Source organism: Hippopotamus amphibius, chromosome 16 (assembly GCF_030028045.1).
Source record: "Hippopotamus amphibius kiboko isolate mHipAmp2 chromosome 16, mHipAmp2.hap2, whole genome shotgun sequence".
Taxonomy (NCBI): Eukaryota; Metazoa; Chordata; class Mammalia; order Artiodactyla; family Hippopotamidae; genus Hippopotamus; species Hippopotamus amphibius.
In genome coordinates, this window is record NC_080201.1 from 29,868,047 (window position 1) to 29,998,893 (window position 130,847).

General features: G+C 42.6%; 4 protein-coding genes and 1 non-coding gene across 17 annotated transcripts; 3 read left to right on the forward strand and 2 right to left on the reverse strand.

Annotated features, from left to right (window-relative positions):
* Positions 1-1,148: 1,148 nt before the first annotated feature.
* Positions 1,149-17,351, reverse strand: NUDT21 (nudix hydrolase 21). Its single transcript, XM_057712151.1, has 7 exons — positions 17,080-17,351; positions 13,355-13,555; positions 12,283-12,346; positions 7,912-8,001; positions 3,478-3,553; positions 2,726-2,840; positions 1,149-1,432 (listed from the first exon to the last, which is right to left on the reverse strand). Exons 1-7 carry the CDS (start codon positions 17,193-17,195, stop codon positions 1,411-1,413), a joined length of 684 nt encoding a protein of 227 aa, XP_057568134.1. The 5' UTR covers positions 17,196-17,351; the 3' UTR covers positions 1,149-1,410.
* Positions 17,352-17,497: 146 nt separating this feature from the next.
* On the forward strand, positions 17,498-51,421 carry OGFOD1 (2-oxoglutarate and iron dependent oxygenase domain containing 1). Of its 6 annotated transcripts, none has more exons than XR_009049609.1 (14): positions 17,566-17,760; positions 19,290-19,435; positions 22,900-22,946; positions 26,021-26,121; positions 30,655-30,861; positions 31,444-31,535; positions 31,741-31,869; positions 32,171-32,284; positions 33,611-33,690; positions 33,970-34,286; positions 35,964-36,086; positions 36,509-36,567; positions 37,422-37,765; positions 38,912-40,763. XR_009049609.1 is itself a non-coding variant. In XM_057710627.1 (14 exons), exons 1-13 carry the CDS (start codon positions 17,607-17,609, stop codon positions 38,930-38,932), a joined length of 1,590 nt encoding a protein of 529 aa, XP_057566610.1. In that variant the 5' UTR covers positions 17,566-17,606; the 3' UTR covers positions 38,933-38,962; positions 51,383-51,421. The 6 variants fall into 6 exon arrangements, 5 of the variants coding, with proteins under 5 accessions (XP_057566607.1, XP_057566610.1, XP_057566609.1 ...); XM_057710627.1 differs by lacking the exon at positions 37,422-37,765 and adding an exon at positions 51,383-51,421 and having other exon boundaries at positions 38,912-38,962; XM_057710626.1 differs by lacking the exon at positions 37,422-37,765 and adding an exon at positions 40,839-40,970 and having other exon boundaries at positions 38,912-38,962.
* On the reverse strand, positions 44,106-108,610 carry BBS2 (Bardet-Biedl syndrome 2). 8 transcript variants are annotated; one of them, XM_057710618.1, is made up of 19 exons: positions 105,068-105,593; positions 100,906-101,068; positions 97,072-97,178; positions 68,223-68,450; positions 65,278-65,403; positions 64,946-65,008; positions 64,084-64,161; positions 60,864-60,968; positions 60,694-60,780; positions 57,801-57,936; positions 57,426-57,565; positions 56,335-56,479; positions 56,078-56,249; positions 55,242-55,371; positions 53,881-54,012; positions 53,256-53,393; positions 52,469-52,581; positions 45,301-45,449; positions 44,106-44,588 (listed from the first exon to the last, which is right to left on the reverse strand). In XM_057710618.1, the coding sequence occupies exons 3-19, from the start codon at positions 97,129-97,131 to the stop codon at positions 44,482-44,484; spliced, it is 2,109 nt and encodes a 702-aa protein (XP_057566601.1). In that variant the 5' UTR covers positions 97,132-97,178; positions 100,906-101,068; positions 105,068-105,593; the 3' UTR covers positions 44,106-44,481. The 8 variants fall into 8 exon arrangements, with proteins under 8 accessions (XP_057566601.1, XP_057566602.1, XP_057566600.1 ...); XM_057710619.1 differs by lacking the exons at positions 97,072-97,178; positions 100,906-101,068 and adding an exon at positions 96,888-97,029 and having other exon boundaries at positions 105,334-105,593; XM_057710617.1 differs by lacking the exon at positions 100,906-101,068.
* Positions 108,611-110,260: 1,650 nt separating this feature from the next.
* TRNAW-CCA (transfer RNA tryptophan (anticodon CCA)) lies at positions 110,261-110,333 on the forward strand. Its single transcript has one exon. It is a non-coding gene; the product is annotated as a tRNA-Trp (tRNA).
* A 551-nt stretch (positions 110,334-110,884) lies between these two features.
* Positions 110,885-113,105, forward strand: MT4 (metallothionein 4). Its single transcript, XM_057710630.1, has 3 exons — positions 110,885-111,015; positions 112,260-112,325; positions 112,848-113,105. Exons 1-3 carry the CDS (start codon positions 110,985-110,987, stop codon positions 112,937-112,939), a joined length of 189 nt encoding a protein of 62 aa, XP_057566613.1. The 5' UTR covers positions 110,885-110,984; the 3' UTR covers positions 112,940-113,105.
* The last annotated feature ends 17,742 nt before the right edge of the window (positions 113,106-130,847 follow it).

The window sequence follows — 130,847 nt, forward strand, 5'->3', positions numbered from 1 at the left end:
ATTAGACATGCAACTGTGTGAAAGTTTGACAGGACCTCAACTAAATAAACCTGAATGTTTATAAATATAACTGCTCAGAGGCTCTTGGTCTGATTTTCTCAAGTATAAATAGAGAAGAATATATGATGTATCTTTTGCATCACTCAATATCCTGGAGAATAGCCTTGTGATCAGTACCATGAAGATGTACAACTAATCAAAAGTTCACTTCTATCTGTCAAAAACATAACTGTATCAATCTCTTTTCTTCAAGTAGCTGCATCTTATAAGATTTCCTTTACATTAAACCTACAATCATTTGTAATAAGGCATACACACTATACCATTAAGAATAACACAGCCAGCAAACTCTTTTGCCTTAAGATTTCTTTTTATTCCCTCAAATTTGCCTAATTTAAGCAGTGTTCCTAAATTTGGTATTTGTCTTCTAGGCTGACAAAATCTAATTCTGATTCAGAGCATTCCAAAATATTTTTGAAAAGGCTTTGTGTCACTTGTTAAAGCCACATTTTCATCTCTTTGGCTATAACTCCATGTTAATTGAAATAACTAACTTCACAATGCAAGAGTTCAAAACCTAACAGACCCTCTTTTAGAAACTTCCTTCAAAGATCACCATTTTACCACGACCATGAGAATAAGACATAAATTTACAACAGCACAAATAATGAATACTCCCATTATGGGGGGGCGGTGTCTACATGAGCCCCAGATCAGTCTCTTTTTATACCAATTCCCATGACTTTCCCTGACCTAGTCAATTTAAATAGTTTCCCATATGTTTAATTAAGGTTTATTGCTTGTGAAATAAGGTCTGGTTATACTGGTATAAAATTTACTAGACAGTAATACACTGGCAGTTCTGCTGTAATACAACTTAAGTATGTAAAATTGGTATAGGAGTTGCACTTTGGACTCAAGCAAATCTAGTTCCCAAAAGTAACAGAAGATCCTCATCACAAAGATCTGTAACACGGTCTTGGAATATACCCCCAAGAATGGTATTGGAGCAAGGGTCCCACAAACTTGACTGACCTAAACCTGCCATTGTCTCTTAACATTCACCTGCCTAGTAAAGGAAAAGCAATCCTCACCTAAGAATTTTCCAAGTTTAATGTGAAGTTAAAAAATAAAACAACAACAAAACAAATGGAAAGAAGTCCACTTTCTTTAATGTTGTACAAAAAAGCATGAGTAGAACCAAAAGTAAATTAAGCATTATCACATTTGTTTACACCACAATCTAGTTTTTCATATTAACTGTACTATTCAAACAACAGAAAGTAGGTGGTAATTTAGGGACTGGGGAAGAGATAAAACCAAAAAAACTTTTCTAGCATGTTCATTCTACACTGTGTATAGCTGTGCTCACAGAGACGGCTTGGCTTCTCTTCTCTGCTGCACAGGAATTCAGTTGTATATAAAATTGAACCTGCATTTTAAAAAGAACAATATCTTTGTTAAAAACAGTATTATTTACATACTTTCTACTTTAGTTGATAAATTTATTTGGGCATTTCAACCCTCCCTTGCCATTTTGGGCATTTTCTACACAGACACCCTTTTCTTCCACCTGTCACTTCTTAAACATTAAATAACAGTATCACTGAATACTTATAATCTTAAAAAGTTTTAAGAGTATAAACTTGATTAATTATCCACTTTCCTTGAGGGAAGAAAAAGTTTTTATACCTCACTGTATTCTGACCACTCAGCACAATTCCTGTTACCTGAGAGGTAGTGTTTAAATAAATGAATAATATGACTCTTTTTCATATCCCATACTTCAATGTGTAACCCATCAGCAGACCAAAGGAGAGGACCAAAAGATGAAGTCTGATTTCTGTGCCAAAATAGAAAGACCGATTTCATACTACACAAGCTTTCATAGAAAGGCAAAATCACTACTGAAACTGTTTTTATGCTGACATTTATTAAGCATTTACCAGGTGCCTGGCATTACTCTAAGCACTTTGTATGTGTTATTTCACTTAGCCCTCACAATTCTACAAAGCTGGGACTACCACCCCCATTTACAGATAAAGAAAAGGGTATAATCATTTGTCAGAGGTCTCACTGCCAGGAAGCAATGAAGGTGGAATTCAAATCCAAACACTGACTGTAGAATCTACATTATTAACCACTATGTTATTCTGTGATTCCTATCTGTGATTGACTCAAGGACCTCGACCATTACAAGTCAATTTAAAAAACAAAACAACACACATTTCTCATTACTTCATCTGCCTTAAAAAAAAAAAAAAAAAAAAATCAAACTCCATGTAAAAATTCAGGACTTAATCCCACCTGTCTCAATTTGGGCCTGAACAGATTTCCAAACAGAAAGAGAACACGTACTACACGGAGCGGCTTAATTCTCCACATTATATACATAACTCCCATCATGTTTATTATCGTCATATTCATTATACGTGGCTGGCTACTATTTTACCATCTCTTCTTTGAGTGAAGACTTCAAACTTAACTGTAGAGAATATCAGATTTGGGGAGGAACAGATGCACAAATACCAGAATGTCATGCTGCAACTTTGGGTCTGAGGACACAGTCATATTTAATCTTTGGCTTAATCTGCACAAGACCTAAGGATCCATCTACTTAGCTTCCTTGAAGACCAAAATTTATGAACTATCTCTCAAGTGGCTTGGATTATTTTAAATTTAGCAGTTTAGATGAATCAACCACAAAATGTTCAACTTTCCATACCTGCTCAAAAGCTGAGGGAGACTAGAAATGATTGGTCCATATCCAGGTGCATTGTCATACAGTTCAAACAGTGGTGCAGCCACCAGCTTATAATTTTTAGGGACTGCAAATAAGGCTAAAATAAAATAAAACAGTATTCATTTTCTATATTTTCTTATATAATCACTGCTTCTACTTCGCTAGTAATCACCAACTTTACATTTGAGAAACTTTTGAGGAAAAAAGATAATTCTCACTAACATTCTGGTTGTATCTTTTAAGCAAAGTTCATAGTCAGCTTTGAAACTGACTCTCTAAAGAGATTCATGCTACTAACAATCAAGAGTACCTTCTGAGTGCTGGCCCTGGGAGAAGGGGGAGGAGACCACTGAGCTTCTAATTCGAGTTCCATTTTAAAAGTATCAAAAAATGGAGTAATTATTTGTTAACATACACAACAGAGCTAAGTACTGTATTAAAAAAATCGACTCATCTGTCTCCTAAAATTTTCAGTTTATCACAATGTGAAAATCAATACCAGCAGCCAAACAGTTATTAAAAATACTATAATCTGGTGTTTTGGCTCCAGTTACTATTCCCCCTGTAACATGACTGGCAGATCCAAGAAAAACCAGGTAATTCTGTATAAAAATCGTATGTGTTTTTAGTTTTACAATAAATCCCCAAATTCAAGGAACTTGGGAAAAACACAAATAGAGGTATCCTTGAAATTACAATGCAAGATGGCTGCCTTCAAAAACAAAATAACTTACCTTTCTCTTGAAGTTGAACCAAAAACAACTTCTTATGTTCCTTAGGTTTTGTAATATGTGCAGGAATATATGGATACTAAAATAACAAGAAAATAATTTGTAGTTGCCAAGACATCCCTGATATTTCCCATGCCTCCACTGACCAACTTCTCCCATTTCAGACATTAAGCTCAAATATCAGCCCTCTGAAGACCAATTTCCTCATAACCCCAATACAATTTTAACATGTATACCATGGCTTCATTTATTTCTTACATGTTTATTGCCCAATATAGTGTAAACTGCTTAGAGAAGAAGAATCCTTTCTAGCCTTCCCTTTACCAGGATCTGACACCTAACAGATATGCTAATAAATAAATGCTTTAATAAATATAAAATATCAAGTAGTAAGCCATTCAACCATTCAAGACAATTAAATGCGTAGATGTAGGATTTATAGCTTGAGAAGTTTAAACACAATGAAGTCTGATATTAATGTTTTTAATAAAAGTTGTCCTTTAAAAATATATTACTAAGTTAAATTTTTTAGAATCCTGGTGTGGACATATTTACTACATTAAAAGTTTAAATATAGCTTGTGAGGTATTTAACAGGACATTCCTCCCCACAACAACCACACATGCACATGGGACACATGCTGTAGGAATACCAGATGAGCAGTCTTTGTCTGCTGGACAAAGTCAAACTGCTTGTGAAAATGGAGAAAATATTTTGAAGAATTTAAAGGGATGAAAAGAATTAGAGAAGGCAGCTACTTGAGAAAGAAGAATTTTAACACAGAGAATTTTAAAAGTCTAAGAGACTTCTTTTTGTTCTACTGTGAACATATAATAAAAACCTCTCCTACATCTCCCCATAATACATTCAGAAAAATCTACTTTTCTTTTGGAGTATTTGAGGGCAAGGGAATTAAAAAGTGCTGAAAATAGGCATAATGGGAAAGGAGGATAAAAACAGAGGCTGCCAAAAGGAGGTATTATCACTCCCATTTTACGTAAGGAACCTGTGAAGAGAGGCTAAGTACCTTTCCTATGATGACACAGCTAAGCAGTAATACTAGGATTCAACAGAATCTATCCAATTCTTATTTAACTAAAAGCCTATGTTACTATGCTATCCCAAAGGCACCAACCAGTACTCTGACTAGAACAAATATACACCAGAGCCATCCCTAGGGTATAATGAATCAAGACAGCTATCCCAGGATCTGGAGGTACCCTACACTATCATGAAAACCAGGCACACTGGTAGCAACAGAGAGACAAAGAAGTGAGAAGAGCTTGAATAGCACAGGCTAAGAGACCTGTGGTTCACATACAACACAAGTTCCCAAACCATGGCCAAACCAGTGACCAGCTTTACCCCCAGTTTTCTTCTACTCGAAGCTACTTGTTCCCTTTTGTTTAAGCCTTCCTGTTCCATTCATCATCTTGGTGTCTAAGCAGACCAGGGAGGTGGTGTCATGCTCTTTTCCCACTGATGCCTAACCAATACTCCAAGTTTACTAAACACACACACAGCCTTATGCCACATACTATCAGAGCCAACCTTAGGGTTCAGTGAATTAAGAGAACTGTCCTAGGATCAGAATTCAGGTAATCAGCAGGGCTCTGTCCAGCACACGGCTGAAGTCATTCAGCTGCCTCATCTAGCAGAAGCTTCCGGAAAGCCCGAGGCAGTTGTTGGGCCAGCAGAGTCCAAGATCTCCACAGGACAACAAAACAAAAAATGCTCCCCCAAAAACACAAACATTTTACCACCTATTGTGTGACCTGAGCGGAGGGTGTGTCCTGTTCCTTTCCACCAGTGATTTGTATTAGAGGCAGCACTTATATTGTACAATACTTAAGATTGTTGTTTTGTAATGCATAAAGTTTGGTTTAAAAAAAAAAAAAAAAAGAACTGTCCTAGAACCGTGGTAGGGGAGATGAATGAGGGTATTCAGAAAGTAGCCTGGAAAACATTGGTGTCATTACTAAGCATCTTCCGGTTAGATCAAGGAATGTTCAAGAAACCAAAAAAAGTTCACAATAGTTGTTCTATGTATCTTTGGACCAGGAACGTCACTATTTCCAGATGAAACTATACTTTCCTGAAGCCAAGACAATTCTTGGGGAGCGAGCATGAGCACCGGCTTCCACAGCGCCTTCTCTTCCGAGCCAGCAGCTACACCGGTCAGAAGAGGACACACACAACCGTCTTCTGCTTGGCTAATATTCTGTGCAATTCTTGACCTGGAACATCTTATCATGCAAAGAAGCTATCGAAGGCATAGAGCCTTGTCAAAAGAATTCAGGATCCAACTTACAAAGGCTCCCATTAGTCAAAGATAGGAAAATCTGCACATTAGTAACATTATCAATCATTACAATGGATTAAAACACATCAAATATATTGAAACCCATGAAGTCAAACGACACTTTAAAAGGTCACCAAACCAGATGCTTTTTGTGCTTCTCATCAGTTTCTCATCCCACATCAAATTTCAGGGAGGCTGTGCTTTGAAGTGTCAAAAAGCTCCTTTGTTTGCTGCCAATGTCCCACTTTTGCTTTTCAGGCTCAAAGCATTTCTGAAGCCCTGGAAATTCTCTCAACCAGTGCTCAGTCTCAATATGAAAGCGCAAGGGATTTATTACCACCCTCATCCAATGAGGGATGAAGCCCCCGGCCTTCCATCCTTCCGACCGACAATTCTAAGCACATGGTTCCTCATGGTCCTTATCAGGATCAATCAGTTACCCACAGTTGTAATAAGATTTATTACATACCCCCCACCCTTTTTTCTTTTAAACTTCTGCTGCTTCTGGTCAACCTTTCCCTGCACTCTGCTGCTTCCTGGGATCACATCCCAAACAAACTATCTGCACCCAAGTATTATTACCTTTTTGAATAAAGTCAACTCTTCGGAGGATGCTAAGAAATTAACTCATTCTTCTAAACAATGGTAAGTAGAGGAAAAAAAGCATCTATTCTTCCCTACACAAACCATACCTCAGGGTAACCAAATAGTTGATAAGTTTTTCTTTACATAAGGATCACAATCCTGATGAATTAATAGACTGAGGAAACTATTACCCATGAGCTACTAACGTTATGAAAAGAGACAACCAGACAGAAAATTCCTGATGGAAGTAAACAATACCACCTGTGGTAGCTGGGCTCCAAGATGACTCTCAACGGTCCCTGTCTCCTGGTATCCACACCTTTGTGTAGTCTCCTCCCACAATGTACTACATTGGTCTATGTGACCAATAGCATACAGCAGAAGTGATGGTATGTCACTGCCAAACTTAGGTTATAAGAGACTGGGAAGCGAGCTGTCTTACTGGGAGTTGCCCTATGGAGATGCTCTCACAGCAACTGAGGGAGGCCTTCAGTCAACAGCCAAAAAGGAACTGACGCCTTCAGTCGAATAGCCCAGGAAGAACTGAGAGGTATGCTAACAAATACATATGTGAGCTTGGGATCAGATAATTCAGCCTCAGTCCTGCCTTGAGACAATGCAATTCCAGCCAAGAACTCAACCAAAACTTCATGAAGAATCACCCAGCTAAGCAGCTCCCAGATGCCTTACCCTGAGAAACTAAGATAATAAATGTTTGTTGTTTCAGGCTGTTAAGTTTGGGGAAAATACACATATTATACAGCAAAAGATAAATAATACAACACCTATCACAAGCCTTGTAACCTCCCTCCCAAAAAAACTGAACCCAAATCCAATCTCTTGACCTAACTAACCAATTTATAGGACACAGAGGAGAAAGCTATGTGTTCAACAATAACAGGGGGATGCAATTAGCAATGGAAGCACTAAGGACTTTCTTTAAATGGCCTGTTTCCATTAACAAATAAATTACAAGGAAAAAAAGAAAGACAGGAGCCAACCTATAGAAGAAAAAGAGACTTAAGAGACTATCCTAATTCAAACAGATTATAAAAATAAAATTTGAAACAATAAGGGATATGTGAACAGTGACTACATATTTAATGATATTATGGAATTATTTATTTTTAGAATGATAATGGCAGTACTGTGGTTATGTTTTAAAAAAGACCCTTACTTTTCAGAGATGCACATTAAAATATCTACAACTGAGATTATATCTAGGCTTTGCTTCAAAATAACCCACAATAAAGGCAACAGGAATGGAGCAGTCAGGGGAGGAAAAGGGTTGGTGAAGTTTGACCGTGAGTTGCTAACTACTGAGGGTGGATGACAGGTAATGGGAATTGTTTACTTTTCCTATTCTACTTTTGTATATATTTGAAATTTTCCTTTAAAAGAAAAAATGCTTGGCTTTTACTTTTTATTTAAATTAAGGACAGAAAAGAAGGAAATTTCAAGTCAAATTCTACTCTGATCTTTTTAAATGGCTGGAATTAAATCAGTTTCTGACTTCCCCAAACGCCCAGCAAATATAACTGAACACTGACCTGAGGAGGTTCAAAATTTGGTCTCCACCAGTTACCAATGCAGTCATCAATGACCCAGTCTTGCAGGACTCCATCTTGACGACCCAATATCTGTCAAAGAGAAATGAAAGAGTCAGTAAACAACTAAATATACATACCCACGGATATCCTTCTTCAATGAAGAAAGTATTTTTGGCAGCACTCCTAATACAGACTAATGGCTAATATGCCTCCCATATGGATTTCCTTTCTATAATTTATTATTTATTATGTGTGTCACTTTGCCCCAGACACATACTATTAGTTCAAATTGAGAATCCAGCATCAACATAACCATGGAGGACCAACAAAATTGTTCTATGCCCTCGCTATGCAAACTAAAGGTGATCAATTACCTACACCAGCCAATGGCATACAATAATTTTTTCTACAATCACTATAGCTTTTGTAAATCACCCACCTAACCAAGCTACAGAAATAAGTGTACAAAATTCACAATATTCATTTCTATAAATCTATATAGCATAAGGTTAAACTTAAGTTATTTTAATCAAAGCTTTATTTTACACATTTTAATTGATCAAAAATGGTTCTACAAAGTTCATAATGAGAAAGAACAGTTCCCTGTCCCACTTCACCATTCACACTGGCTATAACTTTCAACTCTTAGCTGTTTTTCCCCCTGATATTTGCCTCTATTTTTAAAAGCATTCTTCTTGTTTTTAAATAAACAATTTTAGGTTTACAGAAAAGCTGAAAAGATAGTACAGAGACTTCCCATATATCCCACACCCCGTTTTCCCTACTATTAACATCTTACATTAGGATAGCACATTTGTCATAGCTAATAAACTAATACTGATACCTTATTAACTGAAGTCTGTATTTCAATCAGATAACTTTAGTTTTTACCTAAAATGCCTTTTCAGTTCCAGAATCCCATCTAGGATATCACATTATATTTGCATTTCTCCTCAAGCTCCTCTAGACTGTGAGTTTCTCAAACTATGTTATTTTTGATAACCTTGACAGCTTTGTGGAGTACTAGTTAGGTATTTTGTAGAATGTCCCTCGATTAGACTGGGACTAAGGGTTTGGGGGAATTGAGGAAGGAAAGTCACAGAGGTAGTTTCATTCTCATCGTATCATTGCAAGGGTACATTCCATCAACATGATTTATCACTGATGTTAACTGTTGATCACCTGGCTCAGGTAGTATTTGTCAGGTTTCTCTACTATAGTTACTTTTTTTTTTTTAGTTACTTTTTTAACACATTCTTTTACAACTATTTCTTGATTGCTTTTCATTTTTAAAAACCTTAAAAAAACAACAACAAAAAACACCCTTCTACTGTGAATAAGAATTTAGATCTTAAAACCATATCCCCCACTTGTACTTTCTCTTCTACCATGCTTCCATTATCAATATTTAAGTCAATATTCAGAATTTAAATTATATGACTAGGTGAATCAGACACAACAGAGCATTTAGTAAACTATAATTACATCTCCCAACTTATACAACTATCCTTTTCTTTGGAGATGATAACTTTCATTTCATTCACTACCACTAATTCATCCCTACATTCTCCACAAGAGCTTAAATTTCTTCTCAATTCAAATATCATTCTATCAATTTCATTTATCCTAAAAGACATTTTTCTATCATCCTGTTCCAATCTGTAGATGTTCTCAGCCCTGATTCACAGCTGGAGTCCTAGGGCTTCCCTTGGCCTCTCTCCTGTGTTGTTAGGTCCTCTCTATATTCTGAACCCTGTATCTTCTTTCTTATTCTCTCATTTTGGTGGTGAACATCCTCCAGTAGCTTCCTGAGAAAAGGCACACGAGATATCACATTTATGACAACTTTGTATGGCTGGAAATAACTTTATTCACCTGAAGACGTGATTTATAGCTCGATTAGACAGAAAACTCTAGGACAGAAATCATGTACTTTCAGATTTATGAAGGCATGCTCCATAATCATTTAGCTTCCAGTATTATTTCTGGGATGTCAACACCATTTCTGATTTTAATGTTTTGTATTTAAACCATGTCTACCCATTTCTTCTCTCCAACTTTGGAAGCTTTTAGGATTTTCTCATTATCTTTAATGATTTAAAATTTCATGATGATATGCTTTTGCATGGATCTTTTAACACTCATTATAGAAGGCAGGCCAGTAGGTCTTTTCAATCTGAAAGCTGATAGGTTTGGGAAATCTTCTTGAATTATTCCTTTGCTAATTCCTTTTCCTCTGTTGTATTTATCTAGTTATATTTTTATATTCTTACTTTTTAATTGAACTATAGTTGATTTACAATGTTTCAGGTGTACAACAACGTGATTCAGTTATACATATATATAGCTATTGTTTTTCAGATTCTAAGTTTTTGCAAGATACTGAAGATAGTTCTCTGTGCTATACAGTAGGTCTTTGTTTATACAGTTTATATTGACCCTTCTATTATGATGCAGTATTTTCATCTTTTCTTACCTATGTTCTATCTTTTTGTTCTACTTTCTGGTTAGATTTCATCAACTTAATCTTTTAACTCACTACTTAATTTTTCATTCTGCTTTTTTTTTTTAAATACTTATGAGTTCTTTTTTATTGGCTGTATAGTCTTTTCTAATGGCACACTGTTCTATAAAAGCAGTATCTACTTTTATCACATCAAGAATATTAATCATAATTCTGCTGATCACTGAATTTTCTGTTTCTGTTGAGTTCCCTTTGCTTCCTTTGTTCTTTCCTGTTAAGAAGCTTTCTCCAAAAGCCTGATGATACTTGGTTATCTGCTCACAATTAAGGGTAAAACAATAAGAGGCTTAACTGTCACCTCTGTGTACATGAGTGACAGGGCCACTCTACTTCTTTGGGAAGATTCCCAAGTATCATCCATCATCTGGAGTATTTTTTTGGAACTAATCACTTTCTCCAGAAACAAAACCTCCAACCTTCAGCATGGGGTATGTAAAACTAGTTGTAAATACTCTATCGGCCTAGTAGAAGTCTAAAAGTCTCACTATTCAGGATGTAAACTTTCACTTATTCTCCCCACCTCAACTTTTTCATTGCTTAGTGTTTTCTGATTCAATTTCTACAGAGAATTAACCAGCAGCCAGTCTATGCCTAAATGTTCAGAATGGGGATGACGATGGAGGTATATAAATAATCCTATACAGACTGCCAGTCAAAATTCAGTTTTCAGTCCATGCATGTCCCCTCTTTCACAGGCACCAGGCACCTCCAATTCCTTAGCCTTTCTGGTGTTCTACAGTGCTGAGTCCTGGACTGCCCTTCTGCTGGGCTGAGGTTCTGGCTAAGTCGGTATGATTTGCTCATCTGCTTTCTAGCTTCTGATACTTTTTTCTTGCTACTGGTCTCATTTTGCACTCCCTCAATCCTACTAGATTTTTATCTTTCTAAAACCCCTTAACTGGTTTTTGGTGAAGTTCTGAGAAAAAGCTGAGGTAAGCAGGTAGGTTCAATCTACCATATGTAAATCAAAGTTCAAACACAGCACAATATTTAAGAGTTATAATGCATTTAAAAAATACTAAAAAGACAAACCAATAGGTCAAAGGGGTAGAATTATATGTGATTTTAGTTTTGTCTCTCCTACTTTCCTGTATCTGCCAAGGTTTTTGCACAGAATACGTATTAGTTTTGTAACTAAGGGGGTAGGAGGATTGCATGCTAAAAAAGAAAAATATTTAATCATGAAAACAGCCTACAATCTCAAAAACCTCCAGCATCTATATGCACTTGGCCTCAAGTCTTTAAAGGCACACATTAGAACAATTTCTAAAAAGTTGCACAACTTGGGCAAAGCCTAAAAGATAGTTGCAAAAATGAAAACAGGTATATAACAGGAATCATTCTCTTGTCAAAATTCCATTGACACCTATTCTGGAATAAAATAACCTGCATTCAAATCTCCAGCTTCATGACATACTAGCTATATAACATCAAGTAAGTTACTTGAACTTTCAACAATATACAAAAGAAATGCCCAGAGAGCAGCCTTAATTTCCTTATCATTAATACTAGCACCCAATTCCCGGTGCTGTTATGATGATTAAAGCAATTACTGCATGTAAAGCACTTAGAGTACTTAGCGGTCAGTAGTCAGTAAATATTGTTTTATTAACCATTATTGCTACATCAACAATTTTACGTAAAATAATGTTAAGATAAAGTATAAGTTCAACTTGCAGAAAATAAACATTGTACTAACACTCCGAGGTTTAAGTTATTTATTGAAAACTAAATATTTAAAATAAACTCATCCTTTTCAAGACATTAAAAAAACCTGATTATGCATTAAGTTGATGGTATTTAGATAAGCATTAATGAAACCGTCAAAGTGTTAAATAGAAAAATACCTCTGTCATTAAGCGTTTTAGTCCTTCAACTTCATCTTCTCCTGGGTTAAGCTCACCACCAGGTCTGTATAAAGGTTAAGAATTTAAGCTTTCAACTTAATACAATTTTGGGATAACAGGAAGAACACAGTAATTATATCTATCAAGTACCTGCATAACACATTTCAGTGTCACATGATAAAGCAATCAAAGGAAACAGAGGCCAATGGAGGGGGAAGAATGTTCTAGAAAACTGAATTCATAATGTTAATTCACCAGACTAACAGTACACAAACCCTAGTTTTAAACAAACAAAATATGCACCACAACATAAAAATCACATAATTTCTGGAAATCAGTCCATCCAATCTTTTTCTCTCTGGAAGCTATCTGGTGATAATGGAGTCTAGAAATGCCCAGAGAGCAGTGGACCCACATATCCTACATCTGAAGAATGGGGCATTTTTCAAGAATCCTAAACTAGGTATTTAAGAACTCTCTTTTTGGTACAATCTGGTCAAATAGTTGTGGACTAAACATATGTTGATTTATGAGCTTAAATGAGAAAACTAAACAATTATCTATAAAAATGTAAGCCATCTTAACAACAGAAAACACTATTCATCCTAAGCAAGATATAGTTTCAATTGTTCTTGGTAATGCTACTAAGACATCTAAAATTTGAACTTGGACTCTTTTGTTTCATACGGTTTCTATCAAGCTCAGTCATTAACATCGACAATACACAGAAACAGGCAGACTGGGAATGCCATGTACACATTACTAATAAGAAAAAAATATCAAGTTGTACCTTTAAATATATGCAGTTTATTATATGTCAATTATATCTCAATAAAAGTTCTTAAAAAATAAAGTTTATTATAAAAAAAAAACAATATACAGAAACATGCAAACTTCTAGTTAGGCAATAAAAGCATTGTACTGGAGGAAAAAATGCTTTTGAGTTTCTCCTTGTAAAGACTCCATTAACAGCAGTGTTTGTTGAGATAAATGACTAAAAGCTAAAACTGAATTCCAAAGCCGCATGAAACAGCAATCCTATTAATAATTGTTAATTTCCAATGACACTTACAGTTTGAAGAAAGTTGTTCCCAGCTGTAGCAGTAACACATGGGGTAGCCGGTGCTCATGGACAATCAAAACCCCTTCTACAGTCCTCCTCATGCCAATTTTATCAAATTCCTCCCTCATGCGCTGAAATCTGGCTGCAACAGAGCTGTCCTTCTCATAGAGGGGCTCTTTTGTACCAAAAGTGTAATTGGTAAGAGGGTACCTGTGATCCAAAGACAAACATCTGAGAACTGTAGACCATAATTTTACAAGGACAGCTACTAATCACATATAAGGAAACCATGGTAAAAAGTGTATATATTGCACTCAGAGACATAGGATTTGTCCAAAGTTAAACAACTAGTTACTAAGACAGCAGAGATTAGAATCTAGCTCCTTGGACTCTAAGGCCAGAGCTTTCATTAGATCAAGCTGCTACTTCATACTTGAAATTTCAAGCACATTACAGTATCCTCAAAGCCCTTAAATGCTTAGAGGAGTGTCTATCTGAGTAACTGGTAATCTTCTGATTTTAGATCACGGATGCTATACTAACATTGCCAACCTGGCTAATGTCTCCTTGGGTTCCTCTACTAATCTAATCATAAATTATATTAATTACGGGCACTAATGGCTAATCTTTTTCTACAAGCTGAGGTACCACTTTCCATCATCTCTCCAGTTATTTTCTTTTCTTTTTTTTTTAAATTTATTTATTTTTTTATTTTATTGGCTGTGTTGGATCTTCGTTGCTGCACCTAGGCTTTCTCTAGTTGCAGTGAGTGGGGGCTACTCTTCATTGTGGTGTGCGGGCTTCTCATTGCGGTGGCCTCTCTTGTTGCAGAGTGCGGGCTCTAGGCGCATCGGCTTCAGTAGTTGCGGCACATGGGCTCAACAGTTGTAGCCCATGGGCTTAGTTGCTCTGCGGCATGTGGTAGTCCCCTGCATTGGCAGGCGGATTCTTACCCACTGCACCACCTAGGAAGTCCTCCAGTTATTTTCTATTTCTCCCAGTCAACTATCTTCAGACTTTTCTGATACCTTTCTTCTCTAGATGAACTTGTCTTTCTCTTCTAAGCCTTTGAGCCTTTGGCATTTATTCTATTCAGTATCCTTATTTTTCCTTTCTCCTCATTTGAATCTTTTTCCCACTAGATGTAATCTGAATATCCTCTTCTCCTTTATCAAGAATTCAAAATTTGACTTATATTGAAGATAGTTTTGTTCTTGCCTAGTAAAGATTAATTTTTTCCTTAAAGATAGTTTAAAAACTCATATTTATATTTCATCACAGGTACTACCCTGTAACCCCTCGATCATAAGACTTACAGTAAGAAGCCTTTAATTACAAGCCTTTGAGTAAGAATGCTTTGGCCACACCTGCCTGTCCCCAATGTATCTAGTCTACCAAAACATCTTGCGTTAGAAGTCAACAACTACATAACTAATCGACTTAGCTATTCTTTTTCTTTTTTTTTTTTTGGCTGCACTGGGTCTTCGTTGCTGCACATGGGCTTTCTCTAGTTGTGGCAAGTGGGGCTACTCTTTGTTGCGGTGCACAGGCTTCTCAGTGTGGTGGCTTCCCTTGTTGCGGAGCATGGGCTTCAGTGGAGCACAGGCTTCAGTAGTTGTGGCACACGGGCCCAGTAGTTGTGGTGCATTGGCTTAGTTGCTCCACAGCATGTGGGATCTTCCTGGACCAGGGATCGAACCCACTTAGTTATTCTTGAAAGTGAACAAATCAAGGTGGCCAAAAACTTAAAAAATTACTTTAACCCCAGAAGCCAAATTCTAGGCATAAGTGAAGCAGCTCTAAAATAACTAAAATGAACTATTTCCAAGGTGCTTTAAGGATTTTAAGAACTTCCCCAGTAGATCCAATGCCAAACCTAACATCTTAATCACTAACAGCAACAATCCCACACAGCACTGTGTGCCCTGCAATTTTTTAAAAATGCTTTATATATTTTAACATTTAGTTCTCACAACCTGAGTTAGAAAGAATTAAAGACAGCTATAACACATCTCTACTGCAAAAACCAGCTCTCACATCAAGAGATGCCATCAAGATGAAATGTAAGAATTTTCAGCTGTGAAATGAGAGTGCCAGCCCAGACACATCTGTAGTGTTCCCATCAAACTGTGAGCTTTGGAAAGCAGGGACTACACCTTACTTCCTCACAACTGTATACCCAGCATTACTCCTGGTGCCTGCTACAAAGAAAGTATTCATGCAATACTTCCTAATAAAATATATTGGAGGAGAGAGAAATTGTTTTCAATTTAGACCATTACTCACCCAGGTGAACTGAGTTCTCAACAATTCAGTATTTCTGAATACTGTGCTTATACAGAAGAGGGCAAGTACTGCAAATCATTAACCCAATAACTTTAATGGAGCAAAAATTAAAACATTTTCACCAAGTTAGTTCTATATAATGGCTTAATATAAATTGATGCAGTAATCAAGGTAAATCAAGGGAAAACTGTGAGTCCTAGTTCTAATTCCCAATGAAAGTAACCCAGAAGCTGTGCTTCCACACTTTTTAAAATAACATTTAGCCTTTCCCATTTCATGGGAATATTATCAGGATTTTTCTAAAGACATGATATGAAATTAACATGCTATTATGTTAGTGTAATAGCTAGAGATGTTAACTTGTATACTATCTATTAGTTCCAGATTTCATAAACTCAACATTTTTATTACCAAAATTTCTGGCACCTCTTTTGTCAAATAAAACAATAACCATCTTTCCAATTTCAAATTGCTTTTAGAGAAAGTTCATTTATCGAATATAAAACAGAGAAACACCTAAAGTGTCCTACCAAAACACTAGTATCAGTAAATCCTTGCACTCTTTAAATAGTGACCCGCATAAACTGGCCTTTTTCCTTCATTAGGGTCGGCACCACGGTGCCTCACAAACTTTCAGAAATGATTTTTAAAAAAGAAACGAAAAAAAGCATACTGATAATTTATTGAGCAAGACACAGCCCGAATGTCAATTCTCTGCCACAACGAAATTCCTTTTGAGAGTGGCTTCGAAATACAATGGCTTGAAAAGCTTAAACAGAAAGATGCTTAAAATAAAACGCAGCCCACAATGGGTTCTCTGGAGGTACATTTTGGTCCTCGCCACGGTCTGAAAGCCCAACCACAATGAAAGCCCCAGCCCCCTCTCAAGCTGGCGCCTCCTGGGCGCTTGGATGCTGTCGCTGCGGCAGAGAAGACGTGTGAATGCACAGGGGGAAGCCAGATAGCCCTGAGCAGATGAATAAAATGCGTATTCAGGAGCTGAAATGCAATAAAGCAAAAGAAGAAAAAAACTAAACATCCGCGTCATAGCTAAATCTCTAAAGCTTACTATTAGAGCAAAGCGAAAACTGCAAAAACGATGTTCCGTTATACCACTCATGCCAAATAAAAACACACAAAACAAAGCCATATACGCGATGTTGAAGGATAAACGCCACGGTCGGCGGTTGGTTACCTCCGGAGAGGTGGGGAAAAAACGAGTTCAAAGCAAACGGGGTTTTCCTACGATGACTGAACGCAGGGGCATGAGAACAAGCCATCTTTCGATAAAAGGGAAAACCCTCTCAAGTAGGACTGTAGCCCCGCGGCGCTGGAGGACGAGGAAGCACAGTCCGCCGAGGGAGCGCCAGAAGGAGAGGACTGGAGTCTTTAGGTGCGCTCACGACGAAGGGGATGCCGACAGCGCGCGAGGGCCAGGCCGCACTTACAGGTTGATGGTGCGCTCCAGGGTGAGGGGCTTGGTCTGCTGGATGTACTTGTTGCCAAACTGGTTGACCCCGCGGGGCCAGCCGGTCTGCGAGCGATTGGGCGGCACCACAGACATGCTGGCGAGCTCAGGCACTAGCGGCGAGCGGAAAGGGGGAAGCAGGGAGACCTTCCCTGTGCGGGCAGCGGTTATCTGCGTCCCACTCAGCAGCCACCGCCCGCCATTAACAAGAGAGCGCCCGAGGAGGCGTACGCACGCCGGAAGTGCACCCGAAGCCTCTGGCGGCAGGAAGTGGAGAGGCGGTGCCCTGCCCGACCGGGCACCATTGACCCAATCGCCGCTGGGCTAGCCACAATATCGGGAGCTCCCATTGGTAAATTAACTATAGGTTCCGCCTCCCTCTACTTTGGTACTTCCTATTGGATAGCGGTGGGGAAACACGAGAAAGGAGGCATTCTGGGAATTGTATTTTCCTTAGGAAAAGCGCTGCCGGATTAGCGTGCCGTGGGTCTTGTAGCCTGCGAAGAGATGAGTGGGAAACGGCCTGCTGAGCCGGGCCCGGGCCGGACGGGGAAAAAGGGAAAGAAGGAGGTAATGGCGAGGTTTTCGGATGCTGTCACGGAAGAAACTTTGAAAAAGCAAGTGGCTGAGGCCTGGAGTCGCAGGACGCCATTCCGCCATGGTAAGCGTGTGCTCTGAAGGGGGAGGCGCAGCGAAGGGTTGGGGGGCCTCTGAAAAAGCCCTGGCACTCGAGCTGATTCCTGAGCTGCGAGGCCACACGGGAAGAGAGAGCGTGACTTTGGCCACCTCCGACTCTCCTGCCTGGCCCGCTGTCCCCTTTCATTCCAAGTTCTGTTTGGATTTAGACACCTGGAAGAGGAAGAAGAAATGTAGGCCAGGGAGTTTCGGGAAGTAGAGGGCTTGCAAGTTCATGGAAATTCTGGAATTAGAGATTAGTGAGCTAGAATCTTTTTCACTGATTGTGCGTCGTTGGGCAACGGGCTCAGCTCCTTACTGTGTAAATTAGGATAACTAATAGTATATCCCTTGGAAAGATGTTAAACGTGATTAATAAGCCAACGTACGTATGCATCAATACGTATTTTCCTGAGTAGGGACCAATAAACAACACATTAGTCGAGTGGTTTTTGCGGTTTTTTTTCTCCGCAGGTGATGCTCGTTTGTCCCATGATAGCGTAGCCAGAGCATTTGTTGGGAGCTGCCAGATAGCAGGCAGCTCCCAACAAATGATCAGTTTTGCCAGCCTGTAGTTCAACAACGTGACCCATGAAAGTAAACATGGTTTGACCAAATGAAGGAAGCTGCATCAAATGATTCCAGCCTCAGCTTCAAATATCACCTTGTAGGATAAGAACTCTGCTTAATGCATCATGCTTTAGCTTCTAAAGTTTGCCATGATTTTTGTTTCAGTGGTTAAGTGCTTTAAGAGGTGAGTCCTTGCTGTTGCAGATGCACAGAGAAAGTGATAGCTTAGTGTTTAAAGTGTAAGCTCTGTACACTCAGGGACTTTTCAGTTTCCTAATGTGTGAGATGGAGATAGTGATGACGTCTACCTTAGAACTATTGAGAAGCAACATAGAAAGCACTGCTGTTCCTGGCATCTGGTGGGTGGTGGTGGTGGTGGTTTTTATTAGAGAGGTACATAATCTCTCCCACCAGAGGCAGTGGATAAAACGTTGAGGTAAAACTCAAGGAGTTAGAGAAGGTTATGCCTGACCTGATTTAAAAAAAAAAAAAAAAGTGTATGTTTTATAACTTCCTCTAGCAGTAACTTAGGGAAAGGAAAAGGGTTGAAGAAAAATTGCTGGCCAGAATTGCTATTCTCATTTTTAACTTGCTACTCTCATTCGAAGTTTGGGGGGAAGTGAATTAAGACTCTGAAATACATTCAATTCAGTAAGTAATCATTGAAGTAAAAATCCCCCAAAAGAGCAGGAATCTTAATTTAGTGACATCATCTCTACTCATCTTAAGGACTAATATTTCTAAGCACAGTACCTTTAAAAAGTAGTATTGTGTGGGAAAAGGAAAGCAAGAGGAAGAGGTTATAATTCTTCCCCCAAATCTCAGACTTTAAGTACTAGGTTTCTGAAAATCCATGATCATCCTTTTTGTATTCTCCCTACTATGCTACGCACAGGTCAGAAATACAAAAGGGAAAAGTCATAGATAATACTTTCCTCCCAACAGAAGCCATTGTCATGGACATGGACCCCTTTCTTCACTGCGTGATCCCAAACTTCATCCAAAGCGAAAATTTCTTGGAAGGACTTCAGAAGGAACTTTTGAACTTGGACTTCCATGAAAAGTATAATGATTTATATAAGTTCCAGCAGGTATTTATGCCCCTTTCACATTAGCTTTTCCACTTCAGAAATTCCTTGTCCATAAAATCATTGAACACCTTTAGACTTGAAATTTTAGTTTGGGTTTCCCACTGAGGGTCCTTGCTTTGACGTTTTTAAAAGCATTCACTTATTTAACATAAGCTGAATATTAACTATGAGTTAGGTGCTGTAATTATTGTTTGGAAGTCTTTGCCCATTCCTGCCTTGAAAACCTTCAAAATCTAAAATAATAGAGGTGATAGTGAAAGATAGTCAGGAAGTACAGTAAGCTGATGAGTAACTACATTGTAAAAAAAGGGGATACGCAAATTTTGGGGAGTGGTATAATGAAGAGAGGAGAACATTGGAAAATAATAACCATTTAAATTTTTTAGTCCATGTCTTTGTTTTAGGTGGCTTGATGTACTGCAGTAATTTCTGCAGAGAGATCTATTCTTTTTAAATTGACGGACAGTTGAATTTGGCAGAAAAGACTATTTCAAAATCAAGGCTGGTTTTCCTTCTCTTAGAAGACAGGCCCAAATCGCAAAAAATAAAGGTGAAGATGAAGAACTATTTTGTTTTCATCTCCCTTTGATTTCTTTTTATCTGGGGTAAAAGAGTAACAAATTTCTCTGTCTTGCCTTTAACTTTTAACGCTAGAGCTGGTTGTGTCCCCCAATCTGTCTGTCTTTGGGCCTAATACATATGATTGAATTAACTAGGTTAAATACACAAATGATGTTACTTTTAATAATTCAGAAAATCTGATGAAAAATAACTTATCCATAGTAAAATTTGTATAGGTTAATTAAAAACCATAGTCGTCTGCCTCTGTAATTATACCAACCTTGATAACACTAGGCCTCTTTTGTTGATTTAGGGGTATATGCATCTCTAATTACTGAAACTGAGAAATCAAAGTAGTTTTTACTTAATGCAATTTGGTAGATGAAAATACTTCTGTGAAGTCAGTGAGAGGCAAAATAATAAAAAGGGCCCTGGGTAACAAGGGGAAAAAGAAGCCACCATTTCTTTAGATCGTTACAGGTGCTTGATGAAACTCTGCTGTGAATAATTTTTACTTTGCTCATTTGGGGGCTGAACTTCATCCTAAGACAGTAAATATAAAACCTGCTTTCAGTCTCCTGTTCTATCAGACTTCGCTTATATCCCTTTTTCTTTGCTTGTGTTGTGAATTGACCTGATAATTGGGTCTATAATAACTTCCAGTCCTCCTAACCAAGTTTGTCCTTAGGAGTAGCCTGATATTCTGTATTTTAAAGCAGGCATTATTGAGTGCATACTAAATGCTTTATATTTATTAACTTATTAAGTCCTTATAATAGTACATTACTGTTCCTGTTTCACAAATAAACTACATCAGCTTTTCCTTCTCTTCTGGGTCACTCCCTTCAACATACCAAAAAAAGGAAAAAGGAAAAAAAATGCTGCTGACCTGACTTTCCCCTTCAGCGATCTCTCTGTTCCTCTGCTCCCCTTGACAGGAGCATTCCTTCTGAGTTGTCTGTACTGTCTCAAATTCCTGTTCTGTCCTCTTGTTAAGCCCACTGTAATCAGGCTTTCACCTGTTGCACACCACTGAAACTATACTTGTCATGGTCACACACAGCTTCCAGGGTAGTAAATGCAGTCATCTGTCTTCAGGCCTGGTTTTGCTTGAGTCTCAGCAACATTTGAGTTGCTTTGTTACTCCTCCTTTCTGGAGATCCACCCCCGCCCCCCTTTACTGTCAGGATATGATCAAAGTATCTTTTCATGGTACTTCCCACCAGGTGAGTCCTTAGTTCCCTTCATTAGGTCTTCCTTTTGTACCTGGTTTCTTAACCACAGGGTACTCCAGGGCTTAGCCCTTGCATTACTTCCAGACAGATTCCAGGGAATCTCATGGCTTTGCCTCTACTCTTGGATATCTGTTAAGTGTCTCACACTTTCCAAAACTAAACTCCTGATCTTCTCTCCCTAAATCTGCTCCACCTGCAGTTTCCCCATCTCAGTTCATGACAATCAATCTTTCCACTGGCTCAGGCCAAAAACCTCAAGGCTGTCTTTGATGCCTCTCTCACACCTCACCTCCAGTCCATTGGGAAATTCTGCTGGCTTTACCTTCCGAATATATTCAGAAAAACCCACTTCTTTCTGTTTCCACTGCCGACAGCCAACACCTGATCCAAGCCATTTTTTTCTCTCAGCAGGATTATTAGCATATTAACCAGTCTCCTTGCTTCTACCCTTGCCCACCTACAGCCATTGTTTTCTTCTAAAATGTTAACGGACCCAAGAGAATTGAAAACATTTATTCACATAAAAATTTGTACACAGATGTTCACAGCAGCATTATTTATAATAGGCAAAAAGTAGAAACACCTAATGTCCATCAAGTAATGAATGGATACACCAAATGTGGTGTGTGTATATGATGGAATAGTGTTCAGCCAGAAAAATGAATGAAGTATTAAGTACTGCTGCAGCATGGATTAACCTTGAAAACATGCTCAGTGAAAGAAGCTAGGCACAGAAGGCCATATATACTGTGATTTCATTTATGTGGAATGACCAGCAAAAGATATATAGAGACAGAGAGTAGATCAGTGGTTGCTAGGAGCTGGGGTGGGATGGGAATGACTGCCTAATAGGTACAGGGTTTCTTTTTAGTGAGATGAAAATATTCTGGAATTAAAATGGTGATAGTTGCACAACATGTAAATATGCTAAAAATCCACCCAATGCACACTTTCAGATGGTTAAAATGGTAAATTCTATGTGCATTTTCCCTCAGGTTTTAAAAATTAAATGGGATCATATTACTCCTTTGCTCAAAACCTCCAAAGGTTCTCCTTTCTTTGAGTAAAAGTCAAAGTGGTTCTAAGGCTCCCATTGCATCTTGGGCCCCATCTCCTGCTGCTCTCCCCCTAACTCGCTGCTGTAGTCTCCTGCGATTTCTTGAACAGGCCAGGCATTCTTCACACTCAGGACCTTGAATCTGCTTCGCTGAGATACTCCCTTGGTACACCTCCCAGCCCCCTTCAAGCCTTTGCTTCACCTCAGTGAAGTCTGATGTGGCCGCCGAATTTATAATTGCAAACCCTTCCCCACTCAGCACTCCTGGTACCTTGTACTCTGCTTTATTTTCCCTCGATGTTGATCACCTTTTTTTATACTAATAATTGACTTTTTATGTTTATTGTCTCTCTCGCTCAAGAATTTAAGCTCCACTGTAATAACTGTGTAAGTATTTGTTGAATGAATAAGGCACAGAGAGGCTAAGTAACTTGCCCGAGTCACAGAGCCACCAAATGGAGGGGCCGTGCATCAAACCCCGGCAGTTTGGCTCCAGAGTCCAGGCTCCTAATGACAGTGCTGTACTGCCAGACTGCTCCCTAAACCAGTCTCTTCTGTGTCTGATTTATGAAGGAAATCCTTTTTTTTTTTTTTATTTTTTCATGATCCAGTCTGATGATCTGAAGAAGAGAAGAGAGCCTCACATCTGTGCTTTAAGGTAAACAAGTACTCATGTTTGTGGGGTGCCTAGTATGTGCAGAGGAGTAAATGCTTTAAATGTTATGTCATACGATCTTTGATGGTGTTATTGTCCCCTTTTGTAGAGGAGGAAACAGACTCTGAGAAATTAAGTAACTTCTTTCAAAATTAACTAGGTAAAAATCGAGGGAAGTGTGATACGAACCCAAGTTTGTCTATTCCAAGGCCCAAGTTCTCAATGATAAAATGTTCAACCATTAATAATCAAGGAAACACATTAACACTGGAGGTACCGTCTTTTGCATGTTGACAGGTATTTAAAACAAAAACTCCAGTGCTGACAGAAGCATAGATACCTTTATACAATGCTGCAATCTTTGTTAGAAGATAGTTTTGAAAGATGGGTATCAAAACCTTTAAAATGATGCTTGTCTTTTTTTGTAATGTTATCAGTCACAATTCTTGTATTCATAATAAAATGTCACAGAAATTTAAAAAAAATGATGCTTGTCTTTTTGTACTGTAATTCTACTTACAAGAATTTATCCTGAGAAAATAATTATGTGCTCAAAGATTCCATACAAGACTGTTTATTGTGATATTGTTTATAATAGTGAAAAATTACAAATTAAATGGCCACCCATTAAGATTTATGTAGGTAATGGTACAAAAGTGAAAAACTATACAACCATTGAATATGATGTGTTGACTTTTAACACATGAATATGGTAAAGTTATTTCATCATTCTAAGATACTTTTTTTTTTTTTTGGCATTTTAACCTGAGACTCAGTTTCTCACACAATTATTGTGTCCTAGTTTAATTTGCAATATTTTTTGAAGCAATGTATAAAATGACGATACTTCTTGCAGGCAAAGGCATATTAGGCTAGATGAAATACACTTATCAAGAGAAAAGAAGTTAAAATAGCACACATGGTGTGGTCCCATTTGAAAAAAGAGACATATATTTGGATACCTGTGTGTGTACAAAGGAAAAGACTTGGAAGGATGGAATGTTTAAATCTGGCTAGTAGGGCTACAGGTTTTTTAAAGTTTCTTTTTTACTTATAATAGGGTTTTTTCCCTAGTTTTGTCACAGTAAGCACGTTACTTTGTAATAGCTGTTTTTCATCTATACAGTACAAGTTATTTTTTCTCATTCTCTTTTTTTCTCTGTGATATTTCCATAAATGGTAGCGGTCTGCAGGGGTTATTTCTTCTAAATCCTGAAGCATTGCTCATGTGTTAACTGTAACTCATAATATTTCATATTTAGACCTTTTTCCCCCAAGACCGTGCTCTAAGGCATTATATCATTAATTCACACCGCCCCTCTGGTAAGCATTTCTTTCCTATGGGACTGAGTTACATTCTGTACCCAATGGCTAACAGCCAGATGGTGTGAGAGATGGAATTCCTTGGTCTTTAAAGAAAGGTGATCTTTTTGTTTCCCAGTTGGGTTCTGTGATTTCTCTCATGAATACAATTAAACGAGAATGGTGACAGAAAATAACACTGTCATTGTGACACTTTCATAGGGTAACTAGAGAAAGAGCTTTCTATGGAATAGATTTGTGGAAGCTGATGTTACCAGTAAAAGAGGGATTGAAGGCTTTGATAAATTAGTTACATAAAGCATCAAGATTCAAGATTTTGCAGAAATGTTGACCACCCACATTACCTGAAGCCTGGTTTAGCAGTTTGCTGTGCTGGCCTATTACAGCTAATTTACAACTCTGCCTATTGAAGTTACATGGTATTTATGTTTGGACTAACCAAGCACAATATTTTATGGAATTTTTTGGATTGGGTAGTAAACTGTGTAAACATAACTGGTAATAAAATTTCAAAGGATCAACCTGGAGACTTGATGTTTAGTTATTAACAAAATTGCATTTTATGGGCATTTCAGTGATGCACATTTGGACTAGAATGATACAAAAAATACTGTCTCTTCATGTGCAAAATTTGAACTAACATAAACTCTTTAAAAATGTTTTTTAAATGTTTCCAGTTTTATTGAGATATAATTGACATAAAAATGTTAATTTATCAGTTAACATAATTTCAGAGTTGATTGCCAATGAGTAAGTTTTATTTTTTTGTTTAAGTTTATTTATTTATTTTTGGCTGCGTTGGGTCTTCATTGATGTGCAAGGGCTTTCTCTAGTTGCGGTGAGTGGGGGCTACTCTTCATTGCAGTGCATGGGCTTCTCATTGCAGTGGCTTCTCTTGTTGTAGAGCACAGGCTCTAGGCACACAGGCTCGGTAGTTGTGGCTCACAGGCTTCATTGCTCCATCACATGTGGGATCTTCCCGGACCAGGGATTGAACCCGTGTCCCCTGCATTGGCAGGTGGATTCTTAACCACTGAGCCACCAGGGAAGTCCCTGAGTAAGTTTTAAATTGTGTTAACAAGAGCTCTGTACAGAGCCACTTTAGCTGATAAATGGAAATGTTCAACCATCTTTTCTTTTTGGTATCCTGTTAATATCAGAACTTCTATGAAAGTTTATTATTACACGATTAGCATAATAGTCACCATTATTACAATTTAGCTTTTAATCTACAACACTGTCACCCACACAAGTGTTCATTAAACAACGGTGCTAGTATTAGTGCTGAGAAACAGCTCTAAAAATCAGTAACTTTGGACTGGAACATTGGTGTTCTTATGAAGAAGGCCAGACCGCTGTCGTGATAGGGCAACACTATAAATTTAAGAATAAGAAAATAAGATGAGGGCATTCCCTGGCGGTCCAGTGGTTAGGACTCCAAGCTTCTGCTGCAGGGGGCACAGGTTCAATCCCTGGTTTGGGAACCAAGATTCCACATGCCACATGGTGCGACCGGAAAAAAAAAAAAAGAAGAAAATAAGATGAAACAGTAGAGCAAAAATATATTACAGTAGAGAGATTTACATTTATTTCTCTGGAACTATTACTCCTGAACTTTGTAAGTTTAAAGTGAGGAACATTCTCAAGAATGGATCTTAAATAAACTGAAACCTCCAGGAAGAAACAGTTGCGGCATAGATCCAAATGGAGCCCACATTATGGTGTAACAAGTTATCTTTTGTTTACATTTCTAGGAAAATTCTGTTTGAACATTTCCGGGCTTGGCTTTCAGACATTTCCAAGATTGACCTGGAATCAACCATTGACATGTCCTGTGCTAAATACGAATTCTCAGGTAAGAAAGATTAAAACCTTGATGTCACTAAGATGTAAAGGCTTTAACCAAATGATGATGGGAAGACAGTGTCAGTGTGTGTGTCCCTGCATAGCGTTAGGATCTTCTTAATGAAGACAATCTGACCCAGCTCATATATAGAAATGCCCATCTTATTGGATGGTATAAGGCATTGGTTCTCTTTGGGAGTATGATGAAAGCTATGACCATATTGTAACCAAGCAAGGGCACGAGGCACACAAAGCCAAACTCTTGACAGCGTTGTTTGTAACAAAATGAGGATGCCAAGCAAGGAGAAGGGGCAGCTCACGCTCAAAAAATCTAAACTCCCCAGTGGCTTTCAAGGAAAGGTTTTTAAAGACAATTAGGGGAGAGGGTTGTCAGATGCATGATCAGCTCGTGGACTTTCTTCTGATTGGTTGGTGGTGAAGTAGCAGAGTGAGGTTTTAGGAAACTCAGTCATTGACCTTCAGGTTCCAACCAGAAGTCTGGGTTCTCCGTGCTTGTGGTCAGCACGCAGTCGCCATCCTCCACCTGGATGCTGAGGCGGTGGTCTTAGTGTCTGCACAACAGCTCAGAAATATGCATCAGGTTCTTATCTCTATCCCTTCAGGAGGAACTAGGAGTGCTGTGACTCTTGTGTCCTAGTCATTAACTGCTTGAGCCTGCTCTTTGGAACCCAGGGGAGGCCTAGGAGACTGAAGCCTTTTTTTCCTATAAACAAGAAACAGGGAACTTAGGCGGCTTTTGTGCCCAGAAGGCTTTGCAGGGTCCTGCTCAGTTTCAGCATTTTCAGAAAAACGCCAGTAATGCACATACACACCAGCTTTGCATACAGTATCAGGAAATTCAGAGGTGACATTGTAAACTCTACTCTTATACTTCCTAGGAAATAAATATCTCCCTCAATGCCTTTTTTTTCTTTTGAAGGTAATAAGTAAATATATTCTTAAGTAAAAAAAGTCAAACAATATAAAAGAACACAGTATAATCCACAATAGTCCCCTTCCCCTTCTCCTTGTCCCCTTTCTCTTCAGACGTGTCTGTTGTCACCAGTTTAGGGTGCATCCTTCCTGTTCCTTTTCTGAGCATATAAATGTCCTTTTGAAAACATGTTTGGTTTTCACCTGGAAAGATAAGTGTTTTGTTTTAAAAAGTCATATCATATGCCCTTTTTTTAACTTTTTTTTTTTTATTTGAAGTAATTTCAAACTGACAGAAGGGGCAAGCATAGTACAAATAATTTTTTTTTTCTATTTTACTTGAGAGTAGGTTGCCCCTAGGATGCTCCTTGACGCCTGAATACTTCAGTAACTCCTGCAACAAGGACATTCTCCTACATGATGGTAATAAACTGACAGAATCAGGAATTACGATTGATACATTATTCCCTTCTAATCCGCAGGCTGCATTCTGTGCTTTGGTCTTTTACAGCAAAGGGATCCGGTCCAGGGTTGCACACAGCATTTAGCTGGCACGTCTCTTCTGTCCCCTTCAGTCTAGAAAAGCTCCTCAGTCTTCCTTTGCTCTTCATGGTCTTGATACTTCTGAAGATTTACAGTTGAGTTATTTTGTAGAACTTTCCTCAGTTTGGGTTTGTCCGCTGCTTCCTAGTGATGAGATATGTGTTCTTTTTACTGCATCTTATCAAGTGGTAGGTGGCGTGTCATATTACTAATGATATTAACTTTGATCACTTAATTAAGGTGGTGGCTGACATTAAGTTTTTCCTCTGTAAACTTGCTCTTTTCCTCTCTTTAATAAGTATTTTGTGGGGAGACACTTTAAGACTATATAAACATCCATTTCTCATCACACTTTGATTCACTTGTTTTAGCATCCACTGATATTTCTTACTACAGTACTGCTATGCAGGTTGCCAAATGGTGACTTTTTTCCCCTAATAAAATCATTTCTTCTCCATTTATTATTAGTTGTCATTCTACCGTAAAGAAAACCTTTCCCTCTCCCCCGTTATTTACTCATTTATTTATGTCAGTGTGAATTTAAGGGTTACTATTCATGTAATGGTTCCTGTCATTGTGTTGATGCCCATAGCGTCCCTAATTTCATCAAGGGGAGCTCCTTTAAGCTGACTCCTGTGTTCTTTTAATATATCCTCATGTTACCGAACCAAACTCGGGTTGCTCGCAGTGCACAGCAAAGCCAATCTGCTGACACCAGGTTGTGGTGAGGGAAAGTACAGTGTTTATTCCAGGGTACCAGACAAGGAGGATGGGCCGCTTGTGCTCAGAACACCCAAGCTCCCCAGTGGGTTTTAGGGAAGGGTGTTTTTTTTTTAAAGATTTATTTTTTTATTTATTTATTTTTGGCTGTGTTGGGTCTTCGTTGCTGTGCACAGGCTTTTTCTAGTTGTGGCAGCAGGGGCTACTCTTTGTTGCGGTGTATAGGCTTCTCGTTGCAGTGCCTTCTCTTGTTGTGGAGCACGGGCCCTAGGTGAGCGGGCTTCAGTAGTTCCAGCACATGGGCTCAGTAGTTGTGGCTCACAGTCTCTAGAGCGCAGGCTCAGTAGTTGTGGCACATGGGCTTGGTTACTCCACAGCATGTGGTATCTTCCTGGACCAGAAATCAAACCCATGTCTCCTGCACTGGCAGATGGATTCTTAACCACTGCGCCACCAGGGAAGTCCCTAGGGAAGGGTTTTTAAAGGCAAGGTGAGGAAGAGGGTCACAGAGTGCGTGATCAGCTCATGCACAGTTCTCTCATTGGTCCGTGGTGAGGTAACAAGGGGAGGTCATAGGGGTTGTTGGCACCATCAATCTTCAGGTTCCAGCTGGTTTGGGGGCTACTTACTCATGGCCAGCTTTTCTCATCTGGTGGGAGGTCTGGTTTCTATAAAACAGCTTAGGAATGTGTGTCAGACTTATCTTTACCTTTGAAACAGAACTGGGAGTCCTTGTGACTAAGTTATGGCTACTCTCATGTCTGCCTGCCCCATCTTTGTTTCTGCGTTCTTTATTCCTCGATCATTAGCTGCTGGGGCCTCGTCTTTGCCTCACATGGAGAGCCTAGGAGGTCACAGCTTATTTCCATAGCCCCTTTTCCCAGTCAGCAATAAGCAGGGGACACCAAGAGGTCTCTAGCCGAGAAGGCCCCTACGTGGGTTTGCTCACTTTCACTCATCCTTATATCTTATTTTCTAGTAAAACAAGATTTTCCAGGCTTATCTTGTATTTCCTGTGCTCTAGACCTAGAGTTGGCCATCCTTCCAAAGAACCCTGGTTCTTTCATATATATGTGAAACTGAATTCACATTGATTCCTCCGGTTTCATTTCCATACCATAGGGTTCACGCTAGGTTTTTCCTTTTCTCTATTTGTAATTCCATTCTTCAGTCTTGGGAAATCTACCTTCTGTTATTTTCATTATTTGTTTATTAAAACAATCCCTCTGTGTGGCATGATCTCACTTCACCCAGAGCATCCCCTCCCCTCTCCCACCTTGCTTGGATGCCTACCTTGCTCAGTCCTAGAATAACTATGCAGCCATTAAAAGAGATGACAAGTGTGTATATTGATATGGAAAAGACATTTGCCATGTATTTAAAAAAAAAAAAAAAGCCAGAAAACCACTGTAGGATTACTATTTATTTTTTTACCTGTTTACTTATTGGCTGCGTTGGGTCTTCGTTGCTGTGCACGGGCTTTCTCTAGTTGTGGGGAGTGGGGGCTTATCTTCATTGTAGTGTGCAGGCTTCTCATTGCAGTGGCTTCTCTAGTTGCAAAGCACAGGCTCTAGGCACACAGGCTTCCATAGTTGTGGCACGTGAGCTCAGCCTTGTGGCTCACGAGCTCAACCTTGTGGCTCACGGGCTCTAGAGCACAGGCTTAATAGTTGTGGTGCACAGGCTTAGTTCCTCCGCAGCATGTGGGATCTTCCCAGACCAGAGCTCAAACCCATGTCCCCTGCATTGGCAGGTGGATTCTTAACCACTGCGCCACCAGGGAAGCCCTGTAGGATACTTTTTTTTTTTTTTTTTTTAATTTTATTGGCTGTGTTGGGTCTTTTGTTGCTGTGTGTGGGCTTTCTTTTTAGTTGCGCTGAGTGGGGGCTACTCTTTGTTGTGGTGCGCGTTGCCATGGCTTCTCTTGTTGCGGAGCACAGGCTCTAGGCGCATGGGCTTCAGTAGTTGCAGCACATGGGCTCAATAGTTGTGGCTCACAGGCTCTAAAGCGCAGGCTCAGTAGTTGTGGCGCACAGGCTTAGTTGCTCCGCGGCATGTGGGATCTTCCTGGAGCAGGGATCGAACCCGTGTCCCCTGCATTGGCAGGCGGATTCTTAACCACTGCACCACCAGGGAAGCCCTGTAGGATACTGTTTTTTAAAAAGTAAATACACATATGTTGGGGAAATGCTGGAAGAATATATGTAAAAATATTAGTAGTGATTATCTCTGAGTCTATATATGTATTCAGTTTTTTTAGAGCTTTCTATGTTTACAGTTTTGTTTCTATAATTATAAAAGAGGAGAAATAAGTGTCATTTTAAAGCTGGAGTAGCTGACGTTACAGGGAATAGCAGGCACACTGACATTAAGTGCAGTCAGACGTCAGCTGCCCATGGGCCGTGCAGCGACATCACCGTGTGCTCAACCACTGCAGACGCCCTGCTCTGCCATGACGACGAGCTGGAAGGGCGCCGGATCGCCTTCATCCTTTACCTGGTTCCTCCCTGGGACAGGAGCTTGGGGGGCACCCTGGACCTGTACAACATTGACGGTAAGACAGAGTCCTGCTCTTCAACACCAGCAGCCACTTCCGGGTTCTTACATGCAACGTCCGTGCTCCTCAGGGGAGACGGAAGCTGTCCGTTACAGGGACGGCCGCAGGGGAACAAACGCCAGTCCCAACAGCCACCTGTCTGAGCTGTGCTTGAAATAATTGTTACTCCAGAGATAAATTAGAGTTGATTTAAGATGAGGAAATAGCCAGACCCTGCTTCTGAATGCTGGCCATGAGAGGGTAGAGAACATGTGCAGCTGCCCGTGGCTGTGAATCTGCCAGGACCAGTGCCTCTGATGGGAGGTCAGGGTCTTTTTTTTTTTTTTTGGTAAATGACTGACACCAGAGCTTGACTCCAGAACTTTTTCCAGCCTTCGTCAGTAATAGCTGGATGGTGGAGTAAGAACAGATGCCACTTAGCAGAACTATATAAGAGAAACGGAAGGGGGTGGCATTTGGGGATCTGGAGGGGACACCTAGCTACCCTGAGAAACCTGTGAATTGTCAAGGTGAACGAGGCAGCCAGGAGTGGTTAATGATGATGAAGCACGTTTACGGATGTGTTCTCTCCCGGCACAGAGCACTTCCAGCCGAAGCAGATTGTCAAGTCTCTTATCCCTTCGTGGAACACACTGGTTTTCTTTGAAGTGTCTCCAGTATCCTTTCACCAGGTAAAGACTTTGAGCCACAAATACGTACAGTGCCAAAGAGCATGCCTTTCAGTCACCTGTTCTCTAAATGTGACACCTTCTGGTTGGACTATCTGACCAGGTTGTTTTCACACCTAGTCTGAAGGGTCCTGAAATTAGTGAGCCTTGGCCAGTAACCTTCCCCACTGGTCTTTGTGTCGATGTGCTGCTGGTCTTGTCCTTTCAGGTGTCTGAAGTCCTGTCTGAAGAGAAGTCACGTTTGTCCATCAGCGGCTGGTTTCATGGTCCTTCACTGACCAGGCCTCCCACCTACTTTGAACCTCTCGTACCTCGCAGCCCTCACATCCCACAAGATGTAAGGATAAATTCCTGTTGCTGGGATTCTCGTCTTAGAAGCTGTGACTTGTCATTTCCTTTTCTGGTTTTAAAATAGCTCATCCTGATAATGAAACTAGGCTTTGAGCTTGCCTTTCCACCCTTCTTAGATACACTTTTGATAGTGTGTTTCTAAGGCAGAGCTTTCCAGAACTTTATTTAACAAGAAGAAAATTATAAAATGAAGATGTGCATATATTTTACTAGTGTGAAATGATGTCAGAACAAAAGCAGTAGGAATTATTATTAACTCACCCTTTGCATCTGCTGCTGCTTTGTAGCATGAAATTTTGTATGATTGGATCAACCCTACTTATCTTGACATGGAGTACCAAGTTCAAATTCAAGAAGAATTTGAAGAAAGTTCCGAGATTCTCCTAAAAGAGTTCCTTAAGGTAGGCCAGCAAGTACTATCTGACATACCACATTTGGCATGCAGCCTTGCCTCTTGGGTTGGTGAATAGGCATCATTAAGAGAGTGTTTTTGTTGTTTTTGGTTTTGTTCCTTGTTAGAATGTTTATGTCATCCTCTTCTTCAAATAAAATATAGAATTGAAAGTAGATAACACTGCTGTTAGTTGTATGGTAGTGGGTTGAGTCCCTTGGGTATTCCTGAGTTCTCTAAAATCTTTTTTTATAATAAACCCACACTTCTATACTGAGGGGGGTGGTGTTTCCCATCCTATTCATCTGATGACTATAGTGCTTACTATTACTTTTAAATAATAGAAAGATTAATAAGTAACAAATTAGCAAGAATGTTTGAGAATGATGAGGTAGCTGGTTATAGTGGAGAGAGGTTAGAAAGACTACAGCCTCATCTCGGCTCAGTGGTTTTTCTGACCTGAGCAGATCACTGAGGTCTCAGCTTTTCTTTCATCATCAGTTAAACTGGGATAAGACCTGTCCTGCCCATCTTGAAGAGCTGTTGTGAGGGCCAAAGGGGGTGTGGTTCTTCCCAGTTGACTAGGTTCCATGGAATCACAGTCCCAGGAGTTGGTCCCTCCATGAAAAAAAGGTTGAGAGACACTACACACTGCCTCTCTTGAAATTGTATAGCTAACAGTAGCATATTAAGGAATTTTAGAAGTATTACAGTAAATAAACTTGTTTAACCCTATTTAATTCAGCTCACCTAAACCATACTTTACAACTGATAGGATTACTATCTGTAGAACACTCCTTGGGAAACTGCATTAAACAAGTACTTATAAAGCCTCTTCAGGATATTTTAATAGATTAATCAGCTTCCTGTAGTACACTGGACTTTTTAAATTTAGAATGCTGATTAAATGCAGCAAATGAGCTGAGGCCTAAAGAATCTGTATTATTGTATAGACATTTTCATTATGATAACATTGACTTTATGCAGTTTAGTTTTTTTCCCTCACATCTTAAGAATTAAAGAGTCTGCATTATGATCCTCATTTTATAAATGCAGGAATTTGAGAGTTTAGCAGGTTGACATAAGACATACAGCTACTTAAGGAAATGGCCCAACTGACACTCGGGTCTCTTGGCTAAAGCATGCTGATGATTTATCTAGTCTTTGCTGCAGCTTCACCATATCAGGACTGGGGGATCTTGTGTGAAAGGGGTGAGAGTCACCTGGCCCTTTTAGGAATCAGCAAGAATGATTCTGCAGAGCTGCTGTACCTGCAAGACCAGTGTGGGATCATAGGGAGATCTGCTAACCACTGCTTCATTTGCTCATTTTCCAGCCTGAGAAATTTGCAGAGGTGTGTGAGGCTTTGGAGAAAGGAGGCGTGGAATGGAGCAGCCGAGGTCCCCCTAACAAAAGGTAGAACCTATCATCCAAGACATCTGCTTCTGCATTCGACACCTGCCTGTTTGTCTGCAAGGCCAACCTCCAGTAATAGGACGTTTGCCCTAATGATGTTTTGTTCCCAGGGACATCTAGTAGCAAGCCCTAACAGAACCTCACGATTGTAACAACTTGGGCTTAGTAAGCTGTGCCAAGGTTTAGGGAAAGAGGTACAAAGCTAATGATGAGCTTTCATCCCATGACTAATTTTAAATCTGTGGCTTTGATGATTACCTTGGTGTTGTTACTTTCCAGGTTTTATGAGAAGGCCGAGGAGAGCAAGCTTCCTGACATCCTGAAGGACTGCATGGCGTTATTTCGCTCTGAGGCAATATTCTTGCTGCTCTCCAACTTCACAGGCCTGAAACTTCACTTCTTGGCCCCTTCAGAAGAAGATGAGCTTGAGGACAAAAAAGAGGGAGACGCAGCCTCTGCTGCTGCTAACACTGAAGAAGGGACTAGCCACAGCTCTTCTGAGCCAGAGAACAGTCAGGCGACAGCAGTCAGGGACAGCAGTCAACAGAGCACTGAACAGACAGACCCAGAGCCAGAGGAAGACGACTCAAAGCAAGGTAAGCTCCTGTTTCATTCTCTCCTTATTTTACCATTAGGTATTCACGATTCAATCGTATTCATTCAACAAACATTTTTTAAGTGCCTGCTATATGCTAGGCCCTGTTTCCAGAGCTGGAAAAGAAAACAGACAAGGTCTCTGCTCTCCCTGAGCTTATATTCTAGTAGGAGAGGACAGAGATTAAATGATACATGAACAACAAGAAAACGTAAGATAAGGATAGGCGCTCTGCAGGAAATCTGAATAGGGCTACATGCTGGGGAATGACTGGGCAATCTGGACAAGCCTGTCTGAGGAGCAGTCATGCAACCTCAGATCTGAATGACAAGAAAGATCTGCGGGAAGAGCCTTCTGCGTAGGGAGAACAGTTGGTACATTTTATTAGGCTAACAGTAGTACAAATGGTGGAGAGAAATACAACTGGCTTTGCCCGAACTTGCTCTAAAACACAAGAATGTAAAGAAGAGGAAGGTGAGTGGTTTCTTTCTGCTAAGAACCAATATCAGCCTAAGAAAAACTTGCTTGAATTTACAAATAGGTAGAAGGAAATTATTAAAAGTAGAGGAAGCTTAATCATCTACAAACAAGATGGAATGGACATATGACATTAAACTAGTAGAATGTACAACACCAAGAGGGAACCCTAATGTAAACTGTGGACTTTAGTTAATAATAATAATGTATCAGTGTTGGGTCCATTGTAACAACACACTAAGACAAGATGTTAATAAAAGAGGAAACTGCCAGGGAGGGGCGGAGTTGTGTGTGGCAGGGGTGGAGGAACTGTACTTTCTGGGAAATTTCATTTTTTTTGTAAACTGCTCTAAAAAATAGTCTGTTTAAAAATAATGTTCATGTTATTTAAAAAAAATTTTGGCAGCTAAACATATACTCCATCTGAAATTCATGGTAAAGAGAAATAGAAAGTCAACTTTTTTTCACTATCAGGCTTTTTTTTTTAATTTTTTTATCAGTTTTATACATATTAGCATATATGTCAACATCAGTCTCCCAGTTCATCCCACAACTCCCCCCACTTTACCCCCTTGGTGTCCATACATTTGTTCTCCACATCTCTACAGATGTGGAGAACAAACCAGTTGACCTGTGCCATTTTTCTAGATTCCACGTACATGCATTAACATATATTTGTTTTCCTTTCTGACTTACTTCACTCTGTGTGACGGTCTCTAGATCCATCCATGTCTCTAAAATGACCCAATTTTGTTCCTTTTTATGGCTAATATTCCATTGTATAAATGTGCCACATCTTTATCCGTTTGTCTGTGGATGGGCATTTAGGTTGCTTCCGTGACCTGGCTGTTGTAAATAGTGCTGCAGTGAACACTGGGGTGCGTGTGTCTTTTTGAATTATGGTTTTCTCTGGGTATGTGCCCAGTAGTGGGTCATATGGTAATTCCATTTTTAGTTTTTTAGGGAACCTCCATACTGTTCTCCATAGTGGCTGTATCAATTTACATTTCCACCAACAGTGCAAAGAGGGTTCCCCACTATAAGGCTTATATATTATGTATAATATCATAATGGAGCAATAGGTCTGCCGAAGGTTTATAGAAATGGTTTCTCTTTAGTGTTATTCTATTCCTAATTATTCTTTTGTAGTCTAGCAGTAATATCGAGGTTATTTTTTTCTGACCTGTTGTTTTTTTCTTAGAGTCAAGTGTTCCCATGTGCCAGGGGGAACTGAGGCATTGGAAGACCGGTCACTACACTTTAATCCATGACAACAGCAAGACTGAGTTTGCCCTGGACTTACTTCTCTACTGTGGCTGTGAAGGTAAGAGGGACAGCCTCTCCCAAGTGACCAGTTCAGAAGCAGTTTGCCTTGGCTGGAATCTCAGATCACAGGAGCCCTGTGTTGGAAGGGATCTTAGGGGGTCATGAATTTCAGCCTCCCAACTCGGAGTACTATTTGTATCTGTGACCGAGGTCTAAGAGATGGACCAAATCATACCTTCCCTCTGAGGAACCCCCCAGAGCTTTTATGTCATTGTCCTTCCAGGTGTATTTTATATTTAGTTCTTAGTTTTCAGTTCTTATTCAGCGTTGGTTGAGTTATAAATTCAGGCTCATAAGTCAGAGTTGGTTCCACTGAACTCCAGATCCCCCAGTTTTAAGCAGCATGGGGTCAGTGATTCAAACAGGTGATATAGCTCTTGCAGTGAGTTTTCTGACTGATGTTTGTTTTCCCTTTGTAAGGCTGGGAGCCAGAATATGGTGGCTTTACCTCCTACATTGCCAAAGGAGAAGATGAAGAGGTAAGTTGCTTCTGACAGCAAACCATCCTTTTTAGTTCTTGGAGACACTTTCATTCTTCAGAAACCCAATCTTTTTTTTTTCTTTTTTTAATAAATTATTTTATTGGCTGTGTTGGGTCTTTTTTTGCTGTGTGCAGGCTTTCTTTAGTTGCGGTGACTGGGGGCTGCTCTTCATTGTGGTGTGGGGGCTCCTCATTGCCGTGGCTTCTCTTGTTGCAGAGCACGGGCTCTAGGCACATGGGCTTCAGTAGTTGCAGCACATGGGCTCAATAGTTGTGGCGCATGGCTCTAAAGTGCAGGCTCAGTAGTTGTGGCGCACGGGCTTAGTTGCTCCATGGCACGTGGGATCTTCCTGGAGCAGGGGTCGAACCCGTGTCCCGTGCATTGACAGGCGGATTCTCAACCACTGCGCCACCTAGGAAGCCCCAAGAGACCCAGTCTTTATGATGGTCTTCTGCTAGTGTCTTGGGCTGACAGATCCATGTTGGTCTGTCTGGCAGTGGTTCTGATGTCTAGTAGAAAGTACTCAGCATGGAATAAAGATGCTAAAGCATAATCACTAAGCATTCTAGCCAGCTGAGAAATTCCAAATAAATTAAAAGTCAGATGGTACACTGCCATGAATCTTTCAATATAGTAAGAAATAAATGCACTAGGTAAAACCTTTCTGGGTATTTGCTGGAATGGGGCGTGCTGGAAAATATCTTGACAGCCAGATCAACAGCTCTTCCTAGTAAAGGATCTTTTAAAGGATCCCCTAACTCCAGAGTCTTTGAAATGGAACCATCTATTTAAGAAAAGAGGTGAGAATAACCTCTTGTGTTCTGATGTATCCCTCTGTCTGCCTGTTTCAGCTGCTAACAGTGAATCCAGAAAACAATTCTTTGGCGTTGGTCTACAGAGACAGAGAGACTCTGAAATTTGTCAAGCATATTAACCACCGAAGCCTAGAACAAAAGAAAACCTTCCCAAACAGAACAGGTTTCTGGGACTTTTCATTTGTCTATTATGAGTGACAAGGCTGGGCAAAGCTGGAAAAAGGAGACCCTTCCTCAGTGCTGGGACGTCTGGAAGAGTTAGGCATCAAGTGAAGGAGAGCCACAAGGTGACCTGTGTGACAGCGTTCTTAAAACTGCGGTTGTTCTCTAACAGGGCTCATGATGATTGTCCTCAATCCAGACCTTGAGCTTGGAGCTAGGTACTTATCTCTTGATTTTTAAAAAAGGGGTTTTGTCTTTTTCTTTACCTTTTCTTCATTTTCCATATTGGCTTCTTCAGTAATTAAAAAACAAATGTGTAGTAAAATACACGTGACATAAATATACCATTTTTAAGTGTACAGTTCAGTGGTATTAAGTACATTCACATTGTTGTGCAGCCTTCACTGCCATCCTATCTCCAGAACTTTTCCATCTTCCCCAACTGCACCTCTGTCCCCATTAAACAGTAGCTTTGTACTTTCCCCTCCCCCAGCCTCTGGCAACCACCATTCTCCTTTCTGTCCCTATAAGTCTGATAACTCATACTCCTCATAAGACAAACACTAGCTTATCTGTCCCTCTCTCACTGGCTTATTTCACTCAGCAAAATCTTCAGGGTTCATCCATGTTTCCAGTGATTGACTTTTTTTAATATATACTCATCAATTTATGACTGTAGATTCTGTCTTTCCTAATCTCACTGGTTGAGAACATTAAAGAACCTTACACTCTGTTCATTCTGGGCCCATTACACTTCCTCCCACTGCCTATACACTTCCACTGCCTATGGCTCTGTTCCACCGGGACTCTCTCTGGACTGTACAGACGTAAGACAGTGTGTAGTATATTCCCTTGGAAAAAGCCTGGCCTAAAACCATGTGGCCCCAAGAGACTTCTGGTCAGTAAAGAAGATGTGCAGTACCAGGTCCCCACTGCTCTTCCATCCTGGAGTTGTGCCTCCAGTGTAACTAAATGATTTTCTAATCTCACAAACGGCTTCTATTTCCTAAATACTGTAGGGTCAGCTATCACACCAGTTGCCGTTCTTTAACAGACTAAATGCTAAAGGCCATGTCATAATGCCAAGAGGCTGTCCAGTTTGTTACATTCTTTTCCCCCTGAACTGTTCAAGGGGATTACATAATAACTGCTGCCTGTGTGCCTGGGTGTGCATGGATGGGTGTAAGGTGTCACTGCATCTTTAGCTGAAAGATGCTATTCTCATTCCATTCCAATGCTGTCTCCCTGATAACTTTTTTTTTTTTACATTTATTATTAGATATTGCAGTAGCTTTTGTTTTGGATGTTAACTAATTAATAAGAAAAGCACTTGGCTTTATCTTTTTTTATCTCCTAAAACTTAGAGTACTGAAATTTGCGTTTAAATGAAGAAAAGGAGTTTCACTTTCTTTCAGGTTGGTGGTTTCAAAATTTTGATCTTGCACCCCCAATCAGTAAAAAAATGTTTCAGCGTGTATGCTCATTATATGGCTATTTATAAATTTTACACATGTACTGATATTCAGTATTAGTTGTTATAAAACAAACACTAATTTTTAAAAGAGCTAAAAAATACCTAGAACTAGTTCTCATATTGCCTTTCCCACCAACATGGCCAGGACCATTTACATGCATACGGTTTTGGGGACCACAAGTTTTTAACCACAGCGTAGTGACATTCAAGTGGGATTACAACTACTACTTTGTTACTAATGGTTTAAATTTCACAGCTTGACTTTTAAGTTCCTGCAGACTGACAGTCATCCCTATAGTAGTACTTTCACTTGCTATCTGATACGTTTTTGTGAGTGCCAGCAAGAGGGGTGAAGCTCTAGTTAATACCCTCTCAGTGGCATAGCCCCAGGGAATAGGGCTGAGCAGGTGAAACCATCATGTGTGCCAAGCTTGGAAAATACTTTGAGACTCATGGTTGTAGGTAACATCTAAGAGTTCTGGAGCACGGAGTCTTAAGTCTTAGCATCCTACATAAGCGTTAAAATTTGCTTATTATGTTCTCCTTTATCTCAATGTGTTTATGATCTGTCAGCACAGCAGAATCTTCTGTACAGTACAAAAGAGGATTCTGGTGTCCAAGGAAAGAGAATCCCTGAGAGCCAGACTGTGATGTTGCTGTCAGTTACATCATCTATAGCGGTACCTGTTCGACCGTGAAGGATGGTTTAACTCACAGGTTACTTTTCTGCACTGAAGATACCCCGTGATGGAAATGTTGCTTTTCCTTAGTATTTCATTCTTCATCTTGATTTTTAGGGCCTGGAGCCGATGTTGACAACTATTAAGTAGCAATAGAGGAATTAAAACATAGGCATCTTTTTCATATTCTTGCAGATAAAAGCTATGATGTTCACTTGTAAAATACGTCACCTCTTAATGCTTATAATTCCTTTTAATCATGGAAGATTTTTTTCGCCAAAGAGCATAATCTTATATATTTTTTAAATTATCTATATATGTTCATTGTGAAGAACACAACATGTAAAAATATAAAGTAAAGGTCACCTGGAATCCCACTATCCTGTGACAGCCACTGTGTGCTATGTAATCTGTCAACTTGGCTAGCCTGAACTACATTTCCCAGGACTCCCTTCCCTCTGTTTGCAGTTAGGCTGAGCCACATATTCTTGTGCATGACATGGAGGGGCCAGAATGAAGCAGCAGCCATTCTGTAGCTCACATACACCATAGCTTACCTGCTGGCTCACCTTCTCAGTGTGAATCTGTGTCTGCACCTGCAACTGCTCCACCATCCCTTGCCTTTTCCTTCAGCTTCTCTGATGAAGGGTCTCCCCACACCATCAAAATCAGAGGCAAGAACTGACAGATTTTAATGTGTCCTCGTGGGCTCCAACTCTTGCCTCTGGGTTCCAGCTTGTTCTTGCTCTTCCCAACTCTACATCCTTTCTGACTGCCTATCCTGTGGGCTTCAGGTTCTAGCATCAGACTAGAAAATTTACAGCAACTACTTTATCACTTCCTACAGTTGTGTACCGTCAAGTCCCCATGACAGATTCCCTTTATCATGTTAACCATTATGTAAATTAAGAACATTTTCATTAAATTATTTTGAGAGCATATTAGTATTTCTGTTAAGAGAAGGAAAAAAATATTTAAAGAAGAACCCTATAAATAATCTAATTTCAGTCCCTCATTTAAAGATGTAGAAAACTGAAACCTAGACGAGGAAGAGGCTGTTAGGTTTTGAACCTGGCTTTTCTATAGCTCATTGATTGCCTCCGAAACTCCTCTGAATATGGTGTTTCTTTCGCATAGAATACTGAAGGGGAGGAAAAAAAAATCAACGCTTGGACTGCCTCTCCTAGACCAGCATTTCCTCAACAAATAAGTTTCTGCTGCAATATCTCTTCAGTACCGTTATATACTTACCACTACTACAAATGAATAAGAAAATACAAATCCTGTTAAAGAGTCCCTGATAGAGTGATACCAGAGGCAGGCTCTCTAGCCTGCGTGAACTGGACGTTCCTACAAAAACAGATAATTCCTTCCCTGACTGACATGAAATCAGTCCACAAAGACAGTTTTGAAAACGACTTCGAAATTGCCCATGTGGCTTCATTTCAGGAATAGCAGATTTCTGTACCACACAAATAAAAAGATGACTCACGAACTAGAGTATATAGTGTGGGCAGGGGGCAGATGGGGAAGAGGCAAAAATGCAAAACACCAGGCTGCAATGGGTGTCTTACTGTACTTTAGTGTCAGAGTAAAACAAGATAATTTAGTTTTGTGATCACAGGACTCTGCATTGGCAGATTTGTAACTGCTAATGATAAAATCTGAAATGTTAATAATGTTGAAAATCATTCTTGTAAAGTACTTCTAGGGTTGCATAATAGTTGTTAAGTTCCTAGTTCTTAGATTTCTGAAGCTACTGACAGGCTTACTGAGGACAAACACCTCCATGGAGAGCAGCAGATGCCTTTCTATGCTGAAGGCACTAGCTCAGCACCAAAGGGGAGGACAAAGCTGATTAAGATGCAGCCCCTGCTCTCATTTATATAAACACAGAATGTAACAAGGGTTAGAGAACAGACATGGGAGAGGAAAGGTCTCCCGAGAGAGCATCTGAACTGAGCCTCCATGCAGTATTTGAATAGGCAAACATGGTGGGAAATAATAAAAAAACCATACTCTGTCTAAAATGCTGAATACCTGAATGTAGGGGTGAGAGGGGTGACTTTAAAAGGGATGCTTAAAAAATGACTAAAAAGCTTTCTCCCAGATACCAGAATCCTCAAGGTGAGCTTTTAAATAAAGGCAGTGTTCACTTAAAGCTTCAACAAAATTCAGCAACAAAATAGAGCTTAAGCTGCAGCTTCTAGAAGGCACTCAGATGCTATCAGGATAGAAAAATATGGCAACAAAATAGAGAAGTAGCTGATAACCAAACGGTTTTTCTCCTCCCTAAGCTGAACATGACTTCTAAGAGGATAAAAAGGGTGGTTTAGTGTTTTATGAACATTTTCATCTCATCTAGTCTTTACTCACTTGGGAACAGTATGAAATAGCAGAAAGGGCTATGACTACTTGGTTTCAGACTTCTACACTATGACTTACCAAGCTGTAGGACCCCATAGAAAACATTCTGCCTCTCTGAACTCAGTGATACTAATATCCAGAGGATCAGATTAATGTGAAAATAATCTATTTGTAATCTATAAAATCAGGGCTATAAAGGATACCTTGCTGCAGGGCAACCCCTTCAAGACTTGTCCAAGCATATTTTTAGGTGTAAGAAGGAATTTTGGGGGCTGAAGAACAACAAAATGACCTTTCATGAGGTGACTCTTTTAAGGGTCCCTAAAAATGAATAATGCCATACAATTTAAAACCAGCACCAACCAGAGATTTTAATCTCAGAAGGTGTCAGTTTACCTGCGATATACCACAGGGAGCTCTTCTAGATGCTCTGTGGTGACCTAAATGGGAAGGAAATCCAAAAATGAGGGGATATATGTATACATATAGTTGATTCACTTTGCTGTACAGCAGAAACCAGCACAACATTGTGAAGCAACTATATCCCAATTAAAAAAAAAAAGTATAAATTAGACGATGGCTGCAACAAGAAGACGACCCCACAGTGGGACTTGAGTTTTGCCAGTAGCTCTGTAACTCTGGCAAGTGATTAATCCCTGCACTTCAGTTTCCTCATCCTTGAAGCAGATATAAAAGATTACTACTTTGGAGATTACTGAAGATAATATAATAACTGTAGTCGTCTTTTGAGCTTACAGGTTGAAAATGCAAAAAAAAAAGGTATTACAGGGGCATAGTCTCATAAAAATTAGGACTCCTTAAAACTCACATTTCAGAAATAGAAGAGGTAATCCCAAATGGCCAAACGAAGGAAACTAGTAAAATTAATTCATCACAGAGGAAAGGCCTGTGTTTGCTGTATATTCTCTTTGGGGTTTCATATTGGTCAGTATTCTGATGCAGAGAACAGATTCCTCACTAGACAATTTGAATAAAAGGATTACAGCCTGCCAGATGGCTTACAGAATTATTAAGGTGGTTGCATAAAAACCTATAGGATGCAAATTCCAGAATCTGTTCTCAAGTCTATACTGCAGAACCAGGCTGCCAAAGTAGCTGCTCCTGCCAGGTCAGGAAGCTGCTTGTGAAACCAAGAGGCACGCTTTTATTACGTATGTAAACATCGGACTGCCTCAACCTGAGCCACTAAATCAGCTACCGTTACTGGTTCCAGAACAAGCTCCATTCAGGAAACCCCACGTGCAAAACCAGGAAGCTGCCACTCTAGCTTCAGGGTCTCACATCAGGCCAGCTTTTCTACTATCCAGAATCTATTTCTGCTAAATCAGCAAACCTCAGAGATGGATTCTGGCTCCAGGACCATGCCACTTCTGCTGTAATCCCCACTGGTCAGATCCATGCCCGATACCCCCATTTATCTCAGTTCAAATTTCAAGTCTCCTGTGACTGCACCTGAAATGGAAGCTGAATCCAACCTGGATCACCAGCTGAAAACAAACTGGAGCAATTCCTGTTGTAGCTTCCTGCTCTTCACAGGAAAGAGAAGTCACATTAGAAGAAAACTGGAACAGATGTTCTGAGTCAAACCTCCATAACTGCATTAGACTTCACTCTCACTTCTCCACATTCAGCTCTGAAAATTCCAAACTTTTTTTTGTTATATAGAGAATTATATATCTGGCCCATCTTTGGACCAAAGTCTAGAACATTCCTACTATAAATAAGTTCTCAAGTATATATTCAATAAATTGATGTGAGGTTTTAAAAAAAGATGCACAGGGACTTCCCTGGTGGCACAGTGGTTAAGACTCTGCGCTCCTAATGCAGGGGGCCCACATGCATGCTGCAATTAAGAAGCCCACCAGCCACAACTAAGACCTGATGCAACCAAATAAATAAATATAATTTTTTAAAAGCACACAAATGGAATACTCATATTTTTGTTTTTCTCCACATAATACAAATGGTCTTATGCAATTCTGATATGGTGGTAATTTTACAGTCAGTAAACACAAAGTGCAACACTGTTACATTTTAATGAAAAAGTAATCTAATTACAAATTCAATTACAATTTCAAGAAAAAAGACATTTCTATATATATGGACTTTACATACTTACAGAAAAACTGGACTTTGAGGCCCTAACATTTTCAAAAAAGTATTCATTTCCCTCCATACAAACCTAGTGTTCGGCACAAGTACTACTGAATTTAAAAACAGAAAGTGAATACACTTTTCAGATGCAGTCGCTTTTTCTTTCATTTGTACAACTCACCAAGGTTGTTTTCCCTCTTGGCACCTTGGGTTCACCAGGATGTGATCCAAAGCAAACCAGCCTGGAAGTTTAAGGAAAAACCCTTTCTAGGAACCTGGTTACCTATTCTCTCCTCTCCTATGAAGAAGCTGTCCCCACCCGCATGATCCGGAACAGCGTGTTGATGTTGTTGCTTCGAATTGCGTCCCGACAAGCAGTGATCACCTGGTTCTTTGGTTTTCCAACTGTAAGAGAAGACACATCAAATCCATAGGAGACAAAAGATTATTAAAAGTGAAATTAGGAATCAGAGGCCATCTTTAAAAACAACATAAACCTAGGGTAGAAAAGAGTCACAGGTAGTACAAATTTAACTAATTTATCTTAGCCATTCCCTTAAAAACATACCCTTGTGAGAGACTTTATCACAAACCAAGCTTAAAGACCACCTCACCCAGAAACCAGGAGTCAGTTTTATACAAAAGGATCAAAGCTCATATCCACTTAGCAAAGACTGTAAAAGGAGGTCAAAGCACTGACCCAAAACAGCAGATTCCAGGTGTAAATCTCTGGCTGATATGTCTGCTTCCTTTGGTTTATTCTGTTGTTCTTTTTGTAAATTTTAAGTTGGACACTTGACTCAGTAATTTTCAGTCTTTTTTTTTTCTAACAGGAGTATTTAAGGCTTTCCTCTTGGGTATATGTCACTAGGTTTTTCTTTAGAGGATGCAGCAAGATCTAAGAAAAGAAGCTAAAAGCGTACTTTCCCTCTGAAGTTTGCAGACGAAAGCCAAACAATTCACTGAAATTCAAGTGAATGCTGCCAACCTGAGTGTGAAAGGTATCTTTATAGACACCAGCCCTCATATGAATTCCTGAAGCTACCACCGTCTTCAGTGGTTCTCAAATTTCTCCCAAAATTACAGATGAAATATAGTGCTACAAAAAGAGACTTACCACGTAGACGACCTGCTCTTTGAATCGCTTGATTTACTGCTTTGAGGCTTCCCAATAGTTCTGTGTGATTGTTACAGTGAATTTTATATCCATTGAGCAAGTCTTTATTAAGGTCATAGAGTTCCATATAGCGATTCTTCATTGTTTTCCTGTGTACATCAAGAGGGACTTAACACAACTGTACTGCAACACGGCAGGCTTAAATGAAAAGACCTCCAAACATCTTAGACATCAAGAAAAAGGAACAAATCAGATTTTTAGCTATATTGTCATTAAAACAGGGTAACTGCTAAAGTCTGCTTTGAAAACATTGAGAATTTTCTATCAAATATTGTTTCTTCCAAATAAATGGAAGAAAAGGGCCTTCCTTGGTTATTGATCCATGGTTTGTTTGAATTTAGGAACCAAGAATTATCATGCCCATGATATGAGGGGTGGGGAAAAGTGAGCAAGGTGATAGGCTATTTTCCAAGCTTCAGATTAACACTGACAGTTTCTTATAAAATTAAACATATACTTATTATACAACACAGCAATCACATTATGACACATTTCACTCAAAAGAAAACATGTCTGCACAAAACCTGTACGCAAATGTTTATAGCAGCTTTATTCTCAATTACCTAAGTCTGGAAACAACCCAAATGTCAATTAATTTGTGAACGGATATACAATGTATGGATATCCATACAACAGAATACTATTCAGCAATAAAAAAGAATGAACTTGCAATGATACTGATCAATCTGAAAGGCATTACAGTAAGTGAAAGAAGCCAGACTCAGAAGACGATAGGCAGAAGACCTAGATAGGCATTTCTCCAAAGAAGACATACAGATGGCCAAGAAGCACAAGAAAAGCTGCTCAACATTACTAATTATTAGAGAAAAGCAAATCAAAACTACAATGAGGTATCACCAATTAGAATGGGCATCATCAGAAAATCTACAAACAATAAATGCTGGAGAGGGTGTGGAGAGAAGGGAACCCTCTTGCACTGTTGGTGGGAATGTAAATTGATACAGCCACTATGGAGAACAGTATGGAAGTTCCTTAAAAAACTAAAAATGGAATTACCATATGACCCCACAATCCCACTACTGGGCATATACCCAGAGAAAACCATAATTCAAAAAGACACACACACCCCAGTGTTCATTGCAGCACTATTTACTATAGCCAGATCATGGAAGCAACCTAAATGTCCATCAACAGATGAATGGATAAAGAAGATGTGGTACATATATACAATGGAATATTACTCAGCCGTAAAAAGGAACGAAATTAGGACATTCGTAGAGACATGGATAGACCTAGAGACTGTCATACAGAGTGAAGTAAGTCAGAAAGAGAAAAACAAATACCTTATATTAACACATATATGTGCAACCTAGAAAAATGGTACCGATCAACTGGTTTGCAGGGCAGAAATAGAGACACAGATGTAGAGAACAAACATGGATACCAAGGGGGATAAGCTGGCGGGGGGGGGGGGGGATGAATTGGGAGATTGGGATTGCCATATATACATTACTAATTTTTAAAAAAAGGCTATATATTGTATGATTCTATTTATATGACATTTTGGAAAAGGTAAAACTACAGGAAGAGAAATTAGATCAGTGGCTTCCAGGGACTGGAGGTTAGGAGAGGCACTTGATTCTGGTAGTAGCAACACAACTGTATAAATTTCCCCAAATTTACTGAACTGTAAACCTAAAAAGGGTGAATTTTCTATATGTATATTATAAATTATATATCAACTAACTTGGCTTTAAAAAATAAAAACATCTGATAGTCTCTAAATGAAATATAAATAAATCAAGACAAAAGAAATTTAGAGGTTGCTGTTCACTTCCCTCCAGTTTAGCACAGTCAAATGCCTAAAGCCAGCAGCATCTCTTTGACTTAAAATGAAGGAAAAAAAAAAAAAAGCCAGAGAGGGACAAAAAGAAAAGAGGGGGAAGCCCTAGAGATAAAGTTGGCAAGAAAAAGCAAAAATCTTACATACCTCAGAGAAAACAATTGGAAGAAAATGAACTGGAAAGAGGTAAAACTCTCAATTTACAAATAATACAGTATGCCTCTGGAAAAATGAAACTATAAGATAATTCAGTAAAGTAGTAGACTATAAAATCAACACACAAAAATCAAGTGTTCGTATGTACAAAAAGCCAGTTAGAAGATATGTGGAAGAAAGATCCTATTTACAATTGCAAAAAGAAAATACCGACACCTACCCTTGACAAGCAGTGTCTGATATCTACGTGAACAAAACCATAAAACTCCTGAAACACAATAAACATGCCTTGAACAAAATATAAAGACATACTGCATTCTTAATAAGACTGGACATCATTCTAACAATGTCAGTTCTTCTTAGGTTAATAAATTTAATGTGATCCCAGTAAAACTACCTACTTTTTCCTGGAGCTAAAAAAACTGATGAAGTTTACAGAACAAACAAGCATGGGCAGCCAGGAAAACCATGAAAAAAAAGAGTAAAAGAGGTGCAGGAGGGGCACCTAGCCGTACCAGATATTAAAACATACAAAGCATCTATACAGAAAAAGAACGATCCTGTCAAGTGAAGAGACAAGACAGATGGATAGAGCAATATCGAAAATCCAGAAATAGACCCACTGCATATGGAAATACATTATATTATTATAAAGGCAGCATCTCACATCAGTGGGAAAACAGGCTTTTAAAGTAGTAGTATTGAAACTGTGACAGTCATATAGAAAAAGATAAAACTGAATTTATAACTTAACAATGAATACCAGGATAAACACCAACTGGAACAGATTTAAATGTAAATATACAAAATACTAAAAGAAAGTATAGACGAATTTCTCTACAACTGGGGAGTAAAGAAACTTTTGTACCTAGAACTCAAAATGTAGAAGTACTAAGGAAAAGACTGATCAACTTGACTACATTAAAATTTTTAAAAGCTTTTATATTCAGAACTAAAAATCTAAACAGGCAAGAGAAATAAACAATTTACAGGGAATTCCCTGGTGTTCCAGTGGTTAGGACTCCGAGCTTCCACTGCAATTGGCATGAGTTCCATCCCTGGTTGGGGCACTAAGATCCCGCATGCCGCCTGGTGCAGCCAAAAAAAGAAGAAAAGAAACAATTTGCACACAAAAAGAAATGCAAATAGCCCTTAAAACAATGAAAAGATGCTCAATACTACTCATAATAAAATAAATGAAAATTAAAACTACAATGAGGGGAATTCCCTGGTGGCACAACGGTTAACAATCCACCTGCCAACGCAGGGGACATGGGTTCAATCCCTGGTCCGGAAAGATCCCACATGCCGCAGAGCAGCTAAGCCTGTGCGCCACAGCTATGAGCCCACTCGCCACAACCACTGAAGCCCGCAAGCCTAAAGCCTGTGCTCCGCAAGAGAAGCTAACACACTAAGAAGCCCACGCACCATAATGAAGAGTAGTCCTCGCTCACCACAACTAGAGAAAGCCCACACACAGCAACAGACCCAACGCAGCCAAAAATAGATACATACTTACATAAATTAAAAAATAAAAAACTTTAAAAAATAAAGCTAGAAAAAATAAATAAATAAAACTACGAGACCATTTCTCACCCACTGCATTGGTATGTATCCAAGAGTTTGCCAACATCCTCCACTGGCAAGACTAAGGGAAGCAGGCACTCTCAGTGGAGAATGCAAAATGATATGACACTTATGGAGGGGAATTTGGCAAAATCTTGGAAAATTCTGTATACATTTATCATTTTCCCCAGCAATCTCGTTTTAGAACTTTTCCCCAAAGATATCTGTGTAAAAATATGACAAGATTTATGCAACAAAAGTATTCACTGCAATATAAGAGCAAAAGAGCAACCCAAATGTGGGGCACCGGCTGAATAAACATGCAGAGAATGGAGTACGATGCAGCTGTAAAAAATGAGAAGGTTCTCTGCATACTACCATGCAGTGAGCTCCAAGATATATTTTAACGTGTAAAAAGAAAGATGAAGAGTAACTTGCTATGACTTACCATGAAAGGAGATGTGTGTGTGTATTAAATTTTTGATTGGTTATTTATAGTGAAAGGGAGGAAACAGGATGGAGGTGACAGGAAAGAGAAGTTAGACTTTTCTGCACATGTTTTATAGTCGACTTTGGAACCATATAAAGCTTTTAATAAATATGCAATACAATCAAAACAGAAGGGAAAAAATGTCAATCCCCCAAGATTGATAGCAAAATGAACCAAATGAACCTAACTGTATATCACATTTGTAGTAGGACCAAAAAGAGAGGAACCGTTTCAAATGACTTTAAAATACAGTGATTTGATTAAAAATCTTCCTACTAGAACACACTCTAAAGACACAAAGAACTAGAAAGAAAAAGCCTTACACCATTTCTGGCAATCGTATTGTTGATAGTGATATTGTTATTATCCTTCAACGTTGTGTGCACACCGTAAGATAAAGCCAACAGTTATGTTGACAGTGGTTACAGACATGATTTTTAATGCGAGAGAGAAGAGATACAGTGTTAACATCAAAATTAAGTCTGTATTCATAAATTTAAAGTGGAAACAATATGAATTCATGATATATTTTTCACATTGAAAAAAATATAATTTCCTAGCTTTAACTATTGAAAAGGTCTCGAATAAATAACCAACCCACTAGCAATGAGCATCTCTGATGCTCAAACTATGATCTCCATTTCCCACTAAAAAGGACCAGAATTGAAGAAATAGCTGAGTCCAGATTCAGAAGAGGATATATACCAGATAAGCTTAAAACATGTTGTACAAGAAAACAAACTAACAAAACTAATGGGTCTGTCCGAAGGTACTGATAACACTAGCCAACCTGAAAAGGCTTCCGCTGGCCAAAGACAGGACAACTGAGCCATCATAAAGAATAAGTGAAATGGACTGAAGCACATTAAATACGTTAATAAGGATTTTAAACATCTCATTGCTCAACTTGGAGACGCTAGGTAAACAACTTGTTATTTTAAAGCTGATAAATAAATAGCGTGTCTTTCCAGTACAAACTGTACCTCAGGGAACCAAATAATTCCTTAATTTATGAGGGAATGTTACTCTTTATAGAAGTATTTCAGCTGATTTATGAAGAAGAAATAACAGAATTAAAATACCACTATTCTGCAAGCCTCAAAAGAAATAACTGATCTCAGCAATGATCACCAACAGCTGATAACATAAAGAGACAACCAGACGTTACATGCATCCTCACGAAAGTATATAACACCACTTATGAAGTATTCTCGCCAAAAAAGTGAACCTGAATCTGATCAATCCTCTATATATAACTACCATTTTCACAGAAATGCAGGAGACAGAACAATAATACTAAACATAACCAGAGGATACAATTAACAAAATTCAAAATGGGAAACTACAGGAGAAGGAGAGAGGAGAAAAAGTGAGCAAGCAAATATATGGATTATGGTTGATTATAAATCAACCAAATTCAATGCATGGTCTTTGGTCTTTGAATCTGGATTTGAACAAAACAAAATACACACAAACACACACACACAACTGAGACAACTGGGGAAATTTTAAACACTGACTAATATTTTAAGATATTAAGGGGCTTCCTAGGTGGCGCAGTGGTTGAGAACCTGCCTGCCAATGCAGGGGACATGGGTTCCATCCCTGCTCCAGGAGGATGCCACATGCCATGGAGCAACTAAGCCCGTGCACCACAACTATTGAGCCCATTTGCTGCAACTACTGAAGCCCACACGCCTGGAGCCTGTGCTCCACAACAAGAGGGGCCACGGCAATGAGGAGCTGGAGCACCACAACAAAGAGTAGCCCCCACTCGCAGCAACTAAAAGAAAGCCCTCGCACAGTAAAAAAGACCCAACACAGCCAGTAAAATAAATAAATAAATTTATAAAAAAATATATATATCAAGAAATTATTTTACATTTTTCTAAGTGTGATGATGGTACTGTGGTTACTGTTATAAGGCTCACTGTATAAGCCTCACTGTCTGAAATATTTGTGGCTAAAACTGTATGATGTCTGGAATTTGCTTCAAAATAACACAGGACCTAGAAGAGGAAGAAGGTGAATGTGGAGATGAAACAAGACCAGCCCTTAGTTGATGACTACTGAAGTTAAGTGGCTGGTATATAGGAAATCATTATATAATTCAATCCACTTTTGTATGTGTTTGAAATTTTCAACAATGTAATTATTTCAGAAATCACTTACTTCTGAGCAAGGCCATTTTTAACTATTTACTAATGATTCAGGCCTTTCAGGAAAAAAGCAGCAGCACCTTAGGCAAACTCTTGCCTCTAAAATGCACATATAAACTTCATCTATCACGGTTAACTATTTTACTGAATCCACCTCAGTACATTTTATTGCCAAGATAAATTCTGCATCTTAGCAAGAAGCTAAGACCTGCACAAATTTGTTTTTAACTTTTTATTCTAAAATATAATACATATTCAGAAAAACTCACAGAACAAATGCTTGTTAACTAGGTCAAGAAACAGAGGACATTGCCAGCATCCCAGAAGCTTCCCAATGTGTTCTTTCTGAACAGAGTCCCTCCTCCCCAGAAGAAAATACTATCTTACATGGTAATCTCTTCCCTGCATTTCCTTATATTTTTATCACCTATGTATGTATGCTTCCCAAACTATATAGTTTAGTTTTGTCTGTTTCCAAACTATACAAATGGAAGTGTTTTGTACATATTATTTTGAGTCTTACACGTTTTAATCTCCATTATTTTGTAAGACTTCTCCGTGTTGCTACATGTCATTCAGATACATGCATTCTCACTGCATGTAGTATTCCACTGTATAGATATATCATAATTTATCAATTATACTGTTGATGCTAGTTTGGACTGTTTTCACCTTGGGATTCGTATGAACAACACCTTTCTGAACATTCTTTTACTAATATCCTGGTTTATATGCACAAGTTCCTCAAGATTATAAACTCGGAGAATTGCCAGGTCATAAGGCACACACATTTTCAACTTTACTGATGACGCCAAGTTATTTTCCAAAGTCTCTGTACCAATTTACACTCCTACTGGTAGCATCTGAGAGGTGTTACTCCATACTGCTGACACGTTCAACCATGCACCTGTCCCGGCCATGCTAAATACTCACATGTCCCTCATCAGACGAGCATCCTCAGCTCGGACCAGCAAACTTCGGATCAGGTTAGAATTATCAGCCATGTCAGCGCTGAGCTTCTGATGCACTGAGTGATATTCATCCACCTGGAGCCCATGAACACCCAGGAATTAAAAAGGCCTCACAAACTTCTCGAAAACTAGATAAACTGAGAAGACGCTATGTATTGTGTATACTAAGGCCCTTTCTTTTCTGCCCTTCACTTGTCCCATCTTAACTATCTCCTTGTTTCATCTCCTCCTCAATGAAATACTCAGTCTATGCTGCCTCCAACACTCAAAATGACATTCTATGTGAATCCTTCCCATGTCTCAGCATCGTGAGCCCAAGCAACACAAGTACTAACATTTCAGAGATTTGGGGTAGGGATGCTGTTATAAGTGGGGATCAATCACAATCCTTGTTTTTCTCTTTCTTTCAATTTTGGGTTCTTAGAAAGCACTAAACCAAAAAGCAAAGCAGATACAACAGGTAAGATGAAAGGTTAGCAAAGGAAAATGTTAAGATATATTTTTTTAAGGTATCCCTCCAAACCAAACACAGAAAGCAGGGTGGTCAAGAGCTAACCCCTCACTTTTATAAAAGAAAGCCTTTAACTCATGAACTCTCCAATACTAGCTTTTTATTTTAATAATTTTCAAAAGTTCTTTAAAATATGACTATCATGTAACATATGTACATTTGTAGAATCATTATGAGAAACATTTCAAACATTATAAGACCACCATGTTCTCATAATGCATCCGCTGGGTGCCCTCACCTTAACTAGCACCTTTCGTAATTCTTCAAAGTAGACAGGGAAATCGGCTTCTACCTGAAGGTCTTCAATAGCAAAAAATGATGCCATCGACTGGATGATATCACCAGCCAAATCAATATCATCAGTATTTATAGCGATCTATCCAGAGGAAAAAAGACAAGTTTAGCATCCTCGGATATTAGAGATGAACTTAGCTGAAACACTACCTGCACTTCCCCATATTCAACACATTTATTGAACATAAATTTATATGTGGTGACAAATAAAAATAAGGTCTAGCCCTCAAGGAAATTACAAACCACATTATTAGCACCAGGCCAAAAAAACAAAAAAATGAATGCTCCTACCTTGTAAACAGAATAACAAAATCACTCAAACAGTGAAAATGTTTTGTTCTCTTCTGTATTCCTAAACCATCCCAAATTAGGCAAGGAATGGGTGAAAGAAAGCGGGGAGAGAGGCAGAAAACCGCTGTTTCAGATTATACACCCGTATCAGAGATAATACTAACAGACTAGGTTGAAACCCATGGTGTTACGACCTTGAGACTGGTGTCACCTGCATCATTTTACACTGAACATTAAACATTACATGAGAAATCTGTGCCCATGACAGTAACAGTTACCTCTCCACTAGGTTTTATTTTTATATACAGCTGGCCACCATTCCGTAAGGATGTGAAACACACTTGAAATGGAGCGTTCTGAATATTAGTGTCCTCTGGTAACAGAAAGTTCTGGTTGAGCCACATACCAACCTTAAAGATGAAGAGGATGAAGTGAATTTCCATTTTTAAAGCACAGTCATTATTAAGAGTTATCCTGCTTTCTAGTTTTACTACTCGGAAAACAAAACAACAACAAACAAAACCAAAGAATTATACTTCACCTCCACCAAGAAAACACTATTCACACTCCTTTCTCCCACCTCATACATGTTCTTAAGTAACATTCATAATTATGTCTGGTCCCACAGCATGCGTTTTCTACTAAGACATAATCTTATATGCAACGTAGGAAAGATTCAGGCATGATGCTAATTCTGTGTACATGATAGCTCTTCTGTGGCTACATCCTGCTTAAAATCATTCCATTCCATTCTTTATAAAATTCAAATGAAGTTTCGCACGTACGCCACCGCACAAAGAGAGATACACCCACACTATAACAATAAATTTTAATACAAATAACAATAATACTTCACAGTGGTTTGCAACACAGGTTCCATGTAAGATCCACCTGTGAGGGCTTTTGGAAGGGGCGCCCTGTAGAGTTTCAAGTGTTCACAGGACAGGAAGGAGCCTGAGAATCTACATGATTAAAAAGCCTCACTGAGAATTCTGACGTCCAGCCAAGGTTAAAATCCACAGGTATTAGTCCTTTAAACTTTACAGAATGCGGTCACACCAATTATGTAATCCTCAGGGGCCCCCTTGTGAGGTTAAGACTATCCTCACTTACAGATAAGAAAACTGGGGCTCAGACTGGCGAGGTGAATTCTGTAAGATCACTAAGATTTAATTAGTTAAGGCACTTGAATCCCCAAAATGTTCCCATTTCCAAGTCCCCACTCTCTTTCCATTCTGATGCATGCTCCTCTTGAAACACTATATCAGGACAGACACACTAAGACTATAAGAAAGAGAGGAATTAGAAACGGGAAGAATTCACCTGTGACTAATTGCTTAGGTAAGTAACTGAATAAATGATTCCAAATAAGTATTTTGAATTGATTATCCAAAATAAGTATTTTTGAATTGATTATCCAAGATCAATATTTTTGAATAGTCTTTCAAAATAGGAGAAGATATTTTAGCAATATTTTTGGTACAGGTTATAAACAATCAAACTCCAAGCTACGTATCTCTTTCATGTCATACTGACTGCTACCAAATAACACATTCGTGTCATTTCCCCCTTTTTACGAAAAAACATCCAAAGGAGTCTAAGGTGCAAATGTGTTGAAAGAGAAAAGCCAGATACTCACCCTCTGTGGCCATTCTGCAATGATAAAGTTGACGTAACTGAGCGGCTCACTGGCAGAGTCCGGGCTGGTCAGTGCGTACATGCAGAACCTAGGCAGCTGTCTTGTCAACTCAAACACGTGAAACTGGGTGCTGGCCAACGGAACACAAGAGAACTGTTTGTGTAAAATTTATTTCAGATGCAAAGGCCCAGAAAATAAATGCAAAGTCACTACCAGGTCATCAAGCTGATATTTAACAGTTTCACTAAAGAAATGCCCCCGCCCCCCCCCCAAAAAGTGACGGTTAAAGTTCCACAGTAATGGGGTTTGGGATTTAGAGATATCATGAGTCTGTGTATTTAGCTGGTTGGCCAAAAAGTTCATTGCGTAAGATGGTACAGACAACCCTGAATGAACTTTTTGGCCAACCCAATACATGCCGACACCAAGGGTTTAAGATACTCTAAAAGGAAGGTGAAAAGGTCTTTTTCTTCCACAAATCTAGTGGTTTTCTTTTCTAGCTGGGGTTACATATGACTCTCATGTAAAGGTGTAACCTAACCCTTGTAGTCCTAGTGGTCAAAACTCAATCTTCCATTAAATGTAATTTTGGAACTTTTGTGAATATGAGATCATCTGACTATACCCAGAAATAATCAGCTTAAACTTATACACTCATTTTTTTTTTTGAAAGATTTCAAATTAGAGAAATAAGAGGTCATGAGAAATTTTGCCTGAGTGGTTAGAACCACGAAACAGCTTCTCCAGCCACGGAGGATCCATGGCATGATGGGAAATCCACACGTTTTGCTCTCTAAGTGCTCTCTGGAAATGAACTTTGACTTGTGAAGGGTCACCTGCTTCTGTAGCCCACGAAGGTTTTCAAGTGCAGATCCACAGGGACATCTTTGGGAGGCGTAATTGGGATGCGGATGGAGCTGGAAAGGTTGTGAATGCTGGGATGCACCACGTGGCTTTCACCTAGAAAAATTCCCTCTGCAAAAATCAACACTGCTCGGATGATGGTGTCTGCAGGGAAGAAAAGACAGCCGTCTAAGAACCACTCCAAGACAGCACAGGTGCCAACACATGCCAGCTATAAGTAACAACTTACCGTTAGAAGTGGAAATGCACAACTCTGCATGGGCAGCCTGTATGTCGCTCCCCAGATTGACGGAGAGGGCAGTGTGGAGCTTGGTGTTGGCTGGGATGATGCCCCGATGCCCATCAGCCTCATTCAGTGGACTGCTCAACTCAGCCTGCAAAACACCCCACCCACTTCCAACTCGGTCACCAGAACAGTGAACTAATGTCAATTTTAAATAACACAGCTGTTTAGCTTTGAAGACAGATCCCCCATCATCTTATTCACCCGACTCTTTAGACTTCAGAGGACTCACCTCCCTAGTGCTCTCACTCTAACTTGGCTTTTTCCTAAAGGAGGATACACTCATCCCTTCCTGTGGTTAGGGTCTACTGTCCCCCAGCATGCCTTTCATATTTTTCTGTATTTTTTTAATAACTAAAGAAATTCACTTAGTATAGCAAATTCATATATAGTTATGCATAATGGGACAAATTAAAATCCTACTCCCCAGCTCATCCTCCAGCCAGTTTGGTACATACACGTACACACACACACACACACACACACAGACACACACACACACACACACACACACCCCCACCCACCCACCCACCCCCACCCACCCACCCACCCATGCAGAGTTTCTGCAGTTGGCAATTTTGATGTTGTTGCTGAAAAAGATAAAAGAAAAAGATACAAGACACTCTATACATATTGTTCTTGCTTCCTTTCACTCAATAATACCACAAATACCCTTCCGTATCAGTCCATGTGTATATACTTCATTCTTTTGAGCTGCTTAATATTTCCCAGCCCACACTCCCTACAATGGATCAAAAGTTAACTTGCTTCCAACTGTTCCCTGCTACAGATACTGCTGCAATAAATGCTTCTGAACACTCATGCAAATATTTCTGTAGTTTAGCTGCCCAGCAGTGGAATTTCTAGGTTAAAGGATACATGCCCTCTTCATTCTGACCATGCCATCTGCACTTCCACCAGCAGGGAAGGGGAGCCCACACCGTGGCAGATGCTGAAACTCTCCTTTCACAACTGCCAATCCTCCTGGTCTTTCTCAGCTTCTCAGACCCCCATGTGCCCTTCGCATTAGAACCTACCTTGGCATTGTCCTCATAGTTACGGAGCTCCAGCAACAGGTTCTGTTTTTTCTGACTCAGCTCTCGGATCAGGTCCTGCTCTACACTGGTGTCCATGAGGTTGCCTCTCATCTCAGCTGTGCCCGGCAGGTAGCCCCGGACTGACAAGAGGAAATAACACTCACCAGACTGAGGGATAAGCCCAGGTACAGCCAGGTCTACTTTTAAGTCATCAACTACCTGGTCTTAAAACCTAAGTTCTCATTTCCCCAACTTAGGTGAATTATTAGGATGAAAGGATATCAACACAAACACTTTATGGTGGAATTTCCCAGTATTCTGACCCAATCAAATTGAAAATCTGACTTTTCAAGGGTTTTTCCTATCTTGATTTACTTTCCCCATCCACTGAGCAGCAGATTAACTGTATGTGGCCATCCATCCGGTAATCTCCCTCTACCACACCAGCGATTGCAGAAGAAAAGTTGTCCTTAAAGATGACCTCCCCAGTTCTGTCACTTCGAGCATCAACCTAAAAATAGAACAAGAACTTGATAAATGGCTTATGTTACAGTTTTTTAAAAATAACACAAAATTTTAAAGTTGAATCAGCTTTAAAATCAGCTTTAGTCTAGAAGTTTTCAAGAGTACTCCATGGGGCCCTGTGGCTTCTCAGGACGCACCTATAACCATCGGGGCCAAAGAGCCACAATCAGCTCTGTTTTCATTTTCTTATTAAGTAAAAGCTGCTTTACATATGGGCCTGCACATAGTATTTCATATGAGAAGTGGGTTGGCTGAGAGGAAGTACACTTAGAATATATAGAGGGCTTCCCTGGTGGCGCAGTGGTTAAGAATCCGCCTGCCAATGCAGGGGACACAGGTTCGAGCCCTGGTCTGGGAAGATTCCACATGCCGCGGAGCAACTACTGAGCCCACATGCCACAACTACTGAAGCCCACGTGTCTAGAGGCTGTGCTCCGCAACAAGAGAAAGCCCGAGCAGCAGCAACAAAGACCCAATGCAGCCAATAAATACATTAAAAAAAAAAAAAAAGAATATAGAGAACAGTGCAAAAGTCCTGCCAGGATTGAATTCCAGCTTTGCCACTTACTACCTGTGGAATCTTACTACCTAGGGGGATCCTAACCATTCTGCACTTGGCCTCCTCATCTGCAGATCAATAACAAGAACGTGAGGAACATAACACTGTCTACACCTCAGGGCCGTAATGAGGCCTAAAGGAGTTAACGTGTGTTAAGCACTTAGAACAGGGCCTGGCACATACAGGTACACAAGACATGTTAGCTCTCTACACAAATTTTATCTTTAATTACACATGTAAATGTATAAACTATAGTTATAAAGTTTGAAAAATGCCAAGCTCGCCCAGTCTTCCACCGTATAACCTTTTGTAATAGCCCTGTTTAAGAGTCCCTCTTCCACGTGAACTACTGAGATACCTCAGAGAGCCCTTCAATCCTCCAGGTCTCCTCTTCCCACGGGAGGCAAATAAATAACCGACCCATCAGAAACAAATGCATCTCAAAACAATGAAGGATAACCACTTAAAATGATGATTCTGTTTTAAGCCAGAGCACGTGCATTATCAGTAAAAGGCGAGCTACAGAAAATCTAATAGAGCAAGCATCTCAGTAACCACTATTTTTGTCTTTTCTGGGCAAAACTTTGCAATGAAAAAATACACTAATTTAGGTCATAGCTTGCTACTAGCTCCTACCCCCTGTCTGAAGAATACCATGCTCTTAATAACAACATCAGGTAAGCCTGGAAATTATGGATGCTAAAGCCTGTGAAGTAATGAACAGCCTATATCAACCAAAGCTCTCTGCACATTAACAGAACCCTCAAACTCAGACTGAACTGAACCTGCTTTTTTCTAACTATTCCATGGCCTTCAGCACTGCATTTCTACAATATCTAGCAAACAAGACAGTTCATTTACTAACTAAGAAACAGGGCTATGAATTTATATTTCTGTGGATTTTCTATTCTTTTGCTTTATCCAACATAAAGGTTTTGCCTCGGAAGAGATGACCCTCCAACTCAACAAATGACCTACTAAAGAAAAAGTTAGCTGGCTAGTCACATTTAATTTACTAATTCTGCACCTATATTCGCCTGTTGGATCTATATATTTTCCTTTTAATGGTATTTCTGTTAAGTACAGATATCAATTTTTCTACTTATATAATGAACTGTATAGTCTTCCTATCTTTTTTATGCCCTGTAACAGATTATATAATAGAAATTTCTTAAAACGTTGGAAGCATTTAACTAGAAAAACATCCAGCTCCACAGTCAGGTCTGAAGGTAACTCCTGATAACTTCTTTAAGTCAAGTAGTTTCTAATTCTCGGATCAAACATAATAATTTATATTCTTCCAGAATAGAGTCCCCTTTCATGGATTTTCAAGTTTCTTAATAAGCAACTACATGGTCTTCCTTTATAGTTTCTAACACCCATTACCAAAGACAAAACCAAGTGGAGAAGAAGGAACCAACATGACAGCTTTTTAGAATCTCTTCTTCACATAACAACAAAGGAAGGTTACAAGGCACCAGCCAAAAGTAAAGAAAAATCAAAGAAGAAAAGATAGAATTAGCTGATCTCCTTCCGGCAATCAGCACTGACAGCTGAAAGAGCCAGGGCAAATGGTATCCACGGAGATCTGGCAGCTACTTAGGCTGTTTCTAACAAGACAATCCTGACTCGCCAAAAGACTGCAGAAAATTTTGATTTGAAGTTAAAAAAGGAAAGAAGCAAAAAAACCTCTATTTTGAAGTTCTAGCTGGGAAAACAATATGATGACATAATTCTTCACATTAATTCTAAGTCTCTAGTCAGACCTGAAGATTTCCGAGAAAAGAGCCACACAAACAGTTCACTATTAGCTTACTAAAGATCCTTTTTTTTACTTGCCTATGCCTAGGATCAACCTGACTAAATCGATGCTCATTCCTTCAAGGAAGAGATTTAGAAAGAACCTTCCTGGAGATTCTTATAAGACGGAAAGGACACTCGCCCCCTCTGCAGTGTTGGTGACTAGAGCAGGAAGGACGCTTATAAGACGGAAAGGACACTCGCCCCCTCTGCAGTGTTGGTGACTAGAGCAGGAAGGAAAAACATGGGAAGATTATGAAGTTAAACTTCAAAGCACAGCCAAGGAACTCAAGTTTATATTCTCTGTTACTGTACTGAGTCATACAGCCAATATATCTCAATTATTACTTTGAATCATACTTGAACTCTACTACTTAAACTTACCTTCCCATTGGACCAACCGGTTATCAGTTCACACACTCCATCAGAATTAAGGTCAAAAGCGTGAATGCTCATGGCATGATTTTTGGACTGAAAAGGAATTTCAATAATTAGTACCTAAATCTCTCAATAAGTATAAAATCGCTGGATCTCAGAGGCTGAATCATACTAACTTTAATTCTCCAGTATCGGGCTGTTTTGTCATAAACTCCAACTGTGCCATTGGAAAGGGCATAACCAAACCGACTGCCATACATGGGGCAAAGAGAGGTGATTACCTGCAAAAAATGATGAGAAAGACACAGTTCACTAAGGCTCAATTTAGTACAAAGTGTGGCTTTATAAAACTGGATGCCTTGCTATAAGTATGTTAAAATTAGACTTAAATGCACTTCCAACCCATTAGTGGAGAATGCATTCCTCTTCTCTATGATCCGTGTCATCTATTTCAGAGTTGGATAATCAGAATTAAATACACTCACAAAGTTTACTGTTTTGGATTGAGCATATGTATCAAGTTTCAACAAATTATTACTTTTTAAATAATAAAAATGAGGAATTAAGGAGGGAATAAGCTGCATACACAAGATCTGGAATATGTACAGATGTTACACATACTACCTCAAAATGTTTTAATGATTATCCCAGTTTCCTTAACTTACAATATATTACAGCCTAAATTTTAAAAGGACTTGTAAAATCCACAATATCTTTTAAGTGTACACTTTTCTATGACATAATTTATTGTTTGCCAGAGATGACATTTTTTAGAAAACATAATCCTTTGAAAAGCAAAAACCCAGCACATGGATTTGTGTATATTTAACAATATACATAATGCATATATTATAATGAAATATTTATAGAACTATTAGAGGATTTAACATACTTAAGAGGATAAAATTTGAGATACTGAAAAAAATTATCCTTAAAAGTTAAAACCAAAGTTTAATGATATCTATGATCCTGCAGATCTACTTTCTAATTCTGACACTAACATAAGAGATATTAAGAAATAAACTGTATAAAGCAGAGAATAGTTATGTAATTTCTTCTACACCTACAGCTTTCCTAAAAACCACCCACTTCACTTAACTGAATACAAAGTGCTGCGTGGGACTCCAGAATTATTTAGCTCAGGCATTCTTTTGGCAGTACAGTTCAACTGCCAAATACATTATAACTTTGCCAATGTGCGAAAAGACATGTGAACTAGCAGCAAACTCATACCAAGAGGACAGGAAAACAGCCCTGAAATGAACAATCTCATGAAGTCCGCATTTTCGTAAATTTAGCCCCAGTTTCCCTAGGTCCCTTAGTCCTTCATTAGTTCACTAGTTTCTTCTTTTGTGGACTAGAGGATCAACAGACACCTCAAATCCCTTGTTCTATTTCATGTTCTCCTGTCCTCTTCTAGGATTTAGGAAAAAGATGTTTCAAAGAACGTGCTCTCCTTGCAACTAGTATTGACAATAAACAGAAATCCTACAAAACCTGAATGATTCCCTAAAAGGGAAAAGATTTAGGACTTCCTAGGTGGCGCGGTGGTTAAGAATCCACCTGCCAATGCAGGGGACATGGGTTCTATCCCTGCTCCAGGAAGATCCCACATGCAGCAGAGCAACTAAGCCCATGTACCACAACTGTGGAGCCTGCGCTCTAGAGCCTGTGAGCCACAACTATTGAGCCCATGTGCCACAACTACTGAAGCCCGCACGCCTAGAGCCCGTGCTCCGCAACAAAAGAAGCCACTGCAATGAGAAGCTCACGCATAACAATGAAGAGTAGCCCCCGCTCACCACAACTAGAGAAAGCCTGTACACAGCATCAAAGACCCAACGCAGCCAATAAATACATACATAAATATGTAAATAAATTTATTTTGGAAAATACTTTATTTAAAAAAAAGGGAAAAGATTTACTACAAATTTGAATGAAAGGGAAATGGTAATGCAGGACACAGCACCTACAGGCCAGTGATTCTCAAGTTGTTTTTCTTTTTGGCAGGGTGGGGGAGCAGGTAACAGAATGGTGGCAACCCCCTTCAAGAATCTAATGAAAGCTAAGGATCTTCTCTCTAGAAAAACACACACTGAACACATACACATAAACAAAACCCCCCATATGGACACACATCGTCAGACTGCTGCTTTTGGCACTCACTTCTCCCCTTCATTTTCCTCTATCCACAACTATCAGCTTACAACCATAACTGTGACTACATAAAAAGTAGAGTAGGACTAAGCAAACATCTACAGTAAAGGTAAACCAGTTAAAGTCACTGATAACACTTTTATATATCAATAGGCACGTTTTGTTTTTTGGTCTCCCTTTTGTAGTCAGGGGAACGGGAGCCTGACGTTCCTAGACAGCTCTGTAAGTGGCGAGAAGTGAGGATGAGTGGCCAAGGTGGGTTTTGAGGCTGGTCCCCACAAGCTTTTCTGATACAGACTGATTCAATTTTGCGCAATCCCATCATTCTGATCCCTAAGACTCCCTGCTGTTTTTTTTTTCCTGTCCATTTACAATGTTTACAAGCCATTGCTCCTCTATCCTCTTCTCCTTCCTTAATCCAGAATATCCTAATTCTTTTTCCTGTTTCCGTCTTGCCCAATCCAGGAAAATCAGCAGCAAATAAATATCCTAAGACTATCAAAACTACAAAGGATAAGAGCACACTTTAGACACTATTTAAAAAAAAAAACAACTCTTTAAGAAACATCTCAGGTTCAATTACATGAGTAATTTTAATCACAAAGAAACTAGTCAAGTTCTCTAACACCTGATTGTTAAGTTTACCTACAGAAATGTGCCTAAGAAGTACTTAATCTGAATTAAGAGAAAAAATATAAAAATCTCAATGATGCACTTCGTTCAATATTCAATCCCATTTAAGACACATGATGAGGAGGACAAGGCACAAAGGTTCACATCCTGACCATGCCACTTAATAGCCATGAGCTTGTGACAGTAATTTCTTACCATGTTCCCTCATCTGTAAAATGAGAACTGATAACACCTTCATAAAAGGGCTGTTGCAGGATCAAATGAGTAAGTTCATATAAAGTACCTGGAACAGAGCCTGGCATATTTTAGGTGCACAATAAATGGTTACTGTTAGTCGTAGTACTATGTATTAGCTCATTAAAAGAAATGCCTTTATGTGCTCAATAATTTTTCTCTATTTAATCAGTCTTTTCAAGATATATCTTGATAAAGGCTATTTAAATGCTTCTTTCTCTGTAATGTAAGGCTCTGTTTAATCCCCACAGTTTTTACCCTAAAACCATCTGGGTTGTGAGAAGATGTCCCAGAACTTTCCTTTGATGTTACATTTGACTGTGGTAATGTGTCAAGGTTATCATAATTCTGATGCCATCTTACACTTCTTACCTCTGTTTCTGTCATTTCTGCCACAATCTCATCTTCTTTAAAAACTCGGATATCAAAATCCTCAGATCCGACAAGAAGCTGAAAGGAAAAAAACATGCATATTTATTTCAGCAAGTGAACACAGCAAAATTTTCAAAAATAAAACAAAAAAACTGCATGATAGTTTGTATGGTGCCACAGCCAACGAGGAGTTCCGACTTCCCAGTAATGTGATGCTCAGAAAGGTTCCTTCCAATAAGAAGGTCAAGATTCAGTCAGTGAAGAAAAAGTGGTTACTATAGATCCTGCCATGTGGGCTGCACCTCCTACCAGAACATGTTCTTTCACCAGGCACCTGGAAATGCTCCCTGATTCAGGGTCTGTTCGCCTGCAGGTGGAAGACCTGTTTCAAAAGCCAGAGTCCAGTATCTGTGGACAGGTGGAGGGTAAGTCAATGCCCAACACAGTACTTCACTGGCTGCCCAAGAAGTTAATTTCCAAAGAAACCATTAGAATAGTTTAAAAAGGCTAAGAGCCAATTGCTAAAACTTTTAGATTCCTGAGAAAGTTAGCCAAAACTGAGAACTAGGTACCAATATGATTTAAAAGCATCGGAATCAAGTTATACAACTATGAAAGTGACTGTGATCTCATCAACTGTTCTGGGTCTCTCCCTGCCAGTGTCTTTGAAACATCATGGTCTTGATCTCTGTCTTAGACAAACACAAGTGAATTATTGTTCAAAAGAGAGGACGAAGACACATGAGGCCCAGCTCGTCACTTAGGCGACAGAGCACCAAAATCAACCACGTCACCGTCATGAGAAAATGTAAGTACTCAACTGAGAAGAACACACAAGAGAAGTATCTCCTCTCCCACGTACCTCTTTCTTCCCATCGCCATCAAAGTCACACAAGGCCAAGGAATGAACATTATCTCCAGTAACCTGAAAATAAAACTAAAATCATTACTATGCCATCTTTTTTCACTTAATCCAAACAGAGGAGCTACATGAAAGAAAGGATGATATGAACCACCAATTTAAAATCCAAATTACCCATATCCTTTTTTAAATGTATGGAATTATAAATACTGTTCTATTTTGTTTCTATTACTCATTACAGTCAGTGGCAAAAAACAAACAAACAAGGCCTAAAGAACATTAAAAGTAAAAAATGTTTAAGAGTATTAAAGAGAGTGTTTCGTTCTTCATACCGTCCAAAAGAGATCATTTCCTTCATGATCGAAACCCTGCAGAGCGCAATTTCCACCAATAATTGCAAGAGGAGAGGAAATGTCTCCCAACGTCCCCAGCACAATTGCATTGGCCCCATCTGCTACCTAAGAAGGAAAAAAAGATACAAACTCTCAAACACAATGCTGCACGGGCACAGTGGAGGCAACCTATATCCTTCTTTTTATTTAGATACTCAAAGTCCTCTGTCATCATTTCTGAGAAGCCACATGGTCTCCTGAGAGGCAGGCCAGGGCTGTCCACCAAGGACAGAGTCTGTGGCTTCTGTGAGCTCATGCAAGGATGGCACAGACCCAGGGTAAACGCAGGCCCTTGGTCTTCCACACTAATCTGCTACGATAACCTGCTACAAAATCCCAGGCTCTCCTGGACTACCAGGTTCTAGAGGCCAAATTCTCCAGAGAATCAAGACTTATGCCTTTAAAGCACCCAATCTTTTGTAATCTATTTTAACCATTTTAGATGGAAATCTTTTTAATACTTATTACTCAGTTCTCATATTACTCTTTTTTTTTTCTTAGCTCTTTATTGGAATATAATTGCTTTACAGTCTTGTACCAGTTTTTGAGGTACACCAAAGTCAATTTCATATTACTCTTTTTAACTGTAAAGTACTAAAAACTACAAACACCTATAGACCCACTATCCAGAACTAATAAATGTCTTGACTTCTTGAATAAAATACACAAGCACAATTTATTTTTGGAAGATTCACGGACATCTTTGTAAACACTGTTTATTGTATAGGAAAACAGTCCTTCCTTATATAATCATTAAGTAGGAAAACTACAAAAAACACATTGACTATAAAAGAAAGAAAGGAATTCATAAGAAATCAAAACTACTAACTGGTCAATTAATCAAGTTAAAGGTAAAAAAAATAAACTGGGAAAAATAACTGCAATATATAGGACAAAGAGTTAATATCTCTTGTTAATAAGATAAGAGTTAATAGAAAGTAAATAAATAAAAGGGTAAATACACCCCAAGCAAAAATAAATAAACAAACAGGAAATTCACATGCAAATGGCCAACAAGCATGAAACAATGTTCATTCTACAATATATCATTTTTCACTTTTCAGATTAGCAAAGATGAAATCTATTGTTGGTTAGGGTGTGATAAAACAAGCACTCACATTCTGCGGGGGAGGTGGGTCTTCTAGAAAGCAACTTAGCAATATCTAACAAAAATTTCACTTAGAAAAGGTTTTTAACTCAGCAATTGTAAAGCCGAATTCCTGTGACTGTTAATTTTATGTGTCAACTTGGCCAGGCCGTTGTACCCAGACATTTGGTCAAACATTATTCTAGACATTTCTGTGAAAGTATCTTTTAGATGAGATTAACATTTAAATCAGTAGACTCTGAGTAAAGCAGATTACCCTCTATAAAGTGCGTGGGCCTCATCCAATCAGTTGAAGGCCTAAATAGAAAAAAGACTGACCTCCCTTGAGGCAGGAAGGGTTCTGCCACCAGACTGCCTTTGGACTTGAGCCTCAACATCAGTTCTTCCCTCTGGAAGAACTGGAAAACCCAGAACGAACTTTTTGGCCAGCCCAATATCTTTTTACTGGGGGTGCTGATTACAGGGATCAAAACTCATTGAATTGAACACTTAAGGTTTGTGGATCTTACTGTATGTACATTTTACCTCAATAAAAAAATACCAAAGGAAAAAAATTGCATTTCTAAGAACTTATCCTTAGAAAATAATCAGCGAAGTTGGCAAAGATATATGCTTATAAAACTATCAATTATAATAGAGAAACTATGGAAGTAACATAAATATGCAACAACACGGAATGCATTAAACAAATTATGGTATATTTTAACACAATGAAATACTATAGCACCAATAAGAATAAAGCACAGATATATAGTAACTTCAATATAAAGATGTTCACAATATATGCATTACTGAATAAAAAGGCCACATGTAATATCCAGGGACTAGAAACAACGCAAAAGTCTATTAACTGGTGAATGGATAAAATGCTGTTTACACATACAAGGGAATATTACTCAGCCATAAAAAGAATGAGGTATGATACATGCAACGAAATGTCCAGAATAGGCAAATCTATGGAGACAGAAAGTAGATTGGTGGTTGCTTAAGAATGAGAGGTTGGGGGAAAATGGGGAGTGACTACCAATGGAAGCGAGTTTTGTTTTTTGGGTTTTTTTTTTGAATAATGAAAATATTCTATAATTGATTATGGTGTGGTTACACAACTCTCTGAATAAACTAACAACCACTGTGAATTGTATTGTATAAGAAATATATCTTAATAAAGCTGTTATAGAAAAAAAAGTAAAAAGTAACATGTATATAGTATGATCCCATTTTGAAAAAAAAAAATTCACTCACAAATACTTAGTAAAAAGTCAGTTGATAAATCAATTCAAGAGTTAAGTGTTATTTCCAAATGAAGAAATTATGGGTAATTACTTTTATTTTGCTTCTATATCTTTCCTATAACAAATACAGATTATCTGAGTATTAAAGTTGCAGTAGCCTGTAGATGGCAAGCTACAGTAAGTGCTTCTCCTATAAACTACGATACTAAACTTTAGGGCAAAGCCACCAGGAGACCTGTTTGCCGGCTTCCTGGCTGTTGGCTGAATTCTCAATGGCAAATCTTGGCTGATGATAGTATCACAGATATACCTCCTGAGAGATAAAAGCTGGAGTGTCACCAAGTGGTTACCAACCATGACCAAATAAAGAAGTGTCAAGTACACGAAGGGGATGTAAATGGCAAAATCTGCATTTTTTTAACTACAGTACAACAGCCACATAATAAACCAAAATAAACGTCTGATCTCTTTCAATCATAAAAAAAAAAAAACAGTGGACATCAATGAGTAATGGAAGCTTTGTAGTTATAAAGGGGTATACTTGCCTCTCTGTAGAACAAATCTGAATTATTGTAGACATCATAAGCCAAAAGATTAGTCTGTGTCCCCACTAAAAGAGCATCATAGCCAAGTTCAGGGTTCAATACGCCTGCAGTCAGGCAGCTGACTGCCTGGTTAATGTTGAGAAGCGAAACATCAGACTCCAGGGGGCTCTGGAAGACCCTGGATGCACTGAAATGCTGGCTCCGGGTATGAGGGTTGTGAATAAACACCTAAAACAAAAACAGTTAATTATATCCCCTTAAAATACCAAAAATATAAAATTAACATCCATTTTTTCTTAAAAAGACTCAGGTTATTAACAGATGTCAACATTAACAACAAGTGACTTTAATCATCAACAAAACTTAAAACACCCATACACAGTTCTGTGCGTGGCTGGCTTTCAATCACTGTGAATTGTGAAAATCCAGTGGTTCTTAGCCTCGTAAAGAACAAGGTAATAGCCAAGATCTAGCTGTTGCTTCCCAGGGCAGCATACCTAACACCGACCGGTAGGATGTTAAAGCACTCTAAAAACCATCCTTTTCCTGGTCAACCTATAGGAAGCTGCTGCCAGCTACAATGTGATTGCTATACACAAAGATCAGAGAAAAGAGAATAAGAAACACTTCCTTTAGTATCTTTCATCCCAGCACCTAACTAATTCACTTCCTAACCTTTAAAACCGGTAGTTTTAAGGTCTGGTAGGTAGTAAATTTGTCTTACAAACCTAAACTGAGTCACAAAAAGCAAGCTTCTGGAAGGATTTCATGGTCTATACTAGTAAGACAGAATTAAATAATTAGCTCAAAGTTAATTAATTTAGCAGCTTCGGCTATCATAAACACAATCATCTGAGTGTCCCTACAAATCTTTAAATTTCCTTGGGCTTCATCTGTAAAAGGAGGTTTAGACTAAAACATGCATTCTCAAGAGGCGTGATGTTACTCTCAAGAGGGATAACCAGGTTTGGGGGGAGGAAATCTCAGACATTAGAATGGCTTGTAGTCTCCAAAGGGCTTTTACAAAAACAGATATACTGTACATCTGTGATATTAAACATTTCATTAGGGAAATTTTCATTTTCTGAAAAAAGTTCCATGGGAGGCAATATGGAAAAAAAAAAAAAAAAAAGGATGAGAAACTGGACTAGAGATGCCTTAAGCCCCTTCTAGTTTTAAAATTTGCTAATTTTAAATGAGTATTTCAACCCTTTGGTATGAATATGTGACCAGATGAGGCTGGTTTGATTGCTCACCACTCAAAAGGCCAATACTCAAGAGCAAGTGTTGATGGAAAAGGAAACTTTGCTTTACTCAAGAGGCCACCAACCTGGGAAGATGGTGGACTAATGTCCTAACACCATCAAGCTGCCACCTAGGAGACAAAGGGTTGTTTTTTTTTTTAATAAATTTTATTATTTTTTAAATTTTATTTATTTATTTATTTATTTTCTTGATTCTGCTGGGTCTTCGTTGCTGTACCCGGGCTTTCTCTAGTTGCGGCGAGTGGGGGCTACTCTTCCTTGTAGAGCACAGGCTTCTCATTGCAGTGGCCTCTCTTGTTGCAGAACACGGGCTCTAGGCGCATGGGCTTCAGTAGTTGTGGCACATGGGCTCAATAGCTGTGGCTCACAGGCTCTAGAGCACAGGCTCAATAGTTGTGGCACACGGGCTTAGTTGCTCCGCAGCATGTGGTATCTTCCTGGGTCAGGGATCGAACCCATGTCCCCTGCACTGGCAGGCGGATTCTTACCCACTGCGCCACCTAGGAAGTCTGGGAGACAAAGGTTTTAAAGGCAGCGTGAGGGAAGGGGGCCGCAGGGTGCATGAGCAGCTCATGCATGATTCTTGGATTGGTTGGCATCAAGGTGAAGTTTCAAGCATCAGCTATCTTCTGGTTTCAACCAGTCTGGGGTCTATGTGCTTATGATCAGCAGTTTTCAACTGGTAGGGGTCTGCTTCCTGTAAAAACAGCTTAGGAATGTGTGTCAGACCTTTATAGCTTTCAGGTAACTGGCCAGTTTTCCAGCTCAACAGCTTATTTCTACATCTTCACATTCCTTATCATTAACTCTTGAGCCAGGCTTCTGAGACTCAGGGGAGGCCTAGGAGACTAAAGCTTTTCTACAAATAAGAGGCAGGTAGAGGGCATGGTGGAGAGTGGTCTGCTCAAGGAAGGCCCCATAGGGTCCTGCTTGGTTACAACAACCCCTTTTCTTTGATAATCCTCAATCCTGAGGAAAACGTGTGGAACAAGAAAGGAAACAGAGTCTTCATAAACTCAGCAGAGGAACTCAGTTTTAAGACTCCGATTTAAATCCAAGCAGGATTAATTTTAACTTATTATCGAAAGAAGGTAACCTATACAATAAAAAATAATTTTTAAAAGCTTGGTTAGAAACATATAGAAAAGGTGTGTAGCTGCTGAATATTGTGTTCATGTTCTCATTTGTGTAGTACTTACAACATGCTTTTTAAACGTTACTACATTTGGTCCTCACAACAACATTTGGTCCTCCTGATATATAGAGGAGGTCAGAGGGGTTAAGGCCCTTTCTCAAGGTCTCACCACTGATAAGTGACCGAGCTAAGATGCAAGCCCGATGTCTGGCTCCAGTAATCTCTAGTCTCATCTTACTTCCTTTTATAACAGTTCTGAACAAAAGAATTCTTACAGAGTTTTCTAGTAATTAGTTAGGCTGAGAAAGAACAGGAGGGAAAATAACCTATGGACGTCATATTCGTTGTTACTGGGATGAAAAGAGTTTGGGGTTTGCTGCTGACAGTAACAGTCCCAGGAGTCTGGTTTCTCCCTAGTTCCCCTCCTGCTGGTCTCTGCACACAGAATCAGTGCTCAGGAGACTCACCCGTCCCACACGCTCAGTCACACAACAAAGAGATCACTCCCAGTGCCTTCAGCCAAAGGACTGGCTGAAGTTCACGCCTTTGCTCTAGCTGAGGGGATGCTGCTGACAATATAAATCCCAACTAGGCCCTCCAACTCCATGGTGAGAGAAAACATGTCCTCAGATGAACTAATGTTCATCCTGCAAGAAACCCCTTCTTAAAATATCCTTGCTCAGAGACCAGATCCCAATAAGTCAGCCCTACATTCATAACACAGTCCCACTGAAAATGACAAAATCCTGTTTCTAGAGACATGGGCCCCAACAGTCAAGGAGGGCTTTAGCCTTACCTGAAATGTTTAATTGTTTTTAAAGGAGAATATATTTGTGTATTATTTGGATCATAAAATAGTACTAATTTTTTTTTTAAGTCTAAAGATAAAAGACCAGGTCAGAACTTTTCAGATTTGTTTTTGAAGTTCTGAATATAAAGGGTCCAATTACACAGGACACAGGAACTTCTCTCTCTCTCCCTTTTTTCCCCCCATCTTCAGAAACAAACTTAGAATCAAGTGTCCCTGCCTCCCACTCTAGGTCACATTCTAATGAAAGGGCGTCCATAGAAACCTCTGCCTGATCTTCCTACTTCCACTCCTATACTCTCCTCCCTGCATTTCTGTTGCAGTACCAGCCAGTGATCCTCCACCTAAAACATAAACCAAATTCCATCAACCACTTTATTAAAACCAAGGTCTTTCCCGTGGCCTACAAGACCCTGTATGATCTAGCCGCTGGCTACCTCACTGCTCCCCTCAATCCATTCCAGCCCCAGAAGCTTTCCTGTGTTCCTGGAACACACCAAGTATTGCTATATCTCTACCTCAGAGCCTTTGTACTTGCTGATACACTTACTCCACCTATCCGCAGGGCTTGTATCCTCATTTCCTTTAAACCTCTGATCCACAGTTATCTTATCAGAGGCCTATTTGATCACCCTGTCTAAAATAGCAATCTCCCATCACCCCCAACCCCTTACTCTGTTTTTCTCCTATGGAGACACTGTGTGTGTGTGTGTGTGTGTGTGTGTGTGTGTGTGTGTGTGTGTCTGTGTGTGTGTGTGTGTGTGTGTGTCTGTGTGTGTCTGTGTGTGTCTGGCTCTCCCTCTCAAAGTAACCTACAAGGGGATGTTCCATTCACCCCTGTAAGTGCAGAGCTAAGAACAGTACCCAGCACACAGCGAGCCCTCATTAAATTAGGCGCTGAGCTAATATCAATAGGATCTTTTCAGCCTATTTATGCAGCTGCTGTGCACCTACAGCAAAATCAACATGAATTTCTTTTTGGTATTTGTCAGTGCCTACTAACATTATTATGTACCAGGCTCTGTGCTATGTGCCTTCCTCCATTATACAACTTAATGAAAACGAATCATTACTTTTTACTTATGTATCCCAAGGTGTAGCATATGAGAAAACATACAACATATGTGGAAGTGTCATGAAAACTATAAATCATTACATAAATGTTAGCTTTTTAAATCCACACTGGGTCAGAGAACAGGCACTCTAATCTCATTTCTACTGCTTTCCAGTTGAGCAGCCTCGAACAGTGCTTTGAACCTCTGAACCATTATTTTTAATCTGTAAAGTAGGAGTGATAAAAAGAAAATAAGTTAACAATTAGTGAGCACTGCCTGTATGCCAAGTGCATGACATATTCATAGTTACTTACTTAATCCTCTTAAGAACCCTATGTGGTAGATACTTTTAAGTATGTTGCCCCAGGTCATGAAATTAGTAGGTACTGAAGCCAGGATCTACCCACACCTGTGCTAAGCTGGCGACTGGCACCATAATATAGAGATAATTAAGATAATAAGGCTTTGTACCTGTTAGAAGTTTTTATGCTTGGCGTCACAGCATTCCGTGTATTTTGAGCCCGCCTCCATCAATACACAGTGCCTTGATTTGCCCTGTTTGTTATCCTTATGAGCTATAAGCTTTCCGAAAGTAAGGACTCCAGCTTTATCTCTGAATCCCCAAGATCTAGCACAAAGGAGGTGTTCAGTAAGTCTGCTGAATGTTGAGTGACCATATGTTTTTCGTCTCGGTGACCCCCACACCTTACACAGCACCCGGCGCACAGTAAACCCCTGATATGTACTTAGTGAATAAATTACAGGAAGAGACGTGAAAGCACGTGGATAAAGATCAAAAGGGCAATTTGAATCATTTAAGTTAGGCGTCTTTACTTTTTTTTTTTTCCGTAAAGTTGTTTGGCTCTGAGAGGCAGGCTGAGAGAGTAGAAGCTCCAGAGCGAAGGGCAGAAGTTCAGAGCTCGAACGTGGGATCTGCCACTACTGCTAACCCTGGCCAAGCCCTTCCTCCTTCTGCGAACTTCTTTTCCCTAAGCTCCCTATCTGTACAGAGACACCAACACGGTCCGAGTCTAAGTGCCTGAAAACAAGTTAACTGCTCAGAAAAGCCGTTCCGCGTCATTATTCATGATTTCTGCGCAGGCAGGAGAGCTACCCAGACTCCCGACCCGTTGCCGGGCAACCCTGGCTTGGGGCGGAGTCTGAGGAGGAGGCGCGGGAGTGCAGGGACGCGGCCCGCGGAGGTCGCGGGGAGGCCGGGGGCCCCAGCTCCGCAGGGCTGGGAGCGGTTACCTTGCCTGCTTGGGTAGCGGCCGCCAGGCACGGGTGAGTCCCGTCGTAGCGCCCGACGGCCACCATGCGGGGGCTGATTTTGTGGCGCAGTTTCAGGGTGAACACGGGCAGCAGCATGCTGGCGATGGCTCGAGAGTCGTGAACGAGCGGCCCGCGACCGGCGCAGCGGAGCCGGCCTCACCAGCGGCGGCGAGGGGCGCAGGGACCGAACAGGACCGGGTCCCGCTGCCTCAGGCCGGGCGGGAAACTGAGCCGGACCGAGCTGGACCCCAGGCCGCGGGCTCTTTCTGCGGTTGCGCAGGCCCGCCCACCTAGTTCTGCGGCTGCGCAGTGGGGTTAAGGCGGAAGTTGGGTCTCGGGGGTAGGGTCGTTCCTTTTGTGGCTGTAACTTAGTCACATTGGATTCCACTCAACTAACGGCTCTGTGGTGGCGGTGTCTGAGCCAGCGCACCCCTAGGGCTTCTCCTCCTAGCACCACAACCAAGCTGCTGCACCGTTGCAGACTACACGCATTCCAAAGGGTCATTAATTCAAGAAATATGACTTGAATGACTACTTTTCCCCTTCCTTTAACTGTTATGTTGATGCCTTACAGTAGTTACTAAATATATCGATCCTCTAAAAACAGAACAAAAATAAACCAAAAAATATACTTTAAACTCTCACCTTTAAATAGTCCATGGCCGTTTGTAAAACTCTCTATAAACTTTAAATGCGAACATAAAAAATTGAAACGTCATTAAACTTCTCGACATTCATTCAGTTAATTTTTGAGGGTTTACTATGTGTCAGGCACTGTTCTAGACAATGATATATGGCAGTAAACATGACAAACCTCTGCTCGCCTGGAGCTGACATACAAGTCAGAGGAAACAAACACTAAATGAGAAATGCACGTGGGAGGTCATTTGGCAATAAGAAGAGAAGAGGGGTAGAAGTTTGGAGGAAGTGCAATTTTAAATAAGATGGTAGGGAAGAGACCAACCTCACTGAGAAAGTGACATTCAGGCAAGAACTTGAAAGAAGTAAGGAAGTCAGTTTTGAGGAGGAGTGTTCCAGCAGAGGAAATTCAAGTGCAAAGGCACTGAGGGATCACGTTGCCTTCTGGAAATAAACGTTTAGGGCTGGGGGATGAGATGAGTAGGAGCTAACAGAAGAGACTGAGAAGGAAGCCAAGTGAAGAGAGTGTTGCCAGAAAGAGGAAAATAACCATGTCAGATGCTGTAGGTAGGTCTTGAAAGATGAGTTCTAGAATATTCTTGATATTTGCATTCTGTAATTACAGCTGTTCAAATGAGCATCTTTTTTCAAGTCTATTGGAAGTGTCTGTGACTAGTTGTAATCTCTTTGGAGATAATGTCAAAAGACTAGATTTGAACGCCTTGAGGGAATGTAAGGCCTGAGCCAGTAGCCTAATAAGCTCCCTCTGATAGGCCTTGCCTCTGAGTTCTCCCAGCTCCTTTATGCCCCAGTGTCTCTGCTGTCACTGTCTAGCACTTACCTGATCAGCCCTGTAATGGAAAGTGCCCTGGGTCTGTCCTCCTTCTTTTTACCATCAGAACTTTGTGAGGTACCCCTCCCCTCAGCCCCTAGACTCTGCCTCCAGGGAGTCATCAGCTCACTGAATCCACTCCATTTTGCTAACAGCTGACCACAAGGCTGATAGGCCACCTCTCCCAGGAACAGCTTGAAAGGAATACATCTCTAATAGAGGTCATCTCACAGTCTTCATTTTTCTGACGAACATTTATTGAAGGTTTCTGGGTGTTAGTCAGTGTTCAAGTAGTTAGGGACACTGTGGTATACAAGAAAGACATCATCTGTGCCCTCATGGAATTTACATCTAAGAATGTATTCATTTGATAATGCACTACTATAACAAAATACCACAAACCCGGTAGCTTAAATAACAGAAATTTATGTGATCACAGTTATAAAGGCTGTAAGTCCAAGATCAAGATGCCAAAACAACTGATTTCTCCTGAGGCCTCTCTCCTTGGCTTGCAGATGGCCACCCTCTTGCTGCCTCTTCCCATGGTTGTCCCTCTGTGCATGCACCCTTCTCTGTGTGTCCAAATTTCCTCCTCTTGTAAGGACACCAGTCTGATTGGGTCAGGGCCTGCCCTAACAGCTTCATTTTCATGTAATCACCTCTTTAAAGGTCCTAATTCCAGATACATTCTGCATACTGGGGGTTAGGACTTCAACAAATGAATTGGGGTGGAGGCGTACACAATTCAGCCCATAATAAGGGAACACGGAGCAACAGACATTAAACATGAAAGCAGGGACTTCCCTGGTGGCTCAGTGGCTAAGAATCCACCTGCCATTGCAAGGGACACAGGTTCGATCCCTGGTCCGGGAAGATCCCACATTGCCGCGGAACAACTAAGCCCATGCACCACAGCTACTGAGCCTGCGCTCTAGAGCCTGCAGCGAGCCACAACTACTGAGCCTGAGTGCTGCAACTACTGAAGCTTGCAAGCGTGCCTAAAGCCCATGCTCTGCAACGAGAAGCCGCCTCAATGAGAAGCCCGCACACTGCAACAAAAAGTAACCCCCACTTGCAGCAACTAGAGGAAGCCCGTGTGCAGCAACAAAGACCCAACGCAGCCAAAAAAACATGAAACAAAAACATGAAAACCAACAAGATTGCTTTATCACTTTATCTGGAGATAAGGCTGATGTGCTGAGGCTCAGAAAAGGCTTTTCAGAGGAAGTGACATTTGAACCAAGAGCTTTAGGACAAGAAAGGGGCAACCATTAGAAAAGTGGGGGAAGGGCATTCCAGACAGAGGGAAGAGCAAAGGCAAAGGCCCAGGCTGGGCATGTTTGAAGATCAGAAAGAAGACAAGGTGCCTGGAGCCTAGTGAGTGAGAAAGAGAGGCTGGGAGGGGCCGCAACACACAGGGCAGCGAGCCACACCAAGGAGCTTGGGACTTAAGTCTTTAGCAGACAGACAAGTCCATGGCCTGCTGGATATCCACGTAAGGCTGGTCTTGGCCTCCATCCACCCAGTCAAGCCTCGCTCACTCAGTGTACTGCCTTGGTGGCCTGCAACTTCACTTCCGCTCTTGCCAACAGGACGGTACCAGCAGCAGCACAGCAGCACTAACATTTAATGAGCATTTTTTTAGGTGCCATTCTGAGCACTTTACGTGGATCATGTCTCTCAGTCCTCCCTATGAGGCAGATACCACTGTTATCCCATTTGACAGATGACAAAACCTTACCAGAGTCACCTCCTCCCTTCATAACTCTTCACTGGCTCCCCATTTTCAGCCAAAGTAAGTTCAAGCTCTTTGACAGATTACACAAAGATCGCCAAGCTCTGACCCCTGTTGGCCTCTGCAGCCTCCTCTTTTGTTGCCTCTTGCCTCACGCTCAGTCCCTTCTCAGATGCTTTCTTAGCCTCTCTGCCTTTGCTCACACCAGCCCTCTGCCTGGAATGTCCTCACCCTCACCTCATAGGCTGGACGGCACCACTCCGGGGGGTCATGTCTGACAGTCTCTCTCACAGCGGCTACCACACTCGGGAGGTTCCCGCCCTTCCTCTGTGCTTCCATTGGTCCCCCAGCAGTCATATTGGGAGTATTTGAGTCTTTGCATCACAACTCTAATCAGGAACAGCATGGATCCCCAGAAGGGTAGAGAATCCCCATCCTCCCAGCCAAGCCCTCATCAGGGGCAGGGGACTTGGAGGCCTTCCGACAATGGCCAGGAGAGGCTGGCCCACAGTCTTTTCTACCTCTCATGACCCACTAAGAATCACTGGCTTTTCAGAGGGGACACATCTTCATATCAGTGATATCTGAGGCCCCATGAGAACCCAGGACTTGGAGGGGTAGGAGCTCGTGGGCTCCAGGTTGGCAGCATTCCATAGCAGGTAAGCCCACAAGCCTTGAGAGCCTGCAGACCTAGGTTCAGATTCCTCCTGGGTCAATCACTAGTTGAGACTGGGGTCCATCATTTAACCCTCACGCTCACATTTTCTGAGTGCCTTCTCTGTGCCAGGCGCTTGATACACTAACTCAGTGAATCCTCACAGCCACCCTCTGAGGGAGATTCTGTCATCATCCCATTTTACAAGAGAGGAAACTGAGTCATGGGAAGTTATATAACCTAAGCCCAAGGTCACACAGCTGGGAAGTGGCAGAACCAGGATGGCCCACCCAGGTGGTCCAGGCTCCAGAGCCTGAGCTGCTGAGTACTGCACATCCTGTCTCCTGCAGTCAACACCCCAAGCGCCAGTGTCTCTTCTAGAAAAGAGAAAGATTAATAGTACTACTTCTGGGGAATGTTGTTGTGAGAATTAGACCAACTAATATAAATAAAGGACTTAAAGCGATGCCTGGCACTTAATAAGGGATCCCATAAGTAGTTATTATCATTGTTATTGTAAGGTTATTATTATTACCTCTAGGTGAAAAGGCTGCTTTTGACTTGTTAGGGTTGCTATTGTAATAGAGTTGGTGTCTTTTTTCCTTTCTTTTTCTTTTCTTTTCCTTTTTTTTAAGCAGCTGGCTTTGTTCCCAATACCCTCTCAGTCCTGGGGTCAGAAAAACCAACCTCACTACTCAAGGTCTGGTGGGACTAGGTGAGACCAAGAATTCAGATCCTGACTTAACAGGGGCCACGCCTGCCACCTGCCTGTCTCTCTGTGTCCTCACCTCGCCCATGCAAAGCACTCCCACTAGAGGGTGTGCAGGTGTAAAGAATGGAGGCTTTCAAAGCTCAGGACTCAGGACTAAAGGCCTAGAGGGAGGCAGGGTGAGAGGGGCCCCAGGACCCGTGGCTTCCACTAGTGGCAGGGTTGAAGCCTAGCAAGAGGACTGGGGCTGGGGAGCAGCTGGAGAAGGATTTCTGCCTTTTTCTTTATGCACTGTGGTGTTGGCTGTTTTCGTAGCAAGCTCGGTTTACTTTTGTAACAAACACATACACACAACTTGAAAATAAAGGAGTATAAGGGGGCTGTCTGTGAACTTCAGAGATCCACAGCTTCTCCTCACCCATTGCCCCAGAACTTGCCAATAAAGGACCCCAGCCTCAAGTTTCCCCAGACTTAAACTCCATTAGGCCACGGAGGGGCAGGGGCCGCGGACCACCGGGGCAGAGCAGACAGCACAGAGCCTGGCTCTGTGAGAATGGTTCACAAGCAGCCCTCCCGGATGCCCCATCCTTCAGTCTTTCATCACATGACTCCCTGGTACCTGTGGGATGCGTCTGCTGGGGGCCATGAGGGTGAGCCCGTTCATGTGGGTATCTTCTCTCAGCCCATTTCACACATGTGAAATGAGGACTAGAAGACATATTCAAAGCCACTTCACCGCATGTCAGTTATGCAAAACAGAAACAGCTGCCTTTTGGTCAGCAGACTGGGAAAAGCTAAATAATAACAATAATAACAAGAGCTAACGTCTGTTGAACACTTACTATGTGCCAGACTCTAAATTATTTACTTGTTTTTATCTCACTTGATCCTCATAATAACTCTATGAGGTAATATTATCCCCATTTTACAGCTGCAGAAACTAATTTCAATTCCAATTTTCCTCTACTCCCCCTGCCCCTTACTTCTCCCCAACCTGCACATTTCACTGAACGGGTAAGAAATGCCATCCATCAGTATTAGGTATCCCCCCATCACCCACTTTACCCCAGCCCCACCTTACAGAACCATCAGAACTTGGGAGGCCTAGTGATGCCAGAAAATAGGGAGAAGGCTCTCTGACCACCATCTCTTGTGGTTGCTGCCAATATCCTTGCCCAAGGTCTCAGTGGCCTCTTGTTATGGGGGATTCTCTGACACTTCCATGGGACTTGAAACTCCCTGGAGAGGCCAAAAATCCCAGCGCCCAGGGTCCCATATCCCTCAAAGCATCATGCCTTTTTCTTGGGGCTCTTGCCACATCCCCAAGGTGAAGCCAGGGTCCACCATGGTGCCCAGATGCTTGTAGCTTAAGTCTGTGAGTAACCTCGGGCAGAGAACGCTGAAAGTCACACGAAGTGAGAAACTCTTATATTAAAATGGAATTGCTAGGGGCTTCCTAGGTGGCACAGTGGTTAAGAATCCTCCTGCCAATGAAGGGGACACAGGTTCCATCCCTGGTCCAGGAAGTTCCCACATGCCACGGAGCAACTAAGCCTGTGCGCCACAACTATTGAGCCTGTGCTTTAGAGCCCGTGAGCCACAACTATTGAACCCATGTGCTGCAACTACTGAAGCCCATGTGCCTAGAGCCCGTGCTCCACAACAAGAGAAGCCACGGCAATGAGGAGCCCGCGCACCACAACGAAAGGTAGCCCCCACTCACGGCAACTAAAAGAAATCCCGCACATAGCAAAAAAGACCCAACACAGCCAAACAGATAGATATGATAGATTGATAGATAGATAGATAAATAAATAAATAAAAAACATGGAATTCCTAGGGATCTCAAATTTATCCTGTACAGGTAAGGAGTTGTTTCCAGAGCTCCGCCACTATTGAGTTTTTGAAATTGTATTCCTGGTTAGTCTCCATTTGTCTCTCCAGCTCCATTTTCTCTGTCCTGGTGCCCCAGAAGGCTGGCCTCTGCAGACTTCATCACCCAGGCTCCCTTGCACTGCTGGGGATCAGAGGACGGGAGAGAAAGGGGATGGGGAGGAAGACTGAGTCCTCCCCCACTGCTGGGTATGACTTGGGCAATGGATGCATCCGTTCCTCTATCTCCCACCACAGCTCCTGCGGGGAGTTCTTCAACTTCAGCTGCAGCTTTCACCTGCTTCTGGTACCACCGTCTCCTTCCTCCGGGCCTGGTGAGTACCAGCTTCCCACTGTGCTGGTCTCCAGGTGCCTGGTCATCCCTTCTGGGTTTCCCTTAGCCCTGCCCACACCTCTACACCCTGTCCCTTCATTGACCCTCTTCCTCTATATGTTTTGTGCCCTCTCTTTCCTGCTGAAACCTGACTGATGCACAGGTTGTGCTTCCCAGGCTGTCGAAGATGGAAAGGAAAAAATAGTAACTTTACAGGGGAGAAATCTGGCGGACACCACCTTGATCGAGTGGTCAAGGTCAGCATCATGTAGGCATTTCCCTTCTGTGCTGTTCTTCCCCCAAATCCATAAAACCTGTCTAATTATGAGAAAACATTAGATAAACCCCAAATAAGGGACATTCTGCAAAATACCTAACCAGTGCTCCTCAAAATTGCCAAAGTCATGAAAAGCAAGGCAAGACTGAGAAACTATCACAGGGTGGGAGGGATTCAGGAGACAGGAGACATGATTGGACTGGATCTTGGAACAGAAAAAGGCCATTAGTGAGGAAACTGGTGAAACCTCATTAGGGTTTATAGTTTGGTTAGTGATATCTTGCCAATGTTAATTTCTCAGTTTTGACAGACGTTCCGTGGTTGTGTAAGATGATGGCATTAGGGAAAGTTGGATGAAGAGTCTACAGCAACTCTCGCCTAGGGCTGGGGATTGGAGTGGTGATGGGAGGGAGGACTGACTCTAAAGGGGCACGAGGGAACTTTGGGGGTGATAGGAATGTTATATATTTTGATTGTGGCTGTGATTACATACATGTATACATTTATCAAAATTCATCAGCTGTACACTTAAGTAATTTTATTGTATGTAATTTATGCCTCTAGGAAGTAGGTTTTTTTTATATTTTTAAATCAAAATATAAGATCATGTCACTCCCATACATAAAATCCTCCAATGGCTTCCCATTACAAGTTGAACAAAATCTAAACTTTTAACTTGGCCTACAGAACTCTGGTGTCTGTGAATCATCCCAACACACCAAGTATGGTCTCACCTCAGGGTCTTTGCACTTATGGTTTCCTCCACCTGAAATGTTCCCCAACCAGGGATCAAATCCGTGCCCACCGGACCGCCAGGGAAGTCCCCTTATTTTTTTTTTTTAATAAATTTATTTATTTATTTATTTATTTATTGACTGTGTTGGATCTTTTTTGCTGTGCACGGGCTTTCTTTTAGTTGCAGTGAGTGGGGGCTACTCTTAGTTGTGGTGTGCGGGCTCCTCATTGCCGTGGCTTCTCTTGTTGCGGAGCACGGGCTCTAGGTGCATGGGCTTCAGTAGTTGCAGCACATGGGCTCAATAGTTGTAGCTCACAGGCTTAGTTGCTCTGCGGCATGTGGGATCTTCCTGGACCAGGGATGGAACCCATGTCCCCTGCATTGGCAGGCGGATTCTTAACCACTGCGCCACCTAGGAAGCACCCCCCCCCCCCTTATTTCTTTACTTGTTTTTTTGTCTCTCCACACTACAATTCAAGTGTCTTGCCCACTTTTGGTAAGGAAGCCCAGTACACAGCAAGTCCCCAAACCCCAACACCTGAAGAGAAAGAGACAGGAAATCAGGCAGATGGAGGTCAATATACTACTTTATCCCTGGTAAGAAAAGATAAAGAAGAATGTGACTTCTATTTGCCAGAAAATGAGCTTCCTAATCCTGAACGCCAGAATCAGGAGATCTGTTCATCACTGGAAAACCACAGGCCAAGTCCTGGAGGCAGGCCTCTTTCACCACGCTTCTGGGAGTAGGCAGGCCAGCACTCCGGAGGCAGCCGAGCTGCGCACCCCAGGAGTAAGAGCAGAGCAGCAGGAGCAAAGGACACCAGGGACGTTATGCAATGTTCTCACTCCCTCCACAAAGAATACTCCAGCCTAACATCGTCCAAACGTCTTCAACAGTTCCTGGCACATAATGGCTGCACTTTAAATATTTGGTGAATGAATACATTAACATTCACGTCTTAGATAACTCACTTGGCAGGACTTACTAAACCACCTTCCAGTTCCCTCCATCTGGAATGCTCAGCCCCCAAAGCATTTCAATCCTGACTCCCATGCGTCAATCAGATCTCAGCTCAACACTTCCCCCCTCAGAGAGGCCTGCCCGTAGCCCCCATCTCTCTCTCTCTCATGACTCTGCTTCTCTAAATCCCACTCTTTAGGACCAGCCTACATACCTTCCCCCCACTGAAAAACTCAAAACAGACCATATGGTTTTGTATTACTGAGCATTAAGAAGTGACGTGTCTTCCTTTTTCTTGTTTTGTACCAAGACCATGCCTGACATTCTGGGCATGATGTGAGCAAGATTCATGATTCTGGGTCAGCCAGTGATTCCTGAAGCGAAGAAGGGAAGCCATGAGGGAATGATTAGCGTTTGCACACAAATGAGGATCAGGAGTTTTGGGGTTTTTTTTTTTAGTAGAAACAACAATAAAGCAATGTTTTAATGCATCACATTCTCAGTTATTCAAAGGCTTAGTGAGTTACACTTAAAGACTCTTTAAGAAAGATTTTTGTCTAGCAGGATTCAAATATTATAATAGGGATCAAACAATTCACTGGAAGAAACACATTTTGATTAATTTCTGTTGATGTTCTTTCTAATACTCTCTGGCTTTAAGCCTAAGCTTCTGATTTTGAAATCCTTATGTAACTTACATGAGTTGTGATTTTTTTTTAATCTGCAAATCTGCTCTCCTTAATCTTTTTGTTGTTGTAATTGATGAAAAACTCCTCCCATTTTCATCTTCACCTGCTAAGCCCACCGTGGCAAAGGGTATTGACTGATGGGAAGGCGTGACCAGAGGTGTGCTGACATGATGAGTCCGCTCTGCCAGGGCAAGGAAGACCCCAGAGTCTTCAAGTGATTCCGAAATTAAACGAGGCCACACAGGATGCAGGAAGCCCAGTATCCAAGGAGCAGGGGAACCAGTTCCTGGCCCAGCCCATCCCCAGGGGTTCAGATCAAAGCTGATGGTTGAAGTCTGTTTCAGTTTCCAAGGAGTGTGTTCTTTATAGCTGCCTGGAGCCATACGTGGGCGTGGGCAGCACCCAACGCTGGCTGAGGCTTGTCTCAGCTTTTGTAACCACCTATTTGGGCAGGAAGCCAACCTCTGGGGCACCTGCTCTGGAAAGTTTGAGTTTTTCTACCTTTGTAGGAACTCCAGTAGCTGAAAGCAGTGTTCAGCTTTGCAGATCTGAGCATTCCGTCTTCAAGGGGCAGAGCAAGCTAAAGGAAACTCCATTTCTACAATCATGGCATTTCCCAGTAGGAAGGGGCCAGAGAAATTGCTAGCCCAACACAAGAATCACCATCCAGCCTATCTGAATACTTCCCATGATTGAAGGGCTTATGACTCACATGGAGGCCATTACATTTGCACATGATTCTCAGAAATCCCTTTTTATATTGGGCCATGTATCAGCCTCTCTATAGAAATAGACAGATTGGGACTTCCCTGGTGGCACAGTGGTTAAGAATCCACCTTCCAATGCAGGGGATTGACCAGGTTCGATCCCTGGTCTGGGAAGATCCCACATACCGCGGAGCAACTAAGCCCATGCACCACAATTACTAAGCCTGTGCTCTAGAGCCTGCGAGCCACAACTACTGAGCCCACGTGCTGCAACTACTGAAGCCCACGCACCTAGAGCCGGTGCTCCGCAACAAGAGAAGCCACCACAATGAGAAGCCTACACACCACAACAAAGAGTAGCCAGATTTGCTGCAACTAGAGAAAGAGTAGCCAGATTTGCTGCAACTAGAGAAAGCCCCACACACAGCAACGAAGACCCAACAGACCCAATGCAGCCAAATAAATAAATAAATTTTTTTTTTTTTTTAAAAAGAAATAGATTGACTTCATCACTATCCCCATGTGAGCTCCTCAGGTGTTTGAAGATGTCTCATCTTCCCTGAATGGCTTTTTTATGCTGAACACCCCCACGTGGATCCTTCAAAGGTTTGGGAGTTTGAGGGGCTGAAAGTCCTAGTTCTCTTACCCACCTGGACACACTTAACCATTACTTCTTCCTTAAGAAGCCTGCTGGGACTTCCCTGGTGGCGCAGTGGTTAAGAATCCACCTGCCAATGCAGGGGACATGGGTTCGGCCCTGGTCCAGGAGGATCCCACATGCCACAGAGCAACGAAGCCCACGCGTCAAAACTACTGAGCCCGCGCACCTAGAAGCCCATGCTCCACAACAACAGAAGCCACTACAATGAGCAGCCTGCGCATTGCAGTGAAGAGTAGCCCCTACTCACTGCAACTAGAGGAAGCCCGTGCGCTCCAACAAAGATCCAACGCAGCCAATAAATAAATAAATTTGTTTTTGTTTTTTTTAAAAAAGAAAGCTGCTTTGAGAAGAACTTTAAAGCAGACATGACATATTGTGAGCCCTTTCCTCCCCCACACACATTCTTTCCCTCCACCTGCCTCAAGCTCCCAGGGATAAGGTCGATGTGATGACAGCAGTACCACACAGAGAACAGGGGTGTCAGGCAGCCATGAAATTCTCCAACAGTGACACCAGGAGACAAAGATCGGGGATATATTTTGAAAAATAGACAAAAGCAAATGGCCAGAGCACTAAGGCTTGATGGGTGCTTGCAAGACACAGAAGACATGCTCAACTGGGATGGTGAGAAACTGAATGAAGGTGTGGGCAGGACTTGGGAAACCAAGTCTTAGGAAAAGGAGGCACCTGTTATAGGCTGAATTGTATCCCCCATACCAAAAAAAGGTATGTTGGATTTCTAACCCCCAGTGCCTCAGAATGTGACCTTATTTGTAGTTGGGGTCTTTACATAGATAATCAAGTTAAAAGAGGTCATCAGGACATCATAATCCAATATGACTAGTGTCCATGGCAGAGGGGAACTTTGGACACACACACACACAGAGAACACCATGTGAAGGTGAAGGTAGAGATCAGGGTGATGCTTCTACAAGCCAAGAGACACCAAAAATGGCCAGCAAACCACCAGAAACTGGGAGAGAGGCAAGGAAGAGATGCCTCTCTTGGCCCTCAAAAGGAACCAACCCTGCTGATACTTCAGTCCCAGACTTCTAGCCTCCAGAACTATGAGACAATATGTTTCAGTTGTTTAAGCCCCTCGGTTTGTGGTATGTTGTTATGGCAGCCCTGAAAAATGAATACACCACCTCTAGGCCTAAAGACACAAGGAAAGGAAACTACGGTCAGAAATAAATGAAATAGAAACAAAGAAAACAATAGCAAAAATCAATAAAACTAAAAGCTGGTTCTTTGAGAAGATAAATAAAATCGATAAACCTCTAGCAAGACTCATCAAGAAAAAGAGGGAGAGGACTCAAATCAATAAAATCAGAAATGAAACAGGAGAAGTTACAACGGACACCGCAGAGATAAAAAGCACCATAAGAGATTAATACAAGCAACTATATGCCAATAAAATGGACAACCTGGATGAAATGGACAGATTCTTAGAAAGGTATAACCTTCCAAGACTGAATCAGGAAGAAATAGAAAATATGAACAGACCAATCACAAGTAATGAAATTGAAACTGTGATTAAAAATCTCCCAACAAACAAAAGTCCAGGACCAGATGGATTCACAGGTGAATTTTATCAAACATTTAGAGAAGAGCTAACACCCACCCTTCTCAAGCTCTTCCAAAACATTGCAGAGGAAGGAACACTCCCAAACTCATTTTATGAGGCCACCATCACCCTGATACCAAAACCAGACAAAGATACTACAAAAAAAGAGAACTACAGACCGATATCACTGATAAATTTAGATGCAAAAATCCTCAACAAAATACTAGCCAACAGAATCCAACAACACATTAAAAGGATCATACACCATGATCAAGTGGGGTTTATCCCTGGAATGCAAGAATTCTTCAATATATGCAAATCAATCAATGTGATACACCATATTAATAAATTGAAGGATAAAAACCACATGATCATCTCAATAGATGCAGAAAAAGCTTTTGACAAAATTCAACACCCATTTATGATAAAAACTCTCCAGAGAGTGGGCACAGAGGGAACCTACCTCAACATAATAAAGGCCATATACGACAAACCCACAGCAAACATCATTCTCAATGGTGAAAAACTGAAAGCATTCCCTCTAAGATCAGGAACAAGACAAGGATGTCCACTCTCACCACTACTATTCAACATAGTTTTGGAAGTCCTTGCCACAGCAATCAGAGAAGAAAAAGAAATAAAAGGAATCTAAATTGGAAAAGAAGAAGTAAAACTGTCACTGTTTGCAGATGACATGATATTATACATAGAAAATCCTAAAGATGCCACCAGAAAACTACTTGAGCTAATCAATGAATTTGGTAAAGTTGCAGGATACAAAATTAATGCACAGAAATCTCTTGCATTTCTATACACTAACAATGAAAGATCAGAAAGAGAAATTAAGGAAACAATCCCATTCACCATTGCAACAAAAAGAATAAAATACCTAGGAATAAACCTAACCAAGGAGGTAAAAGACCTGTACTCAGAAAACCATAAGACACTAATGAAAGAAATCAAAGACGATAGAAACAGATGGAGGGACATACCATGTTCTTGGATTGGAAGAATCAACATTGTGAAAATGACTATACTACCCAAAGCAATTTACAGATTCAATGCAATCCCGATCAAATTACCAATGGCATTTTTCACAGAACAAGAAATTTTACGATTTGTATGGAAAGGCAAAAGACCCCGAACAGCCAAGACAATCTTGAGAAGGAAAGACAGAGCTGGTGGAATCAGGCTTCCTGACTTCAGGCTATACTACAAGGCTACAGTGATCAAGACAGTATGGTACTGGCACAAACACAGAAATACAGATCAATGGAAGAGAATAGAAAGCCCAGAGATAAACTATGGTCAACTAATCTATGACAAAGGAGGCAAGGATATACAACAGAGGAAAGGCAGCCTCTTCAATAAGTGGTGCTGGGAAAACTGGACAGCTACATGTAAAAGAATGAGATTAGAACACTCCCTAACACCATACACAAAAATAAACTCCAAATGGATTAAAGACCTAATGTAAGGCCAGACACTATAAAACTGCTAGAGGAAAACACAGGAAGAACACTCTTTGATGTAAATAACAGCAAGATCTTTTTTGATCCACCCCCTAGAATAATGGAAATAAAAGCAAAAATAAATAAGTGGGACCTAATGAAACTTCAAAGCTGCTGCACAGCAAAGGAAACTATAAGCAAGACAAAAAGACTGCCCTCAGAATGGGAGAAAATATTTGCAAACGAATCAACAGACAAAGGACTAATCTCCAAAATATATAAGGAGTTCATCCAGCTCAATATCAAAAAAACAAACAACCCAATCAAAAAATGGGCAGAAGACCTAAATAGGCATTTCTCCAAAGACGACATATGGATGGCCAAGAGGCACATGAAAAGCTGCTCAACATCACTAATTATTAGAGAAATGCAAATCAAAACTACAATGAGGTATCACCTCACACCAGTTGGAATGGGCATCATCAGAAAATCTACAAACAGTAAATGCTGGAGAGGATGTGGAGAAAAGGGAACGCTCCTGCACTGTTGGTGGGAATATAAATTGATACAGCCACTGTGGAGAACAGTATGGAGGTTCCTGGCAAAACTAAAAATAGAGTTACCATATGACCCAGCAATCTCACTACTAGGCATATACCCAGAGAACACCATAATTCAAAAAGACACATGCACTCCAGTGTTCACTGCAGCACTATTTACAATAGCCAGGACATGGAAGCAACCTAAATGTCCATCAACAGATGAATGGATAAAAAAGATGTGGTACATATATACAATGGAATATTACTCAGCTGTAAAAAGCAAGCAAACTGGGACATTTCTAGAGACATGGATGGACTTGGAGACTGTCATACAGAGTGAAGTGAGTCAGAAAGAGAAAAACAAATACCGTATATTAACACATATATGCGGGCTATAGAAAAATGGTACAAATCAACCAGTTTGCAAGGCAGAAATACAGACACAGATGTGGAGAACAAACATATGGACACTGGGTGGGGAAAGTGGGGAGGGTTGGGGGGGAATGAATTGGGAGATTGGGATACCAAATTGTATGCTCTAAATATATGCAGTTTATTCTATGTTAACTGTATCTCAATAAAAAAAAAAAAGACACAAGGGAAGGAAACTATTGTCTCAGGAGCCCAGTGAGGGTGCGCCTGGTGGGAGCTGTATTCACAGAGGTGGCAATGCAAGGAGGGAAGCAGTAAAGACCCCCACTGCTCTCTCCACCCACACTCCGAGTCTCCTGCAGTGCCTAAGCCAATGGAAACCAGCAGGCAAGGGAGATGGAAGATGCACATGGAGAATCTATCTGGAGGGGGGTGTTGTCCACTTCTCTTGGGACCTATCTGTGTGGAATCCGCAGCTGATGGACCAGGAAGGGAGCTCAGGGACACCCAATTCAACCCTTTTATTTGACCCCCGAGGAAACCGAGTCCCAAAGAGGGATGTAGCAACACGGCCAATTAAATGCAGAGACTAAAATTCAACCCTCTGGATTCTGAGTCATGCACTCCTTCCGCATATCAAGGCTGCTTTTTGTTTTACTGTTGTTGTCTCATCCTTCGACTGGAGCACCCTAACCTCTTTAGCACGATGTCTTTTTGAAAATGTTAATTTGTGATTTGAAGAGGTAACACTTTGATATCGTAACATATTAAAAGCTATCAAAGCATATGCAGAAAGATCTGGACAAATAGGAATCCTTGTGCACTGGGGATGGAAATGTAAAATGATGCAGCCCTTATGGAACCCAGTAGGACGATTCCTCAAAAAGTTAAGCATAGAATTACCATATGATAATTCCACCCCAGGTATATATCCAAAAGGTTTGAAAACATGTACTTAAACAGATATTTATACACGGATATTCATAGCAGCATTATTCACAATAACCAAAAGTGACAACCCAAGTGTCTACCAATAGGTGCACGCATAACTAAGAGGTCATATACACGGCTATATGGGATAATATATGACTGAACATTATTGAGCCATAAAAAAGAATGAAGTACCAAAACAAGCTACAACATGGATGAATCTTGAAGACATTATGCTACGTGAAATAAGCCAGACACAAAAGGACAAATAGGATATGATTCCACCTATATAAGGTACTAGAGTAGACAAATTCATAAAGAGAGAAAGGAGAATAAGTGTTACAAGGGGCTGGAGAGGTGGAAGGAATGGGGCGTTAATGTTTAACGGGTATAGTTTCTCTTTGGAATGATGAAAAGGTTCTTAAAATAAATAGTGGCGACACTTACATAGCATTGTGAATGTGCTTAATGCTACTGAATTGTATGCTAAAAATGGTAACATTTATGTTATGTATAGTTTACCATAATAAAAATGTATATGTATTTTTTAAAAGTGTTATACAATGGAAACAAAGTCCCCCTCTCACCCCCATACTCACCACCAGATCCCCTGCCTAGAGACACCCCTGAGACCAATTTCCTGGGTCTATCTGTGACTACACAGGTAAGTCCTCTCTTGCTATGTATACCCTTCTCCCTAGTTTTTGTTTTCTCCATAAATGGTAGCATACTAGACACAGGGTTTTACATTTTGCTTTTTGCACTTAACGATATCCTTTGGAGAGCATCCTCATTTTCCTCTTAAGGCCACAGAGGATATTCCTGGGGGAAGTCTTTTACACAGAAAGTGTTCAACTAACATTTGAAGATGACAACATTTGCATTTTAATAAGGTATGATGTCTTCACTCCAGAGAATGAATTAGGAATGACAGAATTTCAGAAACCTGCCGAGTATATGATGAGAGGTGAGAATACTGTCTTTTCAATTCAGCTTAACAAATATTTATGGGAAATTCCTTGATAGTCCAGTGGTTAGGACTTTGTACTTTCACCACCCATGGTCTGGGTTCAAACCCTGGTCAGGGAACTAAGATCCTGCATGCCACAGAGCCCAGCCAAAAAAAAATAAAATAAAATAAACACCTCCCCCCACCAAAAAAAACCAAAACAACCCCACAAATATTTCTGGAGGCCACACCAGGAAAAAGGTCCTTTGTGAGATGTTTGGTATAATAGCCAACAGCTATAAAACTCCTACCATGTGGCAGCTTCTGTCCTACACACTGTAACTTATTTAATCCTCAGCCTTATGATGTAGGTGCTATTATCAATGATTTCCATTGCACAGGTCAGGACTCCCAGGCATAAAGAGGTAAGTGACTTGCCTAAGATCACATAGCTAACGGATGACAGAATGGGGACTGAGCCCACAGAACAGGCTCTAGGGCCCTCGTTCTTGTTCACTACACGGCCGCCCTGCTGCCTCTTGGGCACACAAACAAGTATGGAATTTCATGCCAGGCCCTGGGCTTCCTCCCCACAGAGGTATAATGATGCCTTTGACCAAAGCCCCAAGCTCAGTGAGTTAACGACTGCAACAGGGGCCCAATCCCCCCTCATGCAAAACAGAGACGTGATCAGTGTTAAAGGAGAAATACATATGGAATGTTCTGGAGGTGAGAGGAAGGATGATGAGGAACCCCGAAACACCCCGTGGAGGAAGTAGCATCTTGGTATGAAAGGAAGCAACGTTTATAGAGCAGCTGTCCCACACCAGCCGCTTGATATGCTGAGTGCTCCCAACAACCTTATCATCACCTGCATTTCATAGGTGAAAAAAACTGAGGCTCCAGAGATGCTTTAAAGGGGTGAAAGGACTTCCCTGGTGGTCCAGTGGTTAAGACTCCAAGCTTCCAATGCAGGGGGCACAGATTCGATCCCTGGTCAGGGAACTAAGATCCTACATGCCGTGCGTCATGGCCAAAATTTTTTTAAATAACAAAATAAACAAACAAACAAATAAGTTGACTACTTGAGGATTTTCTTCCAAGGTGATAAATATTATTAAAACAAAGGCGGGGAGGGGGTGAAGCCAGCATCCTCTCCCAGGCTGGTCTCCAGGGTGGGGCCCGGCCACCCGCCTGGCAGGGTGTTCCCAATGCCAATGACATCAGCCCTCCTCTGTCGAGCTATGTGGGATTTTGAGTGAGCTTGGCATGAACTGCAGCCAACTAACAAGCCAAAAGCGCTTTGAAGATGACATTGCCCATAAAAAGGGCCAGTTCCCACAGTTGCAGGCTTTTAAGGCAGCGATGCTTTGGGGGAGGCTGCAGTGATGACAACAGAACAGAGTAGGGATTCCTGGGCAAAGGAACATTAAGCCAGGAGGCTCAGCTTCCACGCTGTTCCAAACATTTTCTTCTCTGGCCCCAGAGGTAGCCACAATCTAGGGCAGAGATGCCCAAACTTCTGTCTCCCGTGAAAATTTCCTCCAAATTTTGCCATTACTGCATTCTGCCTGTGCTATAATTTACTTAGTCTTTCCATTACATTGATTCAGTTAAAAATTATTCATCCTAAACACAAAACGTATGCAATTACAAATGCCTTGTGTTAGTTGCATTTCTTTCCAATATGCATAAAAGTCAATTAAAACTACTAAAACGTTTCTCGCACACCATCTTAACGCCTCTCCCTTTAGGGAACCCCAGATTAGAAAACCTCTCTCCCTGGTGAGCAGAGGATTCACTAACCCCACTCTTCTTGCTCCACGACCTTGAGCAAGTCTGGGCCTCAGGTTCCCCATCTCCAGGTTCCTCACAGCTCTTACATAACGAGGTGGTAAAATGCACAGATTCAAGCCAGTCAGCCTCAGTTAAAATTCCTGCCTTCCCTTTCTTGGCAGTGTGACTCCAGACAAGTCACTAAACTCACCTCTGGCTCAGTTGCACCATCTGTGAAATGGCGGCTACTGCACAGGGCTGTTGAGGGACCTTCTCTACGGAGCCTACCCTGACCACCCTATTGTATATGCCACGTGTCCCCTGTCCCCAGCAACTTCTGTCCCTCTTGCTTTTCTCTACTTGTCTTTTTCTCCATAGCAGTTACTACTTCCTAACAAACTGTAGGATCAACCGATGTTTATTTTATTTATTTGTTATTATTTTGGTCATGCCACATGGCATGTGGGATATTAGTTCCCCGACCAGGAAGTGAACCTGTGCCCCTGCAGTGGAAGTGCGGAGTCTTAAGCACTGAACCACCAGGGAAGTCCCATGCTCATTCTGTTTTTTCCTCTTGCTTTTCCCTGAGAAGGTAAATTCCGTGAGAGCTGGAAGAGTCGTCAGTTTTGTTCACTGATGTAACCCAAGCACCTACACACACATGCCTTTTAAATCTGGGGAGCTACTGTGGTTATCCTGCAGTCTGGAAGTCACCATCCATGACGTGGCTGCTCACCTGTTTCCCCACAGCCCTCCTACGCAGCATCCTTCACATTTTGGGATCCCTGCCAGTCAGACAGATTTGTTAAAAATGATACCTGGTTGTAGTTTGAATTTGCGTTTCTATTAGCATAAGTGTAGATGAGTATCATATCATTTGCTCTAAGAGCCATTTGTGTTATTTTTCTATCATGTCTCTCTGCACTTATATGAATGGTCTAAGTTTTCTACCACAGGCCCAGCCCTCCCACAGGGAAACCCATGGCCTGGATCTCAGGCTGAGCCCTCTTTGGACCCCTCTGAGGACTGAAAAGATAGAGGATGCTTATCTTCTGACGCGTCCAGGTCACAATCCTGCCCTTTTGGGTTTTCTAGCTGTAAACCGAGGGCGATAATTTACTACCGGGACTGGAAAGGCGACTCAGCCCAGGCCCAGGGCAGCCCCCAGCTCTCCCATCAGCAAGCTGCAGGTGCCTGTCTCACTGGCAGGCCTGTCCTCAGACTTTTCAGAACTCCTGCCTGCTCGCCCCCGGGGAACAGAACTTCTTAGTCCTTCTGGGTTTCTATTTTCTCCCCACATCTTTAAAAAGCTGTGGTGGGAACAGAACACTTCATTCAAAGGAGGCCCTGAATGGCCCTTTTGTGCTGCATCAATTCCAGGAACCAGCTCAGGTTTCTCTGAAAGAGAAAAGACTTGGACAAAAGCTGGCATCCTAAGAACCCGGGAGGCCGGGTCCTCATTAATTAGCCACTGGCATCTCTGCCTCTTTAGTATGCAAACAGAGCCTCTGCAACTTGAGCTTTCCCTTGACCCAGCTCTGTATAGATATTGATTTTAGAGAATGGGGTTTTTTTCCCTCCAGCATTTGCAAGGAGAGCGCCACAGATGGGGGCTTTTTCTACCTGGGGACGTGGCTGAGGATGGTATTTCCAGGCGTCAGTCATGATCTTGACTCTGCATGCATGGTGGGCAAAGCCCAGGGTTCTGAACAGATAGACAGGGGCTCAACTCCTTGCTCTGCTCCTTCCTGTCTGGATGACCTTGGCAGATGACCTCTCTGAGCCAGTGTTGTCATCCCAATGTGGATCTACAATAGTACCTACTTTACAGGTGAGATTCTGGTGTCTCGGGGTGAAGAAAAGATGCAGAAAGGGCATCTGGAGATCACAGAAGATGTATTCGCTGGCCAGGCTTTCCTCAAAGGAGATGAGACCAAGGGAGTAACCACTGAGTTCCAGAATAATGTGATCAAATCCTAACATTTCTCTTTGGGTTGAAACTCATCAACTTTTTATTACCCTGTTATTCTCAAGGTTAAAAAAAAGAAATCTTTACCCTGGCTCCTAAAACCCACGTAAGCTGGACCTGCACCCTCCTAACCACCAATCCACCATTTGGCCTTAGGCTCTGAGGCCCCGGAAGTGTGGGCTTCAATTCAGGTCCAGGAACACTTAGTGCACCTTCACCCCTCCTCCAGCCTCTGATCCTGGAAGCGCCCTCAACCTGGAATATTGCCCAACTCTTGTCTCCACTCTGGCTAACCCTTGCTCAACATTCAGCTTTCAAGTGAAACATCACTTACGTGGGACCAGAGGTGGGTTTCCTGAAACCCAGGGTGAATTATTGGCTTCTATGATCCCCTGCAAGTTCCATCTTGTAATGTGCACAGCGTATGTCATTTCTGACTCCCTGTTTTCCTCACTGGGCTGCAAGTTCCACAAGGATGCATTCCTGGAGCCGACACTGTGACTCCCTGTGACTGACCCCACTGAGTCTCTGGGCAAGGACAGAAATGGAACAGAAGAGAGGGAAGGGAAGGGGAGGGGAGGGGAGGGGAGGGGAGGGAAAGGAAGGGAAGGGAAGGAAAGGGAAGGGAAGAGAAGGGAAGGGAAAGGAAGGGGACGGGAGGGGAGGGGAGGGGAGGGGAGGGGAGGGGAGGGAAGGATAGGCTGCTGGGGAAGACACGGAGAAAGTGGGGGCTCCCTGGAATCCCACAGCATTGCTATCTGGGGAAGGCAGCCCCCCGCCCCCAGAGATGGGGGGCGCGGATATACAACTTGGTGGCACTTTAAGAAACAGTCCCCTTCTGAAATTTGGTGGGTACTTCACTCTTGGAAGGTTCAAAGTCATTTTCAAACCCTAATTACCCCACACATTAGAACCCCAGGGAGCCACCAGTCTTGGCCTCAATCCTCCCATGTGCAAATTAGAAAAACTGAGCCCCACAATTAAAAGCTTGCCTGGAGCCAAAAAGGAAATCAGCCTAAAAGGCTACTCATTCCTCAGGAAACCACTGGATAAACCGGAAACAAAGAGTACTTGGGGCATCAGTTTACTTTCCTGGGTGAGGGACACCCCCCCCCCTATAATTCCTTAATTCTCTACTGTGGATCTACTCAGTTCAGGGGCCACCAAGAGGCAGCACCCAGGCAGGCCACATTCAGCCCTCAAATATGTATTGCGAAGATCTCAATATTTTTTCAAAATAGAAGATTTTTAAAATAAAAATCTAGATTTGAGAGTTCTCTTGAACAATCCAAAGGTCTGGCAATACTGGCCAAGATTCCATTTTCACATGTACAAGTCTGGCTGGAGCTGAGCAGTGACTGCCTCCTTTACATAAGGTGTGTGGTCACCAATTTGCCACAGTCCCCACTACTCCCTCTTGTCTCCCATCTGGCTCACTTCTCTTATTCATGAAACCTACTGAACCCTGTAGGCATTCAAATCACAGTTCCTGAAGTATCTCCTACCCTTTGGCCTTCTCTGGGTTTCTCAACAAAGTCATGCTCTTTCCAGCCACAGGGCCTTTGCATATACTGTTCTCTCTGCCTAGAACACACTTTCCTCCACAAGTCTCAAGGGTTACTTCCGCTGTCTGAATTGTGTTCCCCTTAATGTATCTGTAGTTATCTCTCCTTTCACATATCACAACTTATAATTATTCATGTGTGTGCTTATTTATTTGTCTCCATCTCCCCTACTAAAATAGAAACCCAAGGAGGGCAAGGATTGCTTGCTGGATGCACTTGCAGCATGCAGCCCAGAACCTGCCTATCTTACGAACTTGGTAAATATTTGTTGCATGAATGAATGATGGATGCATGAGTGGGACTCTGCCAGGTCCATGAGTGTCCATTCAGTGACAAGGGGCCAATCCTCTCTGTCTTCCGTTAGGGTTAGTAAGAGGATACCATTCTCCCTGTGGGATTCACTCAAGCCTATGTTGGGCAGGCTCATGTGTCCCTTTCCCCAGAAGCTCTGGGCTGAAAGGTGAGTGAAAGCACTTAGGGGCATTTGCATTCAAACCCAAGTACATTTGTCAGGCAAGTACAGATGACTAAAGTGATCAAAGGGATGATGAGATGACACAGCTTGCAAATGAGGCTTCTTCCAGATGGAGAAAAAGGAGAGTTGAATTAAGCCTATAAAATCCCGAAGTGGATGCAGAGGGAGGGATGATGGACACCCAACCTCAACTATCAGAAGAAGGAGAGGTTCCACCTTGAAGTTTAAAAGACTTTAAGGCAAAGAAAAGCCACACACACACACCCCAACCTACTTTGCTCAGAAGGACCTTATGATGTTTTCTACCCCAAGGTAGAGGTGGGATGGGCCAAGAATAAAAACAGGTTTAAGAAGGCTTCAGATTGCGAGGTGACAGAGCTGAGGCTGGGCTGGAGGCCCTTTTACAACCGTGTGGTTAATATTTAGCTAATGTTGGATGAATGTGATGGTGTGAATATCACAGCGAAATTCATCTCCTGCAAGCGCTCACCAGACCCTGATCAAAGCAAGAGTGCTGCGGGGAATTCCCTGGCGGTCCAGTGGTTAGGACTCCAGGCTTTCACTGCCAAGGGCTTGGGTTCAATCACTGGTCGGGGAACTAAGATCCTACAAGCCACATGGCACAGCCAAAAAAAAAAAAAAAAAAAAAAGGAAAAAAGCAAGAGTGCTAGGTTAAATAGATTCAAATGATCATTTATTTGATGCTTCTGGTATCTCGAAGCTGTACCTGACTCATGTTGAAAAAATTCATCTCTCAAGCTTGGGGGTCAGCCATTCCAAGAGAGACAGCCACAGGGAAAGGTCCAGGGAGAGGATGGTGATGATGAAGTAGGTTTGGTATTTCATGCTGGATTCACGGAGAGGGGTCTCTAAAGAGGACAAAGGGATGAGGTGGCAGGAACAGGACTCACCAAGATCTGGTCAATAATCTGCTCCTGAAGTCTCAAATCCCAAGAGGAAGAGCGCTTCATCCTTGGCCGCCCCTGAGCTTCTCCTGGCCTCCTGCCGCAGCTCTCCCCTATAGACCCCAGTAAAACCAGAAAGGTGAGCCAGAGTATGAATGTGGGACTTACAGGTAAAAGCTAGGAGTGCTGGAGAAGGCTGCTTGTGAGAAGAGGCAGCCAGTTTCTGCCCATCACAAAAAGGACTTTACTGAAAACTAATGCTCCCCAAAAGGGGATAGACCTTCCCCAAAGGTAATGAGCTCCCTGTCACTGGAGGAGCGAGACCCCAGAGGTTATTTTCATGGCACTTGTAGATGGGATTCCAGCATCAAGTACTGACAAGGTTCTTTAGTGGGTGGTCTTGGATGGCCTTCAGAGGGAGGGTATTCAGACTCCCTGACATTCGATGCAATTTTTTGGATGAGCATCTCTTTTCTCCAAGGAAGGTGTTGATAACTCTCTTCAGCTTCTCAAAAGTGTTTATGACTTTAAAAAAATTAAAAGTCACTAAGAAGAACTGATGAGGTCACCATTTCCCAAACCTGGTTGCATATCAGAACATTTGAGGAGTTAAAAAAAAAAAAAAAATAGGAGACCCACCCCAGATCCCACTCCAAGCCCACCGAATCAGAATCCCAAATATTTGTGTCTTTTAAAAGCTTTCTGGGGCTTCCCTGGTGGTGTAGTGGTTAAGAGTCTGCCTGTCAATACAGGAAAGGCAGGTTCAAACCCTGGTCCAAGAAGATCCCACATGCCGAAGAGCAACTAAGCCCATGCACCACAACTACTGAGCCTGAGCTCTAAAGCCTGTGAGCCACAACTACTGAAACCCACATGCTACAAGTACTGAAGTCTGCATGCCTACAGCCCATGTTCTGCAACAAGAGAAGCCACCACAATGAGAAGCCTGCACAACGCAACGAAGAGTAGCCCCCACTCGCTACAACTAGAGAAAACCAACGCACAGCAACAAAGAGCCAACACAGCCAAAATAAATAAAATAAAATAAAAATAAATAAATAAATTTTTTAATATTTAAAAAAAAATTAAAAAAAAAAAAGCTTTCTCTGGATAATTCTGAAACCCTTAACCAGGGACTGGTCTGAAGTCTCTAGAAAATAGTATACAAAAGCCTTAGTGAATTTTAAGAGACTCTGCACTCTTGAAGCTTTAGAATTCTGAGAAAGAGGTCACAAAATAGGACCCTATGGGCTGCTCTGGCCTATGGATGTGTTTGTTCACAAGGAGAGTATTTCAAAACAATAAACAAACAACTTTGATTACTATTTAAAAATTGGAATATTTCACACATATACACAAAATCCAGTTTTACATTTCTCCTACAGAATCAGAAGAGATGGTAAAATTTGACCCTCATTCCCGAATCCCAATATTCAACTGGAGCTTAGACAATCAGCCACAAGTCCCCACTACTGTCTATTACTATAATCAGTTGACTTTGCTCTTATGCATTAACTATCTAGCCCCCAAAGTCACTTAAGTTTGAGACCCCTATTTGAGGTTTCCCCAGCCTTCACCGTGGGGAGATCCTACGGTGATTCCCAAATTGAGACAGGGGCCATCTGCTCCTGGCTGAGCTGGAACCTGAGGGGCCTCAGGTCCAGACTTTCCCCAGCCCCCTGCCTCCCACCCTGCTGACATCTAGGAGTTCTCCTGTCACTCCAGCACTGGGGCCAAGGACTTCAAAGCCAAACAACATCCAAATTGAATTGGCACTAATCCTTTTCAGTCTCAACCTCTTTTCCTCTGCCAGGCAGAACCTTCCCGCCTCTGCTGGCTTCCTATTAAAATTAACAAGCGTTGCGGGCAGGCATCAAAGGCAGGGTTGTGCCTTTAATACCCCACGCAGGCCCAGGCTGTGATCCCAGCCTCCCTCCCCCACCTTACTCTCTTCCAACTGAACTGGGTGGCTTCAGCTGGGAGTGCCAGAATCAGAACATTGGCCATCCTTGTCTGTTTGATATATGCACCAAGGAAAATTCCCGGGCCAGCAGAACATCTTCACAGCAATTTTCTTCAAACTGCCCCGCAAAAACTGGCCAATTATTCTTAAGAGGCACCCCAGGAAGAGTGTGCTATTATCCCCATTTTATTGGCAGGGAAACTGAGGTCAAATGGCTTGCCCAAGGCCATACAGAGAAAGAGGGAGATGGAATCAAAGCAGTGGCAGCGCAAATCTATGTTCATCTGAGGCTCACTCAGACCTGTATCTGGCCCAGTACAGGTGCTCCTGCCCAGCTGGGTTGTCCTGGCCACTCCTCCTGGTTCTCACGCTGGGTTTCTCAGACCCGAACTTCACAAAAACATTAGTAACCCCTCAGGTGTTGAGGGAGGCAACACGCTCTGTCATCAACCCCTTTACAATGAAGGAAATGACTGCAGTGGATAATTATTCTCTTCTCTACAACCCTCAAACTGTTGTCTTTGTTTTTTCTCCCTAACATTAATTGGCAATGATCTGATTATTTTCAAAGAACTATGTATTTATACTGGAGAAACCAACAAATTCAATAACAAGAGCACTATGGTTCTGAGTTAAATCCCTGTCACACTGGGGAAGGCTCTATGCGTTAAGCCTTGGTCCCTCTATCTAAGGGGCCTGTTTAAACAGGAGTCCCCAGACCCTAAGGATTTTGAAACTGGAGAAGATGTTGCTCTGGCAAGCCCATTGTTGGGAGAACACACTGCAGGGCCTGGACTGTTGAATTCACTCCCACATCCTTGGAGGAAAAGTGCCTGCAGAATTAACAATTAGTGAAGTTTTGGACTTCCCTGGTGGCACAATGGTTAAGAATCCACCTGGCAACGTAGAGGACACAGGTTTGAACCCTGATCCAGGACGATCCCTTGTGCCATGGAGCAACTAAGCCCGTGCGCCACAATAAGAGAAGCCATTGCAGCGAGAAGCCCAGGCACCGCAATGAAGAGTAGCCCCTGCTCACTGCACCTAGAGTAAGTCCATGTGCAGCAACAAAGATCCAATGCAGCCAAAAATAAATAAAATAATAATAATAATAAAGTTTTTAAAAAAACAATTAGTGAAGTTTCTCCAAGAAGTGGCTTTGATCCCAAAGCTGTGGATACAAACTGCTTTGGGTGGGGGGTGGGATGTTGGCTGAGGGGCTTACCCCTCTAGAAATCTTAGAAACAGGCATCTTCTAATCAAGCTGCCTCAGGACTTCCCTGGTGGTCCAGTGGTTAAGACTCTGTGCTTCCAACGCAGGGGATGCCGGTTCCATCCCTGGTCGGGGAACAAAGATCCCACGTGCCGTGTGGCGTGGGCCCCCCACCCCCCAAAAAAAGCTGTCTCTTTACCTGCACCCAGAACACAGCTGGGAGAGGCCCGAGTAGTCATCCAGCTATGACCACCTTCTTGTTGTTTCGGGGAAACTGTGGCCCAGGGCAGGAAAGTGAACCATCCCAGTGAGTGAGTTTAGAGGACTCAGTTGCCCTGACTCCCCGGCTGGGCTTCTTGCCCCAGGAGAGACAAAAGAGGAGACAAGAGAAAAAGTGAGATGTGCGAGGGTAAAGGGGGAATGTGAGGAAAGGAAGAAGAGGAAGAAGAAAGGCAAGCAAAAGAAGAGATGGACAGTGAGAGAAGAGGCAGGGGGAGAGACGGGCACAGAGATAGCCTTGTTTATTTCACCATCTGAGCATACGAGTCTGTGATGCTCACCAATGGTTCCTTCCCTGGTGTCTCAGCTCCTCAGGAAAACCTTCTTCTTTGGACCCTTGGGAGAGGCAGGTGGCACTGCGTGGGGCCCTCAGCGGATACTTAACCCAAGCAGGTGGTTCTGCGAATGGCCTCACGCCACCGTCACCTAAGAGGTTTCAAAGGCCCTGGGACGTTTTCTTCCTCAGCGCACCACCTGGTCCAGCTGATCTGCACGGTGGGTACACGGGTGGCCGGGGCACTTCCCCTCTGGGGCTTCAGGCTCCCAATCTGTAAATGGGGTTGAGACTGAGACCAGGTCTGGACCACACTATTGCCCGGACAGCGCTGGCATTCGAGAATTATGTTAATTCCAGGAGTTCTGCTTCCCTCCTCCTTTTTTGAGAATTCCTGAGAAGTATTATAAAGCAAACCCAGAATGCCTTGCTAGGACGCAATTTCAACCTGGAGGAAGGGTTTCTAAACAAAGAGGGGAACGTGCAGGAGCCTGAAACGAGCTTTTCTGACGGGTCCCCTGGGGCCTGCGGAGGACCTGGGGCCTGCGGATGCAGCTGCGGCCGCCCCTCCACTCCCCCCACCCCCACCTTGAGTGGCCTTCCTGGGGATACACCAGGGTGTCCATCTTCTCCACCAACCCAGGCCACTCTGAGCCTCCCGAATGCGGAAATTATTAAAAAGCCAGGAAGGTGGGAAGACAGAGACTTGCCATGTATGTGAGAAAATAACATACAGACAGATCCCAAAGTGGGACTGCTCAGCGCTATGTCCTACGGAGCGATGGCGGAATGCCGCATTTTAGGAAGAAGGGTGGGCCCCGTAGGAGAGACCTGAGGGGCCAAAAGTCTTATGATAGTACTCTCAGCCTCGGCAGTAATTAGGGAAATGCAAATCAGCAGCCAAGGATATGCCATTTCACATCTGTCAGACTGGCAAAAATGAAGTCCGGCGGTACCAAGTATTAACAAGGCCATGGAGAATTGGGCACTTGAGTACATTGGTCATGGGAGTGTAAACCCCTGTGGTGAGCAATTTGGAAAGAGCGCGTAAAGCAGACCAAGTATGTCCCCTTCAATCCAGCAAGTCCACTCCTAGGTATACCCCCTAGAGAAACCCTGGCACATGTCACATATAGAAACACGTACACGTGGACATTCACAACAGCAGTGTTCATAACAATGAAAAAGTAGAAGGAAATGTCTAAATGCCCATCAACCAGATACACTGTGAAGCAGTCATATAATAGAATAATATAAAGTAGCTAAAATCATAAATTTCAAAATGCTGAGACAAAAAAGCCAAAAAAAAATTGTAAAAGGCTACACAGAGAATGATGCCATTTTATAGAACGTTTACAAACCTGTAAAACAAGGCTATGTAATTTTTATAGATACATACATATATAGTAAAAACTAGAAAAACATGCATAGACATGATAAACACTTCATGAAATTGGTTCCTGGGTTTGGTAGTGGAGTAAGAATGAGATATGGAAAGTTTACACATGGGGTTTCCACTCTGATTATTTTGTTCCTTTAAAAACTGAAATGAACAGGACAATGTTAATATCTGACAACATTGGAAGCTTCTGTATTTAATTTGCTATTCTTATCTGTTTTTGAAATCATTCCGAATTTAAAAAATAATCTTAACGAGAGAAAACACCACTATTGAGAACAGTATGGAGGTTCCTTAAAAAACTAAAAATCGGGGCTTCCTAGGTGGTGCAGTGGTTAAGAATCCGCCTGCCAATACAGAGGACATGGGTTCGATCCCTGCTCCAGGAAGATCCCACATGCCGTGGAGCAACTAAGCCCGTGAGCCAGAAAAAGAAAAAAAAACAAACTAACTAAAAATGGAACTACCATATGAGCCAGCAATGCCATTCGTGAGCATATATTTGGAGAAAACCATAATTTAAAATGATACATGCACCCCAATGTTCATTGCAGCACTATTTACAATAGCCAGGAAATGGAAACAACCTAAATGTCCATTAACAGATGAACAGATAAAGAGGATGTGGTACATATATATAATGGAATACTACTCAGCCATAAAAGAGAAATAATGCCATTTGCAGCAACATGGATGGACTGAGAGATTATCATACTAAGTGAAGTAAGTCAGACAGAGAAAGACAAGTATAATATGATATCACTTATGTGTGGAATCTAAAAAAAAAAAATGATGATCTAATGAACTTATTTAGAAAACAGAAACAGACTCACAGACTTCGAAAACAAACTTATGCTTACCAAATGGGAAGGGATAAATTAGGAGTTTGGGATTAACATATACATACTACTATATATAAAATAATAAGGACCTGCTGTATAGCACAGGGAACTCTGCTCAATATTCTGTAATAACCCATATGGGGAAAGAATATGAAAAAGAATGGGTATATGTATATATATAACTGAATCACTTTGCTGTACACTGCAACTAACACAACATTGTAAATCAACTATAATATAAAATTTTTAAAAACATTATTTAGATTCACATGTAATGGGTTTATTATTGTTATTTTAAAGAATTAGTAAATAAATGTTTTGGGAAAAAAAAACAAAACAAAACAAGAAAGTGCAGGGGGCCTGAGCTGCAATTGGAATTCCAGGCGCAGATCTGGACGTTCCCACGGTTCCCTCGGGCAAGGCCATGAACCTCGAAGGCAGACCTGTGTCCAACGGTCTTTCAGCTGGTTCTAGGTGCAGCAACCCTGCTCCACACCCAGCACCCAGATAAAATCATTATAAGAGGGATGGCGGGGTGAGAGGCACAAAACAAAATGGATTTTAAAAAGAGGAGCTGCCCTTTTAAATAGGGGGAGGGGAGAGGGGTGGGACCTAGCATCCCATCTGCAGCAGCCCCTGCAATACACCTCCGTGAAACCCTGGGGCTCTGAGCCTGAACAGTGTGAAAACCCAATATTCCATGAGGAGCCCAGAGGTTACCTAGACAGGGAGAAATGAAGGGCTGAGACCAGGGTGAGGCAAGGAGGTACCTCAGGGGCCACGTTTAGGGAGGCACTCGTTCTCGGGGGGCTTTCAAATGCCGCCCTGCCCTGGTGTGTCCTCACAGAAACCCTGCTTGCTTTCTCCTTTTCCGATAGCTATGGATATGCTCACCGCCCCACCAGAGAGCAAGCTTGAGAGGACCAGGCCCTGGGTCTGGCTCACTTACTCCATCCAGAGGGCTAACCCGAGCAGGGCACATAGTAGGCCCCAAATATGTTTGCTGAATAATTGATTAAGGGAAGGAAGGAAGGAAAGAAGGGAGGGAGGGAGGAAAAAGGAGGGAAGGAGGGAGGGAAGGAGGGTCAGATAGAGGGAGGAAGGAAAGAAGAAAGGGAGAGGGTGAGGGAGGGAAGGGCGAAGGGAGGAAAGGTGAAATAAGGAATTATTTGAACCTCCTGCCCCCTCTCCAAAGCTCTCATCTGGGCATTCAGCCAACCTGGACCAGCCACGTCGCTGCTGGAGGCAATGAGTGTGGGTGACTGTTGGCTGTGGCTTTACTCATCCTCGCCTGGGGCCGTGTGCAAAGCAGAGGTCTCCCTTGCCCAGTGGGTGCTGAGCTACAGCCGAGGAGCTGCAGGCCTATGTAATTAACCAGCCGCCGCCAGCCCTGGACAGCGTGTGACGCTTGCCCAGGGTGCAGGTAGTTGGGCACCAAGCAAGGTGGCTCCTGATTAGCCGTGGCCTCCTTTCTACAGTCTACGGAGCTGGGACCCACCTCCTCACAGGCTGGGGACACACGGGCTGAGGGCTTCTTTACTGGGGCTCCGTGAGTGGAAATGGGAGCCAGAAAAGCAGAATTCTGTGTGTGTGTATATTTTGGTTGGGGGGAAAGATGTCTTAGAACTATCCGGAGAGAGGACAGCCCCAGCCCTTCTGGCATACACAGCTTGCTCAATCTCTCTGTCTGTCTCTCACATACGCACACACGTGCGCACACACACACACAGATACAGTTTGTCACCGTAGGTAATGGAACAAATCTCTGGAAATAAATACATTTAAAGGAAATGTGAAGAATCTCCGAGTTTGTCAAAATCTGCAGAACCTCTTCCTGATAAGATCTTTAAAAATCCCCTCAGTACAGTCCTCAGATCTCGGATCACACAGCAGGAGGCATCTCTTTAGCCCAGCAGGGGAGGGGTAGTTAGTGTGTGGGGGTGGGGGTGGGGGGTTGCCCCCGTGCCTCCCAACCAGCCTCCCACTCCAAAGCCCAACCCACCAGGGTTTGGGGCTCTGTGTGGGGACTCACCTCTCTGTGCCGTGCTTCTCCATCTTCTGTGACAAAGGTGCTCGCCCTTTATGTCCTTCACGGTTTCCTACTTCTCCTTTGTGCCGTCTACTCTAGGAACTCCTGTCCTGCTCTTTCCATCTTCCTCTTAAAGACGCCCACCTGATGTCTGGAGAGGTGACAGGCCTTGCCAAAGCACTGAGGCTGAACTCCAGGCATATCTGACTCCATACCTAGCTTCCTATCAACATATCACTCCACCATAAACATGAAATCTTAATACCTACCATTCCTCAAGTACATGGTGTGTTAAATGCCTAATCGTCTTCATTTTCCCTTAATCCTCACCATAACTCCATGAGTAGACCCCGTTATCCCCATTTTATAGTTGAGGTTCAGAGAGATAAAGGAGCTTGTCTGAGGTTGTATGGCAAGCAGCTGGAGAAGCCAGAATGGGAACCATGTGTGAAGGACACAGCCCATGATCTTCACGGTGCTCTCTCTTGATAGAGTGTGAAAGACTGATGAGATGTGCAGTCAGTGTGAGGACAACTAGACCGGGACTCACTTCCTGGATGTTAGTGGATGGTAAAGCTGGGAGGCAGGGACATGCAAATTACGCCTCAGGGAGGTACCATTACACCTCTTCACACTTATCAGATGGGCAAACATTTCAAAGTCTGAATATAGGAAGTACTGAAGGAGGAGGTGGGGAGAATGCTAGAGGGAATGTAAATTAAGCTCTTTGGAGAGCAATTACCCCTTACAACCTAGCCATCCTCCTTCTTGGGATGAGTGAGTCTTGTACACTCATTTACATGACATGAATGGGTAATTCCTTGCAACATTTTTTTAAGAAATATTTTTTATTTAATTTAATTAACTTATTTTTGGCTGCACCAAGCAGCTTGTGAGATCTCAGTTGCCCGACCAGGGATCAAACCTGGGTCCTCACAGTAAAAGTGCAGAGTCCTAACCACTGGACTACAAGGGAATTCTCCAGCAGCACTTTTTATAATAAAGAAAATGTGGTATAAAGGGCCCAGGGCAAGGGCAGGTGCAAGAAAGTCAGTTAGGAAATGAGTGCTGAATCTTCACGGGAGGTGATGGTGGCAGCAATGGAGGCAGACAAGGTGTTGATCTGGTTGGAGGTGCTGCAGGGAGCAGGAGCTCACTTGAGGAGTCTGAGATGCTCTTTGACATCTGCATGGAGATGCTGAGTAGCTGTCAGAAATAAGAGCGTGGAGCTCCAAAGAGAGGCGCGGGCTGGGAATGATAAATGGGGAGTCACCAGCACATAGGTGGTATTTAAAACCATGATCCTGATAATTTTTTACGTCTTGTAAATAAAAGAGCTGAAGCAAATACGACAATGTTGACATGTGTTAATTCCAGGTGGTAGATACAGTGGTGTTTGTAATGTACTTTTTAGTATGTTTGAACTTTTGTAATAAAATTAACAAACAGTATACAAAGCCACAAGGTTCCAAACTGCTAAACAGTTCTGCCTTAGACCTCAAGAGTGGGTGCTGGCAGTGAGTCAAGGAGCCAGCTCCAATTCCCCCACCACCAACCTAAGCTGGGCGACGAGCAGTTGATTCTGCCTCTCTGGGCCTCTGTTTCCCAACTTGGGTAAGAAGCTGGCCCGTGACTTCTCAGGGTTCTTCCAGTGCTGACCATCTTGATTCAAGCTGGTGTCCCCTGAGGCCCCTGCCTGCTTTGATTTGATCCACTCATGTCTTATGCCTACTCCTACAGGGGAAACCAGAAATACCCTATAAGAGGGCCTTGCAGGTGGAAGGTCAACTCTGACTCCAAATAGATGCAAACTGGACGTCCCTGGTGGCGCAGTGGTTAAGAATCCACTTGCCAATGCAGGGAACACAGGTTCGATCCCTGGTCCAGGAAGATCCCACGTGCCGCAGAGCAACTAAGCCTGAGAGCCACAACTACTGAAGCCCAAGCACCACAACTACTGAGCCCGTGTGCTGCAACTATGAATGAAGCCCGTGTGCCTAGAGCCCGTGCTGTGCAACAAGAGAAGCCACTGCAATGGGAAGCCCGCGCACAACGAAGAGTAGCTCTCCACAACTAGAGAAAGTCCGCATGCAGCAACGAACACCCAACGCAGTCAAAAATAAACAAACAGACGCAAACTACAGTAAGGGAACTCAGAAAGGAAGGACAGTGTCCCATGGTCCCCGGGCCCTGGGACCCAAAAGGAATTAGGCTGAGCTTAAAAGTTGGGAACCGAGAGACTAAAACTCTTCATGATATTTACTGCTGAACCAATCTGTCAGTTGCAATAGGCACAGATAATAATATTAATAGCGACACAATAATATTTATGTGTCAGATGCTGAACTAAGTGCTGAATATACATTCTCTCATTTAACCCTCCTGATGACAGCCCCATGGGGTTATCATTTTCATTAGCCACACTCAGCAGATGGGGAACCTGGGGCTCAAAGGGGTTAAGCAGCTTGCCCCAAACCATGCAGCAGAGAAGCAGAACCAGGGTCAGGACCCAGGCAGCATGACTCCAGATCTCAAGCTCTTGACTGCTCCTGGTGAGCGACAAGGTCCTCTAAATCTCTTCAGCAAGAGCTGGAGAAGACAGCCCGCATGTAACTCTACTGAGTCGTTCACTCGTCAGCGCTCATCGGTATTTAGTGAGCACCCACTGTGTGGCAGCACTCACGTGTGCCTGGCCACACGGCTGTGGAGACGAATAAGCATGGCCTCTGTTTGTGAGAAGCTTGCGGTCCAGGACCAGTTTGTGAACCAGCGTTCTCTAACCAATGGCTCCAGGGCTGCTCCTGGGAAGACCCTCTGTCCGGAGGGGCCCTGCACGGGAAAAGCTGGTGACCCAAAAGCAAAACGAGGACCAGGGTGTGGAGTGGCACCACAAGACCGTTCTTTCTCACCATCAGCGTTGGCTGAACCTGCCATTCCCAGGCCGTGAGTCCCAGAACTTCCGGCAGAAACTGCTGGGCGCAGGAACAGCGGGTGTCTAGCTTTGACCTTTGTGGGAGGGGGAGAAAGTGACAGCACCGTCACTTTAGGTTAAGAGGTGGAGCCTTAGCTGCTCCTCTGGAACAACCCGCTTCATTGGTCTGAGAAAAACCACTTGACTTTTCACATGGAGAGACTGTAACTGGAGAAGGAAATATTTAGGGCTCAAGGGGCTCATAGGAGCTACAATTTCTACGTGGCCACAGAAGAGCTGCTCAGGCAGGACTGCTTCTTTGCAGAGGAGCTCCTACCTCAGGATCCCTGGGGCGAGTGCGAGGAAGCCCAGCAACGGGATTCAGGAGATCCACAAATCCCTCGAAGTTGCAGGGGGAAAACGTCATGTTATCTGTGCGTTTCTTTTGCAAGATAGAGCGTTCATCGGACTTTCAAGGGCCCCTCGCATCCCCTGAGAAGGCTAAGCATCACGTCTCTGAAGAAATACAGTCGTCCCTCAGTATCCATAGGGGACGGGGTCCCGGACCCCAGCAGATACCAAAGTCCACGGATGGGGAAGCCCTGTATAGGAGATGGCGGGTAGAGTCCGCCCTGTGTAGCCGCGGGTCCCACGGCCGTGGAAATGGAGAGCCAGTTGTATTTATTTTCTGAGTGCAGATTTAAGCGGTGCCCAGCGGCCATTTCATGTTCCTGGGATGGCATGTGTGTTCTTGTTTTCCTGCTGTCACGCAGCGACCAGCAACTGAGACCCAGAAGATGACTGAAAGGGCAGATGGGGCCTGTGGAGGTGCTGCTCCAGGCCCTAGGGGACACGGTGTAGCAGGAACAGGACGGCCTGGGTGCAGTCAACAGGGACTCGACGGCCCAGTGCTACACATGGTCGTTTCAATCTACACAGCCCAGAAACTGGGCAATAGCTTCATGCTTGGGGATTGGATTTTGATATTCAGTTGAGGTCTTAAGCAATAATGCACTGTCACTCATCCAAGGAAGAAGCAACTCCTGGCTCAGAGAGTGAGGAGGGAGGCAAGATGGCTTACATAAGAGGGAAGGGAACGCCTTTCCTTTCTCTGGGCTCACCTAGTTGGCCCAGACCTTCTAAAACATTTATATCTGCTACAAGGCACACCCGAGAGTCGGGGGGCAGGCGTGGAGAAGCTGGACCTGCCAAGAGATGGGCTGGGACTGGGCTGGAAACGCAGGCTCGGGGAGGCAGATCCAGCCTCTGGACTCTGAGAGCAGCTCCGCCGGGTCGTGGGTTTCCTGGGCTGAGATGTCCTCCTGCCCTTCTGCTCCATTCGCTCTGTCTTTAGCCACCCCTGGCTCCCCAGTGCCCAGCACAGTGCTGGCCCTTGGAGGGTGCTGAATGAATGAATGAGCCTGGACCCCTATCAGGCTGTGACCTCCTTCTGGGCAGGGACCATTTGGGGGCCACTACAACGCTGCCCCTCCCCATCCCTCCCCAGTGCCCTGAGGACCGTGGGGCTGAATCCCCCTCTGCTCACGAGACGTTCTCAGCTCAAACCCTTGGCTCCATGGGTCAGACTGAGGCCCCGGTGGTCCCTGCAGACGAGTCATGGAGACCCCACCAACCTACAGATGGGAGGAACTATCTCCGCTGGTGGTGGCCAGGACTACTTTTTGGACTTTCAGCGTGAGGAGGAGCGGGCGAGACCAGAGGAGGCGCGTTCCAGGCCCCTCCTAACATTCAGGAGGGCAGAGCAAGAATACAAGTGGGGGTCCACAAACTACCCGGCTAAAACATTTAAAAGGTATAACTCAAATAAACAAATAAAATACACGCTATCCTCCTACCTTAACATTGCAACCGAGAATGCAGAGGTGCCAGGAGATCCATGCTGTGGCCCCAAGCCCCAATCTGTGGCCCACCTCCCTTCTCCCCCCACCCCTAGCTCCTTCCCTCACGCACCCCTGTGGTCACCCAGCCCACACGTCCAAACTCTGTCTGTACCTCCAGCAAATGGCCACCCCCCGGCTACCCCTCAGGCCTAGAGGGACACACACTGGCTGCACATCTGTCCTTGGGAGCCTAGGGAAGAGGACTGAGCAAATCCTTAGAAGCAAGCAGGCTTGGGATGATAGAAAGTTCCAGAATTCAGGGCGTTCCACATGTGGTGTAGAAAGAAAGGTTACAGGCTCTGGGTGGGCACCTGCCCCTGACTTTTGGGGGCATGGCCAGGAGGGGACCTCAGCAGGGCCTTCTAAAGCCAGGGCCCAGGGACTTCCCTGATGGTCCAGTGGCTAAGACTCCATGCTCCCAATGCAGGGGGCCCAGGTTCAATCCCTGGTCAGGGAATTAGATTCCACATGCATGCTGCAACTAAGAGTTCGTATGCTGCAACTAAGAGTTCGTATGCTGCAACTAAGAGTTCACATGCCGCAACTAAGAGTTAGCCTGCCACAGCTAAAGGTCTCACGTGCCACAACTAAGATCCGATGCAGCCAAATAAATAAATAAATATTTTAAAAAATAAATAAAGCCAAGGTCCGGAACAGGGGCCCCCGCCTGCCCATGGTAAGGGCTTTTATAGTCAACCAGGGGAGACAGATGAGACCCTGGACCAGGACAGCAGCAGCTCTTGTGAAGGAGAGATCAGAAATGGCAGATATGTATGCTTAGGACTTCGAGATGTGACACAGGTAGCTCCCAATCTGAGCACCGTGACTGCCATTTGAACCTGAGCCTGGCTCCCTGACACTTTGGCAGGTGGGTGGGTACAGCCACCTGCACCCCTTGTGAAAAGCCACCTAAATGACTGTACTGCTTGTGCTCTCCTCTGCCAACCCCCAGCTCATGGCTGGGCCGTGTGCAGGGCGTCTGGCTCCGGGGAGAGGTGGGGTGGGCCCAAGTTTACACCCACACGGCTATAAATAAGGACTGGCGACTGCTCACTCAGCCTCCCTTCCCCAGCGGTGACAGCACCAGAGCCTCTCAGACACCTGGACCATGGACCCCCGGGAATGCACCTGCATGTCTGGTGAGTAAGGATGCCTACCCAGGGATTCTGCGACCTCTCGCCAGCTTCCCACAGGGAGCCTGCAGGACTGTGATTAATGCTTCTCTTCTTCCAATTAGAAACACCAGTGGGGTTTGTCTCAGACTGGCCACCTCTGGGGCTGCTCCCGCTCTCTGTTGGATACCAGCTTGATTGGCTAGAATTAATAACCTGGCTTAGGAACGATAGTGGAGGGACCTAGCGGCAAGCCTCTGGGGGCAGCCACCAGGGTGGGAGACAAGCCCTGGCCCAGAGCAACCTGCTTCTGGTCCATTGCTCCCATCTACTCCTGACACTTATTATTTCCCAGCCTCAGTTTCTTCATCTGAAAAACAGTTACTTATCCCCAGCTGCCCACCTCCTAGGGTTGCTGTGAAAGTGCTAAAATCATAAAGCATCTGTGATGTCAGGTCCGCATAAGCGGACTTCCGAGCCTGCAACTGCTTAATTCCGTGGAAGCATATTGGCCAGCAGAAGTGAGGTCAGCGTTCAGAGACATCTTGGGTTTTATGACCTTGGGAAATGGCATTAAGAAGTCTCACAAGCCTCCCTGGTCCCTAACAGGACATGTCTGTCCCCAAAATTTGCCCAGAAAGGCAGAAGCTTCCAGCCTCTTGAAACTCAAAACAATAAGTGGGATGATTTTTGTAAAAAACAAAACAAAAAACACCAAAACATCCCCCCTAGTTTTATGATATGGAAACAAGTTGTAGCTGTGACTCTCTTTTTGTTTCTATCCTTTGCTCTTCCTCCTATCTGTTCAGGATTTCCATCTTGCCTGATACCTTGAAAAGGTGAGAAGGGTATGAAAGGCTTCCATAGTCCCCAGGGGACCTTGGGCTTGGCGCAACCTAGGGGTTCTCAAACCTGACTGTACATCAGAATCATCTGGGTTGCTTTATAAAAACACTAATTCCCTTTCCCTACGCAGACCTATAAATCAGAATATCTCAAAGCTTGGCTCTAGGCATCTGCATTTTAACAAGCTCCCCCGGGGATGCTAATGCAGCCCCCCAGTTTCCGTCCATGGACTGTGACTGGGAACCACTGGACGGTCTTCACCACTGGGGTGATTCTCAGCAGCATCTTGTCCAGCCGCTTGTCCCTCTTGTCCAGCCACTGCCCAAGGGCAGCCCAGACCCCCGGCCACCACGACAGCCTGCCGCACACCTGGGCGCCCCGCTCCACCTCAGTGCTCACGTTTGCGGCTCTGTCCTTTCTTCTAGGAGGAACCTGCGTCTGCGGAGACAACTGCAAATGCACAACTTGCAGCTGTAAAACATGTCGAAAAAGTGAGTCTGGTGACGAGGGCACACACTGCTGGCCGGGAGCTGGGAGAGTCTGTTTCTGCCATCCTCAACCCTCCAACCATGATGGGATTCAGGGGGTCCTGGATGCCTTTTACCCATTTGGGAGGGACCTGAAATGAAAGCTGAGTCCCCCAGGCTGCAGCCTATCTGGGGATGAGGGCATCCACGGTGTTTCAGGGGTTTGGATAAGAAGAGGGCAGAGGGGAGGTTCCAGCCTGCCCAGTGGTGAAGGGGATAGAACACTGGCCTGGCGTCATGAGCCCTTGGATTTGCCACTGTCCAATCCCTTCCCCTCCCTAGCCTCTGATGGACCCTGGGTGACCCCTGAGGTCCCTTCCAGCTCTAACATCCCACCACTTCCTGTCCCAGGTTTTTCATGCGTGTGGATGGGAGCCTGTGTGTATCCTGCTCTTCTTTTTCTACTTCCTCTAAGTGGTGAAGGGGGAAGTGGTCAGATAAGAGTGTTGACCCAAAGCTAATCTGTCCATCTCCTACCCCTTTTAGGCTGCTGTCCTTGCTGCCCCCCAGGCTATGCCAAGTGCGCCCAGGGCTGCATCTGCAAAGGGGCCTCAGACAAGTGCAGCTGCTGCCCCTGAAATGCATCCATTGTGCTGGGGATGAGACCTGGAAAGCATCTATATAGTGCAGCAGCTGAGGAGTTGGAACGACTGTACAATAGGTTGTACTTTTTATATATTTGCCCCAGTCAGGTGGTGGTGACATTTACATAAAGTGCTTGAAGCAATAAAGTTTTCACTTGTGGTTGTCTGGTGGCTCAGAGCAATGTTTTACCCTAACCCAGCAGGACCAAGAAGGGCTGGCCCCATGCAGACACACCAGGCGCCAGCCTGTACCCATTCTGCAGGCAACAGCTAACCCCGAGATCCTACCGTTCTGCCTGAGGGTTTTCTCCTGCAGCAAGAGCTTGCCTGATGTATGCACAGGGCAGGCCACCCCTGGGAACAGCCCTTAACCAATGATAAGCAGGAGTCAGTCAATGAACACCGTCAGCATCTTTACCCTTATAATGGGACAAATCTGAGTCATGTTCTACACTGTCCCCCAGAAGTCCTCAGCGGCACCGAACTCCAAAAGCCTATGGAGGTAACTCCTTATTAACGTACTCCTTATTGGCCTCCTTCCTTCTCTGCCTCACTTCTCCATTCTCCTTCCAGGGCTTCCTGGGATCCCCGCCCAAAGAAACTACTTGTACGGTGTCCGCTTTGGACTCTGGGTCCACCCAAATTTAGCCAGGCTCTCCTGGAATAGTGATGGCCCTAAATGCCTTGTGTGAATGGTGCTGCTTAAGGGATGTTAGCACTAAACCAGCTATGAACAGGTAAGAGGTCTGGGCAGATCTAAAGAACATCCCCATGGCCAAGGCAGTGAGGGCATTAGCTGCTTTAGTTACCTGGGTTCACCTTTAGCACTGGGTGACGGGGCAGACATGGACACTAATGATCTTGCATTTCACAGAAGTCAATGTAAAGAGAAACTGAGGTTATATCTCCCCCACTGCCTCCCCAGATTGCTGACACATGTATCTGAGCTTTCACTCCACCATCACCATTCCAATTAAGTTTGATGGTAATTAGTGCTGTCATTTTGCAACACTTAAATACACCAGCCCCCATGCTGAGCAATGCACACACGTGCTCCTCGTTTAATCCCTACAATAGTCCCACAAAGGGTGTGTGGAGGAATCCTTGGTTTTTAAAAAAACATGTTTTTAAACAGGTCTTCATACACAATGTACAAAACACAAAAGATACAAAGGGTATAAGACTCCTTCCCGCCTTTGCACCCCAGTTCTCCTTCCCTAAGACAACTGTCACCACTTACTGGTGTAACCTTCCAGGGATATTCTGTGGCTACACAAGCACAGATGACACATAGCCTCTCTCTCTCTCACACACACACACACTGTACCCTGGGAAACTTGACAAGTGTTTTCTCTTATATAGTAAACTCCCTGCCAAGTCCTTTTTTCCATTTAAGAGAGAAGAATAGATAGATGGAGAAAATTAAAAGCTTAAACAACCAAAAAATAAAATGACAAAAGAAAAAATGGGTGAAACAAAAGGGTTAAAGAAAATATGGGAGACAAATCGAAAATTCCACACACACCTCTGCCATGGTGGCGCTGCCGAAGGCAGCTGAATCTGTGACTACATCTTTTGGCCTTTTTCTGATCCACTGAGCCTAGCAGTGTGTCTGGGACCCCCTCAGAGCAGGGGTCATAAACACCCATAAAAATTCACTGACAGCAATGAACCTTCCTCTCCCTAAAAATACCCATACCTCACTCAACCTTACATATGATCTTAGGGAATTCACAGCCCACCCCCCCAAAGCCAACTCTGGACCCCTAGGAGACCCTGATTAAGAATCTATGGTCCAGGGACTTCCCAGGTGGCACAATGTTTGGGAATCCGCCTGCCAATGCAGTAGACACGGGTTCGATCCCTGGTCCAGGAAGATCCCACATGCTGCGGAGCAACTAAGCCTGTGAGCCACAACTACTGAGTCTGCGCTCTAGAGCCTGCAAGCCACAATTACTGAGCCTGCATGCCACAACTATGGAAACCTGCGCACCTAGAGCCTGTGCTCCACAACAAGAGAAGGCATCACAATGAGAAGCCCGCCCACCACACACTGCAACAGAGTAGACCCCGCTCGCCACAACTCGAGAAAACCCATGCACAGCAACGAAGACCCAATGCAGCCAAAAATAAAACTAAAATAAATCTTTAAAAAAATTTTTAAATTTTTAAAAATTAAAAAAAAGAATCTATGGCTCATGTAATCTGTTAAAAGAATAAAATAGTCTAATAATAGATTAAAATACTGAGCACTGAAGACCTGCCAGGCACTTGGTCCAGCTCAACTATGCATTCCTTCATTTGGTTGTCACAACACGACCCCACGGGGTCAGTACTGTCATTAACCCCATTTTACAGATGAGGAAACCAAGGCACAGAGGTTAAATGACTTGCTCAAGACCACCCATCTAGTTTTGTAGAATTGAGATTTGAACTCAGGTCTGATAGACTCCAAAGCCGTGCTCTGAGAGCAAGTGGAAGTACAGAAACAACTTCCGGGATGGAAGGCTGCGAATGCTGAAGTCCCCGACGCCGACCCTGGGGAGGAGGCGGAAATGCAGTCCACGCTCACCCACACCACCGCCCTCAGCAGAGCAGAAGGTAAACTCAAGCTCTGGGAGGGTGTTCATTCATGCTACCAAGGGCCTGAGACCAGGACCCAGAAGAGGCCAGGAGCAGCCTTCTCCACCACAGGCCTGGGTCAAGGTGACCCAGAGGCAGGAGCGGGTGAGAATGGAGCCTTTTCCCAAGGGTGTCCCATGGGGTTGAGCTCAGTTGGCAAAACAAGGAGCAGGACTTACTGTGTGTTTCCTGGAACTGGGCACTTCCATAATCCACACTGTCATCCTCTCTATTTGGAAATCATCTGGGGCCTTCCTGGGGAGGTTTCCCCTTCCGCCCATGAATTGTGCTTTAGACGCAGCATCACAGTGCAACAGAATGTGCTCGGCCTTGGGAGTCAGACACTCCACCCTCCCCGGCTGCACGACCCTGACCAAGGCACTTACCCCTCGAGGCTCAGTTTCTGCATCTGCCAAGTGTCACCCCCTCCTAGGGAGAAACTGCAGTATACCGTCTACGCACACAGTCGGTGCTCCATAAACGGACTTGTAAGCCTTTCTTAGGCTTCTGTTTATGAATCTCTGAGGAGGCCCCTGCTAAGTCCCTCTCTGTGACTACATCTCTGGGGCCCCTTGGGAAGGACACGATGCTGGTAATGATACCGTCCGGGGGCAGAGAGGCCCCCTGTGTCTCCAACAAGCAGGCTGGCCACTCTCCATGCAACCTGAGCCTTGGCGCACACAGGGATGCCATCTCACCTCATCCAAATGCTGCACCTGAATACTCTCATTTATTCCTACCACATCCTCGAGGGGAGAATCAGCGCTCAGAGTCTCATTTTAACAATAAAAATGCTAACAACTTATATTTATTGAGTGCCAAGTGCTGAATGTAACAAGTGCCAAGCACTGGGCTGAGCGGTTTATAAACATCATCTCATGGACCTTGCACCACCACGACCACTTTAGAGCTGGACAGTCAGGGCCCTGCTATGGACCCTCTGCCTTAGAGGGTCTGTCTCTGGCCCTCCTCCCCATGGATGAGGTGTCTGAGGGTCCAAGAAGACACACCTACTTGGAATTTTCATACCAGTCCCTCACCCACTCCCCTCATCCCACCAACTAGAAAGGCTTTGAGTACCTGGGACCAATTTCAGAGTCTGCATGGGCCTCCTCCCCAGGTCAGTCCTGCCTGAGGGTGGACCATGCCATCAGTCTGTGTACTCCTAGGCCTGAGGGATGGCCAAGGGGCAGCTGTATTCAAGGATGGGTGATGTATGGATAGGGACTGAGTACTTGCACTTTGATGTCTACAGTATGGAATGGAGCCAGGGGTGGGAAGAGAAGGGATGAACTACAGGCTAATCTTCCATCTTTGCTTTTGCCCCAAGCCCGGCAAGTGTTTGGGGGAGGCGTGCATTAGCAACCCTGGAGAAGAATCCTGTTATGACCCCACCTTACAGGTGAGGACGCCGAGATTCAGGAGATTCAATGGCTTGCTCAGAGTTATGAGGCTAGTAAGGGGCAGACCTAGGACCTGAATTGGGGGCTGCCTGACTTAGAGGCCGTGCTCGTGCCTGTGCTAGATGGATGGGGCAGAGAGAAGGCTGCAGGGAATCCTGCCCCACACCCAGGCATAAAAGGTCCCTGCCCTGAGCCTTGTGCTTTAGAGAGCCTACATATCCAAACACTCAAAACACAAATTTATTAAAGAATACATGGGGGCCTCTGTCGTTCACGATCTAGTACTTGTTTGTCGCCTTGTGATCCATCAACCCTAAACATCTGCTCTTGTGTCTAACACTCTTCCCTAAGAAAATACTCCTCCAGCTCTTGTCCTATGTCCTCAAAACAACAAAAAGTAAGTCAAAGACCTTAACAGGCATCCCACTAAAGAAGATATACAGATGCCAAAGAAGCATATGAAAAGATGCCCCACACCATATATCTTTAGGGAAACGCAAATTAAAACAACGAGATACCACTGCACACCTATTAGAATGGACAAAATCCAGAAGACTGACAACACCAAATGATGGCAAGGATGTAGAGCAACAGGAACTCTCATTTGTTGCTGGTGGGATGCAAAATGCTACAGCCACTTTGGAGGGCAGTTTGACAGTTTCTTACAAAACTAAACATACTCTTATAAAATCCAGCAATTGCACTCCTTGGTATTAACCCAAAAGAGCTGAAAACTCATGTCCACACAAAAGCCAGTACATGAATGTTTTGTGGCAGCTTTATTCATAATTGCCAAAATCTAAAAGCAACCAAGATGTCCTCCGGTAGGCAAAGGGATAAACTGTGGTCCATCCACAGCGTGAATGGAATATTATTCAGCACTAAAAAGAAATGAGCAATCAAGCCATGAAAAGACATGGAGGAAACAAATGCATATTACTAAGTGAAAGAAGCCAATCTGAAAAGGCTACATACTGTGTAATTCCAACTAGAGACATTCTGGAAAAGGCAAAACTATGGAGACATTAAAAAGATCAGCAGGGAATTCCCTGGCAGTCCAGTGGTTAGGACTCTGTGCTTTGACTACAGGGGGCCCAGATTTGATGCCTGGTTGTGGAACTAAGATCCCGCAGCTGCACAGTATGGCTGTAAATAAATAAATAAATAAACAAGTAAAAAAAAAAAATCACTGGTTCGTGGAGGGAGGGATGAATGGGCAGAGCACAGAGGATTTTTAAGGCAGTGAAACTACTCTGTATGATACTCTAACAGTGACTGTATGTCAGTTAACATTTGTTCAAACCCATAGAATGTACAACCCAACAGTGAACTCTAATGTAAACTATTGCCTTTGGGTGATTAAAATATGTCGATGCAAGTTTATCCATCGTAACAAATGCATACTCTTGCTGAGGGATGCTGATAACAGGGGAGGCTGTGCATGTCGTGGGTCAGAGGGTACATGGCAAATCTCTATACTTTTCTTTCACTTTTGCTCTGAACCTAAAATTGCGCTGAAAAATAAAGCCTACTTCAAAAACGTATCTTGTATCTGAATGCCAAGAGAGTTTATGGATGGCCTCAATGCCAATGTCAGAGATGGAAACTGCTTTCAAGGTACAGGGAGGGTCTGAGTGGAAGAAATGAGAGAAAAGACAAATTAACTCATAAATCTTTCTCCTCAAAAAGTGTGAATGCAATCGATTCTCATGGCAGAAAGTATCGTTTCCCATTAGTGTGACACATGAACTTCTCTCAGTTTTCTTTGCGTTCTAATTTGTTTCCAGAACATGCATGAGTTTATGCTATTTGTAGAAGTTTCACAAGGCAACTGAGGAATATTTTGTAATACTAAGCATTTCATATTACTCTTAAATTTATATATATACCATATATACATATAGTCAGCTAAGCAGAAACTGGCACAACAGTGTAAAGCAATTATACTTCAATAAAGAGCTTAAAAAAAGAATTCAATGAGATTATAAAAAGCAGTCAGCTAGATACACATTGAACGCTAGAACTATGAATAATTTTATTTTTACAAAAAATCTTATTAAAATTCCATTAAGTCTTTAGAAAATTTAATAATATAGGACAGTGAAGCTAGAGGGAGAAAACTAGATGGGCTTGGTAGCCTCCTTCAGCAAGTGCTTCGGTCCCTGGGGCCACCATCTCTGGTCTTGGAACAGGGGGAAAATAACCTTCTATTTGGGTAAGCCACTGTGCAGCTGAAAGCAAACTCACTGATACATTGTGTAACTGTGATTAAGTCCTCCGTGCTCTGTCTGTAGATTGATTATGACATTTGAAATAAACAGTTCTTACAATCTTATGAATATATACTCTTTACTGGAGAACTAAGGGTGAATGGACCCAGAGAGAAGGATATGTAACTCCATGTCACTGAAATTGGGCTACTTGAAGGAGAAAGGAAATAAAGAAGAATACTCTCTTCTAAGACATGCTCAGAATCAGGATACAGGATACTTTTTAGTTTGCTTCATATTTGGACTCCCATTTTCTTACAGGGCTTTTGTTTTTCCTGGCATTTCTAATTGCCAGGAATTTTCCCTCCTGCTATTCGTTAAATGATCTAATATCCATTACCTTCTTTCCTGATTATCTGTCCAACTGTCATTCTGGGTTCGCTTTTCATTGCTCTCCTGGGTTGTATTCACTGCTTCTTAGATACTTTGTCAGCCTCCATCTTGGACTTTCATTTGGTGGAGTACATCCTTAAGCAATCTTTTACCAAAAGGATGAATTAGGGGAAACTTTCAGAATCCCTAAATGTTGGAAAATACCTTAATTATTCTCTCATGCCTGACTGATAATTTGGCTGGATGTCACATTTTAAGTTCAGTATCATTTTCTCTTAGCCCCTTTGAAGGCACTGTTCCACTGTTTTCCAACATTCAGTGTTGCTGCTATGAACACTAACATGACCTTTATTTCTCACTGGAAGTTTGTTTTTGAGAAATTTCTCAGCCTTTTTGCAGTCCCTTGATTATCTTTCAAAATGTTGTCCATCATATTTTAATATATAAGAACTCCTTCTCTGAATGTTTATCATAATACCCGGGTTTTATTTTTCCTGAATGGAGTCATTTCCCGAATCTCCCTCATGAGGTAAAGGTTTTTTACTTAAGTTTTCTGATAGTTTCTTGAGTTATTTCTGCTTCTTTGAGCTGAAAGCAGGCTTTGTGGGTGTGAGTGGGACTTGTTGGCTGGCAGACTTGGTTTTAGCATGCCCAGGTAGGGAGCTGGCAGGAAGGTCTGGCCTGTCAAAACAAGAAGGGCCCTCCTCTGACTCTCCTCCGGGAGCTTGGCCCTTCCTAGACTGGTTACTCTGTTTCTTTCTCAGCCTGGGGGGAAATGGTGGACACAAACAAGTGGAGGTGAAGGAAGCCACCTGGCAGCTCTACAGCCTCTTCTCCCATCAGTTGCCATACTAGTTTCAGCCCCTCCTTCCTCTTCTGCTCTCCCAGTTTGACTCCCCAACTAAAACAGAACAAAATACCCACCCCCACCCCATAGACTTCTCTACTTCTTGATCTGAGCTGTGGCTTTCTCTGCTCCCATTTACCCATAAGTGTGACTTGACTCCTTCCGGTATTCCAGAAAAATGTTAAAATCTGATTCTTTGATCCAAGTCATCCTCCCCCACACCAATTTTCTGCTGCTCTATGATTTTTTCTTTCTGTCTGTCTTTCTTTAGTTTCTTTCCATGGATTTTCAGGAGGAAGGAGAGGTAAACACACGTGCTCAGCCTCCTATCTTGAACTGAACAACTGGGCTCGGCTTCTTATTGGTATTATTTGAATGTCTGCATTATCTTCATTCTACAGGTGAAGAAACTAGACTCAGAGAAGTTCAGGATCTTTTCCCTCATTCAGGGGGAACCAGCTGAGAGGGAAGCTTGAAGACCATGAGGGAAGATGAGCTGGGGAAAAGGCTGAAGGGAGCAGACTGCTAACACATGGCCCCGAATGGGTAACACTTGAGCAGGTGCAGGGAAACACCAAGGAAAGCAATTTTAGGTCAAGAAAAAGATCTGTTTCATGGGAGAGCCACATGGAGCAGGAAAGCGCTGCGTCACCAGGCTGACACATCATGGATTGTGCTCCTGTGTTGCCTAAGGGACAACGGAGACCTTAGAGAGGCTGTGACGGACGCTGCACCTGCTCAGGACACACTCCAGCCTGGATGGGGACGAGAGGAGGGTTTGGTGGGGAAGGAATGGAGCCCAGGTCTCAGGCCTGGGAGGGAAGTTCCTTGTATGGACTGCAGGGGGCGCTCCAGACCCAGGGGCAGATTCAGCCTGAGTAGTCTCTCAGCCCAGAGGAATTGTACATGGGATGAGGGGGTGGCGGGAGCCTGTTTGAGGATCTGTTCCCACCTCAGTCTGGCTGGGTTTGGATCCCAAAAGATCCCAGGAAGGGACTAGAACCCTCAGACACTGCTGCCAGAGGATAAGTCAGGATAAGTTCTCCAAGGGCCGATTAAGCCTTAGGTAGAAAAGGCCTTAACAAGGTGCAAACCACCCAGATTCCTAAGGCTTTTAAAATAATTTGGCAATGTACAAAGACCGTAAAATCGCTCTTCCCATTTCTCCCATTAGTTCCACTTCTGGAAATCTATTCTAAGAAGTTCACAGTGAATTCAGGGGGAAAAAAAAGTGTCTCACTCACTCACAAAAAGGTTCTTTTTCGCTATTTACAATTGTGAAAAACTGGAAATAAGTTTAAGTCCATGAAGTTGCTTAAGTAAGCCATGGTCTGTGCACACAGCAGGATGTGATACAACCATTAAAAATGCAAAAACACAGGAAATGATTATGGTAACACTCAAGTAAATAGTAGGCCACAAATTCATTATGCAGGAATTTTTTTGAAAAAAGAAGCCATACAAAATATGGAAATGAAATATACTAAAATGTCAATAGTGGTTGTGTTCAGTTCATAGATAAAAGAATTCTTTACTTTTCCTTCTTTCTATTTTTCTGAATTTTCCAAAATTTACTGAAGTAGCATTTTTTAAAATAAATACAATTTGAAAAGGAAAAAAGTATGTGTACTTTGAGCCAGAAATTCTACTTCAAGGAATGCTGTGTCCTAAGGAAAAAATTATGAATGGACACACACAAAACATACCAAGATGTTTATCACAGCATGGAGTATAATAGTGAAGATTTGGAAACAACAAAAATGTTTCAAAGTTGGGGATTGCTTAAATAAATTGTGGAATGAATCTACTAAAATAAAATTGTAGAAGTCAAACTATTTTCATGGACAGGTGTTCATAACCTACAGATAAGCAAGGAAAAGTCATTTATAAAGTAGTGTTTACTTTAGTGCTTCTATTTTGATATTTGGAAGGATTACGCATGTATTTTTTTTAATTTTTGAAAAGTGTCTACAATAAACAAAAAAGGGAAAAGAAGGGAAGCTAGATCCAGGCTGTTTTTTGTTTGTTTGTTTTTTAAGGCCACACGGTATACGGGATCTTAGTTCCCCAATCAGGGATTGAACCTGAGCCCCCTGCAGTGGAAGTGCAGAGTCTTAACCACTGGACCACCAGGAAAGTCCCTAGATCCAAGTGTTTTTAAATCTGAGGTACAGATGGCCTGCTTTGTACAATTTATTTTAGAAGACAGGGGAAGGGCAGAATATTTGAAATTAAAACTGTCTTGGAAAATTTGGACCAAGTGACTGCAATAGACATTAGCTAGCTGGGGGCTTCCCAACCAATCCAAGCCCCGCCTCACCATCCGCCTTCTCTGGCAAACACTCTCAATTGCTTTCTCATATTTCAGCCCCCAAGTATCTTCATCAAGGAGGCAGGGCTAGCCCTGATTATCCACATTTGATGGACCTTGAACCAGAGGTCCAATACAAGTTTATGATAAGGCAGGGCTTGGAAAGCAGGTTTTCTGACTCCCCTGGATCCCTTCCCAACATGTTTGACCTGCTAAAACTCATCTCACTGTTTTATAGGGTAACATACAGCAGGGTTTCTCAACCTCAGCCCTATTGACATTTTGCGCCAGGCAATCCTTTGTTTTGAGAGGTTACCCTGTGCATTGTAGGATGTATAGCAGCATCCTGGGCCTCTACCCATTAGATGCCAGTAGAATAGCTGCCTCTCCCCACCCAGTAGGTTGTGACCAAAAACGTTTCTGGACATTGTCAAATATCCCCTGGGAGCCTAAATCATCCAGAGCTGAGAACCACTGAAGTAAGATAAGATGTGAAATAGAACGTCCCCAGGGTCATTCCTGAGAGAAGGTGATGCCACTTGTCCCCAGACCGGGGGTGGGGGAGTCCAATAAGGAAGGGAGGGCAGATTGGTTTATGTATAATAAAAAGGCACAGGTGCTACCACTCTACACAGTGCTCATCTTACTGTGTGTTTTTTATTAAACGGCTCCTTACCCAGAGGGTGGGTTCCTGGAGAAGACAGACATTGTCCTACACATCTTTGTGCCCACTGTTCCTAGCACAATGTCTGCATTAAGGCAGAGCTCAGTAAACATCTGTGGTATGAAATGAAAGAATTCACCACCACATGACTCATTAGGCAAAGCAGGATGCTAGGGACCATAGGATAACTTCATTAATACATATTTAATTCAACCTCTTTTCCTGACCCAGCCTTCAAGGATGTCCCACAAAAAGTGAGCCCAAAGTCGGGCTCTCTCGGTTCTCACATTGATTCATTCACTTAACAATCAAAGGACATTTCAGGTGTGCAGGGGGCTTTGCTAAGCACAGAATCAAGGAGAGAGGAAGGAATCGCCTCTTTCAGCCCCAGTCTTCGGGGACCTCAGAGTTGGCTAGGGAGACTGTCAGACTACCTTCTCCCCTCTCCCACAGGGCAGAAGTATAGAGGTATCCAGACAAACCCCCACAGACGTTAAAGAGGGAAATTTACACCGAGCTGTAGGCAGGAGTGAAGACTTCCTGAAGGAGGAGGCCTCGAAGGATTTTAAACAAGTAGAAATTGTGGGCAGGAAATCCAAAAAAGACTCAACAGCATGAGCAGAAGCATGGAGGCAGGAGAGCTTGGGGCATATTTCTGGGTTAGCATGGACTATATTTGGTTGCCAGGACAGGTGGGGGCCAGACCATGAAGAGATTGGAAAAGTAGGCTAAGGGGAACTAGTGTCCATCATTTGCTAGTGCCAGATCCTAGAAGATTTCTGAACAGAGAAGTGTTCATTGAACACTGTTTATTGAGCACGTATTACGTGTTAGGCAATATGCAAGAAGAACCTCACTTAACGTGCTGGAGAGGGTGTGGAGAAAAGGAAACCCTCTTACACTGCTGATGTAAATGTAAATTGGTGCAGCCACTATGGAAACAGTATGGAGGTTCCTCAAAAAATTAAAAATAGAGTTGCCATATTATTCAACAATCCTACTCCTGGGCATATACCCAGACAAAACCATAATTCGAAAAGATACATGCAGCCCTATGTTCATAGCAGCACTATTTGCAGTAGCCAAGACATGGAAACATCCTAAATGTCCACTGACAGATAAATGGATAAAAAAAGATGTGGTATAATATATATATTATTACTCAGCCATTAAAAATAATGAAATAATCCCATTTGCAGCAACATGTATGGATCTAGAGATTATCATACTAAGCAAAGTAAGTCAGAAAGAGAAATACAAATACCATATGATATCACTTACATGTGGTGAGTACAACACAAATACAACACAGATGAACATATCTATGAAACAAAAGCAGACTCACAAATGTAGAGAACAGGCTTGTGGTTGCCGAGGTGGGCGGGGGCGGTTAGGGGAGAGACGGATTGGGAGTTTGGGATTACCAGATGCAAACTATTATACATAGGATGGATAAACAACAAGGTCCTACTGTATAGCAGAGGGCACTACATTCAATATCCTGTGATAAATCATAATGGAAAAGAATATGAAAAAGAGTATATATGCAACTGAGTCACTTTTCTGTACAACAGAAATTAACACAACATTGCAAATCAACTATACTTTAATAAAAAAATTTTTAAACTTCCTTTAATGCTCACCATAGCCCAAGAAGTAAGGAGTATTATTATTCCCACTGAATAGCTGAGGGAACTGGGGAGATTCAAACTCAAGTCTGTCTGACACCAGAGCCAGTAACTCTTAAGAACTGCAGTCTTCACTCACTGCAGTTCAAAGATTCGGGCAGTGCTGTCAAGATGGTCTGGGTTATGCGGGCAGTGCAGAAACCCCATTGTGCCTCTTCTGTGGGAGCCCAGCAGACACCCAGGAGCAGTCCCTGCAGTTCAGGAGCTCTGAGGGCTTTCCCTGGGCTCCCCAGTGAAAGTGGACTCATCCCCCAACATAACACCCTCCCTCTGAGCCACAGAGGTACAGCCCCAGCCACTTACACAGGAACTTCCAAGACAGGCTGGCCCTGGCACCCCAACCCACCAAGGCTCAAAATCAGCTCAGCCTGAGCCTCTAACTCTCTCAGGGTTTAATAACTACTCCCCCAGGTCCTGCACCGAGAGGGGATGGCAGGCCCCCTCTGTGCCTACTCTACTGAGGGGGTTCCGCCTCTAGGGAACACTCCACGTTACAATCCGTAGAGCCAGGCGTACACACTGAGAACCAAGATACTGGCACAGTTGCTGGGGTCATCCTGGCCACCTTGTGAAACCTGAAAGCGTGGAGATAGCCCTTCCCTGCCTCCTTCTTCCAACACCCCCCAACCCATCAACAAGCAAAGAGAAACGCAGACTTGCCTTTTGGCATTTAGAGCCCACACAAAAGTGCCGATGCCCGGCTAGGGAGGATGCAGGAGGGAAGAAGAGACAGAACCAGTAGCCAAGTTGGATTTGCGCACTCAGGGGCTCAGCCTGGTGTAGGGCAGTATTGCCCCAACTGCAGTCCTTCGAGAACCACCTGCACTATTTTAGACATCAGCACGTATCACCTGGTCTATGATACTGAAATTTATTTTAAAAGGGAATCTTGTATCGCTACTGTAGAGGAGACACAGAATCGTTTGCCATCAGCAGGGGTTAACCATGGAGACAGAGAGGAAATGAAGCAAGGTTATGACATTTCTAGCCAGGTTCTGCAGCAGGCTGAGGCTCGCTCCCCATCCTTTCTCTGACTCCTTTGTTAAAAAGAGGAGCTGTGGAAGTGTGGGACATGCATTGAAGACATCCTAGCACTAAGTCGTGTCTCCTTGAGGTAATTAGGAAGACTGATGGAGAACTGAAAGGGGGATAACCTTGTGATTTTGTGTGTCCAGGTTGTTTTATAAACTCATCTCACTTTGGGAAGCTGGACCACTAAAATTAGACTTAGACTTGGAGTCAAGAGATGGGGTTCAAGTTCTGGCTTTACTACAACCTTGCTGTGTGACTTTGGAAAAGACTCTTGCTGTCGCTGGGTCTCCTCGTCTGTTAAATAAGGCAGATGGTACCCACGGCATGGGTTATTGGGAGACGTCTCAACCACTGCTCAAACCCTGCAGTGAGTGGGGCAAGAATAGGACAGGGAGGGGAAGGGCACTTTGCTAAATCAAAGGTAAGACCCCAGATGCATCGATAATCTGGTGGCAATTGGGAAGCCAGTGTCACAAAAGGCTAGAATTGGGTCCCCCCACCCCAGGATCAGAGATGTGGTCCCCTGGAGATGAAAACTGGGTCCCTGACATTGTAGGGGTGGGACCTGGTCCAGGCTAGGGTTGGCTTAGAGTGGAGAGTCCATCTTCACCGGGACGTCTAAGGTCAGGGCTTTGATGGCCTCCTGCCTCTCTCAGGAGTGGAAAACCACCTGTATCATGGTCCAGGCTGGGTTGACTCAGTGCAACTGCACATCATGGAGGGCCTACATGGGCCATTTTCAGGGGCCTCAGACCTGCCTTGTGGGTAAAGAGGCAGGATGACTTTGTTGCAGACCTGAAGATTCTGCAATTCCACAAAGTCTGCTTGGGATATCAAAATGCAGTTGGCAACTCAGAAGCCTGGCACATAACAGGTGCTTAAAAACTGGAATTCATGGCAAATTGAATTAAAGATATCGGGGCAGGCTGAATAGCATTGTGTTTAGATTCAAGTCCTGGCTCTACCTCCAGGGCAAATCATTTACTCTCCCCAGCCTCACTTTCCTCACCTACAAAATAGGTTAACAAGGCCTACCATAGGGTTATCGGAAGGAGTCACTGAGATAACAGGTGGCGTGTTTAGCTCCACATGGTGCTCAATATGGTGACTCAATACGCACAGTCAGTGCCCAGCAAGCGGTGGATGTTATCCACATCAGCCACTAGCGGTCATCTGGTCAACCCATGTGAAAACTAGGGAGAGACTTGAGTTCAGAAAGCTAGTTATTGAAAGAGCTGGAACCAGGAACTATGTGGCTCTTAGACCAGTGCCCCTTCCCCTGCTTCAGCTGCCCCTTGTGAACAACATTGCTCACTCAACAATCATTCCACTAATAAATCTCTAGATCTCTCCAAGAAATGACTTTATTTGCAAATAAAATGTTTGCAAACTCTTTTGGTACACTACTGTTTACTCAGGCTCCTAAACTCTTGGCTAATCTTCAGTCCCACGATAATACATTGGGAAACTCTTTTTAAGAGCAATGCAACAGTCTTAATCCTGCACTGAACCAATTTCAGCCAGGGGTGGGACTTGCTGGGCTCCTTGCTTTTTTTCTGAGATCACCTGAGGATTTTCCATCCATTAGTTGGTGAGACTCTGAGTGATCTCCGTCCCTCAACCTACCTGATCCTGCCTCCTGGCCCCAATCTAATTAAAAAGATAAGCATGTCCATGCGCTCCCTTCTCCCAGGAAGCACTGGGAATGGGTGCAGGGCCCAGGGTGAGGCGTGATGTCTGTGACTCAGCTGGTCCAAGCCGACACCTGTAAACAAGTTAATCACAGGCAGCTGCAATTCAAGAAGCACAGAACTGAGGCCAACAATGGAGCAGGGTGTCAGGCAGGACCTGTAGGGATCCCAGGCTCCTGCAGAGGCCTCACCTGACTTCCTGAGTCCCAGACTTATTTGCAAATGTTTGGTAAGAGTCAACGTGGCTAGTGCCGTGCTCTGAGAGCTTTCCAAGTGCCATCGATTTAAGCCCTTTTTACCCTCCAGCAACCCAAGACATGGAAATGCTAGCGACGTGCTAGTAACCTGTCACGTTATCAGTAAGTGGCAGAGTCAGACTGTGAATGTGAGACAGGCTGGGACCTAGGGCCCTTTGCTGCAATGCTTGCACCAGAACAAACATCTGCTTGAGCAACAAAATACAAAGAAACTATAGGGCACAAATAACTGCATGCATGCACAGCTGGGGCAAATTATGAACAAGATACAAAAAGACCAAAAATCCACACAGCACTACCAAGGGGGTGGGCAGACCACCTAAGTCACCCCTCGGGTCAATTCCTGGATCCATCCCTGCCCTTACCCCATATAAGGAACCAGCTCAGGGAGCGAGCAAGGAAACCCATTACTTGTTCTCGCTCCCTCCTGCTGCAGTAGGGGCCCCAATAAATCCTTGCCTGAATTTCTTGTCTGGCCTCTTATCAATTTCTATTGATTAAGGAGGCCAAGAACCCTGGTTGGTAACAAAAGCAACAGCTTGACTTCAGAGCCACTCATTCATTCATTGAATAAATGTCTCCCATGTACAGGACACTGTTCCAGACACTTCAGATGTCAGTGAACAAAAGAAATGATTCTTTATCAGATCACGGCGCTTACATTCCAGCAGGGGGAAACAGCACATAAGCTTTACAAGTAAGTAATTTAGTTCATTAGAAGGTGTTAAATGCTATAAAAAAAGAAAAGACAGAGCAAAGTATGGGCGATCAGGAGACCTGGCGGTTTGAGGTACGTGTTGCAATTTCAAACAGGGTGATCACGGTGGGCTTCATGGAGATGGTAAGATTTGAGCAAAAGCTTAGAAGTAAAGAAAGAAGGGAGTGAGCCATGTGAATATTTGGGGAAGGAGAATCACAGGCAGAGAGCGCACAGACAGAATAAGTTTACACTGCGAGAATTATCAAGGGGTCAGAGGGAAATAAAGGTGGGGGTGATGGGGAACCTCTGGAGTGACGCACCTACATGAAATGCTCTTCGGAGCTCACAGAAGCTGAGAACTGAAGGATGAGAGGCCTGGGCATGTGAAGAATTGGGGGGGAGTGTGTTTCAGAAGGATGTTGTGGTTTTCAAATCTCAATATCCTGGCCACCCTTGGGTGTGGGGTGATATATTACAACTCTACAGAGAACCAGAACAGTAGGAGATCTACATATATATATATAGAGAGAGAGATTGACGTTAGGAATTGACTTACATGATTATGGAGGCTGAGAAGTCCCACAACCTGCCATCTGCAAGCTGGAGACCCAGGAAAGCCGGTGGTGTGATTCAATCTGAGTCTGGAAGCCTGGGAACGGAGGAGCTGATGGTGTCAGTCCCAGTCCAAGTCCAAAGGCCCGAAAACCAGGAGTCCAAAGGCAGGAGAAGATGGATGTCTCAGCTCAGGTAGAAAGCAAATTCACCCTTCCTTGGCCTTTTTGTGCTACTTGGACCCTCAACAGATTGGATGGTGTCCACCCACAATGGTAAGGGTGATCTTCTTTACTCAGTCTTCTGATTCAAATGCTAATCTCTCCTGGAAATACCCTCACAGACATGCTTAGAAATAATGTTTAATCAGCTTTCTGGGCATCCCTGAGCCCGGTCAGGTTGACACAGAAAACTATCCATCACGGTGGAAGGTGGGAGGAGATTGTTCTCCCAGCTCAGTCGCAAGGAATCTAAGAGGCCAGAGGGGAAATGGCGGGGAGGCAGCTTCAGCTGAGTGTGTTGGGATGCACATCTCACCTGGCACTGAAAGTCCTAGATATTGAGGCCTTGAGTAGGGTCAAGGCTAGGGCCTAGGCCAGCCAAGTCTAAGGCTGGAGCGCCCTCAGGCAAAATGAAAACAAACAAGCAAGAAATAAACGGTAGTGCTGGAAGTGGTGAGCTCTGCGATCTGAAATTGCACGAAGTCACTGTTGAGAATCAACTTGGGCTTCCTGTTAAACACCTTGGGGCATGAGATGATATCGTCTCCTTTTCGGACACTTCTTTCTTCCTTTTTTCTCTTCAATTTTACTGAAATTTAAGATTTGCAGGCCAACACGTAGCAAACTTGCAAAAGCCTGGAGAAAGCTAGCTCAATCCCTTATTTGAGGCCATTTGGAGGTCCCCTGGAAGCTAATATTTTGGAGGTGGAAAGTTTCCAACCAACATTTTAAACTGCTTTGTCCAGCTCAGATTTAGAAGAGGCTCAGCTTTGCATTTGGGAAATTCAGAACAGGGTCCAGTCTCCCCCACTCAGCAAAACCAAAGCCTGGAGACTCACCAGACTTGCCTTCCTTGGGAAGCAGCCTTGAGACCTCCTCCAAAGAGGGAGGGCTGCAAATCCTACACAGGTGTTGACTCTTTAAGCAAGAGAAATTGACGAGGCCGGAGGAGAAATTCAGGCAAGGCTATATTGGTCTCAGGCTCCAGCAGGAGGGAGTGAAAACAAGAAACAGGTGCCCTTGCCCGCTCTCCAAGGATGATGGGCTGGTTCCTTAAATGGGGTGAGGGTAGCAGCAGTTCAGTGAATTGGGCGGGAGGGGTGGCTTAGATGGTCTGCCCACCCCCATGGTGGTGCTGTGTGCAGGGACCATGCTCAGTATCCTGATTTCACTCCCAGCACCTCAGAAATGGCAGCTGGTTTGTGGCCCTTTTGTAACTGATTGTTCATAATTGCCCTGACTGGGCATGCGTGGCTATTTTTAATCTCTTACAGTTCCTTCCTTCCTTCCTTCCTCCCTTCCTTCCTTTTT

What these genes read in the sequence shown, in the direction of transcription:
- OGFOD1 (XM_057710622.1), top strand. Translation starts at nt 17,607, where the DNA reads ATGAGTGGGAAACGGCCTGCTGAGCCGGGCCCGGGCCGGACGGGGAAA. An exon ending in CTCCAGTATCCTTTCACCAG is followed by an intron (nt 31,536 to 31,740) that starts GTAAAGACTTTG and finishes TTGTCCTTTCAG; the next exon opens with GTGTCTGAAGTCCTGTCTGA. An exon ending in GGAAGACGACTCAAAGCAAG is followed by an intron (nt 34,287 to 35,963) that starts GTAAGCTCCTGT and finishes TTTTTTTCTTAG; the next exon opens with AGTCAAGTGTTCCCATGTGC.
- MT4 (XM_057710630.1), top strand. Translation starts at nt 110,985, where the DNA reads ATGGACCCCCGGGAATGCACCTGCATGTCTG. An exon ending in GGAATGCACCTGCATGTCTG is followed by an intron (nt 111,016 to 112,259) that starts GTGAGTAAGGAT and finishes CCTTTCTTCTAG; the next exon opens with GAGGAACCTGCGTCTGCGGA. An exon ending in CTGTAAAACATGTCGAAAAA is followed by an intron (nt 112,326 to 112,847) that starts GTGAGTCTGGTG and finishes TACCCCTTTTAG; the next exon opens with GCTGCTGTCCTTGCTGCCCC.
- NUDT21 (XM_057712151.1), bottom strand. Translation starts at nt 17,195, where the DNA reads ATGTCTGTGGTGCCGCCCAATCGCTCGCAGACCGGCTGGCCCCGCGGG. An exon ending in GGAACAACTTTCTTCAAACT is followed by an intron (nt 12,347 to 13,354) that starts GTAAGTGTCATT and finishes ACCTTTATACAG; the next exon opens with ACCTGGTGGTGAGCTTAACC. An exon ending in TAAAACGCTTAATGACAGAG is followed by an intron (nt 8,002 to 12,282) that starts GTATTTTTCTAT and finishes TCTCTTTGACAG; the next exon opens with ATATTGGGTCGTCAAGATGG.
- BBS2 (XM_057710614.1), bottom strand. Translation starts at nt 73,853, where the DNA reads ATGCTGCTGCCCGTGTTCACCCTGAAACTGCGCCACAAAATCAGCCCC. An exon ending in ACTATGAGGACAATGCCAAG is followed by an intron (nt 56,480 to 57,425) that starts GTAGGTTCTAAT and finishes GGTGTTTTGCAG; the next exon opens with GCTGAGTTGAGCAGTCCACT. An exon ending in GTGCATTTCCACTTCTAACG is followed by an intron (nt 56,250 to 56,334) that starts GTAAGTTGTTAC and finishes TCTTCCCTGCAG; the next exon opens with ACACCATCATCCGAGCAGTG.